This window comes from Leiobunum rupestre, chromosome 5 (assembly GCF_980474605.1).
Source record: "Leiobunum rupestre chromosome 5, qqLeiRupe1.1.hap1, whole genome shotgun sequence".
NCBI classification, from domain to species: domain Eukaryota; kingdom Metazoa; phylum Arthropoda; class Arachnida; order Opiliones; family Sclerosomatidae; genus Leiobunum; species Leiobunum rupestre.
In genome coordinates this window covers 6679771-6823949 of record NC_143388.1, presented here as the reverse complement: position 1 = coordinate 6823949, position 144179 = coordinate 6679771, and the positions used below count along the sequence as shown (strand labels likewise).

The following is a 144179-nucleotide window of genomic DNA, read 5'->3' as shown; positions in this document are numbered from 1 at the left end:
AAAAAACGTTTTGATCTAACATTTGAAGAAATAGTAAAATCTTATTTAGGTTTTAGTACCAAAATAAGTACAATGTATGATGGTCAATTTTCTTTTTGTGATGACGTTACTCCGTTACTAGCTCTAAGTAAAATATTCCCCAAAGTGACAAACTTATGGAACAATATTATGGTTAAACGAATAAACCAATGAGTTTCCTTATATATTGACCAATTTAATTAAGTTTCGGTACTAGATTTAATGATCGGGATAAATTTCATACAATTAAACCTGTAGTCACGCTAAACGTCAAATAAATTTATATCCTCTGTTTCAAAAGCTAAAATAAAAATTTGGTTTTAAATGAAAGCATATAAAATTCTAAAATTACGAAACTAAACTCGAAATTGTAAAGCACAAGAGTGGGTTAAGAAGTCTATCGATCATAAAATAAATCGTACGATGTATTAAATTTATGTAATTCGTATTTTAAAACATCCAGAGGAATTGTCCCTTTAATAATTCTCTTTATACAGTAACGTGGCGTTCTTGTTTAATGGTTTCTCTTACGTCACAGTCTCTTACTTTTACAAGTCTACGAGTGCGCCTTACAGTCGCTAGATGAATTTAGGTTTTTGTAGCGCGCGTGCAAATTGCTCGTGCTAAGAATATACTAATAATAAAGCTGGATCTTGTGACGTAAGAAATACATTTTGACAAGTTGGGCGAGACCACTTTTTATTTTATAAAATCAACTAATGATAACAGCGCATGATAAAAACTTCGAAATAGAGATACGAATAAATTATTCCTAGTCATAGTATTTATAATCTTCTAAATTACTTAATGCGCTTATAAAGTGCAAAGTATAGCAAGATAAATGCTTAAATGCTTTTTATATTCTTTGAGTTCCATAAATAAATAAATTCCATTTATGAGCAGTAAAATAACGAAGGAACATTCCATGTGAAATCACTCACATTTCAGTGATGTCACCATGGGTTCAGCGATTTGTTCAAATATATTACACATTTATGTTTCTCATCGAAACCAACATTTCTGAATTGTGAGTGGTACCATAATTTATCTATGAAACCAAATTTTCATCTTAAGTTGATTTCAATGGTGGGAATGCGGTAATCGGTCATGTGTGCAATTTGAAAAACAAATCGCTTCCCTCATTAAGAATTCACGTGGAATGACACCAAATTGGTTTCTGTTGCACACGGTCGAATTAACACAAATGTACTCCGAGAATTAGATCTAGTTTTATTTAAGTCTTACTTTTCAAGTGCTTAAGAATAATTAGAAGAATTTGCAACTCAACTTGATCAGTCAAAGTTTTATTATTAAAACTGGTTTCAAGCGATAGTGTATGTATTTAAATAAAATTCTTAAAGAAACTTACCGCCGCATGGATTGAATTTGATAAAACGTTGGGCATCCGCGAGTGTAAGGCAAACGACGAACAGAATGGTTAAGGCGAATTTCCCGCAAACTGCGCTCATTATGATTATTTAGTTCAAGTTAAAGTCGGTCAGTAAAGAGAAGAAAATGAGGGTGAAAAGTAACGGGTGTTTTTAACTCTTCGTGGACGCGCTGTAGTGTTTCGAAACGCAGATCCTTTATATTTTGATATTCCGTTGACAATGACGATAAGAGGTACTCCACAACTAATAAACATTACTGAAAAGCGACTCGATGTCGCCCTCGTAACGTCGCTATCAGCGCGAAAAGCTTATCGGAAATTAATAGCTTCTATTGTATTGACTCGAAAGCTATACGGTGTCGCCAGTTTAAAATCACGTAATACCGTTCCGTGTTTGTTATTTTGGCGCCCAGACGGCCCGAGTCGTGATACTGTCAGTCTGCTAGTCTTGTAGGCGTCCTGCTCAAGGGTTGAGCACACTTCATCGAAAAATCGAAGGATCCACCAATAACAATTCGAAATATTTTTAGTTTCCCAGGAACTTTCTTGTTCCATACTATGACGCAAATATTCAAATCTCCCCCTTTTTAGTGATAAGGTTTGACTGGAATACTGTTAGGCAGATGAACAGTGCTAGAATAAACTGGATAGTGCTAGGGGATTAACATTATCCCCGATTTCGTTAACAGCAATAGGAAGATTTCTGTGGAAACGCTCATGAAGCGATTACCAACTTGGTGGAAAGGCTCAAAAGCAATCTAATACGATAGCCTTATTTTAATATAAAAATGATCACGTCCCTGAAAGCTACCCTAGCTACTCATTCAAAGGTTTAATTTATTCTAAAAATGATAACAAATTACAATTTTTATTTTTATTTTTAATGAAGAATTATGACATTTAACTTCTCCTTAAATGAAATATACATGTATTCTACATTGAAAAATTGTACGCAATAGGAGATAAGACTTTTAACGTAACTAGCGCTAGTTAGAACTATCTTATGTTAAAGGGTTTCAGTATGATTTGGAAACTTCAGCCGTGCTTAGGTCCTTATGATAAAGGGTCACACTATTATTTGGAAACTTCAGCCGTAGTTAGGTCCTTATGATAAAGGGTCACACTATTATTTGGAAACTTCAGCCGTAGTTAGGTCCTTATGAGAAAGGGTCACACTATTATTTGAAAACTTCAGCCGTAGTTAGGTCCTTATGAGAAAGGGTCACACTATTATTTGGAAACTTCAGCCGTACTTAGGTCCTTATGATAAAGGGTCACACTATTATTTGGAAACTTCAGCCTACTTCGGTCCTTATGATAAAGGGTCACACTATTATTTGAAAACTTCAGCCGTACTTCGGTCCTTATGATAAAGGGTCACACTATTATTTGGAAACTTCAGCCGTACTTCGGTCCTTATGATAAAGGGTCACACTATTATTTGAAAACTTCAGCCGTAGTTAGGTCCTTATGAGAAAGGGTCACACTATTATTTGGAAACTTCAGCCGTAGTTAGGTCCTTATGATAAAGGGTCACACTATTATTTGGAAACTTCAGCCGTAGTTAGGTCCTTATGATAAAGGGTCACACTATTATTTGAAAACTTCAGCCGTGCTTAGGTCCTTATGATAAAGGGTCACACTATTATTTGGAAACTTCAGCCGTAGTTAGGTCCTTATGATAAAGGGTCACACTATTATTTGGAAACTTCAGCCGTAGTTAGGTCCTTATGATAAAGGGTCACACTATTATTTGGAAACTTCAGCCGTACTTAGGTCCTTATGATAAAGGGTCACACTATTATTTGGAAACTTCAGCCGTGCTTAGGTCCTTATGATAAAGGGTCACACTATTATTTGGAAACTTCAGCCGTACTTCGGTCCTTATGATAAAGGGTCACACTATTATTTGAAAACTTCAGCCGTAGTTAGGTCCTTATGATAAAGGGTCACACTATTATTTGGAAACTTCAGCCGTACTTCGGTCCTCATGATAAAGGGTCACACTATTATTTGAAAACTTCAGCCGTACTTCGGTCCTTATGATAAAGGGTCACACTATTATTTGGAAACTTCAGCCGTACTTCGGTCCTTATGATAAAGGGTCACACTATTATTTGAAAACTTCAGCCGTAGTTAGGTCCTTATAAGAAAGGGTCACACTATTATTTGGAAACTTCAGCCGTAGTTAGGTCCTTATGAGAAAGGGTCACACTATTATTTGGAAACTTCAGCCGTCCTTAGGTCCTTATGATAAAGGGTCACACTATTATTTGGAAACTTCAGCCGTACTTCGGTCCTTATGATAAAGGGTCACACTATTATTTGAAAACTTCAGCCGTACTTCGGTCCTTATGATAAAGGGTCACACTATTATTTGGAAACTTCAGCCGTAGTTAGGTCCTTATGATAAAGGGTCACACTATTATTTGGAAACTTCAGCCGTAGTTAGGTCCTTATGAGAAAGGGTCACACTATTATTTGGAAACTTCAGCCGTACTTAGGTCCTTATGATAAAGGGTCACACTATTATTTGAAAACTTCAGCCGTAGTTAGGTCCTTATGATAAAGGGTCACACTATTATTTGGAAACTTCAGCCGTACTTAGGTCCTTATGATAAAGGGTCACACTATTATTTGGAAACTTCAGCCGTACTTAGGTCCTTATGATAAAGGGTCACACTATTATTTGAAAACTTCAGCCGTAGTTAGGTCCTTATGAGAAAGGGTCACACTATTATTTGGAAACTTCAGCCGTAGTTAGGTCCTTATGATAAAGGGTCACACTATTATTTGGAAACTTCAGCCGTACTTAGGTCCTTATGATAAAGGGTCACACTATTATTTGGAAACTTCAGCCGTACTTAGGTCCTTATGATAAAGGGTCACACTATTATTTGAAAACTTCAGCCGTAGTTAGGTCCTTATGAGAAAGGGTCACACTATTATTTGGAAACTTCAGCCGTAGTTAGGTCCTTATGATAAAGGGTCACACTATTATTTGAAAACTTCAGCCGTACTTAGGTCCTTATGATAAAGGGTCACACTATTATTTGGAAACTTCAGCCGTGCTTAGGTCCTTATGATAAAGGGTCACACTATTATTTGGAAACTTCAGCCGTACTTCGGTCCTTATGATAAAGGGTCACACTATTATTTGAAAACTTCAGCCGTAGTTAGGTCCTTATGATAAAGGGTCACACTATTATTTGGAAACTTCAGCCGTACTTCGGTCCTCATGATAAAGGGTCACACTATTATTTGAAAACTTCAGTCGTACTTCGGTCCTTATGATAAAGGGTCACACTATTATTTGGAAACTTCAGCCGTACTTCGGTCCTTATGATAAAGGGTCACACTATTATTTGAAAACTTCAGCCGTAGTTAGGTCCTTATAAGAAAGGGTCACACTATTATTTGGAAACTTCAGCCGTACTTCGGTCCTTATGATAAAGGGTCACACTATTATTTGAAAACTTCAGCCGTAGTTAGGTCCTTATGATAAAGGGTCACACTATTATTTGGAAACTTCAGCCGTAGTTAGGTCCTTATGAGAAAGGGTCACACTATTATTTGAAAACTTTTGACCCGAATTGCAAGTGGCATCTCCATGTGATCAGGGTCCTACTTAGGTCTTTAGCGACCCTGGGCGAAAATGATTTTAGCGGCCATATTAATGTATGATTTTTAGTTTACGAAAAAAATAGAAAGTCTAATGACTTATCGTTTTATTTATATTCAGGTAGATCAGAACACACTAAGTAAATACATGAAGGTTTGACGAAACTATACATAGGTTAAATAGAAACATAATATACTATGCATAGAAGTTCCAATAAACAAAGGGTAAATCAAGTAAAATGACACCAGGACCATGCTAGATTGGCCTGTTTACGTTTTGTATATTTGGAACGAAGATATATTAATTATGTTTCCTTAACATGTTCAACACCACATAAGCACGGTCCTCCACGTGATAGCTGATCCGGCCAATCAAATTCTGGAGACTAGCGCTAGGAATTACTGAAATTCAATCGAAATTTTGTCATTTTAAACCATGTGGCAAAATTATTAAATTAGGTACTTCACTATAAATATGGAAAATACTCCCTTTAAGAATTTGTAAGCTATAGTGCTTATGGTTAAAAAAGCTCATACCTATATTGGTTGTTGTATTTATTTGGTTGGAAATTTATACTCTGCTTTAGCATTAGTAATTTATAATGCTTATTGTTCAAAACGATCATACTCGTAAATATTGAATATATGCTTGAAATATGGAACTTTTACTCTGTTTAAGCACAAGTAATTTATAGTAATTATTGTTCAAAATGTTCATACGTGGAAGGTATTTTAAATTTTTGAACTTTCAATGTAAGTAATTCAGAGCACAATACGTTTCATATCAAAGCTCTATAATATAATCTACATGTACAGATTTAAAAATCACACAAATCTAAATTTATCAAACGGTGTTGATTTCGTCTGTTGGGTTGCTGGACGACTACATTGCGATATCGTCTACCTATATTTTACTAATTAAGACTATACATTAAAACATTATGTTTTAGTAAGGCCAGTGGTGAAGCTAGACCCTTGAGTTTGCCGCCCGACTCATATATACACCAGCTTTCAGTCTCTCTCTCATCTACCTATTTCCACGGGTCACGGTGTGCGATAACTGGTGGCTTTAGCGGGGAGTCGGGGTCTGGCTTTTGTAACCCATAAGGGCGGTGGCACACTGGGATATATTAGCCCTACTCAAATGGTCCTACCTCCACCTCCGACTTCAGTCAGGTAGGGACCAAAAATTGGGTTTCGGCTCAGGCTAATGGACAGGGTCTAGACATCCGTGCCGCTTCGGAGGAACTGGTAGGCTGTTGTGGTGCGGAAGGTCTCCGTATGAGGTGCTGTGACATTGGTTTCCGGCCTTTTGGAGCACACCGGGATATCCGGTGCCAGCTGTACCGGGATACTTGGGTTGCAGTTTGCTCGTCGTTCCCCTTTAGGAGCCTTTTCTGAAGAGCTTGGCATTCTACCTACGTGGGTAGGGTGTCGGCTAGAGATGCTAGAGCATCCACTCTCTGTCCCGCAGCGAAGTGGGGGCTGGTCGCCCCATTGCTGCGTCTTTTGGCGGGATGAATGTCTTGCATCGAGGGTGTGACCGTGCTTTAGTCAAATTCGACCGAAATCCCATTCGACCGAAGGCGGTTTTTGAGGTGTCCCATTCGACCGAACGCTGCTATATAAATTGGCTTTTGCTATGTCAAAGAAATACGCTGAAATGAACTTAAGGTATGCAACCGCAATCAAAAACTACTACAAAGACCGCGAGAATCCTTTGAAATCTCAAAATGAAGTAGCACTCTCCCTACTAGATGCAGTAGCTTTGAATTTAGCTATGCCATTTTAATATCTTTGTACTATGCATTTATTTGAAAATAAAATGGAATGAGCATGAATTATATTTTTATCTTCACCTAGTCAAGAAAAGTAACTGAACCAAAACTGAAATAGTAAACTTAACCAACTCTAACCTAACCTAACCTAACCTAACCTAACCTAAACATGGATCTTCGATAGTACATACCTTATAAATAAAATACCAAATCACCCCGCCAATTGGGCTACATGTTGTTATTTTTGCGAAACTATTATCATTTCTAGATCTGAATTATGCTAGAAACTAGAACGTTTAGATCGTGGTTCCATCTCTTGAACATACAAGTGGTCATTTAAGTTTGTAAATAGATGTTCCTTATCAAAAATACTTTTTAACTTTCAAAAACACCAGTGCGGGGCTCTATGAGGTACTTGAATAGCACATAAAGTTTAACCTTCATTTTATAGGTATGAAATCTACTTGGCTTTTTTATTTTTTAAATATTTTTCATTTGAAATTTCATGGAACATAAATGAACAAAGAATTTGGTAATTTGACTTTTCAACTTCTAATTTTTTTCAGGAATTCGAAGCTTTTTGTGTGGTTAATATGCTGAGTCACTCTTAAAGTGCTGCTTTGTGCGATTTTCGCTTCGATTGATAAAGCAGCCACTTTCATATGTTGGAAAATTTCCGCCACTGTTGACGAAAATACCTCTTCAAATTCACAAGGTTCTCCTCTAGAATCATCTTCTTTTTGCGTCGGCTTGATGTCTTTGAAACTCTTTATTATCTTATCACAGCGAAACACTTTTTGTTAGTTAGTCGCAGTTTCTTTTGAATATAATTTGCCTTTTTTTGTTTGACTTTCAAGCAGTCTTCTAAGTTTTTAAAATTTCTCTGTTCAAAAATATTGTTTTGAATTAATATTTTTGTTTACCATTTTATTGTATAACCTTTTTTTATCATCAAAGTGCTATTTGTAATAAAATGATCTAATTCCATTGAATAAATTGTTTTCCAAAAACTGGCGACTCTAAAAAATAGATAAATAATGCTAATCAGCGTAGGACCGGTAGTGGCTAGCCGTTCTTGCCACGCGAACCAACAGCTTCCTACACTAACTATTACCTTTAACCGCAACATGTTTTTAGAGAAGTAGGAACCGAAGAACTAGTGGAGGAAGAACTTGCAAACTCAATGCGGAATGAGTGGTTCCGAATTTTCACCCTGTAATACAAGCTGGGATCGAACCCACCTCCTCTTGCTGCGAGGTGAAAGTGGTAACCATTCCGCCACTTACTCCTTACTTCCATTTAATAAAATTCCATTGTTTCGGTCAGTAGTTCATTAGCGTCTCCTCGCTTTCTAATTTTAAAACATATTAATGCTTTTTTTTAAAATAGAGCTAATACCCAAGGCACCACCTTCGACCACATAAGCAATGTTGCTTGTGCGTGATCAAGTAATAGGTGGCCGGGTTGCTAATCAGTTTCTCGATTTCATTCTGTAAACTTTCGTCACGAATAGAATCTAGTGTGGTATAGAGTCGTCAGTTGTAAATTCTATGTGTTGTTGGTTTTCTTCACAAGTCCGAATTGTTTGCTCTCATGTTTCGTGACAAAGATGAGAGCTTGACTGAACCTTCTTCCTGATGTTTAGGCAGACGCTAATGTAGGTTTTCTAAAATTATTGGCTAATTAATAATTTAAATGGCATTTACTAAATCTACAACTTTTCATTTTATTTGGGGGGTACACAAATCAATTTTAAGGGGCCCTGCTAGATATAATTTGTAGGGCTCCAAGCCAGGGAATTTGATCTATTGTAAAATTTGTACAAGTTTAAAATGAGGCCCAATTTGGATTGAAAAAATATCAGCCTATTAGTTTAAAATTTATTTTTAGTAATCTTTAAAACCTTTAACATTTTAAAGCCAATAATAAACGAATTATGTGAAAAATATGACAAAATGGTTCGGATCGATCGAAGAATGTACTTTTAATAAAACTCAAATCACCATATCTCGGCAAGATATGCTACAAGATTTAACTGTTAAAAAAAACTACTTAAAATGTTAACTTTTTACTAAAAGAATGTCTGTCGTTCAGTCCAGTTTTAAATTTAAAAATTAGTCAACGGTCCTGTTGAAGAACTTCAGATCGACTTTTTTCTCCAAAGCCAAACTTATCGCGTACTTTAAAAAATTCAAGCGTTCGTTTCCATTTCAGTATTTTCACATTCGGACTGATTGTTCGCTAGCGAGCTCTACTGGAGTTTAAGAAGCAACTTCTTCACCCTAGTGTAATCAGGATGGCGCTGATTCGACATTAAGCCTTGTTTCGTATAGAAGTTAACATACCTACTTTGCACTTTTTTAACTATCTAAATTCGGAATTTTACGCGGAACAGGACCAATTTCCTGAAGAATAGGACGAATTTCTCGAAGAGCGTTACAAATTCTGCAAGATCTACAGTGTGAGAACTAATCGGGGTTATTTAAATCCAGTTTCTAGTCAACTGTATTTTCCAAGTGACAGGCCTTCATTTTGTTTCCACTTCGCGTCGTCCTAGTGACGGCAGCCATCTAATGAATTTGAAAAAACCCGAAAAGTCTTACATTCGACGTAGTTTAAATCTACTTGCTGTTGGTCACCCGTATGGGCTGTGGACGCTTGCACGGTGCCCATTTCTAGTGGCAGGTTGGCAAAGGAACTATAAAATATTCCAAGGCTGTATAGTTTCTTGGTTAAATTTATTGAAAACATGATAATAAATTAATCAATTTTCGAATTATCCTATTTTTTCTCTCAACAATTCATAAGTTAGAGTAATTATTGTTAAAAGGGCTCCAATGGCCAGTAGAATGAAAGTACTGATCAGGTCCGGCATATCGATGTAGGCGGTGTCCACTTTGGATTCCCTGCTCTTTCGACGAACCAACGACGGACGTAGAACCTCCTCTTCCCATTTCAAAAGGCAGCCGTTTTCCCGCATATTTTCAATTCTATTTTCAAATTGAGAAAGCGATATCGTACAATTAGAACTGACTTCGTTGGGTCTTGAATTTAAAGTAGACAGGCTATGCCACCCCTTGAAAACTTTATCGAAACTTGTACCTGAGTGTAAACGTACAGTGTAGCTTTAATGCGTACAAACTACAATCCTCAAGTATCCCCGTTCACGTTTCCAAGATGGTGGCTTAACCTGTCTATTATATCGGTGTTAAATTTCAATATTTCCATTTACCCTATTGAAACTTATTTTCAACTATAGATGACAATATCTTCTTATCCTTATAGTGCTTACAGTCAGAAATTATAATAATAATAAGCTAGGCTAATATACCAAGAACCACCTCAGGCCCTAGTTATCGAGCGACTTACAATGCCATTAGTTCAGGTGGCCGGGTTACAATGGGTAGGAGGGTGGTGGAAAGCCCTTCATGACACGCGAGCCTAAAGCTCCCTTCACATACTATTACTGTTAACCTCAAGTAGTCAAGTTAGTATTCAATAGATAATTAGTAATAAAATAATTAGGTATCTAAACTAATTTTATGATATAATATATATTTATAGCGCCGAAATTAATACAATTATAGAAGTTTCCTTTAACCAGTGAATACCTCAGCGCATGTTTACATACCAGAGTGACTTACTCGTTAGAAAAATCGCATTACCTCCGGCAAGAATCGAACCGACAAAGGTTTGTAGGTTCGATTCTTGCCCGAGGTGATGTGATTTTTCTTAGTATGGAAACAGGCACTGAGGTATTCCTTGGCTAAAATAAACGTCTATAATTGTATTAATTCCTGCGTTATAAATATATATAATATCATTGTTGAAATATTTAGATAACTTACTTGTGTATTAACTAAGACCATTTACACCTGGACTGCAATGAAGGTAGGCGTTGTTGTTAGGCTAGTGTCGCCGCTACCCCAACGCCACCATCGTTATTTAGAGGCAACTCTCGTCCACAAGGGAATTCGGGCTGATAAAACGCGTTCACTTCGCACTCCTCTCCCGACAATTTACTCGGTCGCCCCGCGAATCGTGATCGTGACCAATTTTCGCCCGTTATTCACGAACCGTTCGCCTCCTAAAGAAGGGGGATCAAAACAAGTGGGCCCGGCAGTCCCAATTAATAGTTTCACACTAGCCAAGCTTTACGAACACAACGAATAGTAGTATAACCGGTAACGGAAAAATGAACAAATAAAATAAACGGTCGAAAAAAACCGCTCGAAATATGTTTGTGGGAAATATAGGGGTGACCTTTTCAAAAAATTACTCAGTGTGGTTGGGCTAAAGGGTTACAAAACAAACAGAAGCTATTTCACCACGTTTAGAGATGCACTTACGAAAACCCATTCCGCCCCCTCCCCTCCCTTCACACCTGGGGGCTCTGGGAAGGTGATAGTTCCCAAATTCCACAGAATGGCTGGGCTCCGAACAGTCGCCAACAACAGAAAGAAGCGCTCGGTGGGAGAGCCGCCATATTCCCCCCCCCCCCCCCCCCACCAGAATGGAAGCGAGAGGCAAGCGCAGAAGCGCTGTTGCGGAAACCGTGTGCGAACGAAAACGCCAAAACGCCAGAGACGGAAACACCAGATGGTCGCCGAATCCCGATTGCCCGACTTGCTAGGTTGTTGGTTGTCGAACGCGCGTGAATTTTAGGGACGAAAATCTGGTATAACTATAGGAGAATATGGCTAGCTTTCTACGGCCTTTCCCTCTCTGGTTTAAAACGCAAGCGTAGGAGGATTCTACCGAGGCGTAAGAGAACGACGTTATTGCGGACGGTGAGAATCCTACCGTGGCGTTAGAAAACGGCGTGTTTGCGAACGGCGGCGGCGGCGGCGGTGGGGATTGTAGCGGCTTCGAGAGTTTTACTCTAGCCTATACTAGGCTCGTGTAAAACTAAAAAGGGGGTTGCTGCATGTTTGTGGATTACTATCGCGGATTTTCTCCACTTGGTGGTGTTTTGTAGCGGACACTCTGAAATCGGAGTTATAACGTTGGCATTGTAGTCCAGGTGTAAATGGTCTTAGGTATTAATCAGTTTTAAATAATGCCCAGTTGATTTAATTTACTGGGATTCAGAAAACCCGCGTAGATACACCGATAAATAGTTTCGCGAAACGGCCCAATGTGAAATTCCCACCGACTACCCACTAATTAACGAAATATTCTTGTGTTATCGGTACAAGAATGTAAACCCTTCCAAGGTTGTAACTGATTTTATATAGATGGATCAATGGCGTAACCAGTCAGAAGGAGGGTATGAAAATTACAAAGGGGATTGAAAAAGGAATGAACATTTTTATACATGAAATGCTACAATACTCGGGTCTCGTTCATTCGGATTTGGGGTCATTTAGGCGAAATCCACATACCAGCCTCATTAAAAACTTATCTAAAAGTGCCAAAACTATTCTTAGCACTCTTGGATTTACATTCTCTTTGTTGAGACGTGCGAAAGGAAATGGTTTAAACCCATTTACGGATAGGCTAAGCTTGTGCTTCCAACAGATTGTCAGACAACAGTTGCGGTATCTGAACAGAGTGAATAATTATTAAATATAGAATATCAGATTATCCACATTTACATTCAGATTTATTTATAAGAGTCAAAATGCAAACCAGATACTTTAAGCCTGTACTCATCATAAACCAACAGATCTCAGATGCCTCGCAGTAATCAATTTGATTTATCCGACGACTAAATTCCTTTTGAAATTTTAACATCCGTTTATTTTATTGTTTTCAAGAAATGGTTTCGTTTTATAAAATTTGAAATCAGATTTCTGAGTGAGGGGATTAACTGATTGCTTCCATATATGTCAAAATGATGACCTAAATAAACTGATCAGTTGACCGTTGGAAGCACTAGGCTTAAAGGAGAACTGTCACCACCCTAAAATTGGTTTACACCCATTTAAACGGATAGAGGACGTCCGAAAATGGTTATACAAAATATTTCATGTTAATATTGCCAGTATTTGTTTTATTATAAGCAACTAAATTTCGTGTTTTATCCCCCCCGACTCGAGAATCTCAGAACCGCTTGGTTGAACCTACCCGCAGCGCCATCTCGTGAACGAAATATTTTCCCCCGGTTTTATCGTTTTTCGCTCGGAACTGTCGTCTGCTACGGCATTCTCCTTAGCTTTTAACCTAGTTATATTGGTAGATTGTAGTTAATCGTGTTTTAATATGCCTTACACGCACCCTTTCTCAAATTTTTGCCGCTTCATTCTTTTGGCGCTGCAAGTAAGTTCGACCGCGATTTCTGAAATTTTTGAAGCCGTTTGATGTAGGTTGCGGAAAAAGTAGCGTAACTTTTTAAATACTTTTCCAATATCTATAAAATTTCAGGGACATAATTATTAATATATTTTCTATCGTTCTTTAGAAAAACTTCCTAAATTTTGGTTTTGGTGACAGTTCTCCTTTAAATTCACAAATTGAAATGAAAAAGTGATCGACTTACACTTTGTCAAAAATTGCTTTGCATTTGAAATTTCTGCGTAATCCTATGGCGTGGTTGAAGGAGAACAGGGGTTCTTCAACTCGATGAAACTCAAAATCAGGATTTCCGAATTGATGGAGAAATAGACCGAAAGTGTGTCCACCTGTAATAAGCGCCAGCCTGTGTTCTGACAAATTTGGTAACTCTGCGTATCCCGGAATATTCCAATCGGTGATCAAAACGCTACGATACAGATCTCCATATTCCGACGTGGAAGGCTATTAGAAATAAAGGAACACGTATTCTCAGTTGTAGAAAGAAATACTTTCTAATAGATTCATCGTTTTTAATTGTTTTTTGATAAGGTACGGTTTTAATTATGTAGCAGCTATTAAAGCCTTTTTGTGGTCCAGTCGAAAAAAATCAAATGCAATTTTGCTTACATATAATAATTCACCTATTTACATGAAAGTTGGCAAACTGGTAAAATGTAATGCTTTATATATTAATATTAATTAAACATGTGCCTAAATCCTGGGCAATGAATTTTGAAAACTAAAGAGTTGTTAAAAAGTGATCGTTTTTTTATGCATTGTTTTTTATTTTGTAAATTTATTAACCTCGTTTTCCACTACTTTTTAATTAACATTTATCCTACATGTAATTGGTTTTTCGTGTAAAATTTTTGTAAGGATATTTTCAGCTACAAAAATTCAACACACTATCAAGAGAGTTTGTTCAAAAAATTCGGAGCGATAAAGAGCTCCTCTTTATTTTAGCCAACACAGTTTCAACCAGTTAGAATGTTCTGAATTATTCGTTCTATTTCGTGAAAGTTGTCTATTAGGTGGTTTTTACGCTTCATGGGGTTGAAGTTGAAGCCTGGTTTGGTTTTTAAAACCGAGCGGAAGCATTGGTTTTTTAATTTGTAAGTATGCTGATTAGCAGATAACGGCCAGGTTACTTTCAATTAGTGGTGTGCGAGTACTCGAAAATTGCGAGTACTCGTTATCGAGTCCGAGTACTCGGACTTGGACTCGGAATACGTAATTTTATTACTCGCACGGGTACCCGATTCCCACGAAAAGGGTACATAATTACTCGAAGCGGACTCGAGTAAATAGATAATTTGAAAATTACCCGGCGAGTCTAATATTACTCGGCGAGTCCATTATTACTCGGCGAGTCCATTATTACTCGGCGAGTCCATTAGTACTCGGCGAGTCCATTATTATTGGGCAAGTCCATTATTTCTCGGCGATTATTTAAACAGCGACAAATAAATTTCAGACGAATTGGCCACGATAACTTAGGACTCGAATTGAACTCGATAAAAATTAGGACTCGAATTGGACTCGTTAAAAACATTCCGGACTCGTATTGGACTCGAAAGCTTTAAACCTAATTCTTTAGGACTCGAGGACTCGATCAAGTCTTTAATATTTGGACTCGAGGACTCGCGAGTCCAAGTTTCTAAGACTCGAGACTCGACTCGAATTTCAAAAAACAGGACTCGCACACCCTTACTTTCAATGTATACCTGATTTTTAATGAAATCGGAAAACAAAGCTCCTTTGAGAAGAAGAATCCTCAATTTTCCAGAGTGGAATTGGACGGCAATCTCTTTCAGCGTGTTAATTTCGGTTTGAGTAGAAATGCTGGCGGAAGCCGTTAGAACGACGCCATAGAGCACGGACAGAGCGCACGATAAGCCCATCCAGAGAGTTACCATTGGTGAGATGGAACGTCTGTTGCTCGGTTCATTTGGCGCGACGTTAATACCTGCAGATATTGGTATTAATTTTCTAAAACCACGATGGTATTTATTTATACTTAGGGATAATGATTTGTTGACATGACTTTTAACGGTGCGCCCAATCAAAGATAATTTAGAACTCCGTACTCTAGATTCGAATTCTGAGAGCTTTCTGATTGACGGTTTTGTAACGAAGTGTCTACCCACTTCACGCACGTGACCTCCGAAAAATCGGGCTACATCGGTCGCTGTATTGTCCTATCACGGCCAGCTTTTATGACGCGCTGTTCGCGCAACAACGCGACATCAAAGCTGGCCGTGGTCTTATCTATAGTCGGTTACCATTGTAACTATGGAGCTAATTGTTTCTGACTTCCTACAGCACCCCACTCAAGGAGAACGCAACCCGTCAAAAGTCGTGTATTTTCTTGCGTAGATTTCTCATTGGCTAGACGCATTATCGCCGGCTGCCGTCGGAAGGGGAAAATTCCGAAATTGTCTTCCCCCTTTTTCATAAAACGTTCAGCGTAAAGGTTCATCCAATTAAATTTTTACACAACCCGGCGTTAGCGTGTTTAAAGGTTAGCTGCGTCCTCCTTGTGTTTGTTGCTCCTAGTTGATTACGCGCGAGGCAGTTAATTCAAATCTAGGGTACGAGGTTTATATTATCTTTGACCCAACGTGGGAAATTTTGAAGAACAGTCACCGATTAGATGGCGCCTAATACTAGGGTGTCCAGTAGTAAAAAAGAGTAAAGGGCAATAACCTTTCACCCGCTTTCCCATTGGTGGAAATAGCTTAACCAACATAGTACTTAGTGGCGTCATTTAATCGGTGGCTTCTCATTGACTCCCTAAAACCAAAGACTATATATACGCTTCACCAAATAGACTGGCGTATTCAATGGCTCAACTTGCATACGATAGCAGACGCTGGTCAAAATTTCAACCGTGCTTCAGCAGTGCTACAAGTGGCGCCTCTAACGGCAGGTCAAAGGCTTCTCCCGTGTTTCGAAAGTGTTAACAGGTTTTTTGTATGGAGACGCCTGTCTAGTAAGCGAAGCCTAAAACCTACATCTTCCGAAGCGATTGAAGCAAGTTTTTCCTCCTCTCTCTCGTACCAGGGGGTGTTAAAGTAGACCATGATAACCACGGATCATTTCAACAATGACCTACTCTCTAAGTTTAAATAAATACACTATTGCTCAAACTAAATAAATATTAGGAATTTTGAAACTTACTTTGACTCAAAAAAATTGCACTTATGATAAATACAATATATTTAACTTCGTAATCCGAGGTGAATAAACGTAACAGTACGGCAACTGTGATGCCGACAAAGGCAATGGAAATCCAAACCTGCAACATATTGCTGCTCTATATATCTACTTAATGTTACTAAAATTATGTGCTGGGATGTCGTTCACACTGATAAGTGTCGCTCTAACGAGTTTGGCTGGTTGATCTTATTTGTACCAATGGTTAAGACGTAGTTGCATGGATGCTTAAACGGAAATACAGTCGTAACAAACGTTGGGTAAATATGTCGACCCACTCTGCATAATTTTAACCTATATAAAGACCAATGTCCGGGCTTGAGCACTTCTACTTTTTCGCCAAATGTAGTCTTAAATCAGTGACGGGCAAACTCGGACCAGTTTGCCATTTGTAGCCCGCCGGGTAATTTTATTTGCCCCACATTTGTACAAAATCCCGTACACTTCAGAAGAAATCTCCGACGAAATCGAGAAATCTTAGACGAAATCGCAAAATCTTATGAAATCGCAAAATCTTATGAAATCGCGAAATCTCTAATAAAATCGCGAAATCTCTGACGAAACCGCGAAATCTCCGACGAAATCGCGAAATCTTTGACGAAATCACAGAGATTTCGAAATCCCGTACGCTTTTTTTGGGAATGTCCGACCCCTCGGCAGTACTAGTAGATTGTAGTCACAAATGAAAACCCAATGAGTTTCCGAAAAGTTAATAAAAGGTGTAGCCCACTCGATTGTTTCAGATTCTGAAATTGACCCAATTTCTAAACTAATTGACCACCACGCCAGAGCTATAGAACAACAGAACCTCGCGCTATAGCTCACAATGTACCAACGTGCAAAGGTATATTTTTCATGATTTTACCGCTAATTTTAATGTTGCGGGTTGATGAAAATTTTAATAACTCGTACCTCAGTTTTGAAAGGAAACAAGAAAAAGATCGAGTTTGAACGGACCAGAGTCGGCGGGCCAATGAAAAAGCTGGCTGTGTTGCTTAAGTACGGTTTACTGAAGTCAATGGCGGCTCTTCTCAATATTGTGTCTCCGAGGAATGCCACGGCGAAATCTGATTTCTGAAAATTTTCATTTATCACTAACTATATCGGCATCGGCACACTTAAATATGTATACACTTGGAATGTCTGAGGAAGACTATATGGCATACTCTAATGATTCTCATAGAAACAAGTGTAGTTTACAGTTGCGGTTTTTGCTCGCGACATGGTAGGCTAAACTCGGAGCCTATTCGACATTAAGGCGGAAGACTACTGTGGCCATTGTCTACTTTCGCGCTATTTCAAGCTGAACTCTTTTAATTTTGTATTTAAACTTATAAAATTAATATTTAAATGTAGAACAGCCTCTTATTTAGTGCCTAAAATAATTTTTACAATTTTAAATTTAAAAGTAATTAAGTTATTACGTTTTAATTTGAGCCCCCGGAGCTAAACAAGTTGGGCAAGCGCCCAAACTACCCTTTAGTTAGAACCTTATATCTCGTTAACTATTAATATTAGAATTATCAAAATTATTTTAAGCACTAGAGGAAGGTTCAGCCTAATAAGAAAAATATAATTCAATTATGTGATTGTTAAAACAGAAACGTTGAGCTTGAACGAAAAAGAGGCTTTTACTGTATTCTTCCCCCTTAATGATCCGTTTTAAATCACGATTTTTCGGAACAAAAATCACACTTTTGCGTCAAAAGCAACCGCGAGAAGCTTCTCTATCGGCTTTTTTGTCACGAGAAGCAGATATCTAAATGGATTTGATATAGACTTATTTGGAAATAAAAGCGCGTCAAAAAAGCAAAAGCGAAAAGCCTGAAATTTATCGTAATTGAAAACGGGGCTTTAGCCTTGTCTCAAATAGAAGTTTGATTAGCTTCTAAATAACTGATTTTACGCGGAACTAGGTCAGTTTCCCGAAGAACATCATATATTTTACACGATATTAAGTTTGAGAACTAATTGGTACTTCATTATCTTTCCACGGTGCAGCTTGTTGGCGACGGCAGCCAGCCAATGATTTTGAAAAAAAAACTTAAAGTCTTACATGCAACGTAGTTTAAGCCCCACCCGTTTTTGGAGCACGGTGGCAATTGATCCTTAAACAATCCAAGAGTATACATGTATTGTTTCCTGATTCTACTCATTATTGATTCACATTTTGAGCGAGAATCCCCACGACTCCAGTCCATGAACCATTAGGCAGTTGGTTTCCATATTCTTCACTCTCTGGCAAAACGTACCGATACCTTTAAAATTAACAATGTTGGTGAGCGCATTAATAATAATAATAAAAATCAGCTAGGCTAATACCCAAGTCATCGAGCGAGTTTTAATGCCTTTAAACAGGTGGCCGGGTTACAATGAGAAGGAGGGTGGTGGTAAGCCCTTCATACCATGCGAACAGCTCCATTCACCGACTATTACCGTTAACCTCGACAAGTTTTTATGGAAGTGGAAACCGAAGAACACACGTTACACCAAACTCTTACAAAAATACCTAAAAAATATTTCAGTTTACACCACTAAAAGCTATTTAATCTTAAAATTATCATTATCATTTAGTTTTGTGTAATTGAAATAATAGGTAATGGTGTACACTATTGGAAGCTAAGACTTTGTGAGGCTAACACATTGTGGAACGTTTTTACACACAATCCCCCCTAGCTACGCCACTGGTTTAGGTGACCAATTTACCTTCTCCATGGGTTTGACAAAACCAGGTTTTTCCCAATGGGCGACCTCGACCTTGAAAATGGTCATCTCGACCCTCAAATGGTTTATCTCGAAAATATATTACAATCTTATAATCTGGCAAACCCTTAAGAAATTGAGAGCAGTCCCTCCTACAACTCCTAAAAGGTTCGTCTCTAAAATATTCATATAAAGACACAGGCGCGGATCCAAGGGGGGGGCAGAGGGGCCTGCCCCCCCCCCCCCCATTGACTAAAGACGTACTATATAAAAAGGAGTTAAAATATTTTCTTTAGGTTATATTAGTAGTCAAATAAGAAACTTGAGAGTCAATTTGTTGAGAATAGTTAATCCTTTTTATCTCATCATGTACCGGTAACATTCGAAAATAGGCTTTGAATCTCAGTTGCTTGCTTCAAATATTCCTTTCAGTTTTCTTAATCAATAGACATAGTAACAGACGGCGAGCCCAAAATATTTTAAATACAACAACAATAACCGTGAAATATTCAAAAAAGGTGCATAGTAAAAGTAACATAGAGTAGGGAGTCCTACTTCACTGGTTTTTTAAATGAATCGAGACATGTGTTTTAAAGCGGTAAATTAATAACTAAGTTGTCTTTGTATTAGTTTCAAATTTCAAGGCTGTAAGGTAAGGTTAATTCGTTTGCATAATTTAATTTCTGGACTGGGTAATTTTGTTTATAAAATCTAAAATAGTCATAGAAATCTCGCCGGTATATTTATAATATTTTTCAAGAAAATGAAGACCGGAAGGGAAGACAATGTCTTTCCAAAACTTGAAAGTTCATCACTTTCAAGTTAACCTCCTATCTTTAAACGGTTCGTTACGATAGAATAGTAACCATATTTTTAATTAATTTACATTGAGTCATCGAGATCGTGTTTCTATTCGAACTTGGGAGTCTGAACTCCAGACTAAGAAGTTCTACCAGAATCTTTGCTTTAAATGCTCCAGACGATGATTGTCATCATTTATGTTATTTCTTTAACTTACGCTTTGCGAGGTGACTTAACATGTGACCTCACAAATCTTAAGACCAGAACTGATATTGTATGTCTCGTATAAATACGTTTTTAAGCGTTTATCTAAATAAGATGGAGGTACGTGTTGACTCTAACTGTAGATGGAGATACATGTTAGTTCTAACTGTAGATGGCGATACAGGTTAGTTCTAACTCACTATAGAGATAGTGTCCCCCTTGAAAAACCTTTTACGGGCCCCGAACCCTAAACTGCGCCACTGGTTGCTTATTGCTTATTAGTCAAGTGTAAACTGCTATAATTTTATAAACCCTCTTCTTGAGGCTTGCTGCACTTCACCAAACAAGAACGCATAAGCAGATAGCAGTGACAGACTGTCGTCAGACGTCCGAAACCAAAGACTATGTAAACGCTTCGCTTACTAGACAGGCGTGTTCTATGGCTCAACTTGCATACCGATTGTGGCTCCATCTCGACGCTGATAAAAATTTTCCCCTAGCTTGAGCTGTGTTACTAGTGACGCCTCTAGCTACGGGTCAAAATATTACCCCAGCTTTTACAGTGCTACAGAGGTGTTAACAGGTTTTTCCTAGGAACACGCCTGTCTAGAAAGCGAAGCGTATATATAGTCTTTGTCCGAAACGGTCAGAAAGTCACTACGGTTTAAACAACTTGAAAAAAAAACAGATAGCTAGTCTGTCGGTCTGTGGGTCTGTCTGTCAGGCCTGCGAACGCGTTCGCATTTTCGGGGCAAAGGGTAATCACTGCGTACGCAGTTTCTTGGCTCAGTGCGTACGCAGTCGAATAACCGTTTTAGCAGTTTAAAGGTTGGCAAACCACCGTGTGACGGTAAGCGTTAACGGATAAATTTGCGATTGCGTTGAGTTTGGTTGTTGCTTTTCGTTAACGCTCAGCGTCGCGGCAGTTTTAACTCAGTTTGATTGGATATCTTTTTGTAATGTTGAGTTTGTGTTATGACGGTTGTGTTTGTGGTGTTTGTGTTTTGTATGCATGCGTGTTTTTTTTCCAACTTCTTCTTGACTTTTGGGACGGATAGAGTGCTGAGTGTTATGGCAACCTCTCAACATGCAATGGCAGGGTTTTCACCAATTGTTCACGATATTTGTCTTAGTGTCAATTTGCGATCGTATCAAGCGTGCGTGTGCGTGTGCGTGTGCGTGTGCGTGTGCGTGTGCGTGCGCGTGCGTGCGTGCGTGCGTGCGAGCGTGCGTGCGTGCGTGCGTGTGTGTGTGTGTGTGTGTGTGCGTGCTAGAGATGAAATATAAAAAGATGGCCGAACGTCGTCGAGAAAATACGAGCATTCAGGCAAAACGGGTTTAGTTTCTAGTCAAAATTAAAGATAATTCATAAATAATACAAAATCTAGTTGCAAATTGAGTTTGTGCAATAAAATAATTAGCGATTTGACCTGTATGTAATTGTAATTCGGTTATTTCTGGCTATTTCGTGGCCGATTCATTGCTAAGACTTGGATGCTTTTACATCTATACATAGTTTTCTTTAGTCGACTTAGCGACGAGGCCGGTATAATGGTTAACGACGCGCTCTGTCAATCTACCGGGCGTGAGTTCAAGTCTCGCTTCTGCATATATTTTAGATAAATTTTTTTCTGTTAATTTTATTTTCAGTTTGAACATTTTATCTGCTTTTTATATCAAATAATTTATATTATTTAAATTCCTCGAATTAATTATCTTGTCATTTTAATTCATTTTGGGCTCCCAACGCCATCTCGTTACAAAAAAAATAACTAAGAATTTTGGAATTGCTGTATTTTTCAATTATAATTATTTATAATAGTATTTAATTTCAGTAGTATTTCCAAAAATATTAAAAATATTAAATTACACTCTTTAAACTAAAATAACTAATAACAATAAACAATCTGAGCAAACACACGGGTACACGATTCATATTACAAAAATATATTTTCGTTTCCTTGTTTAAAAACAGCTTTGGCGAAAGTCCGTTCTTTTTTACGCTATTATGAGTTTATTAATGTCAAATATTTCCATAATGTTGGTAACATTTATTCAATAACAGCTTCATCGAAAGTCTTTTAAGCAGTTTTAAAGTTGTTATCGTCAATTTATCCTGTACAATTTAATTTTTTAGACATGTATAAAATTTTCCAATGGGAAAATAAATTAACTTGAAGTTAAATTCGATCGCCGTTAGGAATCGAACCCGGGCCACGTTGTTAAGACGCGGACGTTTTACCGATGAGCCATTGACATCTACTTCCTTAAACTTGAAATACCAGTAAAACCGAGATAAAAATAAATGTAATATTTGTTTGGGTGGGAAGATTATAAACACCCTACGAAGATGTTTATTTTGGTTTTTTCAGAAGCGTATTTAATAGAGTACGAAATTTTGGTTTAATTGAAATAGAATTGAAATTGAAATTATTGCATCGAAGAAATTCTAATTTAGCGTTTTCTCTACCACCCAGGTTTCGAACCCAGGCCATTCGGCTTGGCAGTCGAGCGCTCTATCACAGAACCACCGATATCTGCTTAGTTTCACTGAAAATAAGACACTCATCGTAAGCATAATAGGTAATAAAGTCTTGAATTTTTTTATGAATGAATTTATGAAGGCCTAATCTGGTTTTTTTACGAATGAAATTATGTTGATTTAATCTTGTTAAAGTCTACATTTTTTACGTATGAAATTTTAAAGGTCAATACTTGTTTTAAAATATAAAAAGTATCTGGGTTTCAGGCAAAGTAAGTGTTTTATGTTATTTTTACTGATCGAGATAACGTTGTTTTTTGTCTATTCTTGGGTATTTTTGGTTTTTTAAGCTTATTTTTCGAAATCGTTCAGTTTTAGTGGAACCTTTAAAGTGGTTACATCGGGGCTTAAAGCTTATCCGGTTTCTTTTAATAACGTCGAAAATTCGTATTTGTGAACGGTAAGGTGTTACTCAACTGCGTAATAATATTTTTCTATGAGCTATTTTGATCCTGAAGTCTGATTGATTGGGATATTATTATAATTTTTTTCTATTCGTTATTTTTGCTCTTAGCCTGATCGATTGGGTTGTTATTATATATTTTTCTATTAATTATTTTTGCTCTACTCTGGTCTGATTGATTGGGTTGTTATTATATATTTTTCTATTGGTCGTTTTGGCTCCAAATTTTGGTCGATTGGGTTTTTGTATTTTAATTTTTTGATTGTGTTGAGCTTTTGGGCGGTATTGTTGGCTTTTAATTATCATTTTTTCGTGTGAAGTGGTTTAAAGAAGGTTTTTGTGTTTCGAGAAAAATACAAATACCCTCTGTAGATATTTATTTCATTAAAATTTGCTTCGTATTACATTTAACTGATAAACTTGTTCTGTAAATAGGGTTAAATTCAATTGTGCGTTGTTCTAGTTCGTCTAACTCACTGTTGTAACTACTTAATTTATAATATTCTGAATAAATTAAACTCGATTGTTTCGTCTCAATTATTTAAATTAAAATTAAAATTTTATACCGGGCAGGGTTTGAACCGAGAATACGTTTTTCGTAAATAACTCGGAATTGGGGGTCGTGAGAGAGAAGGGATGTCCTTCTGGTGAATGAGAATTTCATTCTCAATCACCGGAAGGACACAAAGAGCTTGGCTCCCGCCGTTCACCCGCGCCTATCCCGTTCCTCCCCCACCCGCGCCTCTCTCTCAATCACCAGAATTTCTAATCACCAGAATTTCTAATCACCAGAATTTCTATTCACCAGATTCTCCCGTTCACCGGTTGCTTTCCCCCAAACCCCATTCACTGGATACTTTATCTCTCGTTCACCAGCTCCTTTCCCCCATTGCTTTCACCCCTTCTAATCACCAGTTGCTTTCCCCCATCTCTAGGCAATAAAAACAACCATAATTGTTATCTCTCATACTATCGAACCCAATCGCTAGAAATTGGCTTTTTCCCCATTCGCTATAAATCGCAGCAGTTTGCCAGAATTAGTTTTATCTCTCCGAAATAATTAATGTACCCAAAATTGGACCGCCAGTTTATTATTCTTTTTAGGGGATCTCTCAATCACCAGAATTTCTAATCACCAGAATTTCTAATCACCAGAATTTCTATTCACCAGATTCTCCCGTTCACCGGTTGCTTTCCCCCAAACCCCATTCACTGGATACTTTATCTCTCGTTCACCAGCTCCTTTCCCCCATTGCTTTCACCCCTTCTAATCACCAGTTGCTTTCCCCCATCTCTAGGCAATAAAAACAACCATAATTGTTATCTCTCATACTATCGAACCCAATCGCTAGAAATTGGCTTTTTCCCCATTCGCTATAAATCGCAGCAGTTTGCCAGAATTAGTTTTATCTCTCCGAAATAATTAATGTACCCAAAATTGGACCGCCAGTTTATTATTCTTTTTAGGGGAATCTCTATGGGAGTTTAACATTACAATAAAGCTAAAAGGTCCAGTTTGGGGTACATTTGGTCCGAAATGGGGTACATAGGGCCGAAAATGGTGACTTTGGTCGTTTTTGGGGGTACATTTGGTCCATTTTGGTCCATTTTTGGGTACATCCCTGCTTTCCCCCATCCCCATTCTCCAAAATTAGTTTTCCTCGCGCAGATATCTGGAGATTAGATTTTTACCCGTTTGCTTATCGCTTCAGAACTCCTTAATTTTCTAATCTCTAGGCAATAAAAACAAGTTATTTACATTTAATTTTTTATTTTAGAACTTTGTTTTACATGTTAGTAGGTACTATCAGATATTCCATTAGATGGTTATCTTGTACATTACACAATTAAAACAAATTAAAGTAGTTAAGTTTACAGGCATTTAAATGGGGTGAAACGATCTCCTGCAACTTAATTTAATTAAAAGTTCTAACTCACGTATTTGTAGTGTTTAGCAGCAGTATCGTCTTCTTCTTCAGGTACAGGTGAGATGTATTTGTCAGCGACCGTAGTTGCTTTTGGCGTCGGTGGAATGTCCCATTCTAGCGAGATGTACTTTTTTTCCGATGGTGAATTATCCCTCGACGGACAGTGTGGAAAGAATCTGGCATGTTCCCATTCTGGTACGTCTCCTGATTCCCATCCTTCTAATACGCCGTGGCATTTGTAACATCGTACTTCATCGCCCCGCTGAATATAGTAGAATCCAGCCTTCGCTAGTTGCTCCTTAGTAACGTGGGGATTTTTCCAGTGACGAAAAGTTTCAAGTCGATACACTTCGATGTCCATAGCTGATCTAGACCAAATACGTTCTATAGTTTCAAATGATACATTCTCTAAGCCTACATTTACCCCTAAGTCTACTAAACCTAATTTTATCAATATGGTTTAATTTCTACGCTAAAATTCTCAATATAAACGCTTTTTTCAATATGCAAATTGTTTTAAATATGTCTAAAAATATAGTCTATTACAAAGAAAAAAATAGTTACTTACTTACTTTACGGGTAGAAATCCATTGTCGAGCTGTAGAAAAGACTGAGCGATCCGTCAGCAGGTCTTTACTCGTCAATGCGCCGTAGAGAAATGACGCATGGAAAATTAATTTATTCCTATCTTGTTGAGAATAATTCATCACGTGATCTAAACTTCAAATAACCCTCAAATTCTATTGGCTGTCTCTCTCTGACAGTTTAAACTGCCTCTAATGATTGACGACACATATTAACCCACTTGAGTATTTGGAAAAAACCCTTTGCTACTCGAAGGAGAGTTTTGGAAATACCACGTTGACGATATCAAAATCGAGCTCTCACTTGAAAATGTTTACGGAAAACAATCCTCTTGGAAAATTGAGTTACGTAGAAGATTGCTAAAAAATGGCTAAGTGTTATGTTTTTTTCAATAACGAGTCTTATTTTTACATTTTAAAGTATTTATTAAGAGTGAAAAATCCCATGACTACACTGACGGCATATCTTAAGTGCCGGTGGAAAAAAATCCATTGCTCAAAGTTCAGTTATCTTATTAAACGTGCGCGTGCACAGAAAAATGAACGAGTCACGTGATAGTAACTTAATTTCTACGCTAATCTTACCCCTACTAGGCCTAATTTCTGTCTAATACATTTCCAATATATATATATATAAAAGAATGCCTAAAAATTTCATTTTAAATATAATAAAATAGCCTAGCTGATTATTATTATTATTATTATAACTTACTTTTCGGCGTGACCTTCAATGACTATTCCCAATGCTAAGACTCTTTATTGAGATAACGAAAACTTTTAGTATACTATTAATACCATTTTGTGAACTACAGTGAAAAAAGTTACAATTTTACGGTAGAAACGTTTTCAAAATACCATTCTCATTTTAAACGCTTTTTCAATAACTTAATTGTCTAAAATATATACTCTACAACAAAAACAAAATAGTAAATTACTTTCTACGCTAATCTTGGCCTAAAAAAAAGCAAAATACTAAATTTAATTTTTAACTCTAATTCAGATTCCTACCTGGTAAGCCTAAATTTGATATACTAAGTATAATATGCCTTAAAGTTCAAATACTGTCTAATACAATAAATATTCATGAAAAATTCTTACTTTGTATGTACAATGAACGCTCCAAAAGGCTGAAAATGTAACATGGGACAAGACAGAATTTCTACACAAACCTTTCCGATTGTATCGTCAAATAAAACAAAGTTCAGCTATCTTATCAATGGTACGCGCGCGCTCGCTCGGAAAAATGAACAAGTCACGTGAGAATCGGTACGTCACGAGCCCCTATGCATAAATGTTAGGGCGTCTTACTACCATTAGATCTAATCGCACTAGCACATTCTCGAAAAATAAACCAGTTCTTGGGAATAAGAGACGGTTTTTTTTATCAAAGATAAGCCAATTTATAGTTTATTGTATGAAAATATTAATTAATTCGGAAATATATTCGATGCTTACTGTTTTTTTTATAAGAATACGCTGAAATACATTCTCGTTATTTAATAAATTAATTGTACATTATTTATCGTTATTTAGTTTTTCGTTGAGCAAAGTTTTTAGTCTATGATTATTTGATAAAAAACGTCTCTTATTCACAAGAACTTGTATATTTATCGAGAATGTACTAGAGCTATTAGATATTTTGGAGGAAAGGCGATCTAAAATTTATGCTTATTTACTTAATTATTCCATTTCACTCTAACCTTAACCTAACCAGTGTTTATTCTTTATATTTAAATAAAGCATATGATGTTTTTTATATTGACAACATTCAGATTAATTAGAAGCGATGATATAAGAAAAGGTTTTTATTGGAATATCCATTTCAGAAGATCAACGCCAGTGTATGAATTAGGCTAAATTTGGAATGATGTAATGAATAAGGGAATTGTACATAGCATAAAACTGAATTGTTGGAAGATACAAGGTTATATCAAATTAATGTAAAAAAAATGGAATGAAGGTGTTGAATAAGTAAACGTTATCTGAAACACTTAATTTGGAAGAAAATCAAAATAGGGCTGATATTATTTCTACCCTCAGAACCCACATTTTATACTTTATATACGGAGATCCCACAAAAATCGATAACAGTTTATGAATAAACTCGGTTCGAGTAAAACGTACGTGTTTGTCTCCTTTGAATATATTCAAAATGGGTCGAAACAAATATATTCAGTGTCCAAGTTGCGAGAAACGAATACGTAGCTATAGATTAAGAACCCATAAATGTAAACGTACATCGTGTACAACGTGCAATAAATCGTTTAAATCACAACTGAGTCGACATATTAGACGTTGCAGTATAAGCCCACACAAAGTAAACTTAGGCAAAGTAGAAGCGGAAATTGATAAACAACGAGTCCGCGCAGAAGCCGTTGCTCGATCTGGACTACCATCGCATCTCTTTGGAAATTTGACAAGTGCTTGGGTGGAACAAATGAAAACCCCTAAACGAATAAACAAAGATATAGAACTTAGACCATGGCAAAAAAGTTTATTGGAACATTTAATTCTCTCAGACAGAAAAATAATATTTGTAATAGGAAAAGATGGAAATGAAGGAAAATCGTGGATGTTAAATTACTTGAAATCCCGTAAGCCCAATTTTGTACATTGTCAGCAAGTGACAGTTTCGGGGAGTGAAATGCTTTTTCAATTGAAAAAAGTTTGCTCTGGTGTGAACCACTTTTTCTTTAACACCTTGAGAAGTACAAAAATATGCGACGAACACTTGGCAGTATTTGAAAGTTTAAAAGATGGTGAAATTGTTAGTACGAAATATAATTGTGTGAGTATAAATATTAGTACTCCAAATGTAGTTTGTGTTTTCCGGAAGGACACAAAGAGCTTGGCTCCCGCCGTTCACCCGCGCCTATCCCGTTCCTCCCCCACCCGCGCCTCTCCTCCCTTGATCACCAGAATTTCCAATCACCAGAATTTCTAATCACCAGAATTTCTATTCACCAGATTCTCCCGTTCACGGGTTGCTTTCCCCCCAACCCCCATTCACTGGATACTTTATCTCTCGTTCACCAGCTCCTTTCCCCCATTGCTTTCACCCCTTCTAATCACCAGTTGCTTTCCCCCAACCCCCATTCACTGGATACTTTATCTCTCGTTCACCAGCTCCTTTCCCCCATTGCTTTCACCCCTTCTAATCACCAGTTGCTTTCCCCCATCTCTAGGCAATAAAAACAACCATAATTGTTATCTCTCATACTATCGATCCCAATCGCTAGAAATTGGCTTTTTCCCCATTCGCTATAAATCGCAGCAGTTTGCCAGAATTAGTTTTATCTCTCCGAAATAATTAATGTACCCAAAATTGGACCGCCAGTTTATTATTCTTTTTAGGGGAATCTCTATGGGAGTTTAACATTACAATAAAGCTAAAAGGTCCAGTTTGGGGTACATTTGGTCCGAAATGGGGTACATAGGGCCGAAAATGGTGACTTTGGTCGTTTTTGGGGTACATTTGGTCCATTTTGGTCCATTTTTGGGTACATCCCTGCTTTCCCCCATCCCCATTCTCCAAAATTAGTTTTCCTCGCGCAGATATCTGGAGATTAGATTTTTACCCGTTTGCTTATCGCTTTCGAACCCCTTAATTTCTAATCTCTAGGCAATAAAAACAAGTTATTTACATTTAATTTTTTATTTTAGAACTTTGTTTTACATGTTAGTAGGTACTATCAGATATTCCATTAGATGGTTATCTTGTACATTACACAATTAAAACAAATTAAAGTAGTTAAGTTTACAGGCATTTAAATGGGGTGAAACGATCTCCTGCAACTTAATTTAATTAAAAGTTCTAACTCACGTATTTGTAGTGTTTAGCAGCAGTATCGTCTTCTTCTTCTTCTTCTTCTTCAGGTACAGGTGAGATGTATTTGTCAGCGACCGTAGTTGCTTTTGGCGTCGGGGGAATGTCCCATTCTAGCGAAAGGTACTTTTTTTCCGATGGTGAATTATCCCTAGCCGGACAGTTTGGAAAGAATCTAGCATGTTCAAGTTCTGGTACGTCTCCTGATTTCCATCCTTCTAATACGCCATGGCATTTGTAACATCGTACTTCATCGCCCCGCTGAATATAGTAGAATCCAGCCTTCGCTAGTTGCTCCTTAGTGACGTGCGGATTTTTCCAGTGACGAAACGTTTCAAGTCGATACACTTCAATGTCCATAGCTGATCTAGACCAAATACGTTCTATAGTTTCAAATGATACATTCTCTAAGCCTACATTTACCCCTAAGTCTACTAAACCTAATTTTATCAATATGGTTTAATTTCTACGCTAAAATTCTCAATATAAACGCTTTTTTCAATATGCAAATTGTTTTAAATATGTCTAAAAATATAGTCTATTACAAAGAAAAAAATAGTTACTTACTTTACGGGTAGAAATCCATTGTCGAGCTGTAGAAAAGACTGAGCGATCCGTCAGCAGGTCTTTACTCGTCAATGCGCCGTAGAGAAATGACGCATGGAAAATTAATTTATTCCTATCTTGTTGAGAATAATTCATCACGTGATCTAAACTTCAAATAACCCTCAAATTCTATTGGCTGTCTCTCTCTGACAGTTTAAACTGCCTCTAATGATTGACGACACATATTAACCCACTTGAGTATTTGGGAAAAACCCTTTGCTACTCGAAGGAGAGTTTTGGAAATACCACGTTGACGATATCAAAATCGAGCTCTCACTTGAAAATGTTTACGGAAAACAATCCTCTTGGAAAATTGAGTTACGTAGAAGATTGCTAAAAATGGCTAAGTGTTATGTTTTTTTTCAATAACGAGTCTTATTTTTTACTTTTTAAAGTATTTATTAAGAGTGAAAAATCCTATGACTACACTGACGGCATATCTTAAGTACCGGTGGAAAAATCCAGTGCTCAAAGTTCAGTTATCTTATTAAACGTGCGCGTGCACAGAACAATGAACGAGTCACGTGATAGTAACTTAATTTCTACGCTAATCTTACCCCTACTAGACCTAATTTCTGTCTAATACATTTCCAATATATATATATAAAAGAATGCCTAAAAATTTCATTTTAAATATAATAAAATAGCCTAGCTGATTATTATTATTATAACTTACTTTTCAGCGTGACCTTCAATGACTATTCCCAATGCTAAGACTCTTTATTGAGATAACTAAGAATTGATTCCCATGACTACCCTGACGGCATATCTTAAGTACCAGTGGAAAAAAAAATCCATTGCTCAAAGTTCAGTTATCTTATTAATCGGGTGCGCGCGCACAGAAAATGAAAGTCACGTGAGAATCGGTACGTCACTGAAAATAGTGGAAGTGTCATCACTAGAGTTCTTTTATCAATATATTTAATTTATTCCCAAGAACTGGTTTATTTTTCGAGAATGTGCTAGTGCGATTAGATCTAATGGTAGTAAGACGCCCTAACATTTATGCATAGGGGCTCGTGACGTACCGATTCTCACGTGACTTGTTCATTTTTCCGAGCGAGCGCGCGCGTACCATTGATAAGATAGCTGAACTTTGTTTTATTTGACGATACAATCGGAAAGGTTTGTGTAGAAATTCTGTCTTGTCCCATGTTACATTTTCAGCCTTTTGGAGCGTTCATTGTACATACAAAGTAAGAATTTTTCATGAATATTTATTGTATTAGACAGTATTTGAACTTTAAGGCATATTATACTTAGTATATCAAATTTAGGCTTACCAGGTAGGAATCTGAATTAGAGTTAAAAACCAAAAATGTATTGCTTTAATTTATTTATCGCTTCCGTAGGTATGAAATAAGATAAAAACCACTTACCTATATTTTAATTACGGTAAATTAAAAATACTTAATTAGTGTACTAAGTTACGTTTAAAAGAACCTTTTGTAACAATTCCAATATGTAAATATAGGTAAGAGACAAGGCTACCATCTATAGAAGCGTTTTACAGTTCATTTAAAAATCTATTTTTTTTTAAATCATCATCTCGTTCGTAATTGCCTTTCTATCTCTTCAATTTTAAAAGTATCCTAATTAATTCTATATTTTTAACATTAACAAGTCTCCAAATTATACTAACTTTTAACCAATTTTCCCCAATTGTACTAATTTTTAACAGAATTTCCTAAATTATTCTAATTTTAACATAAGCCAACTTAATTTCAAAACTATTGTCTATTTATGAAAATTGAGTTTTGTACGTATTTTGAATCGTTTCATTTTTATCCCTAAAATGGGTGATTTGTAGGAAATTTATATTATTTTTATTGGCTTTACGATATTTCAAGTTAATTTATAAATTTTATAAATGCCCCCACACTCTCGATCTAGCTCCCTACTATACGTGTCCATTTATAATATCAAAATTGAACCGTCATGAATAATCCATATAAACGTAAAAGACGCGGGCGTCTTGAAGTCCAAGTTTCGTTTCCACTGAAATAGAAACAACAAGAGGAAAGGGTCTTTCTGGTGACCTAACATTTAACATTGCTGGACGTTTTATATTTATTGTGTTCTGTTACTTATAGTCATATGGATTTCCATTCATTCGAGGAAGTTAGTGAAATAGTGGAAGAGTATAATAGGACGAGGTTAGATATGCAAGAAATAAAAGAACATTTGGACGAAATAAAAAAGCATTTAAAAAAGTGGGAATTGAAGTTAGAAGAAGTTTGTCAAAGGGAAATTGTACTGAGAAATAAAGTTAAAGATATAAAAACAAATACAATTGGATTGAAAATATTGCAAGATAGTTTGAAGGGAGCAGAGAAGTAAAGGGATAATATTGTATGTCATTTATTGGCTTAAGACCTGTTAAATAAAATATGAAATAAAATAAAATATAAAATAAAATATGAAATAAAATAAAATATGAAATAAAATAAAATATGAAATAAAATAAAATATGAAATAAAATAAAATGTAAGTAGGAATACTCGGTGATAATTCTTAACTTTGTCTTAACTTTGTCTTAATGTATGTATTTTATAGGAATTGTTCATTTCCTGTGTCTGCTGACAAAGGGTTAATCGTTTATTTTATAAATTAATTTATTAAATTAAAAAAAATATATATAAATATAATAAAAAGTAAATTACATAAATCCATCGGAATTGATTTGCGGGTGTTCGGGGATTTGATAAACATCGTTAACATTTCTTATTGGACGAGGGTACGTACGTTATAATGCTATATAAAAATAATTTTTATCTAATTGTGGTAAAAAAAAAATAGAAAAAATGTAAATAACTTCTAAAAAGTTTTGAAAAGGTTTTGATATATTTCAAAATAAAATACCGGAGGACGCGGTTAATTTGAATTTAAGAGTGTTTTGACGTCATTGAATATTCGTTGTTAAAGTAGAATGGAAACATTTTTAAACTTCATTTTAATATCATTGTAGTACTTAAATATGCTTGGCACTTGAATCTATATCACGAGTATTTTTTTTTAAACGAATATTTCAAGTATGAAAAACGTATCGTTCTCAAATGATACTTGAATATACTATAAAAGGGGTTGTATAGGCTTGTGGGATGTCATTCCACGGTTAACTATATTCAATATGCCTAAAGCTCAGTATACATGTCCTACGTGCGCGAAAAGTTTCGCTACCAAGTCCCCCTTAAATCGGCATGTTAGAGCATATAAAATATATTATAAGTAAATTACCGCATTGTTGATGTTTAATGATTCACCTTTTTTCGAAGATATACAAATATAATCTCTTGGTGCACCGTAATCAGTCGGTTTTTGTTTATGATTTTTAATTATCTGAATACTGCTTACTGGTGAATCATCTTTTGGATTTTCCAAGTTAATATCTTGATGCATTTTCTTTACATTGGATTCAATAGATTCATTATTACTTCCGATTATCTAAATATAAATAAAATAATTACTTATGTAACTATATAATATAAATACAAAACTATTTTATTTATATAGATTACCGAATTTGTAATAGATGAAGGTGTATCAATTTCTCCAGATAAAGATCGAAGATTATTCGATGCCATTTCACTATAGAAATAATAACTAATATTTAGCTATACTATGAACCTTAGTGTATAATTTCTTTATTCTTTATATTTTATTTTGAAATATATCAAAACTTTTTTAAAACTTTTTATAAGTTATTTACATTTGTAATAATGAATCTATTGAATCCAATGTAAAGAAAATGCATCAAGATATTAACTTGGAAAATCCAAAAGATGATTCACCAGTAAGCAGTATTCAGATAATTAAAAATCATAAACAAAAACCGACTGATTACGGTGCACCAAGAGATTATATTTGTATATCTTCGAAAAAAGGTGAATCATTAAACATCAACAATGCGGTAATTTACTTATAATATATTTTATATGCTCTAACATGCCGATTTAAGGGGGACTTGGTAGCGAAACTTTTCGCGCACGTAGGACATGTATACTGAGCTTTAGGCATATTGAATATAGTTAACCGTGGAATGACATCCCACAAGCCTATACAACCCCTTTTATAGTATATTCAAGTATCATTTGAGAACGATACGTTTTTCATACTTGAAATATTCGTTTTTAGAAATACTCGTGAGATAGATTCAAGTGTCAAGCATATTTAAGTACTACAATGATATTAAAATGAAGTTTAAAAATATTTCCATTCTACTTTAACAACGAATTTTCCGTGACGTCAAAACACTCTTAAATTTTGGAGAATGGGGATGGGGGAAAGCAACTGGTGATTAGAAGGGGTGAACGCAATGGGGGAAAGGAGCTGGTGAACGAGAGATAAAGTATCCAGTGAATGGGGGGTTGGGGGAAAGCAACCCGTGAACGGGAGAATCTGGTGAATAGAAATTCTGGTGATTGAGATGGGGGCGCGGGTGGGGGAGGAACGGGAGAGGCGCGGGTGAACGGCGGGAGCCAAGCTCTTTGTGTCTATCCGGTGATTGAGAATGAAATTCTCAATCACCGGATAGACACCCTTCTCTCTGTCGTGTCGAGAAATTAATACCAATAGGGACCATTCTTCCGAGGAGAGGTATATTTTGGCTTGCCAACTTGTTAATATTAACATTTGCACAAATTTCGAATCATCTGTAGATGTTTCTTTCATTAAAATTTGCTTAGTATTATATTCAACTGATAAACATGTACTGTAAAAAGGGTTAAATTCAATTGTGCATTGTTTTAGTAAGTCTAACTCGCTGTTGTAACTACTTAATTTATAATATTCTGAATAAATTAAACCCGGTTGTTTCGTCTCAATTATTTTAATTATAATTAAATTGTATACCGTTCGGGATTGAACCGGGATTACGTTTTTAGTAAATAACTCTGAATTTCGAAGATAAATCTTTAAGGGTTATCTCGAGAGATTAATACCAATAGGGACAATTCTTCCGAGGAGAGGTATATTTTGGTTTGCCAACTTGTTCTTTTCACACATAAGGTGTATGGGCGCCCCTCTTTGGCAGATCCTAGATCCGCGCCTGTAAACCAAAGAATAACAAAAGTTGTTAGTCCTGCTGAACTAGCCCTATAGTCTGTATGAAAAGTTTGGGCCAATTTCATAGAACGCTCTATTATGAAGATTGTAACGAGTGACATTATGGAAAATGGTGTGTAAAATAATATGCGTATTATTATTGATGATCACCACAGATAATCTCGATTAAAATTGGACAGTGATTTATGTTTACTCACGTGAAGTTTATTGAGCGTGATAAGTATTTCAAAATTTCATATTCAAAGCCGGACAGTGAATAAGATAATTCTTCTTTTCCAGCTGTTGATTTATTCAGTCGCTTCACTGATAACAGTATACTCTGCAAAAATTATGCTATGAGATATATCTTAAGACAGCGAAGGTCAATTATCTTAAATCAAATTTAATATCTTTGTGTCGTTTTTCAGTCTATTATGCCAGATGCAAATTCAAATTTTTAAATGGTTTTTGGTTCTACTTTTTGGCCACATACTTTCTTCAATTAGTGTCCTGTTATTGTTCCATTGGCGAAACATACTTCAACATAATTTTGCTAAACAATGGTTAATATTAGCCTAAAACATGGAATCTAGAGGGGTGGTTTTCGAGATATAGTAAGCGTGACCTAAATCATAAGTGCTGCTGTTTCGAGCAGGGTCAATTTTACGCCTAGGGCCCACAATTTTTGGAGGTTCCATTTTACCCACTGGAAGGGTCCCCAAATAACACGGCGCCTATCAGCTTCAGGTGGTGTAAACTCACCTCTGGATGGAAGATTTAATACCAAAAAAATAAACAAATAATAAATAAATTAAAAAGCTAGACTAGTACCAACCAATTTCACAATTAATTAATAATCAGATAGGCTAATACCCAAGGAATAAGTCATCAAGCGACTTTTTAAGCCATTAATTCAGGTGGCCGGGTTTCATGCTTAGGAGGGTGGTGGCACGCCCTGCATTCAAACATTAACATTATTTAATCGAAAAATAATTTTTAAACTGCTTTATATTGATATAGTGAAACGTGCCCTGCTACGATCGTAATACTGAATAAAATACCTGTAAGAAAGTGACCTTTAAAACGTTTCCCGAACACAAATTATCCAACATTTTCCCTTCACGACAATCTATAAAACACGAGAAATCTTTTAGTGACATAGCTTTTTGATCTTTAACCATTTTGTCACCTATATTACATTACAAGGTTTTTCCAATATTAATGACAATACTTACTGAATATTCCGTAGATCTCTTATAAACCTAGGATTTTAGTGTTTTTTTTTATAAACTCAAAAAAACTTTTTGACCAATAATCCATTAATTATCTATCGATCTTCATTCTTACTGGTGCCTATATTTTTACAATGCAATAATAGCTTTCCTACACCGGAATCGAATCTATAATTAGTACTAGTACTTGACATATTTACAGAAATAATCCTAGATATGGGAATATGATGACAAAATTATTGATTCGATTGTACTTTCAAGATTAATAATTCAAAATGACGAAGTAGAACGAAAATTATGACCTTCGAAAATTTACGAAGAAAACGTTCCAAACATTTCGATCGTTTTTATTGTGGGGACATCTCTCGGGTACTATCGTTGTTTTTTAGAAACGGCAGAAATGTAAATTACGTACTAATATATCTTTTACGTGAACAGTAGCCCTCTAGGCTATAAATAAGTAACACGTATCTTTACAGGCACTTTTTGATGTTCGCGGCTGCAATTTTGTAAAATGTTCAAATTAGACTGCAAAACAACAAGTTGTAATTAGTGAATAATTTTTCAGATGTAATAATTTTAAAAACTCTCAATATTATGAATTTCGTCCCGAACTATGTTTTGTTGAAAATATCATTTCGAAAAATCAGGGAGAGCCTTCGAAAGTACATGCTTCAAGCGAAAATTATATAGATATGAATACTTATCTTGTAAGATATTTATTATACACTAGTTAGTGTTTTAAGTCGGAAAAGATTCCGTATTTTTCCGAATAAAAAAGGTTTCATTCCACGATAGTCTTATATTCTTTGCAAATTTTAATAAAGCGGCAATTTTTCGAATCTAAAAGTAAAATTAAACCATAGAGTAGTTTAAACTGATTAACCATGTAACACTATTAATGTTTTGTAGTATTTTTACTGATATCAGACATTATAATTCGTTAAAAAGTTAAAAGTTAAAGGGAATATAACCTCAGGTATTTGGTGTGGAACACCAACGCTTGCAGCTCTGACCGCTCTTGCCTTTCGCTTTAAAAATGTTTGGCGCCACTGTACAGCGAAATTTGAAAAATTGAAGGGGTCTTCCATAAAGATTGCTTTGCAGGTTATATTCCCTTTAAAGTAATTTATGTTTAAATTTTTTATTTTTCCGATTTGCCAAAAATTTTCCGTAATTCGGAAAATGTTATGGAAATTTTTCCGCATTTTATTTTTCCGGAAAATTAACAACACTATTAAAGACTTTTTTTACTAAGCATTGTACTTTTCTGAGAGTAGATTATGGCACGTTAGTCACTGCGCTTACGTCGAACGTATCTCTAAATGGGGGCATAATAATTGATAGATACGTGTGAAAGCCTTGAGGGAAATGCTTCAATTTTTTTATTTTATTTATTTATAACGTGTCTAAAGGTAAATGAAATAATATCGACTTTGTGGTAATATTGGATTGATTAGAATTTTCACCTCTCAGCAAGAAGAGTCGGGTTTGATCCGAGCATGTGGCACTGGGTGAAAACTAGGAACAACTCCTTCCGCGTATAGTTTCCCCACTGGTTAAAGGGGTATAATTAGTTTTTATAACAACAGTTAGGTAACCTTTCTTAATAAATAGCTACCGTAGAACCAGGTTATTTACTTAGGCGCGTCTGTTTCGGCTCTTAATCACTGTGATTGAAGGCGTGTGTTAGGTTAAGTTACTTTAAAATAAACTTCGCGTATTATTTTAGGGTTTAAATTATATTTTTCTTTTTTGGCGCTAAAATGTCCGGCGCCTTCTTGCCGCGGATCGTACACCTTTAGATCTTATATGAACCCTAGTATAAATAATCAACCACAATTGGAAAGCCAATTCATCCAAGTGCAAGGGCACCGAATGTGTTAAGATAACCTAAATACAAAACAAGGTTTTATCTTATACGTCACCTAGTGTCATGATCAACTTAACCAATCTTTTCATGAAGAATTACAGGGCTACTCATTTCATGAAAACATTTAAAATAAATTTCTTTCATATTGTTATATACGATACATACTTAATTCAAATCTTTAATAAGAAAAACTTAATGATGTAATTTCGTACTCTTAGGGCAAACTTCGATTTTTACAACAAAATGGGAATTTTGTTGACTTTTCTGTCGACAATTTAATTCTTTGATATATCCATTGGAGAACAATCCAGTTTCGTAGACAATGGAAATACAATGTCTATATCTAACTTGGGCAACAACTTTGCTTTGCTGTACTAGATTTCCACACTCTTCTAACTTAATTCCGGACCTAATTTACTCAAACGAAACTCCAAAAGAAATATATCGTACCTCGTGAAAGCTTTTGCGGTAAACTAGAAAAATCAATGACGATTGGCGGAAGTAAATACGTCGCAGGAATGGGCTTCAATCGCATTAGAAGTCAATTTTAGAAAACCATTGAGATATCGAGCTGATTTTATTCCTCCCCCCCCCCCCCCGCCTTTTTCAGGTTTGTTCTGACCATCACCGGAGACTTGCCCTGTCTTATTGTGGGCCACAATTTTGTATTTTTTCAAAATAAAATTTAAGTAAAGGTGTCCTATTTGCAACAGAAATTAAATTCCCTAAAATTCCAGATTTTTTGACTAATTTTTAAAATTCCCCGACTCACTGATTTTTAGACCAATTATTGAAATTCACTGTCATTTCCCTGATTTTTAGACCAATTTTTGAAATTCCCTGATATTTAGACCAATTTTGCAAATTTCCCTGACATTTAGACCCAATTTTTGAAATTCCCCGACATTTAGACCCAATTTTTGAAATTCTCCGACATTTAGACCCAATTTTTGAAATTCCCCGACATTTAGACCCAATTTTGGAAATTTCCTAACATTTCCCTGATTTTTGGACTAATTGGACTAATTTCTAAAATTCCCTGACTTTCCGAGCCATATTTAAATTTTCCCGACTTTTTCAGTATTTCCAGGTACCGTGGCAACCCTGTTACTTTTCGAGCGTGAGGGGGATTGGAAGACGCGCTAAAAATAGTCTCAAAAATCATTAAATAAATACATTATCAGCATCTCCTCTTGGAACCCATTTGGTACCATTCTCTTGACGACAATTGTTACTAAAAGTACAATTTAAAAAAATATATTTATTCAAAACTATAACAATCGGAATGAATTTGTATTTAGTGATGGAAAAGACGAAGGTTAGTGTGAATCAAAATGATTCCATGTTCGTTGCAAGCATCGACAACTCCCTTATCATTCGTCGAACCTCCTGGGCTAGCTATGTACTGAACGCCATTCTGCAAGTTAAGAGAATATTTAGCACCAAATCTAATACTCTTTCAGACGACGCTTATAAAACCTGGTTTAGAACTTTGGTATTACAAGCCTCATCTGAAAAGCGCGTAAAACATATTGTAATGATATTGGGCCATGGCAAAATGAACCTTTGCATAGAAACATAATATTTCATTGAGTAATCAACCCGTTCCCCTCAAGCTTAATATCTTATAGCGTTTTCCATTAGAATGCTCTCGAGCGCTCTACATCGCTCTGATCAATATGTTCCATTTGTGTGCTAGGCTCATTTCCCATCAAAATTTGCGTGTTCCATTTCTCGCTCTTGGGTACTCCGAGATCACCCAAAACCGATCTGCAGATTTCGACATCAACTGATCTAGATAGAAATCAAAGCAAATTTTGGCGCGTTTCTTTTAGATTTTTTTGGAAAAATGGCAGACCAAGACGCGAAAATTCAAATTACTAGCCGACAAAAAAACAAAGTGCGGGAATATGCTAATAGCATGTTCCATTTACAATTTTAATCTAGTCGATTGGGGGCGAGATCTATGACGTCAGAGACAGATTAGGAGCGAATCGCGAGCAATCAAATGGTAAACTCTATTAATGATGCGTAAGAGGGTTAAATATCATCGTTTCGTCACGCCATCTAACAATTAACTAGTAGAACTAATTCGATACGCCATCTATTGAATCTTAAAATTTTAGTGTTACATAACTTCTGTGTAAATATTTTTATATTATACATAATTAAGAAGACCCAAATAATTATATTGGTACCATAAAATAGTTTTTTTTATGGTTAAGTATATGTAGTTTTCGGTTACTAGTATAGATGGCGCAAAGAGGCACAGTAAAACTACGTCTCGGCCTAAAACTGACGAACGAGTTGCATATACAACCATGAATTCTCTGATACAACCCGAGGGCGCGGACCTCTCCACAATAAGATCGTAACAGATAGAAAATAACTTAACAAAGTACTAGTTTACCTGTTGGGCACAATCAATGTTGTCTCTGAACGGGAAGAAAGCGTCAGAGCTAAGGGCCACTTTGTCCAGTTGCTTCAACCATTCTTCCTTGTCGGCGTCGGTAAGGAAGGCCGGTGGGTTTTCAACCGACGAGTCCCACATCTCCTGAGACATATCTTTACCAACGGTTCCACTTACGTATACGTCGATGATGTTTGAAATTTCAGCGCGTTTAACTCCTTTTTTGAACTTCAATCCCTGAACACGAGGGTGTTGACGGATCCACCTAAAATATACAATTAAAAAAAGTCATTTACAGACACAAAGATTAACAGGTCCACAGAATCATATGAAAAATTTGGACCCTTAAAACCATTCTGTGGCCCTTTAAGCAAAGCGCTCTAGAAGTTTGAACGTCACGTGGTCATTTTTGGATTAACCATTAAGCAAAATAAGCAGCATAAAGTTACTACGGACTATACTGTGCAAAACTGCCAATGGTGCAGCTAAACCCGATTCAGATATTTATGGAGACACAAAATTTTAAGCATTTAGGACTCAATTCTATAATATTTAGGGCGTTAATCCTATAATATTTATAGTGTTTAAATAAAATACTGTATATTACAATTTTGGTAAGTTATTCTTTGACTTGTCAAACTGAAATGTACCCTAAGCCTTGGATAAATAAGGCAAGATTCAAAGGATTATACAAAGATACACTTGGGGGGAAGTAGGGTACACGAAAACGCGTTTTAGTATTGTTCAAACACCTTGTCGTCGTGTACCCTGATTTACCAAAATTTAAAAAATTTGTTGTGTGCTTGGATTTTTAAACTTCTGAAGCGCTAAGCTTAATTGGCCAAAGTCCTACCAATTCTTAGCTTTCTCTCCCGCCAATCTCGTACAGTGAATTCTAGATTGCTGACCAGCACCAATGCCGATAACCTAAAATATTATTAAATTATTAATTAATAAATACATTTTACAATAAAGTTACTAAGTTAGCACTATAATTTCTTCCAAAATACAGCAATTACCTGTCCATCTCTGGCGTAGCAGACTGAATTGGACTGAGTGTATTTTACAGCAATGGTGGCTACAATTAGATCTCTTAAAGCAGCTTCGGATATCTTAATTTAAATTTAAAATTAATTATTAGATTTATAGCACTATATAAAACTGTTAAGGCTGGGCGAATAGTACTTATAGCCTATCAAGACGAATATCGAATACCCAAAACATTTAATATTCGAATACCGAGCCGAATGGTAGTTTTCGAACCAAATACCGAATAGTTAAGCTTAATGCGTATATTACCTTATCGAATATTCATCGAATAATAGGCCCAAATATTAGTCGAATAACAGGAAATATTTTATATTTTAATATGTAAATGGTAGAACTGAATTATTTAAAGACATCAAAGGAGACCAATTACGTAAATAAAAAAAATAACTATCTGTAGACACAAAATGGTATTTGCTGAGAGCCAACTGACCAATGACGTACATTAGCTGCGTTCAACAACTATCAACGGAGAAAAACTGCTGAGTTATCGTTGACTTCTTTTAATCAACGCTACGTCACAAAAATCTAAAAGTTGTTGTACGATTTATAGCTCGCTGACTTAACTAACAAAATATCGTCTGCTACCCCTCCTTTAACTTTGTCGAATGACGTCACGACACCGATGAGCAACGGAAAAACCTGCTCCTCCGACCGCTGACTTCGTTGAGCAACATGACGTAGAAACCGGAAGTTAAAAAAAGCGTACAGTAAGCTCAACGCTCAGCGCTGACCTCAGCGCTGAGTCCCGCTGAACGTAGCCATTATTTAATAAAGAATTGCCCTATAGATTTTTTTATTTGAATTTTACTGGGCGCCGCCGTCCTAGTCGTGAGTGCTCTACCATAGAAATGACTTCCCCCAAAACAGCTTTTGGCTTCACCCTCTCCCTAGCCAGCTATGTGGGGCACACGCCGATTGAGGACCTAATAATAAGAGTATATTTTACTAATATTCGAAGAGTATTTACCGAATAATAGATAATTATATTCGATATTCGAGCAAATACCGAAAGAGGCGTGAAACTATTCGGGTAATTCGGTTATTCGCCCACCCTTAAAAACTTTAAACAAAAAACGTACGTCTTTCTTATCCGATATTATGTCTTTGAATACTTTTGGATCGATAGCAGCGTCGTTACGTTTTTGCTCCAGGGTAAGTCCGAACAACGTGCGACCTTCGATTGGACCAGGTGTATAATTTTCGTCCATCTAATTAAAAAACAGTGAACAAAAAAATATAAGACTAAAAACAAAATATGGAACAATTATTTTTATTAAATATTGCTTCTACGAAATTGTTATGTTGGAATAGCATCACGCTAACGCATCTAACCTAAAATGTCCTTTCTCAGTCATCATAGCGTCGAGCCAATCATATCAGGTTAAGTTGGCAGAATGCGGGCGGCGAGTTTTTAAATCTACATACTTTTTTAAATTAAGACAGACTTGGTTGAAAATTATATTTTTAGTTAGTGCTGATAATTTTGGAACTACGTTTACGGTTGCATTTAGAAATTTTAATTTTAAGTGGCATTTACGGTCGATACGCACAATTATTGTATTTGAATTTCAAACCAATTGATACAGGCGCTATCTAATTGCAAAAAAACCCACTCGGTTTGTTTGATGCCACCCTATTTCCAAAACCAGGTAACTCGAAAAATTCATTTTTGATAAAATTAAAGTACAAGATGATTGAAAATTTGTTCAATTTAAAATCAATATTTACAATATATTTATTACATGGGGGGATTGTGTGTACTTATATGTCCGATACGGAGATAGAAAGATAAGGTAGCTAAGCCTCCCGTGTTAAATCTGGCGAATCTAAATAATAACAAGATGTCACGGACATTTAAGTGCACACAATTCCCCCTGTGTATTAAATATATTTTAAATATTTAATTTAAAATTTAACAAATTTTCCAAACATCTTGTACATTAACTTAATAAGAGGAATTTTATCGAAAAATGAATTATTCGAGTTACCTGGTTTTGGAAATAAGGTAGAGAAACGCGAACGCGGTAAATTAATTTTTAGACAAAATGAAGTTTTCGAGTTACCTTGTTTTTAAAATAAGGTAGCCATGTTTTTTGGAGTTAGATGGAGACTGTATCAATTGTTACGAAATTCAAATGTGACAATAGTGCGTACACGAGTTGAGGGGTCCCACGAATTGGCCCCAAATCTCACTTAAAATTAAAGTTTCTTAGTGGGACCGTAAACGTAGTTCCAAATGTTCAGCACTATTTAAAAAAAATTCAAGTAAGTCGGTCTTAATTTAAAAAAATTATGTAGATTTAAAGTCGGAAATCGCCAAAAAGTACTAAAATGGGCAAAAGACCAACTTGTTTGTCCCCGATCTCCAAAATTCATAACGGGCTAAGATATCCCTGACCCTTCTAGGAGAGTTATGTAAAATACGCGTGTAGGGAAGAGTCGCCCATAGGACGAGCTAACGGCTAGTAGTCTTCAACGTTCAATGAACTACTTGGAGGAGTAATTGAAAGTGAAACCAGAATTTCCTACTTGCAAAACGCAGTAGTTTCCACCTTTCTTCTTTTTCAAAATTTCCAAAGCCGCGGGTTCGTAACCAGGAGCGACGATTCCATCGGACACCTCTCTGGAAATAATCTTGGCAGTTGGCACGTCGCACGGGTCGGACAGAGCGACAAAGTCTCCGAAGGAAGACATACGATCAGCTCCTCTTGCTCTGGCGTAAGCGGAAGCCAAAGGAGTCAGCTCGTTGGCGATGTCATCTACTTGGCACAGCTTGGCGTGGACAGCGTCCAATGGCACACCAACAGCGGCGCCTACACGTTCGGAATTCATGAGAGTCAGAACCAGAACAATCACTCCCACATCAAGAATGAATTCAGGTACCTAAGAATATGGGACATAACCCTCGCGTACTTCGTAGCGACAGCAAGGCCGTGCAAGGCCATTTCGGACCCCGGGGCAAATTATGTCACTCACTGAAATTTACAAGACGATGGGTCGCTATCGTATCGGGCAACTAAAAAGCTTGCTTCTTTGTTATTTTACGCCGTGTCCGACCCCCTCCCCCCCTCTGCAAGGCACTCTTTCACATGGACTATCGCCATTTACGCTTAGTTTTATCGTTATACAGCAACGAACTTTCGCCACGAAGTACGTGATGATCAGACTTGTAAATAGTTTTATTTTGGACGGGGGTACTTGGAACTACTGACTCCCCTCGTGTCTATTTTATGAGAGCCACTGACTCAAGCGGGAGTGAAATGAGCGAGTGAAAATTAAATAAATATATACAGAAACAACAGGAAAAGCAAATAGTATATGATATATTGTGAAATTAAATTAAGGGTCCTGATGACCCTCGACCCCCATTGGAAATATTTATTTCGAGGGTCCCAGCATTCAGAGTCAATGATCCCCGGACTACCCCTAATTGCAAGTCTGTTCTGAGGTCTAGGAAACAAGTAAAATGGCGCTATCGGGATTTTAACTATTTTTGTTTTAAATTAAGGTCGTATTACTCAATTTTGATCGCGATTTATATTTTAAATTTTTTTTTAATCCAATTGAAAGTCTGGTGATGGTGGTACTGCATTCAAATTACATTGCCACATTTTATGTATCCGAAGCATGTATTTATTTTAACTTAGGGAGAACGACATTGTTGAGACAATTCGTGTACATCATGGTTTTATTTATGCCCTGCACGAGAGGGGAAAGGAATATCAATACCGGCGAGTGCTTCAATCGCGTCGCGTCAGTTTTAGAGAACCAATGGGATACTAAGCCAATTCGATTGGCAATTAAGGGGTAGACCGTGAAGTACTTGGTACGTGAGAAACTAAAAATGGCAAAAGAATATATTCTTGGTAGCTGAATTCATTCTTCCTCAAAGTACTATCTTAGTGCCATTAGACATGTTAAGGCCGCACTAGAAAACACGTAGGGTGCACAGTTTAAGTAAAAAAGTTACGTCTTAGACCCTACACGTTATCCTTTAGCATTTTTTAGTCTAGTTCCGTGTAAAGAATTGAACAGTTAAGACAATTGCAACTCACCAGCCGGGCTGACGTGTTTGAAGGAAGTGGCTGCTGGCAAACCCAAAGCTTGCTTCAATTCGCGAACCAATTGAAAAGCATTAAGGGCATCGCATAAATTGATGAATCCTGGTGATCCATTCACAACTAACAAAATGAAATATTCAGAGTTACAAAAATGGCTGGTACGACAATGAAATGTTCCGTCTACCAGTCAGTGGAAGTCTCTCGTCCGTAGTGTAAATTTGAGCGGGATTTTGGTGAGGGTTCATTCCATAACGAAGTGTTCTTTGAGAAATACCAGCGGAAAATTGTTTTCGGAAATAATCAGAGATGGCGGCGTCGTATTGGGCGGTGTGAGTGAAGGCTTTCAACGCCAAGCGTCTCCTGGTTTCGGCACTGGTTCCCTGACCGGATTCCAGTTCTTTGGCCACTCTAACAACAACGCAAAGTGGTTAGTACGAAATTACCATTAAATTATTAAGTGTTTGAGGTGTACATACATATTATAATCCTTTGGATCGCAAACAATGGTAACTCGATCGTGATTTTTGGCCGCTGCCCTGAGTAATGTAACACCACCTGCAGTAGTAAAATGTTTACTTATTTTAGACGCTAGCCGGTATCATTATTTTCAAATTAAAACTGACCGATATCAATTTGCTCCACAGCCTCAGGAACGGTTACATTAGGCGACGATACCGTTTCCACAAATGGATAAAGGTTACATACCACCACACTGTTTAATTGTAAATGTTACAAATTAGGAAATTTAAATCAAGATTGTATGTAGGTAAGGTTTTGATTTTTATTTCTTTATGGCGACTATGTTGAGGCAATCCGTTTCAACCATGGTTTAGTTTTTCCCCAGCACGAAAAGAGGGAAGGAAATAGGGTACCATCGATTGATTTGATTTTTTAAGGGCAACGGGCTTACTGATAAAGCGTGAGCAACGCTAAAAATCGACTCAACATAGTCATTTTCCCTAAGTATAAATGCATTGATTCATGTGGATAAATAACATGTGCACCGCACCCTAAAGGCCTCGTGATTCCTCGAAGAAAAACCACGCCCAACCGCCTTCACCTCGAGTAATCATTCGGCAACGAATTTTTTCGTTAACTTTTAAAAAAACCTATTTATCAATTGTTGTAGTTTTGCTTCTTACGATCCCCTCCGTTGTGCTAAGAGGTCTCATCTTCGGCGTTGTAAATATTTCCTCAAGTTTAACCAAATATTTATCTATATAAAAAATAACGGCCATGGATCGGAAATCTTTAAATTGAGCTTTGGTTGTTTACCATAGAATTGTGTTTCGGGGAAAGAGTTTTTTTAAGGTCAAATTATTTTTGTAGTCGCGACTTCCCTACCCCAACCCTTCTCATTATAGGGAGATCAGAGATGCGGTCAAGTGTAAGATGCCGACCATAGGGGCATTCATTTATTGTGTGAACTATCTATGGGTCACGTAGACCACTTAGTTTCTCAACTGCCGATAGTAACCTTGAACATTCTTGAAAGTGTCAGTTGCTGTATGTGATGTAGAACTTTATTGGCTGATACCCATTAAAAACAGTCAATACTTTTAAAAAGAGGTAGTGACCAAGATGTTGGTATCACGTGGTCATGGTGGTAAAAACCCGGTGTCAGGGTGGAGGAAGATAAGAGAACGATAGAAGACTCGACGACGCAAGAACTTAACAGAGTTCCTAACAGCTTCTGGAGGTGCCACTGTTTCGGTTGTGTACTTTACATGGTGTAGACTTTTAATATCAAAACAATTTATCGTAGTTGGCATCTTCTCCATATACAATTTAACCCGGACACCCGAATTAAAAGGCAATACAAGTCGCTAGATGATTATGCCTTGGGTATTAGTATGCTGATTATAATTATTATTAGGGTAGTAAAGTTGGGGAAGGGGGGATTGTAATTGAACTTTTGTTTTTGTTAGGCGGTTGATTTTATAATTTGCTGTTGGGGTTGGTTAGTTATTTAGAATTATTTTGGGATTTTTACTATTGGCGTTGTTTGAATAAATTATGTAATTGCCATTAGTTAATTAATTTGTTGTTGTTATTTAGTGTGGGGATAATTGATTGTTGTTCGATTTCAATTTTCATTGTTTTTAATTGAATGGCACAATATTATCATTCTAATAAATATGAACGTTCGTATGGTAGCTTCGAGTGTTAATTTTTATCCCTTTAACCTTAATTTAAATAGCATAGCTTGGCACAGCGGATACTATCATCTTAACCTTAACAGTGAATCCAATATTTTCAACCTAATAACAATAAAGAACTTTAGTTCCTAATTAATAGCATTTCATAACATCTGATAGTAATAATGAGAATTTATTTTTGTTATTATGCAGGAATTTAATAAGAAGTTTCATTTAAACCAAGGTAGTGGCGTTGGGACGGTAACCCAAAGGTCGTAGGTTCAATTCCTGCCCAAGGTGATCTGATTTTTCTCAATCACTATGGTATGGCACCACACGCAGAGGTATTCCTTGGTTTAGGCCTAAATGGAACTTCTAATCTGATAGTAATGGTAGAAAAATGTCAATGGCAGCTTGTGTACATATCTTCCGGGATTCATGGCAACAAATGGTTTAGTTGCGGTTTCAGATTCTCTTAACCTGAATTCATTCGGGACAAAGACATTTCTCACCTGACGTATTTATAATCCCTGTTTTTCATGTCTTCCATATCTGAGCCAGTCTTTCTGGCCAGAATACCTCCGTGAACGGCTGGGTGCAACGTTTTGACTCGTCCGCCCAGCATTTCTGGAGCTCCAGTGATATCAGATACATCGCTAGAAATAACATTTAATAATTTTAACAAAATTCGATATTAAAATAAAATGCTACATTTATAAATCTAAATAAGAGTTTATTTTACGTATTCTGAAGAATAACGTGGAATTTAGATGCCATCACCATAGAATCACGTAGCGTCCAACGCGAGAGAAACTGCTGGATTTTTTATCTGCTAAGCAAAGGCTTTACTTTTTATAATAAGAAATAGTCTGCTTATGAGCTTCTCGCATTGGCCGTTAGGTAGCTCTATGTGAACTGAAACCGGTAATTGCCCTTTAAATTTTAGTAGAAAATATATTTAGGATTGTACTTCTTTTCAAATTTACAAACCCAAAAACCCGCGAAATTTCCAAATACTCAGGGCTGGATTAACCATTAAACGAGATAAGCAATTTCTTAGGGCAACAAGAGAATTGGAGGCAACCAACTTACATAGTCAAAATTTAAGAAAATAGAAATAAATTCTACTCTCAAACATTGGCAATACTGTCTTCGAGGTTAAAGTTCAATTAGTGGAGATTTAGTTGTCAACTTTTGCGAGTGACTGATAAAAATTCAATACAGGGTTAGTCATTTCCAAAACTATAATATAATTTTACTGTTTATTATTGTTTTCATCATTTCATAGGGGCCTAGGGGAATCAAAATGTTTAAAATGCTTAGGGCAGCAAAAGGGATTAATCCGCCCCTGCAAATACTATCTATAGTTCTAGACAAACAGTAATTTCATTTCCTAGTTGATAAAAAAATATGAATAAATTACTAAAAGCAAAGAGTTTTAGAGAGCAAGGTTTCCTTATCATTGACTCAAATATTTGTCATCGTCGTAGGAGGGATACGTTACTGATTAGTCAATGAAGGCAATAGCTTAGGGCCCACTCTTTCAAAGGGCCCGGATTCTAAATGCAGGGTTTCTTACATTAATTTCAGCAAAAATTAACTACATTGGGACCCAGTTCGAACACATTGCCTAGGGCCAGGGCCCTGGCTAAGCCTAAAAGGGCCAACAAGAGTGCTTTAAGGGGGCCCGGTACAATAGACCCCCGTTGTCAGCACCACCCTTCTGGGAATTTTCATTTGAAAGGGCCCACCCGGCCAGGCTTGGAAATAAGGTTATTTTTTAAGCTTGTCCTCGGGACCAGTGAACCCTGACATCGCAAATTATTTAAGTGGTCCTTATGACTAGTGATACTTGTCCCATTTTTTTCTAATTGTCCAATAGTATTTTTGCTCTGTCGTATTAATTATATTATTGAGTAATAACGAGTGTAATTTCTCTGCATTGGACCCTACGGCGACTGTAATATCATATTAAGGTAAGAAGTTTATAGCCTAATGTTAAAGGAGTCGAAATTGTTTAACAACGTGAAATTAAAAAACTATTCCCAGGGACCAGTCAACCTCTAATTTTTGAATAAATAAATTGGTCCAGGCAATTAATAAACTGGTTTTTGACTAGTAGACCACCGTTATTTCCAAGCCTGCACCCGGCCCGCGATCTAAATTTGGCCCCGGGCCTCGAAATGTCTTGCACGAGAGCTGGTAGTGGCCCTACTTCATAAGCATAGTAAAAACTGAACTGATTAAAATGAATCTTTCAAGGCAGCTAGAGCTACCTAGGAACTTTGACGTAACGAAGTCCAAATTTCTAATTTCCGTCTGCGTTCTGAGGTATTCGAAGTTCAATTTTATAATACCCGAGATTGTATGTTTATATTTTACAAGTCACGATTGTAAAAGGTTTTTTTGAAATGATGCAATTGACATTCGGTGTCTTGTAGCTAGCGACAATCTCGATATACGTCAAAGCTAGCATAGACGTTTCAAGGATAAATTTCTAACCTTTAAACATTCGATTTATGCAATCTTAACTCGAACAGCAAGACGAAGACGAGTTATTACGTAAATAAAATTATCAAATTACAATCAGACCATTGTATAATGGCAATAGCGAAACCGAACGAAGTCTGTAGATTAGAAGAACTTACATAACAGGGACCCCGACATTGCGGATAGATTTGGCTGTACCTCCAGAAGCGGCCAATGTCAGTCCACTGCTGTGAAGAGCTTTCGCAAACTCCACTAGGCCGCTCTTATCAGACACACTCAAGATTGCTAGATAAACACAGAAAATAAATTAAAAACAATTTGCCCTTGACAATAACCTTGAATGATACGACATTCTTCATAGTTTCTCCAGTATGAACTAGTTACAAACGGAATTTTTTTATCCTCTTAAATTAATAGTTTTTATTACAGAAATTTAAGTGTTTTAATTAGATTGGGAATTTTTTACATGGTTATTAAGCTCAATAGCTTGTTTTCTTGGAATTTTTTAATTTTTAATATTTAAACCCAAAATAATTTCGTGTTTAATTCGTCTTCATTCGAAAAAAAATTGCTATTAAATCATATTAATCAAAAAGTAAAATAGCATTTTAATGTCTACTGCAGATATTTATAAAATTAAACTATATTTTATTATATAAAAATTTGGATGTATTTTTTAAAGTATTTAAATTATCTAATTGTTTCAATAATTAAATCGGTAATTACCACGTACTTAGGTGGTTGTCTACGAGTAACTAACAATGGAAGTACCCTTCCCCCTCCCGAACCAAAATGCAAGCTACGACACTGTTGGACACGATAATTCCATTTGGATACATGCTTTTAAAACCGGTAAAAATTACCTTATCTACAATAAAATGCAAATGCTTCTATCTTAAATCTTATTCAAGGCCAAATTCACAAACGAATATGAAAGTTGAAAATTGTTAACGTTACCTAATTCTTTCGAAGCCATGTCACGATATACGTTTTATTCCGTCGAAAGCCACACGAAAAAGAACCCGAAACCGAAAGACAGTTTAAATAATCAGCTAAGTTATCGCGTTCTTATCTTGCACATGAAAGCGGCACTTGATTCGATTGTGGCCCCTTAGAAATGAAGGCGTGTTTCAGATGGTGGCGCGAAAAACACGTGTTTATAAAGGATCCTTGGTTGAAGAGGATAGAACTACCCTCTGCAGCTTCGCACGTACAATGAAGAAAAGGCACGTACATTGTCGGCGTTATTTAGTGACCTCTGTTGGTGGTTTTATGAAACGAGATATTTTAAGATCTGTTTTTTTTTAATTAAATCTAGATATCAAATTTACTATGTTTGGAACCTTTTTTATAGTAAAATAATATTTTTAAATTACTTACTTTTTTAATCTTTTTTGGATAGATGGCGATAGAAGAGCTATATCCTTCTTAATAGTTTGAGTATAGGTAATGAATGGCGGGAAATTTATTTTTCGGATTCATACGTAAATTTCTCCAGCGTTCTCGTTTACTTTTTGTTACACACTGGAACTAAGCCTCGGTCATAGGACGCATGGTTTTGAACACGGGAGGCAGACGATTAGAACTTTAAAGGTACGTAGCCGACCTGTTAGTCCATAGGGTTTCACTTCGGAAAAATTGCTAACGGGCGGAATTTTTGCAGGCACCTTTATTTAGTCATAATGTAACCAAAACTCGTTTCAGTTTTGCGTCTTCTTTGACGGGTAAATACAGAAACCACAATAGCTAGCCGAGTTATAGTGTAAATACAATGCAAACGGATATATTAGAGAGTTGCAGCAACCCATTTCTAGGCGTAAACTCGAACGTCTACATCTCTTCCCGACGTGTGGGTTAAAATTTCGTTCGGCAAAAATTGTGTAACATTTTTTTACATCTAGCGCTCCTACCGAGAGAATCGCGAAATATTTCTACCAAATACAAAACTCGTTCGTAAAAATGTCAGATGACCTGAATTCCGTCGTCTACTCTGCTGTTTTTAATAGAAGTGAGGCTTTTGGAATTTTATTAGGCTTTAGATTATTCAGTAATAATTATATTGGAATAAAAATGAAAGGGTAATGATTTAATTTATTTAAATGGGAAGTTAGCTTTAAAGTTTTTGCATATATAGTTTGTGTTAAAGTTTAAATATATTATAAATTTAAGAATGCCTAATCAAAATGGAAATAAAGGTGTAATCTTTGACGACGTCATCCACTAATATTGGGCACGTGTTTAGTATTTGGTTAGAAATCTTTCTAATTCTTGGCACTACGGCGCTACAAGCGGCGCGGCCGTAAAAGCACCAACCGCCCTATGGTTTCGGGTCCAGTAATTATTCGTCCAAGATAAAACCAGCCAAAGGGTTCTGGCGCCGCTGCATAATGGTTTTTTTGCGGAGGTAATCACTTAACATTGTTGGAGGTTATATTCCTTACCCTAGGTTCAATTACCTCTCTAGTTAGCATGGTAACCAACTATAGGTAGCGCCCTACAGCGACCGATGGAGGCCGAATTTTCGGAGGTCACAGCTTCGAAGTTAACGAAACGAAAATGATAATAAAAAATTATAATGATAAATTAGGCACTAAAGTCAGCGTATTACATAGTTTAAACGATTATAATCAACCGATTTCCAAATGCCAACCACAGGTGTGGTTCAGAAAATGTAATAATTATTTTAGAAGAATTTCGTTTCTTCCCGAAATGGCGCTGCGGTAGCTATTTTGAAGCTCGATTTACAGATGTTTTTCCCTATTTTCAACCCCCTCGGTGGTGAACGTTTCGTTGCGGACTCTCCCGGTTGTTTTATCTCATTCCTCCCTACTCTTTGCCGCGATTGGCTCATAATGTGATAAAATATTGCTTTTTCTAAAAATCTTTATTCTACCAGAATATCACAAAAATTCGCAAATAAAATAATATTTAGAATCATTAAATTATTAATAAATCAGAAAAGGAACACGAAAACCGACTCTAGATATCGCTTAGAGATTGGGAAAATACCTAGCTTAATAAACAAGTGGTTAGCACTTTAGCCTCGCAGCAAGAGGAGCCGGGTTCGATCCCAGCTAGTGGCACTGGGTGAAAATCCGGAACCACTCCTTCTGCGTAGAGTTTGTAAGTTCTCTCCCCACTGGTTAAAGGGGTTTTCCCTCGAGATCTTCGGTTTCCCCTTCCCATAAAAACTTGCTGAGGTTAACGGTAATAGTTAGTGTAGGGAGCTGTTGGCTCGCGTGGCATGAAGGGCTTGCCGCCACCCTCCTACGCATTGTAACCCGGCCACCTGTTACTTGATCACGCACAAGCAACATTGCTTATGTGGTCGAAGGTGGTGCTTTGGGTATTAGCTCTATTTAAAAAAAATAGCCTATCAGCCTAGTGCTTTCAACCATTTCTCACATAACAGTTCCGTTATCTGAGCCCAGGAAATAACATGAGATTACCCTGATTTAATCACGATTACCCTGATTTAATCATTTTACTAAGATTAAGACGCACCCAAAATGGAAGTGACCTGCCCCTCGATATATCCCCGATTAAATTCATTTAAAAAATTTCATTACTGCTTATTTTAATTTGCCAGCTACAAGATAATATCTAGTTAACGTATAAACTACCTTTCAGACTATGCAATGTTATTCGTGCCAAAATATCCGATATACCAATTAATTGGTCAGCCTAGGCTGTTGACACCTTTGCATAAAACAATGCTATTATATTGACTTTTGTGGGCCGCAATAGCGCTGCAATTGTTCACACAATTTGGCTTCCTCCAATAGGGTTACGTGTATTTGCTACTATTATCTGCTATTAATGAAATTTATTAATTAGGTTTAACCTGTCAAAATTATTTACGTCTGCTATTTCGATAATAGCAATATTATTTAGTAAGGAGTCGATGAGTCAAATGTTTGAAATTTCCCGCGTCAGCTTAAAGCAACTGTCGGCTCTATCATTGCCACCTTTATTATGATAAGACCTTTGTTATTAGAGATGGCCATGAATCTATCCGATTCTTCGAAAAAACGACTTTACTGGAGATCCTGGTGCCATCTATTAATGGCAAAGGAAGCTAAAATTCAAAATAGCGAAACAATAACGTCGTCAGAGAATCATTGTAGAGTATTATACTTAGACAACTTAATGAGCTTTAACCTAAATTATATATCCCATATAAAATATAAAAAAATTACTATATATTTAAGTTATTGTCAAATTTACAAACGAGCTAATCAACGCTAGGGGTACTTCTATGTACCGCCTTTTGGGCCAAAATGTGGCTTAAGCATCTTGTTTGGATTTCGACGCTCGCGACATCTGTCGAGTCGACACTTGCTTTAATTTCATTGGTCGAATTTCCAACGTTGCTTGTTGGTCGTTCACACTACTTAATTAACTGACAATTAATTGGACAAGTTTGGTTGCAAAACTAATTGACCTTTAAATGTTGTATAGTATGAACGGCAATTAAATCAGATAGCTGTTTAGCAATCTGAATGTTGAGAATTTATTTTTATTATTACGCAGGAATTTATATAATTAGAAGTTTCATTTAAATCAAGGAATACCTCCGCGTATTGTTCCATACCAGAGTGACTGAGAAAAATCATATCACCTCGGGCAGGAATCGAACCTACGACCTTTGGGTTACCGTCCCAACGCGGAGGTATTCCTTGATTTAAATGAAACTTCTAACCTGAATGTGATTAGATATATCAGTTCAGATTGGTTACTTGGGATAATGAAATCAGATTCCTGGGTGAAAGGTATACAAAAGACCTGTTTAACCGGTTATCTTCAAGTACTGAAAATTACGACCCGAATAACCTGAAAAGTCGTCCGTCGCGAGCCCTATCAATTTATCCCTGAACAGTAATTTCACCAATAAACCCTTAAAATTCCAAAATGAAGTTCTAAATGAGGCTTGGTAATCGTCGAAGCAGAAGAGACACGAATAAATAAATATTTAAGCGAGGACTCCGTCTGCGGGCTAAAATGAATAGCAACATTTAGCTAAAAGGGGAGATCGTCGAATCGCGTAATTCGATCTCTCGTGGCGAGCTAGCAGACGACGGAGGGAAAGCCATTGATTTTTCGTCGACGCGCTTCGAAAAGGTAAAAGCAGCCAGGAGATGCGTTGGACGCCGGATGATCTCGCAGAGTCGCTCACTAGAGCCTCGACACTCTGACCGACTGGATGGTCGCGATCGCGCTCACACACACACTGTGGCTAACAACGCAACAGCAGTTTCCTTCTCTCTGTCCTACTACGCTTAGAATGTCCCGAATCGGACACGATCTGTCCTCTAGACGACTATCATAAATATATATATATGTTGTATATGGTAGAACGCGACCGCACGCGAACCCGGAATACCCAAGTGGACGAAGCTACCTACCTGCTCAATGGATAAATAATTTACACTTGACTCGTCAGGGAAAGTGTACACTCAGGTGAGGACTATTTCCAACTAAATTAACAACGACTGCCTGCAATTGTGTCTGTCATTTTCACTTCCAAGTTCGATTACTTTGTTATAAATATATTCAGCCCTAATTTATAAACTTTGGTGACAAATTACACTGATATCTTAGGTATTAATATCGCCGAACTTTGATGTTAAATTGATACGAAATTTATGAATTACGATTGATACGTATGCGTAAGATTTTATTTTATATTTATGTAGTTTTTAATATTTCACGAACTGTTCAATGGGTCTAAATTTATATCATTTAATTTTTGATATTGGACACGGATATTTTATTTGTGTCTAATTGGTTCTTGTGATAATTCTGGATGGAATGGCTAATACGTAATATATTTCTAAGAAAATAGTGTAGATAAGAATAATTTTTTATATAATTAATAGAAATTATTCTCGGAATTAAGTAGAATATTTAGATATATTTGAAATAATATTGTTTTCATAGTAATGACTTAAATTTTTAACAACATTTTACAAATTTAAAGTATTTAATTAAATGAAAATTGGAATTTTTGATGAGCAAACCGCTGGTATAGTTAGGACTCAAGACCATTAAAATGTATGTTGTTTTTTGTGTTCCTTGGGTGGGCTCAAACGGAATGAAGTTTATCGTCTATGCTTAAGTAGAATGGGTTGAGAGTACAGAGTCCATTATGGCTTTAGCAAGTACCCTTGTGGTCCATTAGACAAAGCGGTAAAAAGGGGAGCCAATGACCATATAACCACTGCTTTATGGTGAAGAGATAAACATTGATACCCTAAATCTTCACGTCGGAACTGGCTGCCCGCGTTTGTCGCCATTGTATCCTATTTTGTGAAACACGCCGAGCCTAAAACTCTTTCGTTTTATTTGAAACCATGCCAATTTGTTATAACGTTTGCTACTTGTTATTTTATGTTTTTTTTTTCTTTCTAAAACAAGTGACTTGGCTTTTTTGCTATTGAAAAACCAATTAATATGAAAATATTCTAGGTTATACAGAGTGTTTCAAAATATTATGTAAAAATTTTAAGGAGTTGTAGGGGGTGAGTTGAGAAGTATGCCTGTTTTTTTCCCATTTTCCTACGATGAGTTAAAAAAGCGCCAGAGAGCTTCAAAGTGTGGCCCACTAGCCCCTGGAAGTAGGCTGCAACAAGCGCAAAACCAAGCAGCGGGGACTTTAAATACTGTTTATTTTTTTAGGCTGGTTACCTCGATTTGTTTAGTCCTTTTTTACCTACCACACGAACCCAAACCTTAATGTTCGCGTTTCCCTACTGCTTGGTTTGGCGCTTGTTGCAGCCTACTTCCAGGGGCTAGTAGGCCACACTTTGAAGCTCTCTGGCACTCTTTTAACTCATCGTAGGAAAATGGGGAAAAAACAGGCATTGTTATCAACTCACACCCTACAACTCCTTAATTTTTTTGCATAACCTTTTGAAACTCCCTGTATAGTTACATTACGGATATTGAAAATCAAGTATGTTTAAAACTTGTTGAGGTTAACGGTAATAGTTAGTGTAGAGAGCTGTTGGCTCGCGTGGCATGAAGTTCTTGCCGCCACCCTCCTACGCATTGTAACCCGGCTTTAAAAATCGCTCGATGACTTGGGCCTAAGATGGTGCCATGGGTATTAGCCAGTTTTAGCCTAGCTGATTATTATTATTATTATTTTATTAATGCGAAATGTAATGGTTTTTTAATGAACTTTAACCTCAATTATCTCAGATCACAGATTTAAACTTCGCTACTCCACAGTTCCGGTTTAGATCTAAATATGTTAAAAATTTCATTAAGAACGGTTAATTATGTCTATGACGATGACAAACATTTCGTCATTTTAATCGGTTATAAGAAAGTTTCGCTGGATACTTTTATTTTGAATGAAGCTTTTAACTTCCGGTGAAAATAATTTAATAGACGAGACTTTTCATTAGAATATGACTTTGCTAGGTTCGTGAGGAGGTAATAGAATCTTATCCAAGGATTTGATTAAAAATTATATTTTCATTTTAACCTCTACTAAAACCTCGTTTTGAACGAAATTTGAGCTAAACTAGACCCACCCCTCCTAATTTGAATTTATATGAAGCCCTATTTCCTGTTATTGCATCTGATATTTTTCATACGTCGTCTGAAATAAAAACTAGGCTTATTTAAAATAATTTTCTTCTATTGGCCCGAGTATTTTGTTAGTTTCATCATTACTTTAAATTTGTTAAGAATTAGCTTTTTTGTCCCATTTTTACTATGGACGGTTCTGCCTTTTCGCGTATTTTAACTGCATTATAGTCCATAGGGGTTTTTTATTCACTTTGACTTATCGTACATTTCATTATCCACCAATATCCCCCTTTTCGGCTTTCCGTTGCTACGCAACGCGTTTTGAAATTTTTAATTTTTAGGCTTCGCTTCTGTTTTCGGTTTACTACAAGCCAGATTCCCCGCACGGTCCTGATGAGCTCCAAATAGGGCGAAACCGGTCTACCGCTGGAAATTCTGCCTACTTTAATTCTATTTTAATTGGTTAGTGTCTCGAAGATCTATTTGATCCGAATTTCGCGTTTTAATTTTATTCACTTGGACCTATTGGCCTGAGTATTTCGTTAGTTTCATCATTACTTTAAATTGGTTAGTGTTAAGCTTTTTTGCTCCCTTATTGACGGCTTTTAAAATTCATTTTGCACGTGAAAAGACCTCTACATGTTATGGTCGAAAAAGCACGCAAAGAAGGCTGTGTGCCCAAGACATGTACCTGTAGTGTCGCCCGCTAAAATGTCATTTCTAAATCCGTCAATTATTAGGGATGGTTCTACCTTCTAGGTGGTTTTTATTCACTGAAATAAAAACTACTTTGACCAGAACTACTTAATTGAGCAGGATCGAAAACGAGTCTTTGTATAAATGCATATTCGGTGCTGGTGACCCTTTAAGAATTTACTAGTGTTGTTAATTTTCGGGAAAAATTTCCAGAAAATTTTCCGCAAATCGGAAAAATTGAAAATTGGAAAATAAATTACTTTTTAAGGGTTTTTAATTTTTTTTTATATTTTTATCGATATAAAATGTCTAATAACAGGAAACATACTACAAAACATTAATAGTGTTACATTGTTAATCAGTTTAAAGCTAGTCTAAGGGGTTTAGTTTTACTTTTAGGTTCGAAAAAATTAGGCGAAAATTCCGCTAAATCTGGCAGCATTTTCCAACAGGGGGCAAGACAGTCGGAGAGGGGTTTATTTAAGCACCAATTGTATAATTGGCATGATAAAAACAGGTTTCCAATTCTTAACAGAGTTCTCTAGAGATTAATTATCCTAAAAAAAAGCGCGCGAAATTGGAACAATCAAATTGGTTGTGTTCTGGAATGCATTTTAAAACATGTAAATAACATATGCTATTTTTCTACCTAGGAGCAACAAACACAGCACCCCACACAAGGAGAACGCAACCCGTCAAAAGCCGTACATTTTTCATTGGTTAGGCGCTGCCGTCGGAAGGGGAAAATTCGGAAATTGTCTTCCCCCTTTCCGTAAAACGTTCCGCGTAAAGGTTCGCTCAATGAAATTTGTACACAACACTCCGTTAGCGTGATTAAAGGCTAGCTACGTTCTAATTGTGTTTGTTGCTCCTAGATGCTACTAACGTTTGAACGTTTGTAAAATATTTTGAACGTTTGTAATATATTTATTTAAACTTCATGGTCCTATTTCCCCCGCTGCTGCTGCGAGAGGGCCAAGGGAAAGTGTCACCGGCGTACGATTCTATTGCCTCGGTTTTAGATAATCAATAAGATACCGAGCTGATTTGATTTCTTTAGGGGGAAGGATCTTAGTACGTTAGTCATTCGCGACCGAAACGAGTCTAGGTGGCGTAACGGCGCTAGCTTCTCCGAGGTAGCTCCTATGATCTAGCGTCTGCTACAGACAAACTAAAAAGTTATAAGCAAGTTTTTTTTCTTAAATAAACTTATCAACATATAAGCAAACGATTCCTAAAATATATTAAAATGCAAGTATCATTATTTATCAAGTCAAATTTACGAATAACGATGAGGAAGAACTTATAGCGTCTGCTTTAGCCGCTACCTATAAAGGTTTCAACCAAAGGGGGCGTAGCGATAGTTTTCGGTCACAAATATATACTAGACACGATTACACCGTCTATATGTTAGAGAACTGACATAGCTAAAGCTTGAGCAATTCGACGGTGGTATAAATTGATAGGACGTTTTTAACTTCCCGTTTCCTGAAGTCATCAAGAAGCTAAATATGGGACATTCGTATAGGCACGCTTACTTTCCAGGGAAATTTATTCGACTATCTAGTTTAAAGGCCACCTCATTGTTATTCAAATTAGGCCCTCGTCAAACTACACTTATATGCCCCCCACTCCGAGAAGAATAACCCAACTTTACTGGCGCAGAGTTCTTTCGTGTTAGATCGACGGCGAAATTTCGATTGTCTCACTCCCAGGTTACTGAGATAATGCGAACGAAAAGGCTCAGTTAGTTCTAGCTTAAACCCGAGATAATGTTTTAATGCATCTCACGTGAAGAGAATTTCTAATAGAAATGTTCGTCGAGTTCACTTTGGGTCAGATCCACATTTCGGAGGTTATGATGACTTTTCCTGACCATATCAAATGGTTTCACACGAGAGGGATAATATACTCGATCGTTAATTTTAATCGTTCAGATAATGATTGAGTTGCATCTGTTCGAATCGTGTTGTGTATGATTGAATTGCCGTTGTACTAATCGTGTTGTGTATGATCGAATTGCATTTGTCCACATCGTGTTGCGTATGATCGAGTTTCATTGGTACAAATCGTGTTGCGTATGATCGAGTTTCATTAGTTCTAATCGTGCTGCGTATGATCGAGTTTAATTTGTTCGAATCGTGCTGCGTATGATCGAGTTGAATTTGTTCGAATCGTGTTGAGTATGATCGAGTTTCATTGGTCCAAATCGTGTTGCGTATGAATGAATTGAATTTGTTCGAATCGTGCTGCGTATGATCGAGTTGAATTTGTTCGAATCGTGTTGCGTATGATCGAGTTTCATTGGTCCAAATCGTGTTGCGTATGAACGAATTGAATTTGTTCGAATCGTGCTGCGTATGATCGAGTTGAATTTGTTCGAATCGTGTTGCGTATGATCGAGTTTCATTGGTCCAAATCGTGTTGCGTATGAACGAATTGAATTTGTTCGAATCGTGCTGCGTATGATCGAGTTGAATTTGTTCGAATCGTGTTGCGTATGATCGAGTTTCATTGGTCCAAATCGTGTTGCGTATGATCGAATTGAATTTGTTCGAATCGTGCTGCGTATGATCGAGTTGAATTTGTTCGAATCATGTTGCGTATGATCGAGTTTCATTGGTCCAAATCGTGTTGCGTATGAACGAATTGAATTTGTTCGAATCGTGTTGCGAATGATCGAATTACATTTGTCCAAATCGTGTTGCGTATGATCGAATTGCATTTGTTCTAATCGTGTGGCGTATGAACGAATTACATTTGATCTAATCGGGTTGCGTGTGATAGACTTGCATTTATTTTTAATTGTGTTGCGTATGATAGAATTGCATTTTATCTAATCGTGTTGCGTATGATCGAATTGCATTTGTTCTAATCGTGTGGCGTATGATCGAATTACATTTGTTCTAATCGTGTTGCGTACAATCGAATTGCAGTCGTTCTAATCGTGTGGCGTATGATCGAATTTATTTTGTTTGAAAACTGTTGGAAATGATCAAATTGCATTTGTTGGAAAGTTTAGAATTGCATTTGTTGGAAAGTTTAGAATTGCATTTGTTGGAAAGTTTAGAATTGCATTTGTTGAATTGTCCTAGTCGTATTTGTTCGAGATATATATATATATATATATATATATATATATAATTGTAATAATTCCTGCGCTAATATATATATATATATATATATATATATATATATATATATTAGCGCAGGAATTATTACAATTATAGAAGTTTCGAAATATGTTTGAAAACCTTTCAAAAATGTTCAAATTTACTTGAATTTAAGAACGAAATTTGGTTTAAATTATTAAATTTGTTACAATTTATATAAAAAAGATATTCAAATTAGCTTAAAACAAATCAATATTTACATAAATGTTTAAGGCACATTTTTTGGTTCGATTCCGAGAAGTGACATTCGAAGAAACGATAGCAAATTTTCTTAAATGCAAATAATTAAAATTAAATTAAATATACTTAGTCTGGTTTGGGAAGACATTTTTTCCTTTGTACATTTTTTCCTTTGTACATTTTTTCCGATTACCAGTTATGAGGTGTAGGGTAATTAGTTTTCTCAAAAGTGGACCTTGTTTTGGATCCCCACCATTTATTTGGGGAGGCGCTTCTGCGGGCCCGTTAAAACCATTTGTGAGTCCCCAAGGAATATTAAAGGTATACAGGTCTGCGTTAGCAGTTTCCCATGCCCTAAGCAAAGTCTTCTAACCGGGCCCTAATGTTTTATTTTTTCCTAAAACAACTGTAAGAAAACCTATCTCTAGAATCTGAACCCTTCGATCGTACGGGCCCTAGGCAATTGCCTATGTTGCCTAGTCAGTAAAGTGGCCCTGAGGCTATATCTAGCATACCGTACCCCTGGCACCACCACTGCATGCATGGTTATTCCCTAAAAAAGTTACAAAAAACAAGTTGGCGGGCCAAAATATACCTCTCCTCGGAAGAGTTTGTCCATAGAGAAATAACAGGAGGGCCGACTCAGCCTTTGGGCTGTGTAAGTTTATTTCGAAAGGAGATGCTAGCGTCACCTGGCTGTCGTACGGTACTAAATAGGGCGGCCAATTTAAACTTCTCCTGTTATTCCTCAATGGTTTGTCTATGATATTATTTATTTTCAATTTGAAAACGTGGAAGTCAATGGCTCAGCTGTAAAAGATCCACCTGCTAAGAATATGACCCGGATTCGATTCCTGGCAACTACGGTATTTAAAATTAAAATAATTAATTTTAATTTAATTTATAAATTAAAAAATATATAATAAATTAACGTTAATAAGTAAAAAAAAAGGCGTAAAGGAACACGGACTTTCTCCAAGGCTGTTTGTCTTAATATCGTTGTGGCGTATTTTCGATCTTTTATTGTAAAGGCCAATAGCTTAGCGGTAAAATATCCGACTGCCGTAAATACGACTCGGGTTCGATTACTGGTCACAGACGTATTATGAATTTTAATTTAATCTATAAATAATAAAAATCTTACAGAATAAATTGTCTTTTATAAACTTATTGAGGTAAATTTCATAAAAACGTAAAGGAAGACAGACTTTCCCCGAAATGGTTTCTGTAAATATCACCTTAGACCAAGAAACACAAGGACGTCTCGCTCATAGCATACCCAACGCTTTATTTTTCGGCGGGGCTTTGTTGCGGCTGCGGTAGGGAGAGGGGGGTTAGGTGATACAGATAGTCAATAGGCGCCATCCATGAGAGATAAAAAATAACGTTTTTTAAAGAACTTGAAAAAAAAAATAATCAGCTAAGAGTTACATATTTTTAAATTATTTTATATTTTTTAAATATTTTAGGGACACAAATATTAAAAAACATTCCAGGAATTTCGTTTTTCGGAGCCACGCTGTAGCAGGCCACGTGCTGACAGATTGTAGGGCTGTGCACGTGACTCAAATAGCCAAGTAAAATTGACTCACCTTCGCTACTAGCGACACAGCGCGAGATAAATAGGAACTAGGCAGCCGCAACGAAGCTTCGGGCGCGAAATATATACCGTGCGACGTCCCTGTGTTTCTTGGTCTAAGATATCACTGCAATACTGTGGTGTCGGTGGTTCTGCGGTAGAGTACTCGCCTGTCGCTCAAGGAGGCGTGAGTTCAGATCGCGCTTAATACTAAAAAACGAGTACAAGATCTGATAAATTGGTTTGAGTCTATTTGATCGATTCCCAAATGATCGAACGGGTCCCATTTGATCGAATGAAATTTGATCGAAAGCTACGGTAGGGTAAAACTACTAGTTTTTGGGAGTAAATCGAAAAGGCAACGGTGCATACGCGCCTACGGCGCGCGTACATCAACCTAACCTAACCTGACCCTATTTATATATATCAAAAACAACGGGCCGTTATCGTCGATGTCATAAAAAATTCCATCATATAGTGTATAAAGTAAAAATCTCTTCATCTTTGTGGCTTAATACAGTTAAAGCAATGAATTATTCCATCATTATTCCTTCTGCACTTAAGCAATGAATTATTCCATCATTATTCCTTCTGCACTTAAGCAATGAATTATTCCATCATTATTCCTTCTGCACTTAAGCAATGAATTATTCCATCATTATTCCTTCTGCACTTCATATTGACATTCGGTAAAATAAAAACATACCAACTGGTACTATAAGTACTCTTGAATTCGATCAAATAGTATTCGATCATTTGAAGGTTCGATCTTATGAAACAAATGACAAATGGGATTCGATCAAATGGAATTTCGATCAATTGCAACGTATAATGATCGACTGTCGATCACATATTTTTCGATCAAATGGACCAACACCGATAAATTTACATTTGTAGGCCCTGTCTCCAAATTGGGTGACGTTTTTGCGTCCCTTTGTTGGCTAATCTCAAAGCCTCGCTCGCAATCCGTTAAAAGCCGCTCTAGGGTCGGATAACTAAGTTATTTCTCGAGCAATCGAGAAGCAGTCGAGTTTGGCTTTAGTGAACATCCCCCGTTGTAGAGAGAGAGCGGCGAAAGCTTCATTGGGCCTCCAGAATTTTGAAATTATTGAACCATTCTCTACATACCGGCGAAGCAAATGTTAGCCAAAAAGCTTGGCAACGCCGCTAAGTAACGTTGGACGGGCGTATATAGTTCAATTAGGCATTTGCCGCTGTGAATTTGGAACCGGTTGCGTTGTCTACTATAGATTATAAGCGATTGCTTGAATTTTCCAGCTTATGGATCACGTTTGATGGCTTATCTACTGAGTAGACAAAATTGGCCTAGACGCAATTGTGATAATTAGAACCAGGGAAGTTCAATAGCTCTCTATGAGAGTAGCTAGGGTTATTTTGACGCGGAAAGTTCATACCGGTCGATTCCGAACAAAAAGTTAACGCACGGACTTTTGGAATCTAGCAATTATTTTTTTTAATTTATATTTCATTTAATTTCAAATCAAAATACGTTCTCGAATAAAATCTAATTACCAACGTTCAAAAATATTGAAGTTCAATTTCTTTTCGATCCTCCAGATGTTAGAAATTCTTACCAATACGTATTTCTTTTCTTACCGAATTGATATTCTCTGTAATTGGTTTGGAAGGGACTAAAATTGAAACACTGTTGAGGTCCTTTGATCTTAAATATTGATTTTCTACAGCACTTAAAGACTTTTTAATTTTTTAATAATGTTTAAGGAAATAATTTTGAATATCAAGTAAATGAAACCACATTTTTAACAATTCCACTTTCATTTTTCAAATGAAACATGTATACCTTCGCAGGCTTGAGGCAATTTTCAAAGGTCACGAACTTCTCGCCAAACCACGAATGCCCACACCGCATTATGGACCTAACGACGTTATATGTAAGCTTTTCAATAAGGAGATGCACTTATTTACGAACCATATTTTCTGTAAGGGTCTTTTTAGAAACTCGATCAGAAATAGCGTTTTCCATTTGATTGCTCAAGATTCGCTCCGAATCTGTCCCTGACGTCATAGATCCAATCGACTAGAGTAAAACCGCCAATGGAACATTACATTATCATATTCCCGCGCTTTGTTGTTTTTCGTCTGCTAGTAATTTGAATTTTCGCGTCTTGGTCTGCCATTTTGCCAAAAAATCTAAAAGGAACACGCAAAAATTTGCTCCGATCTCGATCTCGATCCGTTGATCTGCCGAAATCGGCAGATCGGTAAAATCGGTTTTGGGCGATATCGGAGCACACGAGAGCTAGAAATGGAACACGTGAAACTTGATCGGAGCAGATCCGAGCACGCAAATGGAACATAAAATGTTGATCAGAGCGATCTAGAGCACTCGAGAGCAGTCAAATGGAAAACGCGAAAAGTTATGTATTTCACCAGAACTATTTATTTTTGCGAAACATCTTGATAAAATCAGCGAGAGCCGGCGAAGGTACATGTACATGTTTCAAACAAATTACATTAGTAGCATTATGAAATGGATACTCTTCTCTTAAAAAAATAAATTATATACCTTTGCTGTTACGAAATCCATTCTTATAACTAATACCATAAGCCTATCATATAAGGTCCCCATAAGCAAAGGTCTAGGCCAAATTTTTGACGATCACATACCCGTTATTAAGAGGTAGATAATCAAAATCTGCACCTCCTAGTGGCTACGTCCTCAACTATGCATTTCTGAAATAAATTTCGCGAAATGCATTATGAATGCGCACAAGCCGTGCGCGTACGTTTTTAAACTTAGAACCACGCGAGATAAATCTCCGCCGCGAGCCCTTAGCACCGTAGCCAAGGCTTACTCGCAATTTTATCGCTCTCAAACTTAAAATTAACACTTATCTTTGCAAAATGATTCATCAGAACCTAAAACTGGCTATTAGAAATAAGAGTTGTGTTTCTGAAGGTATTTATTTTTCAAATGTGAGATTTAGACGCGTTTTGTGTGCCATTTATCAACCCGAGCGTGGCTGCTCTACCAAGTAAGAGAATATTTTAGATGAAGAAATTTTGAAAACGAAGATGGCGCTACTGCCCTATCGTCGTACGTTCATTTTCTTATCACATGAAAAATTCCGTAAACCTGGGGCTCTATGCTAGACCTTTACTTATGGGGACCTTATGATAGGGTTATGCTAATACCAAAAAGGTGATATCAACTTTTAAAAACAGGTTTTCAACGTGCTTTAACCCAGTACGGCGAAAACGTTAGCGTCTCTCAATGGTAGCAACTGAACGCTACTTCCAAACTGTAGCACCGGCCAACTATGACGTATAATTTTTTCGACAAAGCTGACAAGTAAAGGGCCTAATACAGTCGAATGAAAACGCACTCGGAACAGTCGGCGTAAGAAATTTGGGTCATTCGGGGCGCAGAGTCGCGCGAGGGAGATACGAAAGAGGCAAAATTAAAGACGCGAAATCGGAACTACTTTTTGTCTCGCTTTATGGCGCAGAAAATAACACTGTCAAGGCGGGTTGCGCGCGGAGAAGGCGATCTTCCCAGGGTGTTTCTGTCAGAAAGTGCGTCTCGAACTTAAACAACCTTCACCCGTCACCGGGCCTTCGAGTAGAGTGTCGGGTGACGGGTGAAGGGCGGACGACGACGGAATGCGCGATGAGCGTAATGAAGTTCTTCTCGGAGCGAAATGCCCATTGATTTGTTTAGAGGAATGCCAAGGAAAGAAGCCTCTTTGCGAGGGACGGTGTTGACAAGGAAAAGAGGACGATCAAGGGGTATTTCCATTACCGGCGGCAAAGCCAAACAAATAGGAGACGAAGAGAGAAGCTAAATTGCGTCCGTACAAACACGCCACCATTCAATTGGCGCAATTATTTTTTCTCTCTCTCTGGCGCCGGATATCGAGATAGACGCCGCAGAAACGCTAATATAAATGTTTTCTCTTATCCATAGTTACTCGTAAATTAACGGCCTATGGGCGGCCTAGGGGCGGAAAAGTGCAACGCGTCCCCGGTTGGGAAACTTCGCGTGCTAGTGGCCACGGACTCACCGTGCTGAGCAATTTGACATCTGTACGCTTGTTATTTAGTCCCATGGTTAATAACTTATTATTTGTTGGTTTAAGTTCACGCGGTCACAGAATGAAAAAATAATGTATTTTCACATGCGAAGTATTGACAGGTTTATTTAACTTTAGGGACCCCGTAAGTTAGACTTGCTTTCCCCAAAATGATCCTTCTTTTATCCTTATGGCACGACAGCGCCATCTATGTAACTTATTAATTAACTTTTAAATTACGTTGATTAATGAAAAGCATTATTTTTATATAAATATTTACTGCTAAAAATAATTTATTTTCTAAGTTATCTTAGTATTATAAAATTAAATTAATTATTTGTCGACCCTACCATTGTTTTTTTTTCATGAGGTTCTTTAGAGGGTGCTGTTGACAAATCAACACAAAATTATCCTCCTACACCCAGGTGGGGGAAAAGAAAGTCTGACTTATTGTTAGTATTAGTGGTATAACGTCGTAAGCACACCTCCTAATAGTTGAATAACCCTGGAGTACTACAGTTTTTCCACGCATAATTATAGATAAATTTTACTTTAAATATATATTGGCATTTTTAGACCTTCATTAGGGTTACATTACACCGTTTATATATGAAAAATAATTGTACACAATAAATACCGTTGGTAATATTTATAAATGATAGTATTTATAAATATTACTGGTTTAATTATGGCAATTTCAATAGCTACTGGATATTCGTCTGCTAAGAGGACAATTTTAAATTTAAAAACACTTTTCACGTTGGCCGCTAGGTGGCTCAATGTTAACTGAAGGGGTTTTAAGATCTATCTAGAGTTGTAAGTCGGAAAACTTTCCAGAAAATTACCGAGGTCTTTTTTCCGGAAAATATTCCGTACTTTTCCGAAAAAAAGAAAAAAAGTTTTCATTCCATGATTAGCCTACTATCATTTGCATATTTAAATTTCGCGACAATAATTTTCCGGAAATTTTTCCGCATTTCATTTTCCCCGAAAATTAACCGCTATCAGATTACAAGGAACCAAATTTAATTTTAAATCCTACATTATTAAAATTTAAGGGAATATGAAATTTACATAAAAATAATAGATGATTTTAGATCTCACAAAAATTTACAAACGCGGAATTTAGCAAATATTAGAGAGGTGATGTTTTAAAGACAACGTCGGGAGTACCTCCACGTACGAGGAGAAACATTATTTAAAATCGGTTAAGCGCGATTTCAGTTCGCCGGCTAACGCAATCAAGTACGTTTGCTATCGAATTTTAACAAATTGCACACCTTTCGCTAACCCAGGGTACACGAACAATTAAAAAAGTCGTTTGAACAATACTAAAACAGTCGTTATATATGAGAATACGTTTTGTCGAAATACAGTCATTTGTTTCTTCGTGAGCCCGGCTTTACAGCAAATGTCTCTCTTTGTATACATATTTCGCCAAATTATAATTTTACAGGTACGCTGCTAGATAAATAATAAGTAGTCATAACTCTGTCTCGATTTGTTGAGTTGGATAATTATAATTATCAGTATTTACATTTAAACACTACAAATATATTAAGATCGACAGAACTATGGCGTCGTCTTGAAATTGTTAAATATTCGAATGAAAAGTACAAACGTGAAAGTAAAACGCCCAAAATGCTCATTTGACTCCCGACGTTGTTGTTCAAACTTATACAGTGGTCTGCTTAACCTCTCTAATGTTGGAACTTTGAAATAAATTGGCTGATCTTATGGATCATTTTAGTAAAGTAGGATCAATAATTGTTTTTTCTACTTAGCAGGCCCGTCTTAAGATCTGTTGGGGCCCTGGGCTAAATTTTTTCTTAAGACCTTTGCGATCGCCAACGGTCAGCCTTTGTATGTCCGTTGTCTAAATTCAACTACTTAATAATCAAACCAAAACATTTAAAAAGTATAACCAAAAATATATATAAAAACCATAAAGTGGACCTCTAAGGCCCTTACCGACAACATGAAAAATGAGAAACCCCCTCAATCACCCCAGAGCTGCGTCCCCCATTCGGGGAGAAGAGGAGGGGATGTTAGTTCGCCGCCGCGGAGGGTTAAATTCGCGCAATTTTACACAAGGTACATGCGTTAGTTGGCAAAATTTAAATAGTTCCAAAAAATCTCAAACGTTTTCGTTGTGAAATTTCCAAAGTGATAGATTCAAATTGATTTTTAAACATGAGTGAAAATATTAACGGAAAACCATTAGATTTAGTGGCGTTAATAGAAAATTACGAAGATGAAGACTTTTTTATCATTGATAAATCCGGAAACCTTAAAAAGACTCTGGAATGTTTTAAAAGGCAACTGCTCTTCTGTTCTTTTCCGTGGCATTTCAAATGCAAAAGAAAATATCCCTAAATTGAAATGAAGTAGATGATTACATTGATGAAATTTGATTTTATAACCTAATTGAAAATTAAATAAATAAAATTCAAAACAAACCTAGAAAACGATGTAGCTTATCGGGCCTTTGCATCAAAGGAAAATAAAGTATTTCCATAATCCGTAAATCTAGAAACCGTGGTATTTCCAAAGCAGACGGTGCAGACGATTTTTTATATTTGTTCCCAGCAGAGCTGCTAGTATCGCGATTCTCGTGAAACTATTTTCCGACATCGCGTGACGTAGAACGATGACGTATGTAGCTCTAAGGCGATTGGTTTTGGAATAAAGAGGGAGAATGACACCCCCAGTCGTTTCTCATTTTACAAGGCTATTGTAGTGGAAGGTAGCGAAGGGCCGTAGAGGTCCACTTTATGGTTTTTATATATATTTTTGGTATAACATAGGCCTACTGAAAATAAGATTTTTACTGACAGTGACTCGCTGTTAAGTTTTTAGAAATTGTTGGTACCGTATGATACGCGATGTGGTGATGTGTCAAATTATTTTAGACGTAACTAAAAGATACAAAATATTAAATGAGCATAAATAATATCAAAAGTAGCATAAGACCCAAAAGAAATTTTAATAGGCGCGAAGGTACAGCTGACACACTTTTGGGTCTTTTGCTACTTTTGATAATATTTAACCAACTAAATCCTTTTCCCTAGAGTAGATGCTGTATGGCTGGCCTTTCCGGGGGCCCAAAGCTGGCTGGGGATCTTCTCAAAGAAGGCGATAGCATAAATTATTTTGGTCGTAGATTACTTGTTAAGATGTTCCCCGAAATTCGTCATAGCACTGCCAACTTCTATACCGCAATCGGGGTTGGCCGTGGTCAACATACAAAAGGGTGTACTTTGTACGAGCGAATAATAAAAACCTTTATAGGGGCTGCTTCACTAAGCCTAGGTTAAAAACGTGTTCTAGTCTTAAGTCTTTAATTTTTTTTTACAATTTTCTAATCAGACTTAGTTTTATCACTATCACAATTATAAGACTAATTTCCGAGTCGTCGATAAGTTAAGTTTAAAAAATTAATGTTTTTTTCTATTAAAATAGTATTAATGTTTAAACGGTAAACTTTAAAGCAATATAACCACGTGACTATTTTTAAAGCTTTCTAAAGTTTGATGGCGCTCAAATGTTTGGTTTACCCCCATTTCGCCCAAAATAGTTCTCCCAATTCCAATTTCTCCCAATCCCATTTCTCCCAATCCCATTTCCCCCAATCCTATTCGTCCCAATCCCATTTGTCCCAAAATAGTTATCCCAAATCCCATTTGTCCCAAAATAGTTATCCCAAATCCCATTTGTCCCAAAATAGTTATCCCAAATCCCATTTGTCCCAAAATAGTTATCCCAAATCCCATTTGTCCCAAAATAGTTATCCCAAATCCCATTTGTCCCAAAATAGTTATCCCAAATCCCATTTGTCCCAAAATAGTTATCCCAAATCCCATTTGTCCCAAAATTACACTTGGTATAAACATGAATCTAAGTACATCAAATTTTGCCCCTATGAATATAGTAAACCTAACCTAACCTAACCTAACCTAACCTAACCTAACGCCAAGTCAATTCACATATGGGCCCCTTCCTATTTTATTAGACAATGTCGTCAAAAATATAATGCCGTCAAAATGTTACGCTGTATTTTTTTCGACATATCGACTGGTACCGATGAGATCTAAAACCGCGCAATTACCATATATTTGGAAAATAATGATTGGGAGAAAGGGGAATCCATATTTTTGGGAATATTGATCGTTGGGAGAAATGGGAATCAATTTTTTTGGGAAACTTGATCGTTGGGAAAAATGGGAATACATATTTTTGGGTTAAATGAACTCCGGTTCGGAGAAATGGAATTGGGACAAATGGGACACCATGTTTTTGGGAGAACTGATAACTTTGGGAGAAGGTAAAATTGCGATAAATGGGAACATACCAAATGTTTTACCCAGTATACCTTGCAATTTATGCTATCGCCTATAGTCATTATCCTTAATATAAAAATAAATACATTCTTGGTTTAAAAAAGTTAACTATTTTGGTTATCTGATGTAGTACTGACCCAAACACGGATTTGTTCTTAGCGTGTCCTTCTTTACAAAAATAATATACAATAAAAAGTACGGAAAATATATAATGTTCGTGTTGATACCTCTTCATGGGTTGCTAAACCAGTTTATTACGTATTACGGACATCAAATAATAATTAGATTTGAAAATGACCCTAATATGACGTGCAATAGATGACGCTTTTCGGGAGTGCATATGTCACTTCCATATATCTGCTCAGGACACACTAGACTTATAGGTTTCTCTACAAATTGAATGCCATCTAGTGGTTAGTTCGTGTTCATCTTGGATTATAATTAAGCCAAGTGTTCATAGTGCTTGCCCTTAGAATAACTTGATGCCAAGGCTTAGTTGTAAAAGGAAATATTTTTGTAGTCTTAAGAAACTACTTTAAGGGTAAGGAGAAGGTCGGTTATTTTGGTATATTTTGTTGTTTAAATTAAAGTACTTTATGCAAATTAAATATATTGTTTCACATTTTGTCAAAAATTAAATAATGCTCAGATTTAAAAAATATTTACATATTTAGTTCCAGGAAATGGCTAGGAGTGACTCAGCACTCCTACGACCTCTAGTGGTAACGTTTTCGGTACTTAAGCAACATAGGGTTTTCGATTGTCAAACTGGGACGTTAGCACGTGGGAAAAAGTCACAATCTACCAAGGCTAATTTGTGATCATTTTCACGGTTTACCCCCATTTCGCCCAAAATAGTTCTCCCAATTCCAATTTCTCCCAATCCCATTTCTCCCAATTCCCATTTCTCCCAATCCCATTTCCCCCAATCCTATTCGTCCCAATCCCATTTGTCCCAAAATAGTTATCCCAAATCCCATTTGTCCCAAAATTACACTGGAGGAATTCTTCTGGGGTTTTGGATCCTAACCTAATCTAACCTAACCTAACCTAACGCCAAGTCAATTCACATATTCACAAAACGGTAAACTTACTTTGTTTACCGATTCCAAATAATGATTGGGAGAAATGGGAATCAATTTTTTTGGGAAACTTGATCGTTGGGAAAAATGGGAATCAATTTTTTTGGGAAACTTGATCGTTGGGAAAAATGGGAATACATATTTTTGGGTTAAATGAACTTCGGTTCGGAGAAATGGAATTGGGACAAATGGGACACCATGTTTTTGGGAGAACTGATAACTTTGGGAGAAGGTAAAATTGGGTTAAATGGGAACATACTATTTTCACATACCGTTAATTCGAAAACAAGCAAGTGGATATACAGAATTTTTGAAATTTACAAGAAAACACACTATTAAGTGTATGGCGGTGAAAACTAATAACTGATGGAAGTTTAGAATGATTGATTGAAATATTTGGCAGTTCAATTTCTTAATTTTATCTTAATACACTGACAATTAGTTGGAAAAGTTTGGTGGTCAGTCAAATTTTCCTTTAAAATTTGTATAGGCGTAATGCCCCTTTAGTTATAAGAATGGATTTCGTGGTGTTGTAAGTCGGTAAATTTTCCGGAAAATGACCGAGGGCTTTTTCCCGGAAAATTATCCGTACTTTTTCCGAAAAAAATAAAAAAAACTTTAAAAAGGTTTCATTTCATGATTAGTCTAATATATTGTTTGCAAATTTAAATAAAGCGTCATTTTCACCTAATTTTTTCGAATCAAAAAGTAAAACTAAACCTCTAGACTAGTTTAAACTGATTAACAATGTAACACTATTAATGTTTTGTAGTATTTTTACTGATATTAGACATTTCATATCGATAAAAAGTTTAAAACATTAAAAACCCTTAAAAAATAAATTATGTTTCAATTTTTTATTTTCAATTTTCCGGAAAATTACCAACACTAGGATTTCGTAACAGCAGAAGTATACCATTTATTTCTTACAAGAAAAGTATAAATAACCCTATGATGATTTGAAACACGCACTTTCAATCGAAAGAGCCGTCGCGAAAAATTTAATTGCATTAGACAGTTTTCTAAAGATTTAAACTCACTAATTTATTCACGGGGATTTAAGAAATTTTACAAGGGAATTGGATTTTGAAAGAGAACCGAATTTCCAAAAATTTTATAATGACCTATTTGACATGCTATTAATAACGGATAACGCAAGAAAGTGTGAACCATCTTTTACTGGGAATTAAAGCTGGTTCTTTAATCGTAACTACACAAACTTACATAAAAACTTGTTGACGTTAACGGTGTAATAGTTAGTGTAGGGAGCTGTTGGCTCGCGGGGCATGAAGGGCTTTCCACCACCCTCATACGCATTGTAACCCGGCTACCTGTTTAAAGGCATTATAAGTCGCTAGATGACTTGGGCCTAAGGTGGTGCCTTGGGTATTAGCCAAGCTGATTATTATTATATCCTAATGGTTCTTTGGATCTGCGATAGAGGGTGCTGTGACATATCAAATTATCCTCCAACACCCAGGTGAGGGGAAATTAAGTCTGACTTATTGTGGGATAAGTGGTTCTATTAATGATACAGCGCGGCGTCGTAAGCGCAACTAGTAATAGTTGAATAAACACACCTATAGTCAGTTGCAGGCTAAGAAAGACAAAATATATAGTACAGTCGGCGCAAGGATACCTCAGACCATTTCCGGCCAGTCGACCGCGCGTAATTTAAATTTGACCACCTTACGGTCAATTTCAAATTTTGTGAGTTTCATCGTCTTTTCGCGCCATCTAGGAACCGAAATTGGAATCCATTTTTAATTACATGTTGTCATGAGTTTCATTACTGAATGCAGCTAAAGAAGGTTCGATAATTGAAGTTCCAAATATTTTAAATAGCCCAAGAGGTTACTATAAAAAGCGTGATAAAGGTTTATTGTTAACAAGTTAAGAGAAAAATATAATTTTAAACGTCTATAGCTCATTAAAACAACGTTACCCCCAAGAAAGCGTGGAAACTATTTTAAAAGAAACTGCCGATTTAACTGGTAAGACGTAGAAATAAATTTACAAAATTAAATAATTATACATACTATTTTAAATTTAAGAATGATAGGAATGCCTTATCTTTTAAATTTGCTCACCACCAAAATTATGAAATTAAAAAATAAAGATTCCAATTTCGGTCTCTAGATGGCGCTAAAAGACGACAAAAAGAGCAAAATTCGAATTTGACCGTAAAATGGCCAAATTCAAATTTCGCGCGGTGAAATGACCGGAAACGATCTGAGGCATCCTTGCGCCGATTGTACTATATATTTTGTCTTTCTTAGCCTGCAACAATAGTTGAATAAACACACCTAGTAATAGTTGAATTAACACACCTAGTAATAGTTGAATTAACACACCTAGTAATAGTTGAATTAACACATCTAGTAATAGTTGAATAAACACACCTAGTAATAGTTGAATTAACACACCTAGTAATAGTTGAATTAACACACCTAGTAATAGTTGAATAAACACACCTAGTAATAGTTGAATTAACACACCTAGTAATAGTTGAATAAACACACCTAGTAATAGTTGAATTAACACACCTAGTAATAGTTGAATTAACACACCTAGTAATAGTTGAATTAACACACCTAGTAATAGTTGAATAAACACACCTAGTAATAGTTGAATAAACACACCTAGTAATAGTTGAATTAACACACCTAGTAATAGTTGAATAAACACACCTAGTAATAGTTGAATTAACACACCTAGTAATAGTTGAATTAACACACCTAGTAATAGTTGAATTAACACACCTAGTAATAGTTGAATTAACACACCTAGTAATAGTTGAATTAACACACCTAGTAATAGTTGAATTAACACACCTAGTAATAGTTGAATTAACACACCTAGTAATAGTTGAATTAACACACCTAGTAATAATAAACCAGTTGGCAAGCCAAAATATACCGCTCCTCGGAAGAGTTTTTAATTTTCAGTGAAGCGTAACTGTATCCATTATTTCGCAGTAGAACGCTCACCTGTCGTTCAAGAGTACTCGGGTTCGAATCCCGGCCGATTAAAAAATTATACCACACCCAATGACCAAAAGAGGGCGCTTTTGGAAAAACCTTTTCCCTGATTCTAAGAAACTGCGTACGCAGTGATTACCCTTTGCCTCGAAAATGCGAACGCATTCGCAGGCCTGACAGACAGACCCACAGACAGACAGACTCGGTGGTTGTATAACCCCTCCTAGGGGACTTTGTCCCCTCGGAGAGGTAAAAATTAAGGATTTAAAATTTAATAAAATGTCATCTACTAGATTCTTTGAAAGCAAAATTGTGATCACAGAAAATGAAGGATTTAAAATTTAATAAAATGGTGTCTACTAGATTCTTTGAAAGCAAAATTGTGATCACAGAAAATGAAGGATTTAAAATTTAATAAAATGTCATCTACTAGATTCTTTGAAAGCAAAATTGTGATCACAGAAAATGAAGGATTTAAAATTTAATAAAATGTCGTCTACTAGATTCTTTGAAAGCAAAATTGTGATCACAGAAAATGAAGGATTTAAAATTTAATAAAATGGTGTCTACTAGATTCTTTGAAAGCAAAATTGTGATCACAGAAAATGAAGGATTTAAAATTTAATAAAATGTCGTCTACTAGATTCTTTGAAAGCAAAATTGTGATCACAGAAAATGAAGGATTTAAAATTTAATAAAATGTCGTCTACTAGATTCTTTGAAAGCAAAATTGTGATCACAGAAAATGAAGGATTTAAAATTGAATAAAATGGTGTCTACTAGATTCTTTGAAAGCAAAATTGTGATCACAGAAAATGAAGGATTTAAAATTTAATAAAATGTCGTCTACTAGATTCTTTGAAAGCAAAATTGTGATCACAGAAAATGAAGGATTTAAAATTTAATAAAATGGTGTCTACTAGATTCTTTGAAAGCAAAATTGTGATCACAGAAAATGAAGGATTTAAAATTTAATAAAATGTCGTCTACTAGATTCTTTGAAAGCAAAATTGTGATCACAGAAAATGAAGGATTTAAAATTTAATAAAATGTCGTCTACTAGATTCTTTGAAAGCAAAATTGTGATCACAGAAAATGAAGGATTTAAAATTTAATAAAATGTCGTCTACTAGATTCTTTGAAAGCAAAATTGTGATCACAGAAAATGAAGGATTTAAAATTTAATAAAATGTCGTCTACTAGATTCTTTGAAAGCAAAATTGTGATCACAGAAAATGAAGGATTTAAAATTTAATAAAATGTCGTCTACTAGATTCTTTGAAAGCAAAATTGTGATCACAGAAAATGAAGGATTTAAAATTTAATAAAATGTCGTCTACTAGATTCTTTGAAAGCAAAATTGTGATCACAGAAAATGAAGGATTTAAAATTGAATAAAATGGTGTCTACTAGATTCTTTGAAAGCAAAATTGTGATCACAGAAAATGAAGGATTTAAAATTTAATAAAATGTCGTCTACTAGATTCTTTGAAAGCAAAATTGTGATCACAGAAAATGAAGGATTTAAAATTTAATAAAATGTCGTCTACTAGATTCTTTGAAAGCAAAATTGTGATCACAGAAAATGAAGGATTTAAAATTTAATAAAATGTCGTCTACTAGATTCTTTGAAAGCAAAATTGTGATCACAGAAAATGAAGGATTTAAAATTGAATAAAATGGTGTCTACTAGATTCTTTGAAAGCAAAATTGTGATCACAGAAAATGAAGGATTTAAAATTTAATAAAATGTCGTCTACTAGATTCTTTGAAAGCAAAATTGTGATCACAGAAAATGAAGGATTTAAAATTTAATAAAATGTCGTCTACTAGATTCTTTGAAAGCAAAATTGTGATCACAGAAAATGAAGGATTTAAAATTTAATAAAATGTCGTCTACTAGATTCTTTGAAAGCAAAATTGTGATCACAGAAAATGAAGGATTTAAAATTGAATAAAATGGTGTCTACTAGATTCTTTGAAAGCAAAATTGTGATCACAGAAAATGAAGGATTTAAAATTTAATAAAATGTCGTCTACTAGATTCTTTGAAAGCAAAATTGTGATCACAGAAAATGAAGGATTTAAAATTTAATAAAATGTCGTCTACTAGATTCTTTGAAAGCAAAATTGTGATCACAGAAAATGAAGGATTTAAAATTTAATAAAATGTCGTCTACTAGATTCTTTGAAAGCAAAATTGTGATCACAGAAAATGAAGGATTTAAAATTGAATAAAATGGTGTCTACTAGATTCTTTGAAAGCAAAATTGTGATCACAGAAAATGAAGGATTTAAAATTTAATAAAATGTCGTCTACTAGATTCTTTGAAAGCAAAATTGTGATCACAGAAAATGAAGGATTTAAAATTTAATAAAATGTCGTCTACTAGATTCTTTGAAAGCAAAATTGTGATCACAGAAAATGAAGGATTTAAAATTTAATAAAATGTCGTCTACTAGATTCTTTGAAAGCAAAATTGTGATCACAGAAAATGAAGGATTTAAAATTGAATAAAATGGTGTCTACTAGATTCTTTGAAAGCAAAATTGTGATCACAGAAAATGAAGGATTTAAAATTTAATAAAATGTCGTCTACTAGATTCTTTGAAAGCAAAATTGTGATCACAGAAAATGAAGGATTTAAAATTTAATAAAATGTCGTCTACTAGATTCTTTGAAAGCAAAATTGTGATCACAGAAAATGAAGGATTTAAAATTGAATAAAATGGTGTCTACTAGATTCTTTGAAAGCAAAATTGTGATCACAGAAAATGAAGGATTTAAAATTTAATAAAATGTCGTCTACTAGATTCTTTGAAAGCAAAATTGTGATCACAGAAAATGAAGGATTTAAAATTGAATAAAATGGTGTCTACTAGATTCTTTGAAAGCAAAATTGTGATCACAGAAAATGAAGGATTTAAAATTTAATAAAATGTCGTCTACTAGATTCTTTGAAAGCAAAATTGTGATCACAGAAAATGAAGGATTTAAAATTTAATAAAATGTCGTCTACTAGATTCTTTGAAAGCAAAATTGTGATCACAGAAAATGAAGGATTTAAAATTGAATAAAATGGTGTCTACTAGATTCTTTGAAAGCAAAATTGTGATCACAGAAAATGAAGGATTTAAAATTTAATAAAATGTCGTCTACTAGATTCTTTGAAAGCAAAATTGTGATCACAGAAAATGAAGGATTTAAAATTTAATAAAATGTCGTCTACTAGATTCTTTGAAAGCAAAATTGTGATCACAGAAAATGAAGGATTTAAAATTGAATAAAATGGTGTCTACTAGATTCTTTGAAAGCAAAATTGTGATCACAGAAAATGAAGGATTTAAAATTTAATAAAATGTCGTCTACTAGATTCTTTGAAAGCAAAATTGTGATCACAGAAAATGAAGGATTTAAAATTTAATAAAATGTCGTCTACTAGATTCTTTGAAAGCAAAATTGTGATCACAGAAAATGAAGGATTTAAAATTTAATAAAATGTCGTCTACTAGATTCTTTGAAAGCAAAATTGTGATCACAGAAAATGAAGGATTTAAAATTGAATAAAATGGTGTCTACTAGATTCTTTGAAAGCAAAATTGTGATCACAGAAAATGAAGGATTTAAAATTTAATAAAATGTCGTCTACTAGATTCTTTGAAAGCAAAATTGTGATCACAGAAAATGAAGGATTTAAAATTTAATAAAATGTCGTCTACTAGATTCTTTGAAAGCAAAATTGTGATCACAGAAAATGAAGGATTTAAAATTTAATAAAATGTCGTCTACTAGATTCTTTGAAAGCAAAATTGTGATCACAGAAAATGAAGGATTTAAAATTGAATAAAATGGTGTCTACTAGATTCTTTGAAAGCAAAATTGTGATCACAGAAAATGAAGGATTTAAAATTTAATAAAATGTCGTCTACTAGATTCTTTGAAAGCAAAATTGTGATCACAGAAAATGAAGGATTTAAAATTGAATAAAATGGTGTCTACTAGATTCTTTGAAAGCAAAATTGTGATCACAGAAAATGAAGGATTTAAAATTTAATAAAATGTCGTCTACTAGATTCTTTGAAAGCAAAATTGTGATCACAGAAAATGAAGGATTTAAAATTTAATAAAATGTCGTCTACTAGATTCTTTGAAAGCAAAATTGTGATCACAGAAAATGAAGGATTTAAAATTGAATAAAATGGTGTCTACTAGATTCTTTGAAAGCAAAATTGTGATCACAGAAAATGAAGGATTTAAAATTTAATAAAATGTCGTCTACTAGATTCTTTGAAAGCAAAATTGTGATCACAGAAAATGAAGGATTTAAAATTTAATAAAATGGTGTCTACTAGATTCTTTGAAAGCAAAATTGTGATCACAGAAAATGAAGGATTTAAAATTTAATAAAATGTCGTCTACTAGATTCTTTGAAAGCAAAATTGTGATCACAGAAAATGAAGGATTTAAAATTGAATAAAATGGTGTCTACTAGATTCTTTGAAAGCAAAATTGTGATCACAGAAAATGAAGGATTTAAAATTTAATAAAATGTCGTCTACTAGATTCTTTGAAAGCAAAATTGTGATCACAGAAAATGAAGGATTTAAAATTTAATAAAATGGTGTCTACTAGATTCTTTGAAAGCAAAATTGTGATCACAGAAAATGAAGGATTTAAAATTTAATAAAATGTCGTCTACTAGATTCTTTGAAAGCAAAATTGTGATCACAGAAAATGAAGGATTTAAAATTGAATAAAATGGTGTCTACTAGATTCTTTGAAAGCAAAATTGTGATCACAGAAAATGAAGGATTTAAAATTTAATAAAATGTCGTCTACTAGATTCTTTGAAAGCAAAATTGTGATCACAGAAAATGAAGGATTTAAAATTTAATAAAATGTCGTCTACTAGATTCTTTGAAAGCAAAATTGTGATCACAGAAAATGAAGGATTTAAAATTTAATAAAATGTCGTCTACTAGATTCTTTGAAAGCAAAATTGTGATCACAGAAAATGAAGGATTTAAAATTTAATAAAATGTCGTCTACTAGATTCTTTGAAAGCAAAATTGTGATCACAGAAAATGAAGGATTTAAAATTTAATAAAATGGTGTCTACTAGATTCTTTGAAAGCAAAATTGTGATCACAGAAAATGAAGGATTTAAAATTTAATAAAATGTCGTCTACTAGATTCTTTGAAAGCAAAATTGTGATCACAGAAAATGAAGGATTTAAAATTTAATAAAATGTCGTCTACTAGATTCTTTGAAAGCAAAATTGTGATCACAGAAAATGAAGGATTTAAAATTTAATAAAATGTCGTCTACTAGATTCTTTGAAAGCAAAATTGTGATCACAGAAAATGAAGGATTTAAAATTTAATAAAATGTCGTCTACTAGATTCTTTGAAAGCAAAATTGTGATCACAGAAAATGAAGGATTTAAAATTTAATAAAATGGTGTCTACTAGATTCTTTGAAAGCAAAATTGTGATCACAGAAAATGAAGGATTTAAAATTGAATAAAATGGTGTCTACTAGATTCTTTGAAAGCAAAATTGTGATCACAGAAAATGAAGGATTTAAAATTTAATAAAATGGTGTCTACTAGATTCTTTGAAAGCAAAATTGTGATCACAGAAAATGAAGGATTTAAAATTTAATAAAATGGTGTCTACTAGATTCTTTGAAAGCAAAATTGTGATCACAGAAAATGAAGGATTTAAAATTTAATAAAATGGTGTCTACTAGATTCTTTGAAAGCAAAATTGTGATCACAGAAAATGAAGGATTTAAAATTTAATAAAATGTCGTCTACTAGATTCTTTGAAAGCAAAATTGTGATCACAGAAAATGAAGGATTTAAAATTTAATAAAATGTCGTCTACTAGATTCTTTGAAAGCAAAATTGTGATCACAGAAAATGAAGGATTTAAAATTTAATAAAATGTCGTCTACTAGATTCTTTGAAAGCAAAATTGTGATCACAGAAAATGAAGGATTTAAAATTTAATAAAATGTCGTCTACTAGATTCTTTGAAAGCAAAATTGTGATCACAGAAAATGAAGGATTTAAAATTTAATAAAATGTCGTCTACTAGATTCTTTGAAAGCAAAATTGTGATCACAGAAAATGAAGGATTTAAAATTTAATAAAATGTCGTCTACTAGATTCTTTGAAAGCAAAATTGTGATCACAGAAAATGAAGGATTTAAAATTTAATAAAATGTCGTCTACTAGATTCTTTGAAAGCAAAATTGTGATCACAGAAAATGAAGGATTTAAAATTTAATAAAATGTCGTCTACTAGATTCTTTGAAAGCAAAATTGTGATCACAGAAAATGAAGGATTTAAAATTTAATAAAATGTCGTCTACTAGATTCTTTGAAAGCAAAATTGTGATCACAGAAAATGAAGGATTTAAAATTTAATAAAATGTCGTCTACTAGATTCTTTGAAAGCAAAATTGTGATCACAGAAAATGAAGGATTTAAAATTTAATAAAATGTCGTCTACTAGATTCTTTGAAAGCAAAATTGTGATCACAGAAAATGAAGGATTTAAAATTTAATAAAATGTCGTCTACTAGATTCTTTGAAAGCAAAATTGTGATCACAGAAAATGAAGGATTTAAAATTTAATAAAATGTCGTCTACTAGATTCTTTGAAAGCAAAATTGTGATCACAGAAAATGAAGGATTTAAAATTTAATAAAATGTCGTCTACTAGATTCTTTGAAAGCAAAATTGTGATCACAGAAAATGAAGGATTTAAAATTTAATAAAATGTCGTCTACTAGATTCTTTGAAAGCAAAATTGTGATCACAGAAAATGAAGGATTTAAAATTTAATAAAATGTCGTCTACTAGATTCTTTGAAAGCAAAATTGTGATCACAGAAAATGAAGGATTTAAAATTTAATAAAATGTCGTCTACTAGATTCTTTGAAAGCAAAATTGTGATCACAGAAAATGAAGGATTTAAAATTTAATAAAATGTCGTCTACTAGATTCTTTGAAAGCAAAATTGTGATCACAGAAAATGAAGGATTTAAAATTGAATAAAATGGTGTCTACTAGATTCTTTGAAAGCAAAATTGTGATCACAGAAAATGAAGGATTTAAAATTTAATAAAATGTCGTCTACTAGATTCTTTGAAAGCAAAATTGTGATCACAGAAAATGAAGGATTTAAAATTTAATAAAATGTCGTCTACTAGATTCTTTGAAAGCAAAATTGTGATCACAGAAAATGAAGGATTTAAAATTTAATAAAATGTCGTCTACTAGATTCTTTGAAAGCAAAATTGTGATCACAGAAAATGAAGGATTTAAAATTTAATAAAATGGTGTCTACTAAATTCTTTGAAAGCAAAACTGTGATCGACACAAAAGAGTAGAATATGAAACACTGTCTTCAAGGCGTTGATGTCGATGGTCTGTCGTTCTTGGCAAAGGATCTTTCTTTCTGGCTTGGCTCGGATTGTTTAGACAGGAAGTGGTCCGATTGGACCCTACTTGATCCGAAGCCGCTAAGTTAGATGACCCCTGGGGATTTTCGATTTCCGCGACTCAATCGATCCGGGCCATCCTCCTCCATAAACGACCACGGAGAAAAAAATGAGATCGTCACGAGGACAAGGATACCGAGAACCCGGAAGAGTTATATATATTTAGCCTCGATCGTCACGTGACACTATTCAACGATGCCGGGGATCGGGTCCAGACCGCGTCAGACTAAACGGACGTTTGTATCGGGTGTGGGTGAAATTGTATTTAAGCTCCCGCCGCTGTGTACGAAGTCCATCCCAGGAATATATTGGGCTCAACAGCGGCATAGCACGCGACGCCTAAGAGTAGCGTTCTTCTCTTCTTCTTATCGCGACCTCTGGCGGCGCCAGGGATCAAGATAGGCTCGGCTCAATTTTAGACACGTACGGAAAATGCCGGATAGCCCCTGCTCGACGACTTTTGTTCTTATCACCTTCGAGTAAAATTGAGCCAGAAACAAGAACGAACAAACTTCTCCTTAACGGAATTTGGTCAGTTCGAGTAAAAACGTAAAGAAGCTTTACCGATATCAGAAGTATGTAATATATATCTTATGATAGAAACCGTTCAAGACTGCAGGCTTGAGTAGAGCGTAGCACCGATTTGATTTGGGTCGGTGGCGTCGTTCGGCGAAAATCACACGGCAGTAGCACCTAGCGCCGCCGACCCAACACCCATAAATTTTTTTTCCGCCATCGAAATCGTTAGAGATCGGGGACGGTTAATCATTATCCATGATTAAATTGATTTTTTCGGGCAAAAAATGTAAACAAAGAAATTTACCGGTTAATATTTCGGAAAATGATTAAAAAACATGTATTATTCGTAAAATTTGAGCTTTTTATCGAAAAAAACGTCTTTTTTTTGAAAAATCGGTCCGCTATAAGACACTCATGACTTGGCCCTTGCATCTCGTCTTGTATACAGGGTGTTTCAAAATGTTATGCAAACATTTTAGGGAGTTGTAGGGGGTGAGTTGAGAAGTATGCCTGTTTTTCCCCATGTGTTAAAAGAGCACCAGAGAGCTTCAAAGTGTGGTTTGGAAGTAGGCTGCAACAAGCGTAAAACCAAGCAACAGGGACTTTAAATACTGTTTAAGTTTATTTTTTTACGCTGGTTACCTCGATTTGTTTACAAAGTCCTTTTTTACCTATTACACGAACCCAAACCTTAATGTTCGCATTTCCCTGCTGCTTGGTTTTGCGCTTGTTGCGGACTACTTCCAGTGGCTAGTAGGCCACACTTTGAAGCTCTCTGGCGCTCTTTTCACTCACCCCCTACAACTCCCTAAAATGTTTGCATATCCTTTTGAAACACCCTGTATTTAATAGAAAGAATAAACTTGAATTTGAACTTGACGGGTGTTTTTCGTCAAACGCCGCCGAAATTAAACCTATGCTCTACCCGGCAACGTTGATTCTTTTCAGTGGCGTTGGAGTGAAGGGGTAAGAAATTTATCGCCCCTTTGAAAATTTTGAAAAAAACTCCAAAGGTTTTTTAAAGCAAAAAATAAAGTTAAGTAGAAAAATATTTTCGGCGGCGGGATCAAAATTTATCGACGGTGGCGGCGTGTCGAAAAGTAAATGACTCGGATGCGGCGGTTCGGCGTTGGATCGGCGGCGCTAGGCTCAAGGCTCGAGGAAATTTGCAACGTTCAAGATTTTACCAACAAACCGTTGTAACATACATCGAATTACGGTGTACAAATTATTCTTTATTAGTGCTCGGATTTCGATTAATTTTTATCCACGAATAAAATAAGCTCGGCGATATTTAAGTAATATTTATTTAAATAACCAATAGTTGAATAAAAATGGTAAAATGTTTAAATAATAGTCAGTGAATAAGCCTATTATTTAAATAAAACAAACAATTATTTAAATAAATGCCACTTTTATTCAAATAAATGCTTGGTTGCGTAAAAAACATAATTAAATAAGTTAAAATGATATTCTTTTTACCAATTTTTTATTTTTAAATAAATCGGAAAATTTGTGAATAATGAATAAACAATTCCGAGCACTATTCTTTATTCAATTATTTAGAAACTATATTTATCTTCAATATTTAGAATGTTATTATTTGATATATATTATGCGCGCACTATTTTTTATTTCAAAAAGAATCGGGAAAAATCAGCCTTAGCCTGTGAATGGCCCACTGATCAGGTTATTCAATTAGTAATTTTCTGATAGCTTTAAAATTCCCCCACCCAGCAATCTGATTTCAAATTGTATCTGATTAATTATCTCAAGTAATGGTTCTGAACTGATTTTATATAAATATTCTTATTTAGATTCAGTTAGCAGGACAGATATTTGACTTCTACGTTTAGTAGCATACATATCCAAAAGGAATTTAATGGTAGGATATGGAAAATCGATAACTGTGACGTATCTGCAATCTACTAGTCGAATTCAGATTAGTTACGGATTTAAACTATCTAGTTTGAATATTGATTAATATCAACTAATCTATTATAACTTTTAATTTGGTTCAGTTAACATAACTGTTAATTTAGAATCGGTTGGAAGAGTTAGTTTCGAGCTAAAAACTTTTGTAAGAGGTATATCATATACTCCATCGTGACCTGTAAAAAATTAGTTTCACAAAAATATCTAGAACATAGAATAAATAAAATAAGTAATAAAATATCAAATTGGATTTCCTAATTTTTGTTTATTTTTAATTTCAAATTCACTCGATTTTTTTCTAAAGTTTTTAATTATTTCGTACAATTTAAATTAATTAATTTTAGGATAATTAGGGATAATAGGTATATCATAGGAAACAATAAATGTTAAAAATTAAATATTGATTTAATCAGGGATAAACGTTTACTTTTTGTAAAATATTCAAAAGCGTGGGTCATTTTACATAATGAAAATATAATTAAAGAAATATAATTAATGAAATAAATAGGTAATGTAATTAATTAAATAAATAGGTAATGTAATTAATTAAATAAATAGGTAATGTAATTAATTAAATAAATAGGTAATGTAATTAATTAAATAAATAGGTAATGTAATTAATTAAATAAATAGGTAATGTAATTAATTAAATAAATAGGTAATGTAATTAATTAAATAAATAGGTAATGTAATTAATTAAATAAATAGGTAATGTAATTAATTAAATAAATAGGTAATGTAATTAATTAAATAAATAGGTAATGTAATTAATTAAATAAATAGGTAATGTAATTAATTAAATAAATAGGTAATGTAATTAATTAAATAAATAGGTAATGTAATTAATTAAATAAATAGGTAATGTAATTAATTAAATAAATAGGTAATGTAATTAATTAAATTAAGAAGTAATATAATTAATTTATAAAAAGTAAAATAGTTAATTGATGAATTAATTAAATAAAAAAGTAATATAAATAATTAAATAAAATTGTAATATAATTAATTAAATAAGTAGGTAATATAAATAATTAAATTAAGAACTAATATAATTAAATAAATAAAAAAGTAATATAATTAATTAAATAAAAATTTAATATAATTATTTAAATAAGTAGGTAATATAATTAATTAAATGAAGAAGTAATATAATTAATTAAATAAAAATGAAATATAATTAATTAAATAAAAAGGTAATATAATTAATTAAATGAAGAAGTAATATAATTAATTAAATAAAAATGTAATATAATTATTTAAATAAGTAGGTAATATAATTAATTAAATGAAGAAGTAATATAATTAATTAAATAAAAATTTAATATAATTAATTAAATAAAAAGGTAATATAATTAATTAAATAAAAATGTAATGTAATTAATTAAATAAGTAGGTAATATAATTAATTAAATGAAGAAGTAATATAATTAATTAAATAAAAAAGTAATATAATTAATTAAATAAAAAGGTAATATAATTAATTAAATAAGTAGGTAATATATTTAATTAAATGAAGAAATGGTAAAATTAATTAAATGAAAAAGTAATATAATTATTTAAATGAAGAAGTATTCAAATTGATTGAATAAAGAAGTCATTAATAACACATAATTAACACAATACAACAGAAGCATTACAAATTGAATTAAAGGGAGTATTACCCTAGCAGGGAAGTTCAAACTTCCGTCAATACCCACTGGAGGCGCGACAGTCTATAAAGTATTATAAAATTCTGCTTCGAGCGTATATCTCCTACCCCGCTATGGTTATAGTCATTTTAAGTTGAAAATGAGCCCACTCCAGAATGCCATTATTTGTTCCTTTTGTAATTGGACCATTGTAAGGTTGCGTGAAACGCAATCATTCATAATCATAATAGAGATTCTGATATTAAACTTCTATTGTACCGAACTTAATATCTATTGAGTAAGAGCTCTCTGTGAAAACGTGGCTTCTGGCGTCTGTTTGGGAGGTAGGAAAACAAAGAAAACCCGATAAACTAGATGTAGATTTTAGGTCCTTTACCCGATTTTATCTATATTGTTCTTTGCGGGCTTTTATCCCAAGGCATGGCCGCTTAGAATTGGATTTCGCGGACTTCGCGGTAAAGTTGTTTTCGAAGTTGGCGCGCTTCTAGAAGAGCTTTTTATTTTTTTAACGTTCGTGATTGGAGTTTCTTGTAGACCCGAGGGAAGAAGGTGGCCCATCGATCCGGCTGATCTCTGGCCTAAGCGAATGTTGGTTCGAAGCCGCGCTCGGGTAATGCATTCGGAACTCAGGTATTTCCTCCCGGGCCACGACCCCGCAAATTCGCTAGAACCGCGTCAGCCTTCACATTTACCCTACACACATACTCCAGACCTTCCCAACCCGGAGAACACACTCCCGACGTCTTGATTCTTTTCCGACAAGAAAAACATCTCGCGGGAAACCCTCGTTTCGTACGAATAACATTACGGAATATTCAGGGAAGGTATCCCTTTTGCCTGGCTTGATTCCACCCTTTTATAGTCGCGAAATTAAAGAACCAACGTCATTAAACCCTTTTATAGTTGGGAAATTCAAAGTATACTTTTCTTACTTTTTATGTTAGAAGAAAGCGGAGTCTTTTCTCTTGAAAATGATGTATAATTTGTTAACACTTGATAACTATTCGATCCACAATTATTTGAAACGTAAATTACTTAGCGCAAGTTTGGCCAAAATATTTGTAACCTCCATTTTCCCCCACGAGTATCCCTACTCTTAGCGCCAAAGATGGATAGCGGACAGTTACGCAACGAGAGCTGGACACAAGCAAAATGAGATCTAGTGCGCGCTTGATGAGGTGAGATATTAGCGATTCGCCCGACTAGCTATAGGTGGCGCACCGGAGTTACGACGGCGGGAAAACACAAATATCTAAAATTAATAATAAATTAAACAAATATTACTTTAAGTGGGATATTTTTAGGAAGTCTTAAAATGGTTCGTAACTAACGTAGCTTAAGAAAGTACAACCACGATGTTTCTAACGATATAATTAATCAAATAAATTAAAAATAATTACTTTGCATTAAATTAGTACCCGCCCATAAACTACAATTAACTAATTGAGAATGAATTATTAAATTGCCCCTTTCATTATCATAAAAAATCAAGTAAAGGTAATGAGAACTTGCATAATAATATTTTTCGTTTTCCCAACGTTAAAATATTCATAGCCGAGTAGTGGTTTGCATATCAGTATTAAATTAATAATAATCCAATTTCAAAGATATGGACCACGTATTGTACACGTAATCGCGTGTACAGCCAAGACTATTACAAAAGCGGCCATGTGTTTTAAATAAATAAATTTTTATTTGCGTTTAATTTTGAAACTTAAACCGATTTTAAAAGTTACAGTCGAATAGAACTTGACTTTAATTAATAACGTGATCAATTTATAAGTTCAAAGTCTATTTATATAGATAGTTAAGTATATTAAAGAAAAAAACACACGTGGATTGCCAAATGAAAATTTATTTAAGAAACTCGGGTGTAAATTCTAAAAATATTAAAAATATAAATTTTTAACATTTTAGAATAATCTTTGGGTTGTGATTCACGGAGATTACTAAACATTATTTAATATTTAACTACAATATTGTCGAAGAAAATCAATAGTATCGATTAAAAAATATCAATATTCAAGTCAAAGGCTCCGGTAGGCCTACGTGAATATATGAAATAATATATCTAACAATAATGGTGTATTTAAATACGGTACACTAAAATCGTGGAAATATCCGACTCTGCTATAGCTTTACATAGTTCCATAGAATTTATCCTTTTCTATAGCTCTACATAGTTCCATAGAGTTTATTCTTTGCTATAGCTCTACATAGTTCCATAGAGTTTATTCTTTGCTATAGCTCTACATAGTTCCATAGAGTTTATCCTTTGCTATAGCTCTACATAGTTCCATCTAGGAGCGACAAACACAACACCCCACACAAGGAGATCGCAATCCGTCAAAAGTCGTGGAATTTCTTGCGTACGTTTTTCATTGGCTAGACGCTTTAGCGCCTGCTGCCGTTGGAAGGGGAAAATTCGGAAATTGTCTTCCCCCCCGCCCGTAAAACGTTCATCGTAAAGGCTCGTGACGCTCGTCCAATGAAATACGTAGACAACCCTTCGTTAGCGTGTTTAAAGGCTAGCTGCGTTCTCCTTGTGTTTGTTGCTCCTAGGTTCCATAGAGTTTATCCTTTGCTATAGCTCTACATAGTTCCATAGAGTTTATCCTTTGCTATAGCTCTACATAGTTCCATAGAGTTTATCCTTTGCTGTAGCTCTATATAGTTCCATAGAGTTTATTCTTTGCTATAGCTCTACATAGTTCCATAGAGTTTATCCTTTGCTATAGCTCTACATAGTTCCATCTAGGAGCGACAAACACAACACCCCACACAAGGAGATCGCAATCCGTCAAAAGTCGTGGAATTTCTTGCGTACGTTTTTCATTGGCTAGACGCTTTAGCGCCTGCTGCCGTTGGAAGGGGAAAATTCGGAAATTGTCTTCCCCCCCGCCCGTAAAACGTTCATCGTAAAGGCTCGTGACGCTCGTCCAATGAAATACGTAGACAACCCTTCGTTAGCGTGTTTAAAGGCTAGCTGCGTTCTCCTTGTGTTTGTTGCTCCTAGGTTCCATAGAGTTTATCCTTTGCTATAGCTCTACATAGTTCCATAGAGTTTATCCTTTGCTATAGCTCTACATAGTTCCATAGAGTTTATCCTTTGCTGTAGCTCTATATAGTTCCATAGAGTTTATCCTTTGCTGTAGCTCTACATAGTTCCATAGAGTTTATCCTTTGCTGTAGCTCTACATAGTTCCATAGAGTTTATCCTTTGCTATAGCTCTACATAGTTCTATAGAGTTTATCCTTTGCTATAGCTCTACATAGTTCCATAGAGTTTATCCTTTGCTGTAGCTCTACATAGTTCCATAGAGTTTATCCTTTGCTATAGCTCTACATAGTTCCATAGAGTTTATCCTTTGCTATAGCTCTACATAGTTCCATAGAGTTTATCCTTTGCTATAGCTCTACATAGTTCTATAGAGTTTATCCTTTGCTATAGCTCTACATAGTTCTATAGAGTTTATCCTTTGCTATAGCTCTACATAGTTCCATAGAGTTTATCCTTTGCTGTAGCTCTACATAGTTCCATAGAGTTTATCCTTTGCTATAGCTCTACATAGTTCCATAGAGTTTATCCTTTGCTATAGCTCTACATAGTTCCATAGAGTTTATCCTTTGCTATAGCTCTACATAGTTCCATAAAGTTTATCCTTTGCTATAGCTCTACATAGTTCCATAGAGTTTATCCTTTGCTATAGCTCTACATAGTTCCATAGAGTTTATCCTTTGCTGTAGCTCTACATAGTTCCATAGAGTTTATCCTTTGCTATAGCTCTACATAGTTCTATAGAGTTTATCCTTTGCTATAGCTCTACATAGTTCCATAGAGTTTATCCTTTGCTGTAGCTCTACATAGTTCCATAGAGTTTATCCTTTGCTATAGCTCTACATAGTTCCATAGAGTTTATCCTTTGCTATAGCTCTACATAGTTCCATAGAGTTTATCCTTTGCTATAGCTCTACATAGTTCCATAGAGTTTATCTTTTGCTATAGCTCTACATAGTTCCATAGAGTTTATCCTTTGCTGTAGCTCTACATAGTTCCATAGAGTTTATCCTTTGCTGTAGCTCTACATTCCCGGCAAAGTTGCGTAGAGTTTCTCCGCAGACTTGCTAAATAATTGAAGATCTTTTTTACGGTTTTATCGCGAATAAATTTCCATACCATATTTCCTTAATAACACGAAAGCGCCGACGTAAACTGCGCTTCGAGGAAGGTTGCTTCGAAAGGCTTTCAATTCGAGGCGACTTCCTGACCAGTTATTAGGAATAAAATGCCCTTAATGCGACTCCAAATTTGAATACCTTGACGTAGGTTTACGTCCATCACGTGTTGAGAATTATGTGTCGGACCATAAAACTAGATAGGTCTGGTGCGCTGTTTAAATATTTATACGATAAAATAAAATGCGGAAAAATTTCCAGAAAATTTTCCGAATTGCGGAAAATTATCCGCAAATCGGAAAAATAAAAAATTTTAACATAAATTACTTTTTAAAGGTTTTTAATTTTTTTACTTTATATTGATATAAAATGTCTAATAACAGTACATACTACAAAACATTAATAATGTTACATTGTTAATCAGTTTAAACTAGTCTAGAGGTTTAGTTTTACTTTTAGATTCGAAGAAATGAGGCGAAAATGCCACTTTATTTAAATTTGCAAATAATATTAGACTAATCGTGGAATGAAGTTTTTTTTAATTTTTTTTGGAAAAAAACGGAAAATTTTCCGACTTACAACACTAGTATATTTCCATTAATTATTTACCGTATTTAAAACTCAAACCTACATTTATGGAGATAGAACCTTTAAGATTTAGAACAGACTTGTAGAGTAATTAAAATAAAGTTTAAGATCTTCTAAAGTTGATATATTCCGTTTTTGAGTGATTTTCTTGATCTCACACAATTTAAACCAATATTTTAAGTTATTCCGTATTTACTATTATGTACCACTATTTACCATTATTTACCACTATTTTCCATTATTTACCACTATTTACCACTACTTACCACTATTTGCCACTACTTACCACTATTTACCACTACTTAACATTATTTACCATTATTTACCACTATTAACCATTATTTACCACTATTTATCATTATTTAACACTATTTATAAATATTTAACACTATTTACCGTTATTTACCATTATTTACCACTATTTACCACTATTTACCATTATTTACCACTATTTACCATTATTTACCACTATTTACCATTATTTACCACTATTTATCATTATTTACCAATATTTACCATTATTTACCACTATTTATCATTATTTACCACTATTTACCACTGGTATAAACAATAATAGGAAAAAAATGGTATTTTATCAGATCAGAAAGTAAACGTTACGTTTATTTTTATGATTTTATTATTTACTAAAGTGGCAACATAATATTATTTTGAAATCTGTAGCAGATAGCTGTTGTTAACTGATTTTTAAATTAAGAAGTGCAGATCAATAAACATATGCATATACCAGATATCCCTTAACAGTTAGAAACGAGAACCAATAGTATGGACAGTTCTGCCAGCAATTCTCAAAAGCAACGTTCTTATTCCAATTCCTTTTAATGTAATTGAAAATTTCTTTCTCATTTCTTCTACCATAAGTCTAAACCAAGTTGCATTATAACTACATTTTTTCAAAGGCAATCAATTCAGAAAATGCTCGGTAATTTTTTTCTTAATAGAGAAATGTTTTAATTATTTCACGAAATTAATAATATTTGATACTTATATAATTAATTTTTATTTAAAAAATGTATAGCCTAAGAAGAACTAATGAAATTGAAAATTTGCAATTTTTTTATTACGAAATTTAATTAATTATCCCTTTTCTTTAATTAAGATAAATAACTGTGTATTGATTTAAAATTTCTATCAAAGAAAATTAGACGAAATTGTATCTTGAACCCCTTTTTTTGAATTTCTGAATTGCCTCAAAAAGATGCTGTAAAAATCGCCTTGTTTCGTTAACCTCAGTTAAAACGGTGGAATTATTTGTAACTCTTTACAAATCTTAATTTACTAAAATCTCTGTGGTGACCAATATAATTAAGGTGTTTAAATTTTTATATTATTTTACGTATATTGATCAATGAAAGAAATGTTTATTATATTTGACTACGCCGAACGTATTAAATACGAGACATTAAGAAATAAACGTTAATTAATAACACAAAATAATAATAATCAGCTAGGCTAATAAAATACCCAAAGCACCACTGAGCGCAGGAGTTGTTCCGAAATTTCAACCAGTGCCACAAGCTGGGAACGTACCTGGCTGATCTTGCTGAGAGGTGAAAGTGCTAACCATTCTGCCCGTTCGTAGGTTTTCCAAACCTCAACCAGTCGGACCTAATTCAGTATATCGTACCAAAAGCGACATACGATCCAAAAGTGTGTCAGTACGGTATAATCTTTAATGAGAGCTTGTCGCATTGCGAGGGGGTAGCCACTTGGAAAAAATTGTACACCAGATTTCTGATTTCCAAATAATTTCGATATTTCTTAAATTTCCGATATTTCTCCAATATTTCCGCTATTTCTCAAATATTTTCGATATTTCTCCAATATTTCCGATATTTCTCAAATATTTTCGATATTTCTCAAATATTTCCAGTATTTCTCAATTATTTCCGATATTTCTCAAATATTTCCAGTATTTCTCAATTATTTCCGATATTTCTCAAATATTTCCAGTATTTCTCAATTATTTCCGATATTTCTCAAATATTTCCAGTATTTCTCAATTATTTCCGATATTTCTCAAATATTTCCGATATTTCTCAAATATGTCCGATATTTCTCAAATATTTCCGATATTTTTCAAATATTTCCGATATTTCTCAAATATTTCCGATATTTCTCAAATATTTCCGATATTTCTCAAATATCTCCGATATTTTTCAAATATTTCCGATATTTCTCAAATATTTCCGATATATCTCAAATATTTCCGATATTTCTTTGGATGTCTCGAGATTTCTAATATTTCTCGTGGATTTCTAGATTTCAGGAAATAATAATTTGGATTTCTCGCTATTTGTACACCATATTTCTTAAGTGGCTACCCCCTCGTCGCATTGTAACCCGGCCACCTGAATTAATGGCTTTAAAAGTCGCTTGATGACTTAGGCCTTAGGTGGTGCCTTGGTGTGCCTAGCTGATTAAAGTAAAAACCGGGAGTGGGAGAGGGATTGAGAAATACGTCATCCAAATTTGAAAATTTCTGCGCTGCAGCGCCGCCGAGTGAGGCGTTTTAGAACGTATGTCTACTGGCGAGTAAATCAAAATGAGAAAATCGCGCCAGACCACAGACTAAATATAATGTTGCTAGTACTATTCCAACTAGTAGGCTTTGTAGTCTATTGTAAGAATAGCTTTCAGTAAATATTTTAACGGGCTCAAAGGTAGAGTTGACGCACTTTTGGGTCTTATGTCGCTTTTGATCGTACGCACTTCCGACAACGGCATCTATTGACCTCTCGAGGCACTACGGTTAAGCACCAATTTGGCTTAAGAACGATTCTAAATGCTTTTATAATTTAACTTAATTAGTGTGTTTCAGTATGTTATACAAATATAATTATTCCAAAATAATTATCCTTTCAATACCCATACAAATTCTTGTCTGGCAATTTAAAAAAAATCTATTTGTTTCAAGTAAGCTAGACTGTTCTTGTTAGAAAAAAATTCACCGGAGACACATAAAATGGTCTTTTCTTCACTCGGTTCGCCTTTTCCCTTCTGTGGAAGTCTAATTTAATTTTACTTCTAAACATCTCTGAAAATAAAAAGGTAAAGCCTTCGGGTTTATCGCACTTGGCAAACTCTATAAATTGAATTTCTATATTTAATGAGCTAAAAGCCACTCTAACACCCCTGAGGGGGTTTGAAAAAGAACATCAGAAACATATTTCAAACTAAATCAAGAACAACACCGAAATTTGTTGGTATATCGTGATGCTTTCTCAGATAGAAATATTACGTTGAATATCTTCTATAATAAGAGAAAACAACGTTGAACTCCACAAGGAAATGAAAAGGATATTCAACTCTTGGTGGCTATCTTGAAAAAGAACGGAATTGATATTCTCAAGGAGACTAAAGATATTCGCCCAAGATGAAAGTAATGAGTTTAGTAATTTACCATAATGCTAATGAGGAATAATTTTAATATACATGTACAGGGTGTTTCAAAAGGTTATGCGAAAATGTTAAGGCGTTGTAGGGGATGAGTTGGGAAGTATGCCTGTTTTTTCCCCATTTTCCTACGATGAGTTAAAAGAGCGCCATGGAGCTTCAAAGTGTGCCCTACTAGCCCCTGGAAGTAGGCTGCAACAAGCGCCAAACCAAGCAGCAGGGACTTTAAATACTGCTTTAAATATACTGGTTACCTCGATTTGTTTACAAAGTCCTTTTTTACCTATCACACGAACCCAAAACTTAATGTTCGCATTTCCCTGCTGCTTGGTTTGTTCTTTTTGCAGCCTACTTCCACGGGCTAGTAGGCCACACTTTGAAGCTCTCTGGCGCTCTTTTAACTCATCGTAGGAAAATGGGGAAAAAACAGGCATACTTCTCAACTTACCCCCTACAACTACTACTAAATTTTTGCATAACCCTTTGAATCACCCTGTATAATTCAATTTCATTTTGGACAAAAAAGCTACTGGACCCAAATCTAAACAGCGCGCTTGGTTTGCTTAGAGCATCGTCGCTTGTAGCGCCACGGTGATTGATATTGGAACGATTTCCAGTCATATTTTAAATCCATATTAAATAACAACGTTATGCCAATTATCTGTTGCTCGTCATCCTGACGGCTTTATTCACGTGCTGTGGTTATTGGGTGGAAAAGCTTCGCTATTTTCTCGGTAGGAGCACTGGAAGGCGATGCTAACAATTGTACGCTAGTGCTTTGTATTTGAGGGGGAAAAGCTTTGGTATTTTCTCGGTAGGAGCGCTGGCGGGTGACGCAAACAATTGTACGCAAGTGCTTTGTATTTGGGTGGAAAAGCTTCGCGAGTTTCTCGGTAGGAGCGCTGGCAGGCGACGCTAACAATTTTACACACGCACTTTGTATTTGGGTGGAAAAGCTTCGCCATTTTGTCGGTAGGAGCACTGGTGGGTGACGCAAACAATTGTACGCAAGTGCTTTGTATTTGGGTGGAAAAGCTTCGCGAGTTTCTCGGTAGGAGCGCTGGCAGGCGACGCTAACAATTTTACACACGCACTTTGTATTTGGGTGGAAAAGCTTCGCCATTTTGTCGGTAGGAGCACTGGTGGGTGACGCAAACAATTGTACGCAAGTGCTTTGTATTTGGATGGAAAAGCTTCGCGATTTTCTCGTTAGGAGCGCTGGTGGTCCATTTTATTTTAAAAATGGGCTTTTTGCTTATGATTCGGGTCCTTTAGTTTATTTGTCCAGGATTTAATGAAGATTTTCGCTTTTTATTAGCGTGTGATTATAGAAATTAACTACTCGCGTTACGTCACGTATTTAACACTTAAACCAACATAAGGTAAAGTTTCCGAACCCGAATTTTTTCCAAGAATTAAATTTCCAAATAATCTAGAGGCCCCACCCAAAAGCCATCATAGCCACGATCCTTATATTCCATAACATGTGTGTTATTTAATAATGCGTTAAAATCCAGTCCCCGCGTGTTATAAAACGCTATTTTTAAACACACATCGACTTTTTACGCGTATATTTTAGCGCCGCTAACACGAAATGACAGCCCAAAATCCATAAAGCTTCTTAAAAAAGTAGAAGCCCGAAATATTTACCAAAGTAGTCAAATATTTGTGTATTGTACTTTAACACGATTCTATTGTTCCAAAGCAGAGAGTGAGAGAGATAGAAAAAGCTTTCGAAACAAACAGGGATGCCATATTGGGCTGGAAAGCAGACAATTGGGCTTCTTTTCAAGAAAATTGGCTGGAAATAAAAAAAATTGGGCTTTTCGTATGTTTCTTGGGGCTTTTTGTACTGAAAATACCTCAAAGAGGCCAAAACCATTAAAATTTAAAATAAATAGATAAAATAATCAGCTTTTTTCGTAAATAAAAATAATTTAAAATCTTCGCGGTTAATTTTTTGGCTTGTTTTTGGGAAAATCGACAGATTTCGGACTGCTTGTCAAAATAAGGATTGACTGTTTTTTGGGGATTTGTTTTCAGTTTTATTTTGGCGGGTTTTTTGGTTGATTATCTGGCATCCCTGGAAACAAAGCCATTTCAACATATCATTTTAACGATAAAATATTGATGCAACTGTAGCTCAAGCGAGTCGATGTAGTCTGCGCCAAAATATTCACGTTTGGTACTACTACGAGGGAAAAATCCTTTATGGTATATAAACTCTGGGGCCTTGGCCACATAAAAGATATTGTTAAATTAACCTTTTTTATCCGGTTTGACGTTATGTAGGTCCTTTGTTTTCGTAACGTTGTAGGAACCTCGCGTGCCCTTCACTTTCTTTTTCCATTTTCGGCCGTTATTAAACGAAATATTTGAGGGGTACCTAACTGGAAAATGGCCAGCGAGTGGGCTTTGGGTGATAAGGCCTCGGAACGTGAATAAAGTAACGTTAGACATAAGCCTGGAATGCTTTTTACATAAAGAGTTGTCTAAAATAAAGAACGTAACAAGAAGATGTGTGGTTAAGGGCTATAATCGTCTTTTTTATGTTTCTTAATGGCTTTCATTCTCAAAGTCGGGGGCTTACTATTTTCAAACAAGAACCAAATTTCTAGAGCCCTCCCCAGGATTTACACTCTCCTTATCTACTACCGAAGTTCCTACACTTTTTTAAGGGTCCGAAGCTACCAAAAGAAATATTAGTAAAAACAAAAGATGGGATTTATATTCCATAGAGACTTCGCGCTTACATATTTCAGGATAAGACTGTGTGGTGGTTTCGGTAGCTGTTATAACGAGGGTTATAATATTGGATTTTAATTAACGCAAATTGAGAAGCATTTCCAACTTGTCTGACACTGTACACTTGAAACATTAGACAAATTTAAAATAATTTTTAGTAACGACGTGATATTTTGAATTTTTGTTGTTGTAATTTTCAAACTTTATCACTTATCCGTCACAATTAAAATTGTAAAGAGATTTTCAGAGGTAATTTTATAGCCCCAATTTGAAACAGCTGACAACAATTCAGATTAACCAACAGATAATCCAGGAGTTTAATGAATTTTTTTCCACAACTTTCCTGGTATCGACAAAAAAAGATTACATGACAAGTTTGATAAGGCAAAGATTTTAATTTTCGATAAAATCAGTCTTGGGTGTTTTGTGTTCTTTGCTCTGGTCCACGCTACAGATTATTATTAAAAGTTAAGTTTTAAATTTAGGGACATAATTTAAAAACTATTTATCAAATTCAATACAATACATAATTTAAAAACCATTTATCAAATTCAATACAATACATAATATAAAAACTATTTATTAGATTCAATACAATACATAATTTGAAAACCATTTATTAAATTCAATACAATACAATACATAATTTGAAAACTATTTATCAAATTCAATACAATACATAAATTAAAAACTATTTATCAAATTCAATACAATACATAATTTAAAAACTATTCGTCAAATTGAATACACCATTTTCAATATTTACAAGACATAATTACACTTTCTAGCACAGTTTCTTTATCAATATAAACCTTTTTCCGCAAAGGACCATTTCCAACCAAACAGCCTAACATTACGAGAAAAATTGTCCCGTGAAAACGAATACCGTAAAACACAACATATTTCGGTCTGAGCACACGATTACGGAAACGAAAATGACATTTTATACTAGAATGTACAGAATGGTGCACGTGGCGCGCGAACAACGGAACTATCGGTTTTTTGGCCAATCCATATTGAAACCTCCAAGTCTCTAAAGTTATTAATACAAATCTGATCATTCCGGTTTGCGGGTAAAAATGAACGGAACCAGAGACATTCATATTTAAAGACGAAATATACAGGGTGGAAGCGTCAGCCGTGGTTCAGCCTTGGTACTTCTCCTAGTACACCTGAGTACTGCGGGTGGAACACTTCTACAGGCGCTGGTAGGCCATAAATAGACCAATGGGAGAATTGGAAGCCTCAGCCGTGGTCCAGCCTCGGTACTTTTCCTAGCCTAAAAATAGACCAATGGGAGAATTAGAAGCGCATCTTACAAATGTTTTTTCGGGCGATTGGATAAAGATGCGCTTATAATTATCCCATTGGTCTATTTTTGGCCTACCAGCGCCTGTAGAAGTGTTCGACCCGCAGCACTCTGGTGTACTAGGAGAAGTACCGAGGCTGGACCCCGGCTGAGGCTTCCACCCTGTATACAGCGCTTTCTGGTTTAAAGATAAAGAAAAAGCCGCTACGCCGGGAAATAAAAAAAAAAGGAGTAAAACAGAGTATATTTCGACGCCGTGGAGTTGGGGTTTACGACGAGATGACAAATAAGTCGATCGGGTTTCTATCGGCTCTGAATACAGATATGACTTAAATAAGGTTTTTATAGTCCCAATACGTAGGGCGAAATTTCGGGGGCACGCGCCTCGCTGAAGGGCTTATAGGGTATTTTTACGAGCCTGTTAAAATCCCTAAAGGTTCGACGCTCGATCGCGTAAAGGTGAAATAGTAAAGAGAAAAGGAATGAGGTTTTTTTTTGGTCCGTCGCGCCATGGGCACGTACAGGCGCCTCCCTCCACTCCGGAAAACGCCGAAAAAGCCGATAATTCAAACCACGGAGCGGGAAAATAGTTATAGGGCCGGGGTGCGCGCAAATCTGCCGAGGCTTCAACTTTTCCTATACTTGCCAACCTGCCTTGGTTGAGATCACGTTAGTCGATGCCACCTAGGAGCAACAAACACAAGGAGAACGCAGCTAGCCTTTAAACACGATAACGCAGTGTTGTGTACAAATTTAATTGGGCGAGCCTTTACGCTGAACGTTTTACGTAAATGGGGAAAACAATTTCCGAATTTTGCCCTTCCGACGGCAGAAGGCGATAATGCGTCTAACCAATGAAAAATGTACGCGAGAAAATGTACGACTTTTGACGGGTTGCGTTCTTTGTGTGTGGAGTGCTGTGTTGGTTGCTCCTAAGTTAAAGCAAGAATAAAAATGTATAAACCCTCCTTTTAAAAGTCACATATCTCAATGGGTGAAACTATAAAATCCAGGGGGGCTGAAAAGATGGTAGTCACGTGACTTTGTGCAGCGCCATCTATCCTAAGAAATACGAACTTTACTCATTTTATTTTGCTAATGGTGGTTTAAATTTTGATCAAGGATCTATTTATTATTATTATTGAAAATACTGTATCTGGAAGGAATATTTTTTTTCCTTAACGTTACCGAATCGAAGTTGGCTATGAAAAGGTAGTCACGTGATTTTGTTTTCCCATTTTGTACGTAAGAAAATGCACGACTTTTGACGGGTTGCGTTCTCCTTGGGTGGGGTGCTGTGTTTGTTGCTCCTAGCTTACAGAAACCTCAAATTTAATTTATGAAACCATCGTTCACATTATAGTGCATGCTTGGAGCAGTTTCATTCCACAAACCAAGAAGGAACATAGAAGAATATAAAATATGTGGTTATTTCCCTGAAGAAAACCACGCCTTTTCCTCTTTCTCTCGGTGAAGGGCTCTTAGATGCCACGTCTGTGGGTATTTATACGAAACATTTAATTGCCAACGCAGGTCCGACACACCAATTCCGGTTAAAAATACGTAAAATAATCTGCTGTATCAAAGAAGTATTTAGCTTAAGGATAATAACTATATGGTTTATACTTTTTGCGGGCATCATGGTCAAATTCCTTCCGCACCCGCCGGACGAGAGCGGAAGGAAAAACGCTACTAGTGTGTGCTTCAATTGAGTTGGAAGGTCTATTGATATGGCTTTTTTAAGGGGGAAGGAGCTATATAAAAACTACTCAAAATTTACCAGAAATGCAATTCGTGGTAAATAATAAACGGATTTTTTTAATCTAGTGTACAAAATTTGTGTTGTTACACCTAGGAACAAACACAGCACTCTACACAAGTGGATTTTATTGTGTACAGTTTTCATTGGTTAGACGCTTTAGCGCCTGCTGCCGTCGGAAGGGGAAATTCGGAAAATTGTCTTCCCCCTTTCCGTTAAACGTTCAGTGATAAGGCTCGTCCTATGAAAGTTGTACACAACACTGCGTTAGCGTGTTTAAAGGCTAGCTGCGTTCTCCTTTAAAAAAAGTGTTTTGTTATTCATGAGAACCTTTTGTTATAAACTCAATTTTTAAATGTTGAGATTAACGGTAATAATTAGTGTAGAGAGCTGTTGGCTCGCGTGGCTTGAAGGTCTTGCCACCACCCTCCTACGCATTGTAACCCGCGGCCACCTGAATTAATGGCTTTATAAGTCACTTGATGACTTGGGCCTAAGGTGGTGCCTTGGGTTTTAGCCTAGCTGATTATTATTATTATTAATAATCAGCTAAGCTAATACCATAAGTGTATAATATTATTACATAAAGGTGACACTTCTTATTCTTCACATGCAAAAGTTTTACCGCTAGCTATTCACAAGACAGACTGCATTACGGGCTTCGTCACCGTTTTGCGTCCGCTTGCTCCCGCGTCACGCGTAGCCTTTGACAGCGCCTCGCCAGGGGGAGATTTTCTTGTTGTGATAACGTTATCCGTTACTAGCTCTCAGTCAAATATTCCCCAAAGTGACAAACTTATGGAACAGTATTATAGACTTATGCTAATACCCAAGGAACCACACACGACTAAGTCAACTAGTGACTTGTGAAAAAAAATACCGGTTAATAAACCAATCTTAAATACTCAGGGATAAATATAAACTGTGACATAAAATAGTGTTTTAGTTCTAGATTATAAATAGTTAAGAATTTGCTAGGCTAGACGTTACTTCGATCGATAAATGAATAAAAATATTGCTAGCTTTAAAAATTAACTGAATGTCCTTAATTTTCGGGACCATAAGTTTTGTTGGCTGCCACGTATGTGGAACCTACCCTGCACAGTTCGAACCCATTTTGATTGGTACCTTGGTCACCGCTGATCAATGGAAATAGTTGAATCGACGATTAGTTTCCAAAAAATAGAGCATCTTTATTTTCTTGTTAATTATTATCTATAACGGATTTTCATTCATTTATTTCAAATGATTTATTAAGAAATAAAACCTAAAAAGTCCAACTGAAAACTACCAATATTATGAAACCTATCTATAGCGGTGCGGCGTGTCTATTATTCAAAATTCCGTATACCTAAAATAATGTTCTCGAACAAAGCTCGTAAATCGCAATTTTTCACCAGCACTGCACTGGTAATAAAATACAGGTAGCCCATCCCATAGATATTATATTTAATAGATCTCTCACACCACGTTGGACGAGTAATATCAAAATTTCCACCTTAGGAGCATCGGGGTCCTATAAACTATATTCATCCGCCTACCGGGCAACTCGCCCCCCCCCCCCCCCGAAATCTCATACATCAAGAGTAAAAGCTAGCTGTAAAAAATAAGGCATGCTTTTTACTAGAAAGACGCACTCTATTATTATGGCTACCAGTAAGCCTTGTCCCTAATACATAGTAGCACCGTCGAAAGCGAAGTAAGTCATATATTTATTTTTTTCTCAAGGAAAAAGGGTGGGGAAAAAAATGGTTATAAGCGATCATAAATCTACGGCAGTCACCCCCTCTCCCCAAACCCCACTCGTGCCATTTTTGGGGTAACGAAAGATTTAAGTCTATTTTTAACGTATTAGGCCAACGCGAGGGTATACGCCGAAACTCATATTTTTGCCAGAAAAAAAACTTGTCGAAAGAGATAAATTTTTATTGTGTTAATGGCTTTAGAATATCCGTTTGAAAATTGGGCCGATAAATAGCAAAATAAAAACACATTTTTCGAGATACCGAAAGAGTAGAGACTACTGATGATAACGTGTTTTATTGGATTTTCCAGAAATGGGAATAATCTAGGCTCTTGGTCCGTCCTTGAAAAATATCCTAATATTTGACCTACGGGCGCCTGTAGAAGTGTATAGGGAGAAGCTAGTTTACAGGGATTTGTACTACTATCGCCATCTCTACGAGGACGCTTATACTAGTTTTACAATTACAACACGATGGTGTTTGGTTATTCAGGAAGAAAGTAGACTAGATAAATTTAAAAATAAATTGACTTTCTAACTTTATATTTATGACAACAAATTAAATTATTTAAATAAAAAATAAAAATAAGTCTTGCGCGTTGATATACGCTAAAGTTTTCAAATCGTATAGACGTAATTTATTCCACCAGTATTAAATTATTTAAAATGAATAAAAAAGGAAAATTTAAAATAAGTGTTGCGCGTTGATATAAATATAAATACATTGCAAAGACGATTTTCGAACCCAATTACAATATTCGATTTCATCATATTCTTACAAAATAAAACGGGGAAATTGCTTTCTTCAAAAACCAAATACGAGTCGAATTATTTATCTCGCTTTTCTACTCTTTATAATTTCCATTTTAACGATAATTAAGTTTATTTTTGTACACCACTTTAATGTAAATATTACCGATAAAATCAAATAATCCTGTTTCCAGAAATATTTCTATTAATTTAACTGGCGTAGAATTCAAAAATAAAATTATTTATTGAAAAGGTTTTGAACTTTGCTATCAGAAGGTATAAATAGAAAAATGTCTATAGTGTCGATATTGACTAGAAAAAAAGAATAATACGATATAAAACGGTTTCATCGAACAACCTTTATATATGGTATTTATGGGAAAACCGAAATAGTTATTTTTGTGAACTGAATTTCTTTAGCTGGGTGGAAATGGATTTATGCATTATACCGATGACCAGTGTGTGATCGAAGCACTGTATTTTTCCTTTTTTAATGTCCAGACTAAGCGTAGAAATAATGTATATATTCGGGTAATCTGCGGAGCCTTTACCTTATCTTGCCAAAAAGGAGACGTTTTTGTAGAAATAAAATTTCAGAGACTCTTTGTACCGCGCATTCCAAAAGCATTTATTTATGAGATATATTTTGCTCCTATTTCATAGACTATGTATGGGAAAAACATCCACAGCCAAAGATAGAGCAAATATTTCGGCTTTTCCATAGAATGGTATAATAGAACGCAATGAATAGAATTACGATAATCGAGGAAAGTAGATAGAAAATATTTATACGAGAAATTGTTGTATATCTTTCAATCCATTAGATATTATATATAGCTTGAATATCGACTAAATGTTTCTGTCTGTATTTGTACAAGAGGTTAGAAAAAAATTATACTATCTTCGCTTTTAACAGATCATTGACCGATTTGGTCTTTGAATTTTATTTAAAATATATTGATTTGCTTTAGAGAGTACGTACTTGGGACAAGCTCGCCTTTGCAAACTTAACTGTAATATGCTTATTATCAGAACCGAATGGGAACTGATTCAGTCGCATTATTTAAGTGACTTTCAAATGTCCAAATCGTTATCTCAAATAAGTATACAGGGTGTTTCAAAAGGTTACGCCCAAATTCTAAGGAAATGTAGGGGGCGAGTTGAGAAGTATACTTGTTTTTTCCCATTTTCCTACGATGAGTTAAAAGAGCGCCAGAGAGCTTCAAAGTTTGGTCTACTAGCCCCTGGTAGTAGGCTGCAACTAGCGCAAAACCAAGCAGCAAGGAAACGCGAACATTCAGGTTTGGGTTCGTTTGATAGGTAAAAAAGGACTTGGTAAGCAAATCGAGGTAACCAGCGTAAACCAGTAAACTTAAACAGTATTTAAAGTCCCTGCTGCTTGGTTTTGCGCTTGTTGCAGCCTACTTCCAGGGGATAGTAGGCCACACTTTGAAGCTCTCTGGCGCTCTTTTCACTCATCGTAGGAAAATGGGAAAAAACAGGCATACTTCTCAACTCACCCCCTATAACTCCTTAAATTTTTTGCATAACCTTTTGAAACACCCTGTATATCGTTAAATCTTAAAAATAAAAATATCGTAACTAGAATAATCAGTTCTTTGACATTTTTAATTTTAAAGTTGTCTTAAACCAATTTTTTATCTATAAACAGCATTACGTTTTTCAGTGGGGTGGTGAAGTGGTTAGCACTCTCGCCTCGCAGCAAAAGGAGCCGGGTTCGATCCCAGCTTGTGGCACTGGATAGAAACTCGTAAGAACTTCTTCTGTGTTGAGGTTACAAGTTCTCTCGCCACTAGTTAAAGGGGTTTCACCCCGAAATCTTCAGTTTCCGTTTTCCATAAAACTTACTGAAGTTAACGGTTGTAAGTGTATTGACCTGTTAGCTCGAGTGTCATGAAGGGCTCTTCACCACAACACTCCTAGCCATTCAAACCCGGTCACTGGTAATTAGCTTTATAAGTCGCTAGTTGACTTAGGCCTATGGTGGCGCCTTGGGTATTAACCTTGCTGATTATTATTATTGTTGTCAGATTACGATATATTTTAGAACAGTGGTGCCCAAATATGTAAAAATTGTATAATAAAAATTAACTAGAATATACAAGTAATTCAGAATGGTGATCTTGACCTTTAAAAAGGAAATCTTTATAGGATCTGAAACATGGTTACCCCTGGTTTAAGGGGGAAGAATACAGTAAAAGCCTCTTTTTCGTTCAAGCTGAACGTTTCTGTTTTAACAATTACATAATTGAATTATAATTTTCTTATAAGGCTGAACCTTCATCTAGTGCTTAAAATAATTTTGATAATTCTAATATCAATAGTTAACGAGCTATAAGGTGCTAACTAAAGGGTAGTTTGGGCACTTGCCCAACTTGTTTAGCTCCGGGGGTCCGAATTGAAACGTAATAACTTAATTACTTTTAAATTTAAAATTGTAAAAAACATTTTAGGCACTAAAAAAGAGGCTGTTCTACACTTAAATATTAATTTTATAAGTTACAATACCAAATTAAAAGTGTTCAGCTTGAAATAGCGCGAAAGTAGACAATGGCCCCAGTAGTCTTCCCCCTTAAGGAAGTCATTTTCCCAAGAAATTTTAAAAGCACACAACGTCCTATGTCCCCGAGAAAACTTTCCCTGTAGATACCAATCTAAAGTCTAGCTAAATTTACTGAGCGAACAAAATAAAATCTATTATTTATTTAGACAAAATAACAATGAATTTCGAATTGATTATTGAAAAGCTGGTTTCTTGTCTACAGGTTTCAATGCAATAGGAATCTTAGATCTAAACGCTTTCACTGACAAAGAAAAATAAACCAAAATCTGTAAACGTACAGACAAGGCTACAAGTGACCATACTTAATAATATAAAAATAATAATAACTATAATCAGTTAGGTTAATACCCACCAACATAGGCCCAAGTTATCTAGCAACTTATTGGTATTGCTTTACTCGTGATAATATACATGTATATTAAGAAAACGACTCAAATTTAAACCCAGTTAATTTAACAATCAAACGAAATTGCAAAGGAGCAAATCTAAATGAGCCGAATAAATGTTTACAAATAGTCTCTTTCCAAATAATAAACTTTCGTGATAAATCTTCCTTTACCCCTTGCTTCGAAACACCGTATATCCCGAAGATATAGTTCAGAGTTCCTTGTCTTTGAGAGAACGGTACATTACCGCGGAGAATACGTGCTAAGCCTCGGTGTAGCGACTCTATATAGATAGGCTAATATTCAGGGTATAAACCGCGTAGGCCCTTTATCAGAAAGACGTATCTTCATTGGGGGGCTTCAGCCAACAATCCTGCGAGAGAAATCTAAATCATCAGTCAATGCCGGGCAATGGAATTAATTAAACCTAGAAGTAGGAACGACTATCTGATTACACCTTTGGTTCGTTCTCATTGTTCTAAGCCGGTGGGGGGAAAATCCAAAATCTCCCGCGCATTATTTAGCTCTTAGCCCTTACGAAAGAAATGTTTTAGCTTACATTCCCAGTTCCTTTTTTGGGGCGCCAATGACAGCTATTTAATTAATGCTTTTTTTCGGGAACAACGAATATCCGGATCTTGATGCGAATTGTTAGCCTAAAAACACACAACCTGGAAACTTATTTTTCCTTTCTACTGGTACTCTCATACTATTATTAGGGTGTTAACCCGGTGAGAAACTCTCAAACTAGGGTTTTCTCTTTTCTAAAGTACAGGGTGGAAGCTTCAGCCATGGTCCAGCCTCGGTACTTCTCCTAGTACACCCGAGTGCTGCGGGTCGAACACTTCTACAGGCGCTGGTAGGCCAAAAATAGACCAATGGGAGAATTGGATGCCTCAGTCGTGGTCCACCCTCGGTACTTTTCCTAGTCTAAAATTAGACCAATGGGATAATTAGAAACGCATCCTCCAAATGCTTTTTCGGGCGATTGGATAAAGATGCGCTTCTAATTATGCCATTGGTCTATTTATGGAATACCAGCGCCTGTAGAAATGTTCGACCCGCAGCACTCTGGTGTACTAGGCGAAGTAGCGAGGCTGGAAACGGGCGAGGCTTCCACCCTGTATACGAGTTGGCGTTCCCACGTGGGCTGTAAAACGCCTAGAAATGACCCTACAATGGGATATATAAGATAAGGATAATAGTGCTATCAAATGGAGTTTTCATTTCCAATCGCCGGAGGAGAATAGCTTTTAAGGCGCGCGCCATCTAAAGCTCATTCGAAGACAAATAGACTAATCAGCGTTGCCTTTATGGGGCTTTAGGGCACTTTCAACGTCTCAGTTTGAAAATAGTAGGACCTCGTACTTGCCCAGAAATTACTTTCGCGAAGAAATTTTCTTCGATTTCGCTTTTAAGATATTTTAGAATATCAAATCGAAATTTCTAAATATTTTGACCCAAAAATTAAAACAAAGATTTCGACCAAAAAATTTAAAAAAAAAGATTTCGACCCATTTTTAAACATTTTAAAATATCAAAAATAAAACAAGTAAAAGTAATAAGTAATAATTAAAATATACATAAATAATAATAATTAATTGATAGTAACCAATAATTAGTAAAACATACATAAATAATAATAATTAATTGATAGTAATCAATAATAAGTAAAATATACATAAATAATCATAATTAATTGATAGTAATCAATAATAATTAAAATATATATAAATAATAATAATTAATTGATAGTAGTTAATATTAAATAAAATATACATAAATAATAATAATTTATTGATAGTATAATCAATAATAAATAAAATATACATAAATAATAATAATAATAATATTTATAAGTAGTAATAATAATAATAAATAAATAGTAATAATTAATAATAAATAGTAATGCATGATAACAAACAAATAGTAATGCATAATAACAAACAAATAGTAATAAGTAATAATAACAAACAAATAGTAATGCATGATAACACACAAATAGTAATGCATAATAACAAACAAATAGTAATAAGTAATAATAACAAACAAATAGTAATGCATAATAGCAAACAAATAGTAATAAGTAATAATAACAAACAAATCGTAATAAATAATAATAAAAACAAATACTATTAAATAATATAATCAAATTATAATAAATAATAATAACAAACAAATAGTAATAAGTAATAATATATAAATAGTAATAAAAATTTACTTCGTATTCAAAATTCTAAGAATATTTGTGTAATGTAAAAACCAAACCCTGATTTTTAAGTTCGCAAAGGAACCACTGTAGCGGCTATTACATCAAACAATAATTATTCGAGATAGTAGTTCGATATTGTAAATAAAGATGGCACTTTATTGTATACGCATGTGGCCTATTAAAATTATTCCTTAAGGGGTTTTTGTATATCCCAATTCCATCCTCGAAATAAGTCTTCCATCAAGGTACATACCGTCATCATTAATATTCTAGGCACAGCCCCAGATTTGCATAAACAATTTTCCAACTGACTTCTTGAAGATTAATAGGCGAAATATTGTTTAGACGTACATTATATTTCATATACGATCCTTTCATATAGACTCCCTTACATAATTAAAAATACTCCTCCCAGGGAACCTGCAGTCAATATTGTAATTCTCGAACAAAAACGGCAGACGCGGAGGGCAATTCTTAGAGGAGTTTTGCAGTTATTTTCTCTCAGCGGGAGCCGCCGGCCTTCCATTAAGAAAGAAAAGAATGAGGGGGGGGGGCAGGGGGGGGGTCCACGTTTGAAAGTCTAATTAACGTAAAAAGTTAAAATAACATTCTTAATAGAAAGATAATTTTCTAATTTCGTCTCGCGAAAAAATTCAGCGGAAGAAATGACAAAAACGACACCTATGAAAAAAGGAACAAGTTCACCAGGGCCATAATAATACGCACCTTCCCATCGTCATCGTCGTCGTCGTCGTCGTCGTAGTAGTAGTAGTAGTAACACTTGCTTTGTCACGTGGGAATCAAAATCAGTTTGTTGAAATTTTCACAGTCACTGGTTCACTGGTCGAAAAGCAAGTGGCGGCTCTATCATTGCCACCTGTTTTATGAAAAGGCCCCTGTTATTAAAGATCGTCATGAATCTATCTGATTCTTCGAAAAACTAGTCTTTACTGGAGAGCGTGGTGCCATCTGTTTATGGCAAAGGAAGCTAAAAGAAAAAATAGCCAAATGGTAACGTCGTCAGAGAGCCCTTGTAGAGTATTATAGTTAGACAACTTATACTCTATTTAGTGGACTTTAACCTAAATAATCTATCCCGGGTAAAAATATTGTATATAATTTGCTGTAATTTATGTTATTTACCAATTTGCAAACGATCGAAACAACGCGAGGGGTACCTATAAGTACCGCCTTTTCGATTTCAACGCTAGCAACATCTATGGAAAAAAGAGCTACTTCACGTCGAACCGCCACTTGCTCTTCGGTTTCCCCTTCCATAAAATCTTGTTGAGGTTAACGGTAATAGTTAGTGTAGGGAGCTGTTGGCTCGCGTGGCATGAAGGGCTTTCCATCACCCTCCTACGCATTTTAACCGGCCACCTGAATTAATGACTTTAAAAGTCGCTGGATGACTTAGGCCTAAGATGGTGCCTTGGATATTAGCCTAGCTGATTATTTAAGGATCAAATTATTTAAAATGAAGAAGTCATTTGAAAAAAGTTTTGACGGCGATAAATCAAAAAGTAATTTGTTTATCTACTACTTCCATTATGTTTACTAGAAAATAAATTTTGACAAAGCGTGATTAACGAATTCGAAACGATGCCAATTGAGATCCTTTACCTAGGAGCAGCAAACACAAGGAGAACGCAGCTAGCCTGTAAACATGCTAAAGCAGTGTTGTGTACAAATTTCATTGGACGAGCCTTTACGCTAAACGTTTTACGGGCAGGAGGAAGACAATTTCGGAATTGTCTTCTTCCGACGGCAATAGGCACTAAAGCGTCTAACCAATGAAAAATGTACACAAGAAAATGCACGACTTTTGACGGGTTGCGTTCGGCTCCGTAAACTTGGCCCCTCCAAACCCCATAATCAAAATTTACTTAAGTTGCGTTCTCCTTTTGTGGGGTGCTGTTTTTGTTGCTCCTAGCTTTTACGAAAGTATTACATCATGTCCAAATGTATTACTTTCCACATTGAGAATAGTTTCGTTCAAGGTACTAAAAGAGATAAGAGGATGCTATTTTCCCCCTACAAAGCGCGGTATACTTCCGATAGGGTTCCACACTGAGGGCCCGTATTAGCGGGACGCTCGTAACGCCAAAGGAGACCCTATGCGCAGGGTAGACATTCCTGGCATTCTTAACTGGTGGAACAAGACCGTATGAGGATGAGAGGATTTTCTTGTATTTTTGGACAATATCTTTGCCGGATAGGTTTTCAACGAGAAAAGTTTTTGACGTGTCTTTTCCGTGCCTTGTTCTCTATCTCTATATTTTTCTATCTTTCTCGTTCTTCTTTTGCGATGGACAGTTTTGCGGAAGGTTGATTTAGCCGAGGTTAAGGAAAGGTTTCTAATGTTATGGCTCCGAGTATTCCCGCTCATCCGTGTCCGCGGTGGTCCGCTAAGCCCAACACGAACTCCCTTCTCATCGATTCTACGGGTTGTCAAAATTTACAGTCCATTTTTTTTTAAACGTGGAACTGTCGAGGAATGATTTTGCTTTCGAATGGAGTTCCAACGAAATGAAGGCTTTTTTTACTGGAAAAGATTTTGATGAAAGCCCTTGTCTTTAAAAAACGATACATATTTAATGGAAATCGATTATATTAACTTATTTTTTATAACGTTCGTTCGAGTTACTATCACGTTTGCAAGATAGTTTTTTTAAATAACTAGGGTAACACTAAATTAACCTCGAAATTATTAAACTTTAGTAATACAACAATAATATATTAATAATTATTAGCTAATTATCAAGTCAATTAGCGACTTTTAATAGCATTAATTAAAGTGACCGGCCACCTGTTGAAAGGCATTAAAAGTCGCTCGATGACTTGGGCCTAAGGTGGTGCCTTGGGTATTAGCCTTGCTAGCTACAAGGGTGGTGACAAGACTTGGACGTCACGTGAGCCAACAGCTCCCTACACTTACTATTACCCTTCACCTCAAGAAGTTTCTTAAAAACTGAATACGATACCGAGTTTATTCCTCATAATATCTAGATACAAAAATTATTTGCTAACCATTTCCAACGTTTTTATATTTACAGTTGACGAATAAATTAATGGCATACAAGAGACCGGAAATAAAAATGGACTGCCAAAAGATCTCACATCGTCGAAGACGGTTGATGTGAGACGTCGCCTCTCGAAAAGATCGCCGCTAGCGAAGAACCGAGCTGACGAACCCGTTGGCAGGCAACCATGGGACTCCGCTGGATCCCATGATGCTCTGGAGTGGTCTTTACATCCTGCTGCTGCTCCTTCTGACCGAAGACGCCAACGCCGAAGACTGCCACAAGAAGTGCAAGTGTAAATGGAAAGACGGCAAGAGAACCGTGGATTGCATCGGAGCGGGACTAAGCCTCCTGCCCAAAGGACTCAACAACGGGACTCAAGTTTTGAATCTGGCTGGAAATTTTATCACGAACCTTCCGACGAAAGGTTTTCATTTCGTGGGACTCATAAACTTGCAAAAGGTGTACTTATCGCGTTGCGGACTAGTCAAGATCTCGGATGACGCTTTCTATCACCTGGCAAACTTGATCGAACTCGATTTGAGCCACAACTTTTTGATCATGGTGCCAGTATCGCCGTTGAAGGATTGTCCTCTCTTGCGTCGCTTGCTCTTGAGCAATAATCCGATCAACCGCATAGAGAACGAGAGCTTCGCTTCGCTCAAGCAAATCACGACGCTAGAGCTGGTCAATTGCCAAATCGAAAGCATCGATCCCGGCGCCTTCAAAGGTCTTCAAAAACTAGAGTTCCTGAGGCTCAACGGTAACCGTTTGCACTCCATGCTCGAAGAGACGGTTGTGATCTTACCCAAATTGCGAACGTTGGATTTAAACGGAAACCCTTGGTTCTGCGACTGTGGCATTCGAGGCGTTCGCGTCTGGATGGTCGAACGCAAAGTGCCTTACAGCATTCCTCCCACCTGCGAACGACCTCCGAGACTGCGCAACATGTCCTGGGACTCGTTGCACTTGGACGAGTACGCTTGTCCGCCTCACGCTTCGGCTCCCCAGTCTCCGGTCACGGCGAACGAGGCCGACAACGCTACCTTGGAATGCAAAGTGGAGGCTATGCCGGACGCCGCCATCCATTGGATATGGCGAGACAGAGTAGTCTACAACTTAACTCCCATTTCATTCGGCCGCCAAATGTACGTCATACGGGAAACCGGGGACGAACAGCCAAAAATTAGTTCGTTGACGATTTACAACGTGATGATAAAAGACGCCGGTACTTATATATGCGTGGCTTCCAATAAAGCCGGCAATGTTTCGACGAACGTGACTTTAATCGTCAATAAATTGGGTGGTCACGTCGGGTTAACGGGGGGAGAAATCGTGGCGATAGTGATAGGGATTCTGCTGGTGGCGACCGCGTGCTTCGTCGGCGTCTGCTTGTTCGTTCTGCGGCGAAAGCCAGTTCTGTCTCACTCGAGTAACACCGCCAACGAACGAAAGACCGTTCAAGTGCAGCTTCATCGCAAGTATGACGGCATTAAAGAGAACCACTTCGAGATGACGACGGTCGACGTGCCATCGTACCAGCCACGAGAGGATGACGCGCTCAGTGACCGCGAAGAGAAGATCAACAGCGCGTACGGTTCCAACAGTTCCATCTGCAAAGGCGGCAACAAGAGGCCTGGCGGCGGCAAGGCCACGGTCGTCACGTTCGCCGAGAGCCCGGACGAATCTTGCACCGTGTACCAAAGGCGCGACACCCCGTCGCCCACCGACTATCCTCCGACTTTACTTAGTTCTTCCGGTTACGGATCCAATCCGCGACTTCATAAACTGTACGCCGAAACCGACGGAAACGAACCGTGCAAACCTTATTCTATTCTTAAGAGTGCCAACAACCCTCAACACCCATTGCCAATAACGGAAGAACCGCAACCGTCGTCCGTTTCCGCTTCTACTTTACCTCGCGGACGTAGGAACTACCTCGACGGGCAACCTCAACAACCGTTGATGACCCAAACGCTCGGACGGCACGACAGACATTCTCATCACCATCAGCACGCGGGTCGGACTTCGACGGGCGAAAGCCAGGTGTTCAAGTACGACAATTCCTCCGCTCACGCGCCGTCTTCCAACTACGGAGCGGCCCTGTACGGCACTTGGAAGCGAGGCACGATGGCCGGCGGAGGAGGCGCGATGCCTCACATCTCGGCCAACCCTTTGCACTTGGCTTTGTCACCCGAGGCCCGGGACTCCCCCGACGAAGGACTCGGCGACGAACGTGAGTACGAGACGGACATTCTGGAATGAACACGCGCGGAAAACGATTTTTATTTCTAGTCGAAGAATGTTATTGAACCGATATTATATGTGTCGAAACGCGGAGAAAATATATGGTAGAAAGTACTTATATAAAAAAAAATTATATTAAAGAAATTAAATTAAAAATTACGACAAAAAAACCAAATGATCGGTATGTTTATAATACGCATCTTGTGTATGAATGTTGTTAATTGACGCCAGTTGAAAATCAAGCGCACTCCGTACTGAAAACGTTGAAGTAAAAATATTGTTGTGTTTTACAATATCTCGTGTTTTTTTATTTCGCATAATTTCGTGAAGAAAAGTTAATCAAAATTAAGATAGCTTTAACTAATAAAGAATATAAAATTTTGCAATAGACAATGTTCATACTTTATTACGTATATCGCGTTGACTATATCGTTTTCAATAAATCAGTGGTTACCAAATGTTTTTCCGGTTCACTCTAAACGAAAATCGACTGGATCGATACTTTTAGCGTTCCGAAAATCAGTTTTAAGCCCCTAGTTTTAATATATTTGAACGATTTAAAGAAAATGCAGTTATTAAAAAAAATAGCGCAATTAGATTTGACGCAAAATATCCCAGTTTGGAACCAGGTTACCAGTTAGACCACCGACCAACAATAAAAGTTATTTATTTGTTTATTAAAAATATTGTTACGAAATAAAATCTTAGATTTAGCTTCGGTAAAAATAAGTAAATTTACAACAAGATAGTGTTATGTTTTCAGAATAATTTTGCAGTTTGGGAACCACTCGAATAGATGTTTCTAAAAAATAAAATGATTATAATACGTTCCACTTACGTCACTATTACTAGATTCATTTGCACGTGCTCTAGAAAAACTCGCGTAAGTAGGAGACGGTGACGTAAAAGCTACGCTTAAACAAGAACGCCAAGTTACTTTACATGAAAAGCTACTTAGTATGGACGTGCAAGATATTTGGTTACAACCAATACAACGAATACTACATCGAATATTTTTAATGAGCCTCGGGGTTTTTTTGATATCTTAAAAAATTAACTACAACTGAAATTATAAAACCAAATACGGTAAATAATTTTGTATTCGAAATATTTGGTATTTGGTCAATTAACTGACCCTGTTATTCATTCAAGAATAATCGACTAAACTATTCGACGTTTAAAATATTCGATTTCTTTTTTGAGGTGGCTAGAATACCAATATTTGATATTCGATTCTCTTTTCATAAAACGGAATTAGCAAACCTTTAGTACTTTAACTGTTGGGTAACTTAAGTACAAATTTATATTTTACGAGCGATTTTAAAAAGCGTGGACGCGAAAGAAAAGCAACTGACTGATGGACTCTTAAGCGAATGAAAATACGCCACATATACGCGAAATATGAGAAGATGGCCTTTTCCAATTGGAAACCTATATCCATTTAAAACAGTTGATGATAGCAGTCTTCGGGGCGGTCGTGCGATGACCAATTACATTTTGGTTGAGTGGAGCTCTCGCGCTCAATTAGAGCCCCCTATCTATTAAAGGGAGAGTAAGAACTGACTCGCCCGTTCCGACGCTTCGGACGACGAAGGACCGTTTAGTGTCGAGTGGGGGACGAGCGCCGTCACCGACCGCTACTTCTAAACGCGACCAGAAGCTCAAATAGCGTCGGTTTTTAAGTTTGGGAGTTTCGACGCGCGTCCATCCAGTGGCGAGTGACGTGGCACGTACGGGTACTCCGTCGAAATTAAATTGCCGGTTGCTCGTAAAGAGTCAACTGCGAAGGGCTAAAAATTTAAAAACATCGAGCGAGGATGGGACGCCCGACCAAACTCGATTCGATCAAGCTTGACCACTCGGGTCGTTTCGATATTTAAATTGAAGTGGCCAAATTTCTCCGCAAACTTTTATAAGAGGCAAAGAGGAACGCCAATGGTTTTCTCGCTGAAATTCTAGACAGCAATTCCCCAGAACTATAAATTTAGGAGTAGAATCCTTAAATCGGAATCTTGAACTGCGGCTTTCCGAGATACTCGACACTTTCGGAGCAATTTGGGGATTAATGTCGCTTTTAATTAAAAGGAAACTCGAAAAGTTCGACCTGCTTTTTAGTTTAGGTTACTCCGACATAAAAGTCCACCGGTTTCTATGTCGGGATCAAAATAATTTTTACGACTCGAGGACGTATACAACCTGGAATAGTTGATATAAAATCAGAAGGAATAATATACAGGGTGGAAGCCTCAGCCGTGGTCCAGCCTTGGTACTTCTCCTAGTACACCAGAGTGCTGCGGGTGGAACACTTATACAGGCGCTGCTTCGGCACCTCACTTAATCCGTTATTTAATTATCGGTTAACTAATTTTGGTAAGAACAAAGTTACGCACTTTGTTTCCGCGATAGAAGGCGACGATTTAAAACTGAAAACGAAAATAAAGACCTAGTAACATCCAGCTAGAATTTGTAGAAATTCTAGCTGGGTAATTTTAATGAAGGATTAAATAGCCGAGGCAGCGCCTGTAGAAGTGTTCCACCCGCAGCACTCTGGTGTACTAGGAGAAATACCGAGGCTAGACCACGGCTGAGGCTTCCACCCTGTATATCTTATAAGAAAAGTTTTCCATCTTATTCGCTCGAAACACGCAGGGTCACGTTGATTATTCAAAAAACGTTTGGGAAGAAAAAATAGTGCATGTCGTAATCCGCCATATATTAATTTTCTATTACTATTTAATCGTGTTAATATGGTTAAAAACAAGTTGGCAAGCCCAAATATACCTCTCCTCGGAAGAGTTTCTAATTTTCAGCTAAGCGTAACAAGTATCCGTGGAGGAGAGCTCGGGTTCGAATACCACCCGATACTAACGCAAATTGAAAAATATTTATACTACACCCAATGACAAAAAGAGGGCTCTTTTGGAAAAAGCTTTCCCCTAATTACAAGAAACTGCGAACGTAGTGATTACACTTTGCCCCGAAAATGCGTACGCGTTCGCAGCCCAGACAGACAGACCCACAGACAGACAGACACGGTGATTGTAAAACCCCTCCTAGAGACATAGTCCCCTCGGAGAGGTAAAAATTAATATCCCTACTAAGTTTTATTGTTACATATTATATTTTAAAGCAAAGTAATAGACGAGTAAAGAAAACCGCCTTCCATTTCAAATATTCTTAACGAACTTCCGAGGGAATTGTGGGTTGGAAAGGAGAACCTGATTGGCTATCACGGGAGTCTGCACAGAACATATATTATTCTACTTGTAGACTTTTACAAAATATTCTGGCGAAGTGGAAGTTATTTAATTATTAAGTTTTAATGATTAAAACGGTTTCGAAATAAGAAAAATGTAGATCCTGAAGATGAACTTAACAACTAGAAAAGAAAGGTATGATAATATTCAAATATAACTTTAAAAATTTCCTGTTATGCCCGCGAGTACCGCTAGAGTGCGTCGATGTTTGTTCTTTTTTACTTTTTCACATGCCGGACCGTCCCTGTTGTTAATTAGTCCATGTTTTATGTATATCGAAAACAAAAAAATGACCACGTAAGCAGCCGACGTTCATAGACCAATGAAAAAAGATTAATATTTGTAAAAATTAACCGTAAGATGTCGCTAACTATCCCAAAATATCGAATGACTAAGCTGGATAACCCCCATTTTCTGGCTTGCTTTAGAAATTTACTTCAAAGAAAGTAGGTTATTTAAGGTGGCAAATAAATTTTGGTTACCTGTACTGAGTTCCTCAGCATATATTACATTTAGTCCATCACTATATCATCATTCATAATAAAACTTGAATAAATGTCTTATATAAAGGCAGTTCAATCATGGACTAATTAATTAGTCCATGGTTCAATGTACGCTTCAGCCACTGCTTTCACCTTTTCAGAATGAAGGACTGAAGGTTTCTCCAGGAAAGCTCAGAAAGACTGATTTCGCAGTTATCTCACTTATCAAGAAAATCTCTGAAACCTCACGAATTTATCGGTTAAAATTTTAAACCAACCATTGAATTGAGTGAAATAACGATATATCATTGATTGCGTTAGTATTCCATTTATAATATGGTTATATTTTGAAGAATACTCTCATCATGTAGGTTACCTTAGCTTTATACCAAAATTCGACCTTAATCCATTCGCTTTAGAATATACTGTTCAAAATGGACTGAACATAAACTGAGTATTTGGAACCAAATAATATGAGTCTTACACTTCGTGAAGAGTTTATCTAGTAGTTTATTGAAGTGTCTATATTTTAAAATCAGTTTATTCGGATTATTTCGCGTTATTTACTTTTAACAATGAACCCTTTTACGCGAGCTGATTAAGCATCTTCCGGCGCTTAATCACGTTACAAGTAAGTAGTGGAACGATAAACGTGTCAAAACGTGGAACAATTAAAATACTAAGCGTAGCTTTGGTTCAATTAATTAAAGCGGCTATTGCCTACAATATCGTGTCGTATTATAGGCTAGGCTTAGTTTCGGTAAACTCAATCGCGATTCACCGAATACAGTCTCCAGCAAATGAGATTATCAGGTAGTACAAGTGAGAGAAACGGGAATATGTTTACGCTAATCAGAAATTAAGCGTCAAAAGTAGACGTCACGCACTAACGTCATTAGCAGCGAAGGGGAGCTCGGAGATAGCTCGCCTTAAGGCGTAGCAAATGTATGGCGCCGCTAAATAAAATTATTGCTTCACGTGTTTGCGGGCCTTAAAGGCGAGTGAATGCCATTTGCTTGAGTAATTGACTGAACTGATTAGGTTTTAACGAGCGAAATACTCCTTTGAAGAAGACGCGAAAAAGTAATTGGAAAAAAAAACCCGACGAAGCCTCTGTTTGAGAGGAGAAAGTGAAAGGAAAGTAAACGGAAAAGAAAGGTTGAAATAACTTTCACAATTGAAAGCTAATTAAATAAAGTAAACATAGTGGAAAACGTTCTAATCAATTGAAATTTGTTACGCAACACTCTATTAAAATTTAATTTGAATTAAATTTTCTTAATTGAGTGTTGCGTAAATAAAGCAGTGATAGGGTCGATTTTCGAAAAGCTGATCAATTACGTAATCAGGGAATGCTCGAAGTACTCCAAGATTACGCGGAGTACGCTTAAGTTCAAGCGAAGTACTCGATGATTACGCGTAATAAAGACGTGTTTTTAAGCTATTTACACCAATTGCCCCTACTACGCAAAGATGACGCGACGGTTACAAAGGGTACGTGGAGTATGCAGAGTACACCGTTGTTACTCAAAGAATACGTGAAGTACGCGACGATTACAAAGTGTACGTGGAGTACGCAGAGAACACCGTTGTTACTCAAAGAATACGCGAAGTAAGCGACGATTACAAAGTGTACGTGGAGTACGCAGAGAACACCGTTGTTACTCAAAGAATACTCGAAGTACGCGACGATTACAAAGTGTACTTGTAGTACGCTGAGTACACCGTTCTTACTCAAAGAATACGTGAAGTACGCGACGATTACAAAGTGTACGTGGAGTACGCAGATTACACCGTTGTTACTCAAAGAATACGCGTAGCACGTAAAATAACGTGGATTACGCCGAGATTACGTACTTATTACGGGAAGTGTGTACTTCGATTACGCAGAGGTAAATTTTGAAGACCATCGACACGAATAACTAGGAGATCGAGTTTTGTAAAATTTATTTTTCTTATAATAATCTTCATTTGCTTTTGTTCAATTGAAAAGAAGAATCAGATAATTATTTGACGGAAATGTTTAAATTTAAAGCATACCTTTTAAAAAAATTCCTTACAAAAGCGTTGAAGATGTTCGAATTTTTCTGTCCATTTACACAGACAAAACTCCGTTGATAAACTGAATTTGACAAGCAAGTTGACAAACCTTTAGTCCAATCAGGATATTTGAAATCTAACTTCACTGTCACCTTTTACCCTTTAGGTTTGGTTTACCGAAGGGACTTTGAACCCAAGTTTTAAAGCATCGCCTGATTTATATATCAGAATAAAATTCAAGCTTTGGTTTGGTAAACGGAGATAAAACCCCAGTTTTAAAGTATCGCCTGAAGAAAGACCAAGCTCAATTTTTCGGTATTTTTGGCTTTTCTAAAGGGAGTTTAAACACCGGTCTTAAGCATCGTCTGAAAAGTGTATGAGTATGAATTTATAAAATTCAAAGCGTTACCTATTATGTTAATATGGTTACCAATGACCTCAAATATCATTTGGATATGACACCTTACCTATACGTAAGTAACTCATATACGAGCAGTTTGGAACTTAACTGTGGGTTTTGGTCAACCTTACGAAAAACGTACCAGCTAATATGAACCATATCTCTTATTTACCTTTACGGAAAAACAGTAACTCTAGGGAAGCCTTTTGAAGATATAATACTTTTATTTTTATTTCATTTTCCTTAGATAACATACGAAACACTTTCCGAAATGTGTAGACTGAATTTATGTTCAGCCTTTACAATAGGGACATTAGAGTTCAGACAAACTTTAATGGTAGGTGATGGTTCTTTTACGTTACTACTATCATTTTTTCCCGCGCAAGAAAGACCGTGCTAGAACTAAATACGGTTTTTACTCTCGCGCTCCGTTCGTACACGGCGACGTGTAACTGCGTGATTGCCAAATCGGCAAAGCCGCGGAGTCAAGCGAGTTCCGGTGGAAACGCGACCTTTAGAAGGGTGACCCGGCTTTCGCGAGAATCGCGAACGATAAACGAGCTTCGAAATCGTCGGAGAAATAATACGAAACTCAGCCCTAAAAATTCCTCAGAACTCGGCGGGGTCTGACCCAGCGCCTCAATCGAAACGCCTGCCGTATCCACCTTTTGAAGACGCTGTTAGGTTCAAGCGCGTTGCCCGGGTCGAGAAAGCGATGTTTCCTTTAGCTTGACCTTTTGTCATCCGGCTTTAATGGTTCTTCATTTTCCGAGTCCCTCTTTCCATATCTTCCACGGTGACCGTGGTATTCCACTCGCTATTTTTTCCACTGGAAAATCGTTTATCGAGACGAGGAGCGAGAAGGCCGAGAAAGAGGTCGCTACTTTACTCCGCGCGCGCTTTCTTCGTAAAATTGATTGTGAAAAGGCTCGGGGAAGAGTTGAATGCCCGTGGTAATAAAGGTACTAAGCCCCCGGCGCTGCCATAAAACGAGAAACTTGAAACTTTTAACGATTTTTGGTCCGCCGCGTTGGGGTCCGCGGAAGGCTTAGGTTCGAGAAATCTACAGGGGGATTCCCAATTAGCTCGTTGCGCTGGGCCTTCGAGAATTTTAAACCAACTTGTTACGGCCTCTTAAAGTAAATCTTCCTGTACGGGTCGCAGAGGCGTCTCAGTTGATTAGTTAAACAAGGAAATATTTTCCAAGTCTAAGGAAACCGAAGTGGGTGCCGAAATTTTAAGGATCGGATTTAGTCGTCGTTACGGAGGGCTTCAAAAGTTAAGCTTTGAAATTTTCTCTCGAAGTAAACAACGTTAGTCGAAGAACGAATCGCTCAGTTCAAACGCGGAAAAGAAAGGAAAGTGGCGAGAGGTTAAAAGCTTGAAAGGTTGGTGAGGATCGCCCGTGTAATTTCGGAAAGTGGATGTCCTCGAATGTCGCAACGTTACGGCGCCGGAGTTTCACGGTTACGGTGTCGACGATCAGGAGCGGACCACTTCAAAAGGAAGCGCCTCGAATAAAGGCTTCTAATTTTAACGACCTTTTAGGAGTGGGCGCTCCAGATTCGAGAAAGAAATTCTTATAAGATCTTTAAAACTCGCATTATCAGTGGTTTAAAGGGGAACGGCCAAGCTTTTCCAAATAAGGCCTTATTTCCGTATCAAAAGATTAACAAGACGTTCAATATACTAACACGTAACTTTTTTTGTCTTGAAAAATAGCTTTTGGCCCAAAAAGTTGAAACGAAAAATAACGCCAGGTGTTTGGGTTTGAATTTTCGCCGCCATCTTAGGGGCTGCCGCCAGCGCCCCTAACCCCGTATGAGCGATTTTCGAACTATCCTAACTTTTAAAATCGCGCAATTTAGGCTTAAGTCTCTTATAACTGGAACGCGCCGCGCGTGCAAAACCAATTTTTTGCGTCTTCAGCAGCGCGCTTTTACGTTGTTTTTCTGTCTCACCGACTTCTCACCACTCAATTTTTTTTATGCGGTTTTCGCCAAAATTTTTAGTTTTTAATGGGCTATAGGACTATTTAACTGGTTAAAGCTTGAGCGTTCCCCTTTAAAAAGAAAACGCTAAAGCCTAGCCTACCTCATTTTAAATTACGTAAAATTGTAAAACCCATTGCGTACAATACTTTCGCAACTTAAATTAATAGACAAGTTAAGCAACCACTCGATAACGTGTAAGGTAAACGTGAAGATTGTATACTATAAAGCTACAAGTTTCCCCTACGCGTTTACGAAGGCTGGCTTAAACTGTCTCAGGAATCCATACCTCTTGGAATGCTTATCGCGGCAGATTTTCGTCTCCATGTGACTGACGGTTTTTCTGACGTCACTATGTTAACTTAACAAACAACAACGTAAGAGGGGAGTGCACTCAGAGGTAATTTTTCTCTCGTTTTCGGGGCCAAAACCGTCAGAGTGATCTTACCATACGCAATACGGCAGAATAAGCATTCCAAGTAGAGGTATGGATTCCCGCCTGTCTATTTAAACAGGTTAATTTTTTACCTACACTTGCAAAAGTACACACAAGCAGAAGTTTTTAAATCTGTTACGAAAGAAGAATCTATTTAACCTTCAAAATGTTTATTTTGGAAATATATCAAATTTTTATAATAAAAAATAGCTGATATTATGTATTATATATACAGTTTTGATATTAGTAATAAAAATGTAAATTTTGAGATACAAAAAGTATTTTCAAGCTGCACTATCTTCGATGGAATGGTCTATTATCAATTACCTCGCAGCCTTTCCAATTTCTATTTGCAAGCTTTAATTATACGTGAATAGGTTTGTAAGCTGCAAAACCGTCGGATAATGAAACCATTCCATTACTGAGAGCTTTCTCTAATTTCTGAAGTTTATTGGAATGATGAAAAGAAAAGAAGCTAATTCTTTTCATTAACTCGGCTTCGTTCAAAAACGGTTAATTGAAATGTTGAAAGAACTTTTCTTCTGATATATCTGAGGCGTTAGCGACGGCGCGGTGATAGAACGAGACTTTTAACTCGTTGAATTCCCAACGGAATAGAAATTTCCAATCGACTAAGCAAAAGAAAAGAGAAAAAGCTCCGGAAACGGGATTTCTCGCGGCCTGTTTATAAACGCCGAACGCGTCGGTTTCCGCGTGACACACACAGAAAGAAATCTCCACGACACAAAAAAACATTGCGGGAAAGCGCATGTCCCGGACGCCTTTCCGGAGTCTAATGTCGTCTACCGCTTTTCCAAAGTCCTCTATCTTATTTATCTCTGGCGAAAGCGGGTGAAGAAACGACGTATGGATTTCCGATCTCTGGTCCGTCGTTGACATTGCTCCCGTACCTTTAAGGTAAAGGTCAACTTGTCCTAACAATGTTACGTAATTTGAGTTGTTATGATTGCTATAAATCTATACAATTATATTGTTTTTAATTAAATTTATCAAAATTATTGGAATAATATTTATTTAAATAACCAATAGTTGAATACAAATTGTAAAATGTTTAAATAATCGAAAGTGAATAAGCCTATTATTTAAATAAAACAAACAATTATTTAAATACATGCCACTTTTATTCAAATAATTGCTTGGTTGCCTAAAAAACATAATTAAATAAGTTAAAATTATATTCCTTTTACCAACGTTTTTTAAATAAATCGGAAAATTTGTGGATAATGAATAAACAATTCCGAGCACTAACTGGTGTCAACCGTGGTATGTAATAAATCTCTTAGAGAGAAGTTACCTTATCCTAAAAAATGGAAACTCTAGATTTAATGTAGTACCAGTTACTACGTTTTTAAACTAATGTAACGTTATCAGGGTATTTCAAAAGGTAATGCAAAAATTTTAAGGAGTTGTAGGGATGAGTTGAGAAGCATGCCTGTTTTTCCCCATTTTCCTACGATGAGCTAAAAGAGCGACAGAGAGCTTCAAAGTGTGGCCTACTAGCTCCTGGAAGTAGGCCGCAACAAGCGCACAACCAAGCAGCAGGGACTTTAAATACTGTTTAAATTAACTTTTTTACGTTGGTTACCTCGATTTGTTTACAAACCTTAAAAAGCCTACTTCCAGGGGCTAGTAGGGCACACTTTGAAGCTCTCTGGCGCTCTTTTAGCTCATCGTAGGAAAATGGGAAAAAACAGGCATACTTCTCAACTCACCCCCTACAACTCCTTAAAATTTTTGCATAACCTTTTGAAACACCCTGTATTATTTGCTTGTAATACGTACCTTTGCAGACTGATTTTTCAAAAGACTTTTTGCGAGGAAAAAAGTACGACAATAGGCCAAAATACATAATACAGTAATCTTATAAACCCTTACAACTGGAAATTTTGTTTATAAATAAGAAAATATCTCTACGGAGCGTAATTTTTAAATTTAAAATAGTTACGCGGAGTAATACAATCGACAAAATTCTGAGGCGTGAAGAGGTGTATATTTGGAGGGAAAATGACCTCGAGTTTGCGAGGGTTTAAGTTTTATTTTGACCTATTTCATTGATCATTCGAGTGTACAATCGAGCCGATTGGTAGTTCCTTGTTACTTACACTACTGCAGAATTTCACAAAGTGCTTACCTTCAATATTTAATGCAGGTGTACATAGTTTTATAACTTAGAAGATTGCCATTTTGAAGGTCAAGATGACCTTTTTGAAGGTCAATATGACCATTTACAAAAATTGATTAATGCAATATTGAGCTAGACAAGCAATAATATTAACAAATATGGTGCACGGTATTTAGCGCGTCTGACTCTATGACAGTATTAGGGTAATTTTCAGGTTTGTGAGTTCAAAATCCAAATACACGAAAGTCCTAACTATGGATCTTATCGGGAAGAGAAGGTTTCGGACAAGTAATTTTGGACAATTTGAGGTAGCGTCTATTGTCACGCATATAGATGCATTTTGACCGTCTATATCTCTATAAGACTGAGCGATTGAGAATCCTGAACTATTGAGAATTCGGAATCAATGGTGGTGGATACCATCGGGGTTAGCGCGTAGTATAATTTCGGAATGGGATTGGAAAATCAATTGATAGGTCTGTCTCGCCGCGGTTGAAATTCCAGAGGAGACCACACGTTCGATTTGGGAACGCGGGTATGCCAAGCACGACGGGGTCCGGGCGACAAAGGTAGCGTTGAATCTGGACGCGTCTTCTTGTTAACGGGGTATCAGCTAGATCGATTCCCTAACTCTTTCCTGATAAAAGGCTTTTGTCCGGAGTGGAAAAGAGCCCAAAGGTCCCCTTTCTTCTCTACTTTCGCTACTCTCGTGACGAATCAATGCACTTTAAAAAATTGCCCACTACCATTTTCCTCGGCACTTCTTTTCGTCGTCAACGCGAGCCCAGAGGACCCGGGACAGACAGTATATCGGGCGACTCCGCGCGACTCATCGTAAGAAGTATACCCTCTTTCTGTTCGGTTTTTCTTCCTATCAACTCCAATTTCGGCCACTCTCTACCGGCGGCGCCGCCGAGAACTGTACCGTTCGTCGATTCCAAAGCACCAGCCAGAAGAAGAGTAACAACAAGAAGAAAGGAACTGAGAAGAAGGACGACCCGACGAAGAGAGAGATGAGAGGGAAAACGTGGAAGGGAATACTTCCCCTATGGTTCTAATCTATCACCGCCTTTCGGTTAATGTATCAGCGGCAGAACCAGAGCCTGGGCCTTTTGACAACCTATTCTTTTGTAGAATCGTTTTTTGGGGCCGAGATCTCCAGAGACGGGTCCCTTTTTAGCCCCTTTCCTCCTCCTACTTTTCTTTCTCTCTCTCTCCTTTCACTCTCATTCTCGCATCCATTCTCGGGACTCCGTCTAGTTTCCATACTCCATTTCTTTAAAGAAAAAAAGATAAAATTTTATCTGCGTTGTAACAGAATATGAACTAGCTATTGCCAACACTCGGCCGCGCTAGTCACTCGGGAGTCCTCCTGCATTCCAAGACTATCTTCTCCGCGAAAGGTGGAAAGAAATAAATGATTGCCGGTTGAGATGAATGAAGGTTCTATATCACAGGCTACAGATATATTTTAATTGGATTGGTCTTATTATGTTGAAATTACGTTTAATAATAATAGCAATCAGGGAAGCTAATACTCAAGCGACCAACTTAGGATTAAGTCACCTAGTGACTTTTAATGCCATTGATTCAGGCATACACAGCTCCTTACATTCGCTATTACCGCTTAACTCAACAAGTTTTTATGGAAAGGGGAAACTGAAGAACATGGGGGACAACCTAATTAACCAGTGGGGAGAGAGCTTACAAACTCTACGCGGAAGGAGTTTATTCAGTGCCACAAGCAGCGACGCAAAAGTGCTAACTACTCGGCCACCCCACTCTTAAGTGTAGGTATTGTACCGTTAAACTGGGGTAACTAAAAATGCACTTTTATGCATGTTATAATAGATATTTTTTATTTTAATATTTTAGTATACTTTTGAGATAAACATTATGAAGGTATGTTATATAGTTAAGGGAGTTAATTAAAAAGAAAAATGTATTAATTAGTGATCAGGCTCCAAAATTATTCTGAGCTAGAACAGTAGCCAATAGCTAAGCTCATAGAACTACAGCTGGTTCAGGAGACGCTCTCAATAGTTCAGAGCCGTAGCCGCGGCACCATTATAGTCTCCAAAATATCCTAGATATAATTTTAGATACCCAACAGCTAGCACACGTCAAACAATTTTATATAAAAATAAAACTTTGGCTTTCTGAAGTAGACGACACTGATGATCGTCAAAGTACTAAGCACCAAATTTTCGATTGGAAAATTTAAATTGTTCCTCGATATTTTGAGGGCATGAAATTCAAGGCATATATAAACCAATCAGTCTAACTTCATTTATCCCAAAGGATCTGGAAAAATTAGTTGACAGGTATATTAGGGAGTATGCCTATCAAAAGGGCAAATCCTAAGACTACCATTCATGGCATAATTTATTGCCTTGAACGTGCAATTGAGTTCATAGAAATAGCGCTAGCTGTTTTTCAGGATATCGAGGGGGCTTTTGATAAAGTCTCTAATGCGGAACTCTTAAGGCTGCTAAGCGTTTTGATATCAATGACACGGGTCTATGGATCGATTCTGTTGACTGATCGGGTCACTTGGTGAATCTCTGAGGGTCACCAGTAGCCGGGGCTGCCCTTAGGGAGGTGTTCTTTCACCCCTGCTGTGGTGCCTGGTTGTGGACGAACTCTTGGTGAGGCTAAACAGGGATTGCTGTCGCGGCTTCGGTTATGTCGACAATGTCGCAATGATTATTATTGGGAAGTTCCCAGGAAGCATTTCGGCTATGAAGAGAAAAGCTCTCATCTCAGTGGAATGCTGGTGTCGGGAAGTTGGCACACCGACAATCCTGACAAGACGAGCCTGATTCCTTTCACTCGGAGGAGGCTACAGGACTTGTTTCACGATATTTCTTTCTTTAGTTAAGTCTACTAAGATAAAATACCTCGGTGTCATTCTCGACAGTAAGCTAACATGGAAGCCTTATCTTTATCTAAGTATCAATAAGGTTAAAATGTTATTCTGGAGAGTAAGGAGTAAGCAAGTCTTCAGGTCTTAGCCCAAAGGTTGATTATTGGATCTATACTATGATAATCAGGTCTATGCTGACATATGCAGCAGTGGTTTGGTGGTCGAGGCTAGTGCTTTAGTCTGTTCAGGCTGAATTACGTACTGGGAAAAGGATGGCCTGTGTCAGCATTACAGGAGCTATGAGGACTGCCCCAAGCGCTTCTCTGGAGGTGCTCCTGAATATTGTTCCACTCCATCTTTATATAGAGGAGGTTGCACATATGGGTGCCCATCTGTTAATGTATTATGGTTGGTGGAGATCTGCTAATTGGGAATGTAGCCACACCAAAATGTTTCGAAAATATTATAGTCAATAAGCAATTTTGTTGATCGGCTCTGACAATATGGCTGCCTGGTTGTTCAAAATGCTTTTTTTTTTTCAAAATGCAAAATGCAATGTGCAAAATACTTTCTTCAGAACTCAAAATGCAAAATGCATTTCGAAAATTGGTTTTTCTAAATGCCAAATGAAAATGGTTTTTGCAGCTTAAAATAAAAATACAAAATGCATTTTGAAAAATCATAATTAGTAGCAGTATTAGGTCATTGCCAGCTTAATAGGCATCTGCTTATGATTGGCATCAGTTATAGCCCTATGTGCAGGGCCTGTCTTGCCGAAGAAGAAACTTTCTCTGATGTCCTTTGTGTCTGTGATTTTTAAGCTGTTTAGACACATTTCTAATGGGAACCATTCTTTGAAACCTAACGGTTCTCGAGATAAAATTTTAATGACCTTGAAGACCTGGTTCAAGGTCATTGAAATTTGCATTGTCATTTGTCCCCCTGCACCCTCTATGTAACCTGTAAATTTCCAATTCTTACATAAAACACATTTTGAGTAATTGGCTCTGTATCGTTTTTTAGTTAACACCCTGTATAACTTTTATTATGAGTGAAAGTTTGCATATCTAAGTTCCCATCGAAGGGCCGTAGTACGACAGTGCCATCTAGCGAAAATGCAAGTAATAATTAATTCCACACAGTAGCAAAAATTGATGAAAAAAGATGACATTGGTATTAGACAACTACGTGAAAATGGTTAGAAATATAACCTTTTCTAAAGACTAATTGAATATCTTAAGCGACATCCAGTGAAAATATAAAAAATACAACAAAGTTTTTTTCTAGGGAAGAGGCCTTTAAAGGGAAAACTAATTATTTTTTAGGTTAAACCAAGAATGTATTTATTTATACCCAGGGAGAATGAATATGTCGAGACTATCGACGGACACGTTGAGGCCCTAACCCCGTCACGCTAAGGGGGGGGGGAGAAAAAGGAGGCGGTCTTAGTTTTTGCGTCCTCGCGGCAGCGTTAATCTCGTCGAAAAATGTAATTTTTAAGAACCAATGAGATTGCAGTATTATTTGATTTTACTAAAGCGGAGGAGCATACCGGGGGCCCCAACGGGTGGAATTGGAGAAACGCTGAAAATAATCTCGACATATTCATTCTCCCTGAGTATAAATAAATACATTCTTGGTTAAACCAACTGATTTAGAATTTTGAATAGGAAATTATGAAAGTTCATTACATTTAATTCTACTTATATCGTGGGCATTTAAGTTTGGGCGTAGTTTAACTAGTGCTAACGGGAAATATTTATTTCCATATTTTTTCTCTAATGAAACCTTGATCCAAGTGTAAAACGTGTCACTTAAAGGGAATATAACCTCCAACGCGTTCTTTATGGAAGACCCCATCAATTTCCTTTATTCCCTTCACAATCAGCGATTATCAGCGCCGCAGGTGTGAAAGGCATGAGAGGCAGCGGACAATATTGGAACCCTCGGAGGGCGACAGAAATACCAGAGGTTATATTCCCTTTAATCATACACAAGCGAGCTATAATAATGAAAAAGTTATTTTTAAAGCTGTTTATTAAATAAATCCAAGTTTATATATTTATAACTATTTATCAGTTTCTTTTTAGTCTTATTTCCGCTCTCCGACCCAGGTCTGGTTTGAGATATAAATTTGAGCTATTAGAAAGGGGTTGGTATTTCACCACTTCATTTACAAATGTTTGTTAACTACAATTATTGAAATAAATAGATTTTTTTTAAACAACCAGGGTAATTTAACTTTAAAGAGCTTTCTTTGTAGTATTTTTTTGGAAAATATCTTCAAATGGATAGCTTTATAATCGATCTTTTACTAATATGATTCCGTGTGAAAGAAGCAATGATATTTGGTTCTAAGACCCTTTACAAATGAGGCTTGCGGTACACAAAAACGTGCTTCAGTTTAATAGTGTGCTTCGTCATTTGCAGATGTAGAAGTTTTAATACTAGGTTCTGAAGAAAAAAATATCCAGGGGAAAATTGCTCGGCGTCCCCCCCCCCCCAAAAAAAAATTCAGGGAACGATTTTGGGACTTCAGAATTATGATTAGAAAAAAACACAGTTTTTATGAATTATGGAGATCATTCTGAACGCCCATTGAGATACTTTGCTGATTCTGCCTCAGCTGTGCAAATATTTGGTAAATCCGTTGCTGCCCTCGATCCTTTTAGGAAACACCTTAACTAAATTTCAAATAAATTTGTAATTTGATTTGAGTGGATTCTCTTTAATATTAACTTTATAAATTATCTAATCCAAATCAATTAGCATTGGCCTTAAAATATTTAAGTTTTACTTTATAATGTCTTTTTCTCTCTAAAACACAGTGATATCAAAATATTTATGTGTATGCTGTTTATTAAACGCTAAATGGCGGTGCGAATTAAGACAATGCATATACCCTACAATTAAATTTTAGGCGGTCTACAAATTTTGTTTACATAATAATCTAATAATTTTCACCATTTTAGAGCAATTTTCAAAACGAAATTATATGAACTGTGGCTTTTTGTGCTATTTTCTCAAGAAAAGTTTCTGCTAAGAGGGAATACGGGTGTCGTGGAGTAATATAGAATCATGTCTGTGAAGTTTAATGTTACTAAAATTGAGATCGTTACACAAGGAATAGAGGGTGTTTGAGATATTCGGTTTCAAAAACAAATTTATAAAGGGTATTTGAAGTTGCTCTCAAAAAAGTATCAATAATACAATTCCGAAATGTTTAGGTTATACTGAATTAGTAGAGAGTTGAATTTCCAAATTTCAAAAGAAAATTATATAATATTTCAAAGTTTTGAAAACCATTACGTTTTGTCGGATAGGTGGTATACGAAATCTTTCAATTAGAAAGTTAAAGGTCATACTCTAGAACGTAAAATATTTTTTAAGTAAGATCTAAAGTCAGTACTAGAAAGCATTAAATGGATTATAAATAGAAATATTACTACAGCCTAAATCCCAAGGTTCTGTTAAACTTGGAAGCAGATATGTGAGTTTCTTTAATCAACCATAAATATACAACTTCAAACTCTCCTTACCTCCCCCGAGTTTTGCGAACAAATTAATGTATGTTTGTTCTAAGGTTTCAGCATTTGACATCCGATTATTTTAATTGAAATCAATTATGGTTTAAACATTTATTTAAATCAGATTTTTAACATTTTATGTGTAAGGTTCGGTAAATGCACAGTTTAATGCGATAAAGATAAGTCTTTGGCTAGAGACGTTTATGTTTTCCAATTTGCTACTACACGGGCTAGACTTATTGGATAACTTTTTCGAAAAGGTGAACATTATTTAGCCTTTCTTCAAAAAAAGTTACGAACGAGTTAGACGACATTCCCTTGGGAGATTTCAGACTTCTTTGGTTTCAGCAGGACGATGCGCCAGCACATTAATATGCTTTCCATCAGCGATTGATTGGAAGAGACGGTTCCGTTCTATGACCTCCAAGTATTCTAAGCTTAACACCGCTTGACCTTTTCATGTGGAGCTTCATCTAAGAGTATGTATACTAAAGACCAGTTATTAGCGTGAAAGGCTTTCGCCAGAATATCTTAAAATATAATATAATTTGTCTACATATGTTTACAGTGTTTACAGGAAACCTAGTATGAACCGGTTAATTTTTCATTAGCTCATATCTCAGTGGAAAAAATACAACTTTTTCGTTCTCGAATATGCTTTACAACTCTGTCATCGAAAAACGGGATGCCACATGCCGGCTAAATCAAGGAAACAATTAGATTTTATTGAATATACAAATAAAACGTACCTATCTTGAGGTGGAATAAAACCACCTACCTTTGGGTTACCATCCCAACGCTTCTACCATTCTATGTTGATGTGGCTTAGCATTTGACTTTTGAAATTCCACGGTACATCAACCGACAAAAATAACATTAATAAAGTCCGTCCTACGATACATTGGAGTTTCGTGGCCTGTTTATTCGTGGCCTCGACAGTGCAAAGGCAGTTACGTTGGGACTATAACAAAAAGGTAGGTGGTTCGATTTCATCTATATATATTCTATATTAGATATATTTATATCCTGAGATATTAATAACTCCACCTTTTGAATTTTTTAGACAATAAGGCCTGCTTAGAACAATTTCAGGCACCCTGTATAGAAACGACTGAATATATTCTATTACTGCATCCCGCCTTTGAGACCCATTTAATATTGTATCTTACCTGATAAGAGTTTCACTTAATCTTTTAATTTTTTAGTATTGTTTTAAAGTTTTGTTTAAAATTAACGTAACAAATGAGCTTTGCTAATCCCTGTTAGAAAAAGAACACCCAAATGAGGAATTAAATAATTCGTACATAGATGAAACAACCTACTTCCGCCTTTAGCATGTTTGGTATATAGTCGACGTATGCTATTTTGAAGCGCCTTCGACAAACAGTATCCACAGCTCAAGCGTTTGTAAATCCATACTATATTCCTAAGTGTCTTCTGTCTGTTTGTCTGTCTGTCTGTGTGTCTTGAGCCTGTTTCCCTATAGGCGTCCGATCCGTTCAACCTAGGACCTTCAAATTTCTCACAGCTTATCTTATGGCGCAAAGGCAGCGAGTCGCGCTATTTTCATCGATTTCCAATTTGGGTTAAGTTAATTAATTAAATAATGTTAAAAAGCGAGTCGAAATCTATGTATTTTTGCCCCTGGAAAGGTGCCATGAATCCTGCAACCTACATAATAATAATAATAATAATCAGCTAGGCTAATACCCAAGGCACCACCTTAGGCCTAAGTCATCAAGCGACTTTTAAAGCCTTTAATTCAGGTGGCCGGGTTATAATTCGTAGGAGGGTGGTGACCAGCCCTGCATGCCACGCGTTCGAGCCAACAGCTCCCTACACTAACTATTACCGTTAACCTCAACAAGTTTTTATGGAAGGGGAAACCGAAGATTTCGGGGGAAAACAACTTACAACCAATATTTTTCTGCCTCAGTCAATGTACTTGGGGGGGGGGGGGGGGATAGATTTTTGTTTATGCCATGACTCAGTCTCCACGGGATTTTAGTTCTAGTAATAACTATAGGGCAAACTAAATAAATTATGTGAAGCTGTGCACCTTTCTCGTTGACATTATATCTGTGTATCATTTTAACAGACGTCGTGATTCATAAGTAGATTGTATTGTTACTCAGAGTAGATTTACTCTAGTCACTTCAACCTAGGAGGAAGCTGCAAACAACTGATCAGAATGATAAGAAATGAAAAATAAAAAAAACATATTTCTTGCTGATTGTTAAGCATCTTTTTTGTTTTACGGTAGAATAACGTTACGGAAAGGTTCTTGCCCTGAATGTCATAACTGTCAAATATATCATTACGAATTGAACTGCCTCTGGATTGGTACTACGTCCTCACAACTTAATTATCACAGATTTTAAATATTTAACGTAAGTTTCTTGGCAGCCATTACGAATTAGAGATCGAAAGACAGTAGATAAAATGCACATTAATTTCGTATAAGCTAAGCATTAGCTATCGCGGTTTGAAATCTCCCTAATCGAACTGAACAAATTGACAGGACTAAAAGGAAATGAAAAGCTTTTAAAATGTACGACGTATAGGCATCGTACCATCGAGCAAATTGGAATATTCCAAAGCATTTAGGCTCTAGTCATATTTAGTTCCGACTAAAAATTCGCCATTGGCCCTTTTAGCTTAAACGGATTTCAAAGAAGCAGCTTACGGACCCGGCACCGACCACCAAATAGAAAAGCCGACCGCCCGACCAATAAGCTTTCTCTTTATTCTCAGAAAATCTGTTTACCGGATAAAGCGAAAGAATCCGTAATCGAACCACTTATCCGGTGGGAGGGAGAAGCCAGAAAAGAGCCTTTCCCAAGAAATCCTCCGAGAAAAGAAAATCTGCTCAGTTTCATCAATCGAAAGCCACTCTTCCAAGGCGTATGCAAGAAATGCCCCATCAAAGGAAGCCCACCGCTGCCCACTGCTCGATGCTAAGTCGAGCGACGGTAGACCAGAAGAAAGAGAGAAATAAAGAAAGTATAGTCGGGTGGATGTCCACCGCCAAAGACGCGTCAGAGGGAGGATTAACAGCGAGCCTGATGGAACGGACAAGTAGCTCTCGAATGAACTGTAAAAGCTAATACCGCTGGTAGGTGGAAACTCCGGAATGGAAGTCTCTCTACGTCGGAGTGGGTAGGAGGAGTCGAGCCAATATTGCTTGGGCCCGCGCGATTGGGAGCTAAATAGGGCCCCGATTGATGGATGCTAAAACGATGTTGTCACCCGGCCGAGGAGGACCGAAGACGGTGTCATCTGGCCGCCACCATCACTGTCCCAGCGATATAGAGTGTCACCTCCCTCAACTCCTCGCTTGTTCGGTTTGTCGCCCCTCTTACAAATCGTTCTATTGTTTTCTCACGAAAGACGATCGTTGCCAGGGAGACAATGCTGGCGACAAATTACGGCCGAAATACCTTTCCAGGGACTGCTATCAATTGGAACGATGGTGTCCCGAGTTTCTATCATTGACATTTTGTATCTTTTGACCCAGAAAATGCGACATGTCTAAATGTAATTGACATTTTATTAAATTCTGATAAAGCTCAGTTTTCAATTTCTTGCTTTATTTTTAAAAAAAACACACAATGCAGTATGAAATAAACTATTTCTGAAAGATAGAATTTGTGGATTAATGTAATTTATTTATTAGGAAATTTAGAGTTGTTCTGACCTTTTTTGAATTTTTAGTAATTTTGTGCATTTTTGTGTTTTGGTATTTTTTTTTAATTTTAGTTAGTTCTGACTATTTGAGAATTTAGGAAAATTTTGAGGTTTTTTTTTAATTTTGACATTTTTACTTTTTTTTGGGTTTTTGGTAATATTTAAATTTTTTGATTGGTTTAAATAGTTTTCGGTTTTAAGCGATTTTTTTAAAATTTTGGGGGGATTGGACTATTTTTAGGTTTTGAGCGATCAAGTCGATTATTTACCATTTTTTACAATTTTATGAAATTTGGGAATTTTGTTAAATTTTTATGGATTTTTAAAAAATTTCGAAACCAAGTTAAGTAACTCACACCAATTGAGTTTCTTAACTTAGTTTCAAGTTTTAAAGCCTTGAGACAAATTTTCCCCACTCGCTCGTTTGTTAAAATAGTTTAAAATTAACTACGCCTTCCTTTAAATATAATTAATATTTAGATTAAGATTTTAAATATTAAATTGCATTTCAAATTAGTATGAAGTAATTATAATTGGGCCTAGTCGAAAATGAAAGATTTAAGATTTTAAAAAGGCACGCTGGCCCCGAAAAATGTCCCAAAATAATAACTCAAATGAAGTGTTAAAGGACCTTTCAACTACGAAAGTGTTCGCAATCTAAAACTTGGTGGATATTTTGGTAAAAATAAACAGCGTCTTGGCGGCCATTTGTCTTCCACAATTTGGCGTATACGGAAGTGACGCCAAACAAACATCATTAAAAATAAGCGAGCGGCATTTAGCCCCGCCTGAACCTTCCCCCAAAACAAAATATTCGGGATTTCATTGCCTGAGAGTTTCCGCCTTTGATCTTATTAATAACCTAGTATCGACCGAGGCGCCCCCCTCCGTATGGCCCATTGCATTTTAAAGGAGCGATCTCGCCCACCCTCGCCCACCCTCGCCCTACTAAAGCCCTTCGGGAAAAGGCCATCGCCCACTCTTCCGCCCAACTTCTCCCGGACTATCGAGCAAACTCGTCCAGAAACGGTCTTTACGGGCGAGTGCCGTTGACCCAGCCATGGGAAAAGCCGGGCACTATACAACGTCATCAAAATTTAATTACAAATACCAGCAACGCGAACGATACAGTTGACCAAGATTATTAGTCCCTTATACCATATTCGCGGCCCGGTAAGTCGCTATAGAAGCGAGCCGACTGTACGCGACTGAATCCACGTGCCAGATAGACATTGAATTTAATTAAACCGAGACTCGGAGAATCTGTTTTGGAGAAATGACTGCCGTTGCTTGATCAGCAACGACAGAACGGCCTTTTCAACGTCGAAGAATTTATACGGAAACTTCCGTCGCCAGAAACGGAAATGAAAACGGCAAGAAGTCACCGTAATCGACGACGTATGACGTCCCTTATCTTTCGCCAAGACGCCAAATTTACATCTTATCAAGTGCCGATTTAGTTCTAGTTTATTGGCATTCTATCAACAACTTCCGAGACACGGGTTTTGGGGAATCAAATTTGGTGACCGTCTTTTAAATTTGTCCGTACGAACCACCCAAACTAAGAAAATTCATTTAACCGCGGGGATATATTTGAAACTTGGTACGGAAGACATTGTGTTTCGGAAACTACTTGGTCGAATGAAGTCAAGCGTCTAATCCCCAAGTGGATATTCCGGTTCTATCGAGTCGAGTTTAAAATTTGCCACTTTCTAAGAGACGCGGCGCGAGAACTACGATTCTAAGTAGATTCGACTTTGCGCCACTGCAACCCTATTTGTTAATTTTTGAACTATATGCCTACTTTCTCGATACGAAAGGGGTCCAATTAAAGATTGGAATCATTTATTTATTATATTTATCGCATATCTAATTGATAAATCTTCGGTTATTCGTTAAATTACTAAACGAAAACTGTAAATCTTCGACATTAGAGAGAAAATATTTTATATAAAATGTGTATATAGTGCATTTGAATGCTGTTTCAATTTTCAGTTTATTGTTCGAAACTTAGTTTTATTTATGAACTTTTCAACTTTTTCGCGTAATTAAACTGCATTATAGTACATAGGTGGTTTTTATTAACTTTAACTTATCGTTCTAAACTTAGATTTAGTTTGGATCTGTAAGGTGGAGCGTAGTAGAAGATTTTATTCAAACACCTTGCTATTTTGTACAATTAAACAATGTAACAGGTATATACTTTTAATCACTGGCGTAACAATAAATGAAATAAAGGTAGGAACGGCTTAATAGAGAAAATATTAAACTATGGCCTTAATTTTTCTTTAAATATTGGTTTTGTATCAAAATACACTTTAAACTTACTAAAATATCTTTTTTTGTTTATTATCAATTTAATTCCATCGATAAAATTTCCAAATGCAAAAAAAAAATTAAATCTCGTTCGTTTTTGGGGTTCAATTTCTTTCTTATCAGCAGGTTACTGCCCTCCCCCCAGACCACCGGGTTTAAACGGATTTGCCCGCCCCCCCCCCAACTTCTCAAAAGTCCCTTCGCCACTGCTTTTAATTGACCATTGTCCAGTTTAACGTTTCAGCGTGTTTGAGTCTAGCAGGCTTAATTAATTCCCTAACAAGTATAGAGGTAACGTCATGTACAAAATTAACTTTAAGAAAGTTTAAATATCCACCCTGTCAAAGCGATAAGTAAATATAGCAAACGCAAACTTCCCAGATTAATTGCTAAAATTTTAAATATCAAATCTATACTCAGTTGCGGGTGAAGAAAGGAAAAATATCCAGTACATTTCGCCGAAAAATACTAGGACGAATTTCCGGTAAATTGTTGGCGGGAATTAAGAATTTCGCCTACTTCCTGTTGAATTCCTTAAGGTTCCTACTCGTCTTATATTAATCCATTTTAGAAATGTCTATTGCGTAAATTTCAAAGTGATCAATAACTATTTAATGTACATTATTATTTCTAAACTTCATTATAGGTGTAATTTTAGTATTATGCTCATTATCAATCATGAAATCGCGCTTTTATTTAGGTCAACGTGGTAATCTCGGCATTACCCGTTCTATTCTTAACCTGGACTGGCCAAACGGAATTTTTTTAGTTATACCTCAATTGTAGTACCAAAAATAAGTTATTACTACTGACTGTTTTACTTCTTCTCTGTGATAATTAATTAATTAATTATTACTTTGAAATATAACGTAATAGACGGTATTTTCTAAAATTATATAACGCGCGCCGGTATACTTCGAAAATCAACCGTAAACAGGAAAATTTTGAAATACCCGCCGCCGATTTACCCTACTATTCGTGCAAGTATATTTCCGCTAAATGTACTAGATATTTTGCCTTTCTTAACCTACAACCATGCCACTTTGTTTGTTTGTTTGTTTGTTTGTTTGAGATAAGATAAAATCTCATGATTCTGAAAAAAAAATCATAATAGTAAAAAATATTATTCAGGTAGGCTAATACCCATTGTGAGACAACAGCTCCTAACACTTGTCATTTACCATTTTCACCTCTAAAACCAGTGGGGAGAGAAATTGCAAATTCTACACAGAAAGAGTAGTTCCGAGTTTTTACCCAGTGCCACAAGCTGGGATCGAACCCGGCTCCTCTTACTGCGAGGCGAAAGGGCTAACCATTCCGTTACTCCGTATATATGTACACACTTTTAATATCTAAGGTTCCATTGGCACCGTAATAATAATAATCAGCTAGGTTAATAATCAAGGCACCGCCTTAAGCCATCTAAGTCATCTATAGCGACTTTTAATGCCTTTAAATCAGGTGGCCGGGTTACAGCGCGTAGGAGGGTGGTTGTAAAGGCCTTCATGGCACACGAACCAACAGCTCCATACACTTACTATTAACCTAAAAAGGTTTTTAGGGAAAGTGAAACCGAAGAACTGCTGCGCATGCGTTTGCAGAAATGGGGGGTTGAATATGAGAAGCAGATCTTTTTTCAAATTAATTGGCTGGCAGGAAAACAAACTTTAGATGGTTAAAAATAGTACAGAAAGCAATATGCAAGACTTAAAGGGAAATCAGAGCCAGGCAGAACTTACAACGTCACGAGGGTAAATTTCTGTAAACATCATAGTTTACCTCAGACATACCAAGTGATTAGACATATAGTTCCTGGTTTTATTCTTTCCAAAGCCTGCTGGGGCTTACGTGTAAAGTACACTAAGAATTTTTCAGGTTGACACTAGTCACATATAATGATCTCTAGTGGGTCTGGAACAATTTCTGTGGTTTCAGCGCTTTTAGTCAGTTCGCATGTTAAAACAAATCGTGCGTTTTGTGATAAAAGCATGAAAATTTGTATACATACATTTTTTAACATGCTAAATCGATTTAAGGCGGGAGGCCATCCGTAACTATTACGTAACGGCCGTAAAAAGCGATTAAAACGCGCCGTAAAGTGCAAACGGCCTATTTTAATGACCCCCCGAATAAGCGCCTGTCCACGTGACTTGTTTGTATGAGAAGGAGAGGGGTTTGTTTAAGGGGGCATCCGTAAAAGAAAAAAAATCTAAAAATTTCTCCATTTGGTCGGTTTTCAGTATAAAACACGTAAATTTAAACGTAAATTTAAAATACTATTTCGGAAATAAATCAAAATTGCAAAGAAGAATATATATTCTTAAATTATCGAAACTTTATACATTATTTATCGAGGTTAGAAATTTCTCAAATATAACAGTTATTTCTTAATTTACGTTACATATTTGAATTCCAGGTATTTGTAAATGTTACATATTAATAAAAAAAATGTCTTTAGGGTGGCTCGATTTCCTCTGACCAGGCTTTCAATCATTTCAATCAGTATTTAATCATTTCAGTCGAGATTTAAACAGTTCAATCTATATTTAATCAGTTCAATCTATATTTAATCAGTTCAATCTATATTTAATCAGTTCAATCTATATTTAATCAGTTCAATCTATATTTAATCAGTTCAATCTATATTTAATCAGTTCAAGTTAGATTTAATCAGTTCAAGTTAGATTTAATCAGTTCAAGTTAGATTTAATCAGTTCAAGTTAGATTTAATTAGTTCAAGTTAGATTTATTCAGTTCAAGTTAGATTTAATCAGTTCAAGTGAGATTTAATCAGTTCAAGTTAGATTTATTCAGTTCAAGTTAAATTTAATCAGTTCAAGTTAGATTTAATCAGTTCAAGTTAGATTTAATCAGTTCAAGTTAGATTTAATCAGTTCAAGTTAGATTTAATCAGTTCAATCTAGATTTAATCAGTTCAATCTAGATTTAATCAGTTCAATCTAGATTTAATCAGTTCAAGTTAGATTTAATCAGTTTAATCTAGATTTAATCAGTTCAATCTAGATTTACTAAGTTCAAACACTATTTAATCAGATCAATCACTATTTAATCATTTAAATCAGTATTTAATCACTTCAATCACTATTTAATAATTTCAGTCACTATATTATTATTTTAATCATTACTATTTAGTAAATGCAATCTTGATTTAATCTATTAATCAGGATTTAGTAAATTCAATCTTGATTTAGTAAATTAAATCTCGATTTAACCTTTTAATCAGGATTTAGTAAATTAAATCTCAATTTAATCTTTTAATCAGGATTTAGTAAATTAAATCTCAATTTAATCTTTTAATAAGGATTTAATAAATTCAATCTCGATTTAATCTTTTAATATGGATTTAATAAATTCAATCTCGATTTAATCTTTTAATAAGGATTTGGTAAATTCAATCTCGATTTAATCTTTTAATAAGGATTTAGTAAATTCAATCTCGATTTAATCTTTTAATCATAATTTAATGTTATTTAATCTTTTGAGGGTTTCTTGATAGTGACCTGCCCCTCGCGTAGAACGACCATCTCTCGAACAAGGTCGCTCCTTGTTACATTTTCGACCATGCGCGAATGTACTTACGAATTTGCTCGCCGACAGAAAGATCCTACTCTCTGTCGTTAATTAGAACTGGCGCTGGTAGTAAACCTCGCTCGCTTCGTTTGCTCAATCAATTCGATTATTTTTTCAGTAAATTAATGAGAATAAATATCAGCTATCAGGGTTTATATCGACTTTTTCCAAAAACGGAAATAAAAGTCTAATGAAACTCGCGAATGTTTTTATTAAGGTCACAAAGTCCTCGATCTTTGAAAGCACCAGAAAGCGAAGGGCCGAAGATGCCGAAATGAAATGGAAGCTAGAATCTAAAAGAAATGAAAAAGTCTTTGATTGGAAGCGGATAGTTTTGGCAAAGTCATTCTTAATGAAAGTTTCGTCTTTCTTTCCAGTAAGAAAGGAACGGGCGATGGTGACACTAGAAAAGAGCAACATACTGAACAGATTCGGGCTTTGAGAGATCGTCGAGTGCGTAAACCCGAGAGAGAACACACTTTTGGAACGAAATAACACGCCTCCTTTTCAATTTATAAAATTGATTCTTTCTAGAAGTATCAGCCATCCCGAGCCATGTCATAAACGCTTTCAAGTTTCTACAGTTTGTCGCGGTTCAAATTCTAACAACGAAAATTCGGGACCCCTGCCGATTTGCGACGTCATTCAAACGGTGAATGTAGGGTGATTCGTTATACGTAACAATAGCTGTATTGAAATTCATACATCGACATGAAATACGAGTATAGCACGAATAATATCAATGATTTTACTCGGGGCTTTAAACCATTTGAGCTATCTAAATTTCAAACGTTATTTACAGTAACAAATTAAAATTAAAATTTAACTCATAAAAGTTTAGTTTGATAAAAATATTCATTTAAATTTAACTCATAAAAGTTTAATTTGATAAAAATATTCATTTAAATTTAACTAATAAAAGTTTAATTTGATAAAAATATTCATTTAAATTTAACTAATAAAAGTTTAATTTGATAAAAATATTCATTTAAATTTAACTCATAAAAGTTTAATTTGATAAAAATATTCATTTAAATTTAACTCATAAAAGTTTAATTTGATAAAAATATTCATTTAAATTTAACTCATAAAAGTTTAATTTGATAAAAATATTCATTTAAATTTAACTAATAAAAGTTTAATTTGATAAAAATATTCATTTAAATTTAACTAATAAAAGTTTAATTTGATAAAAATATTCATTTAAATTTAACTCATAAAAGTTTAATTTGATAAAAATATTCATTTAAATTTAACTCATAAAAGTTTAATTTGATAAAAATATTCATTTAAATTTAACTAATAAAAGTTTAATTTGATAAAAATATTCATTTAAATTTAACTCATAAAAGTTTAATTTGATAAAAATATTCATTTAAATTTAACTCGAAAAAATTTAATTTGAAAAGGAAATTTGATAAAAATATTCATTTAAATTAACTCGAAGAAATTTAATTTGAAAAGGAAATTTGATAAAAATATTCATTTAAATTTAACTCGAAAAAATTTAATTGGAAAAGGAAATTTGAGAAAAATATTCATTTAAATTTAACTCGAAAAAATTTAATTGGAAAAGGAAATTTGATAAAAATATTCATTTAAATTGAACTCGAAAATATTTAATTGGAAAAGGAAATTTGATAAAAATATTCATTTAAATTTAACTCGAAAAAATTTAATTGGAAAAGGAAATTTGAGAAAAATATTCATTTAAATTTAACTCGAAAAAATTTAATTGGAAAAGGAAATTTTATAAAAATATTCATTTAAATTTAACTCGAAAAAATTTCATTGGAAAAGGAAATTTGATAAAAATATTCATTTAAATTGAACTCGGAAAAATTTAATTGGAAAAGGAAATTTGATAAAAATATTCATTTAAATTTAACTCGAAAAAAATTAATTGGAAAAGGAAATTTGATAAAAATATTCATTTAAATTGAACTCGAAAAAATTTAATTGGAAAAGGAAATTTGATAAAAATATTCATTTAAATTTAACTCGAAAAAATTTAATTGGAAAAGGAAATTTGAGAAAAATATTCATTTAAATTTAACTCGAAAAAATTTAATTGGAAAAGGAAATTTTATAAAAATATTCATTTAAATTTAACTCGAAAAAATTTCATTGGAAAAGGAAATTTGATAAAAATATTCATTTAAATTGAACTCGGAAAAATTTAATTGGAAAAGGAAATTTGATAAAAATATTCATTTAAATTTAACTCGAAAAAAATTAATTGGAAAAGGAAATTTGATAAAAATATTCATTTAAATTGAACTCGAAAAAATTTAATTTGAAAAGGAAATTTGATAAAAATATTCATTTAAATTTAACTCGAAAAAATTTAATTGGAAAAGGAAATTTGATAAAAATATTCATTTAAATTTAACTCGAAAAAAATTAATTTGAAAAGGAAATTTGATAAAAATATTCATTTAAATTGAACTCGAAAAAATTTAATTGGAAAAGGAAATTTGATAAAAATATTCATTTAAATTGAACTCGAAAAAATTTAATTGGAAAAGGAAATTTGATAAAAATATTCATTTAAATTTAACTCCGAAAAATTTAATTGGAAAAGGAAATTTGATAAAAATATTCATTTAAATTTAACTCGAAAAAAATTAATTGGAAAAGGAAATTTGATAAAAATATTCATTTAAATTGAACTCGAAAAAATTTAATTTGAAAAGGAAATTTGATAAAAATATTCATTTAAATTTAACTCGAAAAAATTTAATTGGAAAAGGAAATTTGATAAAAATATTCATTTAAATTTAACTCGAAAAAAATTAATTGGAAAAGGAAATTTGATAAAAATATTCATTTAAATTGAACTCGAAAAAATTTAATTGGAAAAGGAAATTTGATAAAAATATTCATTTAAATTGAACTCGAAAAAATTTAATTGGAAAAGGAAATTTGATAAAAATATTCATTTAAATTTAACTCGAAAAAAATTAATTGGAAAAGGAAATTTGATAAAAATATTCATTTAAATTGAACTCGAAAAAATTTAATTTGAAAAGGAAATTTGATAAAAATATTCATTTAAATTTAACTCGAAA

The 144179-nt window shown here is 35.7% G+C and overlaps 5 protein-coding genes across 6 annotated transcripts in view; 1 reads left to right on the top strand and 4 right to left on the bottom strand.

Moving 5' to 3' along the window:
- The window catches only part of LOC149943408 (mite group 2 allergen Gly d 2.02-like), a 7500-nt gene extending 5699 nt beyond the window's left edge, over positions 1-1801 (bottom strand). The window contains exon 1 of the mRNA XM_090175732.1: positions 1388-1801. Coding sequence (XP_090031858.1) covers positions 1388-1487 — 100 coding nt within the window. The 5' untranslated portion in view covers positions 1488-1801. The remainder of the gene's footprint in view (positions 1-1387) is intronic.
- Positions 1802-9526: 7725 nt separating this feature from the next.
- LOC149943407 (uncharacterized) lies at positions 9527-16284 on the bottom strand. Its single transcript, XM_090174932.1, has 4 exons — positions 16264-16284; positions 14808-15049; positions 13289-13545; positions 9527-9797 (listed from the first exon to the last, which is right to left on the bottom strand). The coding sequence occupies exons 2-4, from the start codon at positions 14997-14999 to the stop codon at positions 9584-9586; spliced, it is 663 nt and encodes a 220-aa protein (XP_090031058.1). The 5' UTR covers positions 15000-15049; positions 16264-16284; the 3' UTR covers positions 9527-9583.
- Positions 16285-24789: 8505 nt separating this feature from the next.
- LOC149943406 (death-associated inhibitor of apoptosis 2-like) lies at positions 24790-25529 on the bottom strand. 2 transcript variants are annotated; one of them, XM_090175788.1, is made up of 2 exons: positions 25449-25529; positions 24790-25248 (listed from the first exon to the last, which is right to left on the bottom strand). In XM_090175788.1, exon 2 carries the CDS (start codon positions 25239-25241, stop codon positions 24882-24884), a length of 360 nt encoding a protein of 119 aa, XP_090031914.1. In that variant the 5' UTR covers positions 25242-25248; positions 25449-25529; the 3' UTR covers positions 24790-24881. The 2 variants fall into 2 exon arrangements, with proteins under 2 accessions (XP_090031914.1, XP_090031915.1); XM_090175789.1 differs by having other exon boundaries at positions 25453-25523.
- A 13756-nt stretch (positions 25530-39285) lies between these two features.
- LOC149943405 (bifunctional purine biosynthesis protein ATIC) lies at positions 39286-51311 on the bottom strand. Its single transcript, XM_090175996.1, has 13 exons — positions 51151-51311; positions 50352-50478; positions 48216-48359; positions 46189-46277; positions 46042-46120; positions 45750-45973; positions 45560-45685; positions 44034-44317; positions 42584-42712; positions 41474-41566; positions 41308-41381; positions 40455-40719; positions 39286-39461 (listed from the first exon to the last, which is right to left on the bottom strand). Exons 1-13 carry the CDS (start codon positions 51167-51169, stop codon positions 39342-39344), a joined length of 1773 nt encoding a protein of 590 aa, XP_090032122.1. The 5' UTR covers positions 51170-51311; the 3' UTR covers positions 39286-39341.
- Positions 51312-55350: 4039 nt separating this feature from the next.
- LOC149943404 (uncharacterized) lies at positions 55351-114594 on the top strand. The gene is made up of 2 exons (XM_090174507.1): positions 55351-55653; positions 112159-114594. Exon 2 carries the CDS (start codon positions 112333-112335, stop codon positions 114388-114390), a length of 2058 nt encoding a protein of 685 aa, XP_090030633.1. The 5' UTR covers positions 55351-55653; positions 112159-112332; the 3' UTR covers positions 114391-114594.
- The last annotated feature ends 29585 nt before the right edge of the window (positions 114595-144179 follow it).

Excerpts from the sequence above, each read along its gene's own strand:
- LOC149943407 (XM_090174932.1), bottom strand. The coding sequence starts at position 14,999 with ATGGTAACTCTCTGGATGGGCTTATCGTGCGCTCTGTCCGTGCTCTAT. Across the intron at positions 13,546-14,807 it reads CCGATTTCATTAAAAATCAG|CCTTCCACGTCGGAATATGG; the intron begins GTATACATTGAA and ends TATTTCTAATAG. Across the intron at positions 9,798-13,288 it reads AAAGCAATTTTTGACAAAGT|AATTGAAAATATGCGGGAAA; the intron begins GTAAGTCGATCA and ends ATTTGAAAATAG.
- LOC149943406 (XM_090175788.1), bottom strand. The coding sequence starts at position 25,241 with ATGGACATCGAAGTGTATCGACTTGAAACTTTTCGTCACTGGAAAAAT.
- LOC149943405 (XM_090175996.1), bottom strand. Across the intron at positions 45,974-46,041 it reads GATCCAAAGGATTATAATAT|AGTGGCCAAAGAACTGGAAT; the intron begins GTATGTACACCT and ends CGTTGTTGTTAG. Across the intron at positions 39,462-40,454 it reads ACATTGATTGTGCCCAACAG|AATGGCGTTCAGTACATAGC; the intron begins GTAAACTAGTAC and ends CTTAACTTGCAG.
- LOC149943404 (XM_090174507.1), top strand. The coding sequence starts at position 112,333 with ATGATGCTCTGGAGTGGTCTTTACATCCTGCTGCTGCTCCTTCTGACC.